Raw genomic sequence first — 115,719 nt, 5'->3', positions numbered from 1 at the left:
TATTCGTTGCAAGCTCTTGCAGGGCCACATAAAATGAAGTCGCGGGCCGGGATTGGCCCCCGGGCCTTGAGTTTGAGACCCCTGCATTAATAGAATCACCTGAAACTTCTCCAGTTGATTGTCGACGTTAAAAATGCATTGCCAGCAGGCGGATATCCAGCTCTACTGACAGGAATCAGAATCAGAAAAGTGCTCTGAAGCAGGCGTCCAATCATCTTGCAGTGCTGTGCTGCCCCCTGCAGGAGCAAACAGGAAGTGGAGAGGACGTTCATAATAAGGCCTTTACAGTTTTGTTCAGTTGCTAACACACAACAATCTTACATAAAGCCTAATTATTTAAACTCACACTCAAATCGCAAAACCTGAGCTCAACTCTAAAAACCCAGAACACATGTTCAGCTCTGCGCCCAATTTGCAATTCACTTTTTGCAAAAACACTGCACACGGTTCTCAGGGGCCGTATCTCATTTCTGGGATTTCCCCTCCTCGGCTCCTCCGCTCGCATCTCCTGTGGGCGGGACTTAGACACGAGGATAGGAGTCGAGGATAGGAGTCGAGGAGGGGAAATCCCAGAAATGAGATACGGCCTAAGTAAGACACAGAAATCTGACATTTTCACTTGTTTGCCATTTTCAAAACACTGCTATTAAAAATGCTACACACATGAACCAATCAAATACACATGCCAAATGAACATAAGCACGGACACGCTTTGATGTTGACTCAGCAATCACATCACGAAGTGTTTGGAGAAAATGAGCCCTGTTGTCAAAAATGTGTTTAAGCAATTGAAAAAACGGTAAATCACGTTTAAAAACCCTGATTTTGTTAATTTGTTGCTACTTTTTGCCTTTTTTTGTAATGTGTTTAGTTGGTTTGTTGCTGTTCATTTAAATCTATGTTTTAATGTGTTCTGTTTTTACCTGAAAGTAGTTTTATTTATTATATTTAATAGTATTTGTATTAATATTGTCATTATTCTTATCTTGGATTGGACATTTTACTTACTTTACTATTTATTGTTTATTATTGTCATTATTTGTAATATCACTATTTGTATTATTAACATTATGGTTTTATGGTCCTATAATCCAACATCAAATACTTTATCAATCCCAAATTGGGAATATGTTCCGTTGCAGCAGCGTGTAAAACAAAGACATCATTATGAATAAAAAAGAGTAGGAAATTAACAATTATACAATTTAAACATCTCAAAATTGAATGAAAATATAAAAGTGGACCGTGAAGATAAAAGTCTGTAAATTATCTGACAAATATTACACTATTGAAGGGTTCAATTACAGCTAACACAATATAAAAGTAAGATCATTTTTACATTTAGTGTGCAAGAAGGGCATATTAAATTAAAGATATGAATGTAAAAGTAATCAGTTTCATTGTTATCTCTGAAATTAAGTGCATACATGTCTAGTATGTGGCAGTAACACTAACCATGTTCAATACACATAAAAACCTTCTGAAGTAACTTCACAATACAATATGTTTTTTAATGCACTGAATGGTGTGTTTATTCCCTGATAGATACCTTTCTATCCACCAGCTACCCTGCAGTCTGCAAAGTCATTCAAACTAGCTGCTCCTTTACCAGCTTTGAGAACACTTTCATGATCAATCATTATAAAACATATCATATATATTATTCTGAAATGGACCAATCTGCACAACGACTACTTTCACTGTCGCTACTTTCACTATATTTTGATGATAATACTTTTCTACTTTCACTTGAGGAACATTTTGAATGCAGGAATTTTACTGTAACAGAGTATTCCTACACTCTGGTACTTCTACTTTTACTCAAGTACAACATCTGAATACTTTTACTCAAGAACAAGATCTGTGTACTTCTACTTTTACTCAAGTACAAGATCTGAGTACTTCTACTTTTACTCAAGTACAACATCTGAGTACTTCTACTTTTACTCAAGTACAAGATCTGAATACTTCTACTTTTACTCAAGTACAATATATGTGTACTTGTACTTTTACTCAAGTACAATATCTGAATACTTCTCCTTTTACTCAAGTACAAGATCTGAGTACTTCTACTTTTACTCAAGTACAATAACTGTGTACTTGTACTTTTACTCAAGTACAAGATCTGGGTTCTACTTTTACTCAAGTACAATAACTGTGTACTTGTACTTTTACTCAAGTACAAGATCTGGGTACTTCTACTTTTACTCAAGAACTGTGTACTTGTACTTTTACTCAAGTACAATATCTGAATACTTCTCCTTTTACTCAAGTACAAGATCTGAGTACTTATACTTTTACTCAAGTACAATAACTGTGTACTTGTACTTTTACTCAAGTACAAGATCTGGGTACTTCTACTTTTACTCAAGTACAAGAACTGTGTACTAGTACTTTTACTCAAGTACAAGATCTGGGTACTTCTACTTTTACTCAAGAACTGTGTACTTGTACTTTTACTCAATTACAATATCTGAATACTTCTCCTTTTACTCAAGTACAAGATCTGAGTACTTGTACTTTTACTCAAGTACAATAACTGTGTACTTGTACTTTTACTCAAGTACAAGATCTGGATACTTCTACTTTTACTCAAGTACAAGATCTGAGTACTTCTACTTTTACTCAAGTACAACATCTGAGTACTTCTACTTTTACTCAAGTACAAGATCTGAATACTTCTACTTTTACTCAAGTACAATATATGTGTACTTGTACTTTTACTCAAGTACAATATCTGAATACTTCTCCTTTTACTCAAGTACAAGATCTGAGTACTTCTACTTTTACTCAAGTACAATAACTGTGTACTTGTACTTTACTCAAGTACAAGATTCTGGGTTCTACTTTTACTCAAGTACAATAACTGTGTACTTGTACTTTTTACTCAAGTACAAGATCTGGGTACTTCTACTTTTACTCAAGAACTGGTGTACTTGTACTTTTACTCAAGTACAATATCTGAATACTTCTCCTTTTACTCAAGTACAAGATCTGAGTACTTATACTTTACTCAAGTACAATAACTGTGTACTTGTACTTTTACTCAAGTACAAGATCTGGGTACTTCTACTTTTACTCAAGTACAAGAACTGTGTACTAGTACTTTTACTCAAGTACAAGATCTGGGTACTTCTACTTTTACTCAAGAACTGTGTACTTGTACTTTTACTCAATTACAATATCTGAATACTTCTCCTTTTACTCAAGTACAAGATCTGAGTACTTGTACTTTTACTCAAGTACAATAACTGTGTACTTGTACTTTTACTCAAGTACAAGATCTGGATACTTCTACTTTTACTCAAGTACAAGAACTGTGTACTTGTACTTTTACTCAAGTACAAGATCTGGGTACTTCTACTTTTACTCAAGTACAAGATCTGGGTACTTCTACTTTTACTCAAGAACTGTGTACTTGTACTTTTACTCAAGTACAATATCTGAATACTTCTCCTTTTACTCAAGTACAAGATCTGAGTACTTCTACTTTTACTCAAGTACAAGATCTGGGTACTTGTACTTTTACTCAAGTACAAGAACTGTGTACTTGTACTTTTACTCAAGTACAATATCTGAATACTTCTCCTTTTACTCAAGTACAAGATCTGAGTACTTCTCCTTTTACTCAAGTAAGATCTGAGTACCTCTCCTTTTACTCAAGTACAAGATCTGAGTACTTCTCCTTTTACTCAAGTAAGATCTGAGTACTTCTCCCACCTCTGGCTAGATAACACATGATACTACATATATTAAGTAAACCATGTATCTAGCTTTCAACGTGGATTTTAAAACTGAGTTGTTCTCAATCTCACACATTTTCTGAACTTCCACTCAGAACTCAAATCTGATACTAAACCTGAGTTACATGAGGTTGTGTTCGCAGGCCTTTCTCCTTGCTTGAATGCAGTTTGATAATAAGACACAAGGTGGCAGTGCTGCACAGGTGAGGAAATGATCATGCCTGGCTGCAAGTGAACATTTTACAACAGGGTTAGATCACATCTTAACACCTCAGCAGACCCAGACTAATGTGGGATTTGGTGCATGTAAAATTCATAATAAAATATAAAATAAATATATGATATATATATTCTATCGTATGTGCACATTTTTACCTGAACTTCTGATGTTGTTATAAAACTTGTATTAATATTATTTATGTATTTACATTTTGTATTGGACATTTTACTACAAATATCTTAATGTTATTTATGTGTATATGAATCTTTCAAATGCATTTTCTTTCTTTAACAATAATATATTTTTACTCTGACCGTTTTTACATTTATATAAAAACATATTTATTTTATTGTATCTTTTTATAGCACATACTTGCTTCAACTTTGTATTTTTATATAATTTATCTACTATTTGTATATATATTTTTGTCTTTAGCTTTGAGTTATTTCCTTCTCAATGGGTACTGTCACAAAACCCAATTTCCCACCAGGATCAATTAGGTAGTCACTGTGAGTCTCCCTCTCTCTCTCCATGTAAACACAGTGATGGTGCACACACACACACACACACACACACACACACACACACACACACACACACACACACACACACACACACACACACACACACACGGTGAGTCTCTCATCAAACCCTGAGCTGGGCTGTAAAAATGTCTCTGAGCTTTCAAGGATGTTCCCATTGTGGCAGGATGAAGGGAGGCAGGAATCTAACCGGAGGAGCATCGGGAGGAAACTGTGCAGCCGTGAACAGAGAGGCGAGTCACTTTCCCTGGTTTCCATAGCAACATACCTGCTCTCTTCACTCCAGCATCTTCACCGAGCTCGGAGACAGAAGTCTGTTCGATGTGGAAGAAGCAGGAGAGAGAGACACACATATACACACACACCAGCACAGCATGATGGGAATAACTCACATTCGAAACAAGCCCTCCGCAGCCTACAATTGGACAGAAACCACTCAAACTAACCACACGAGTGGGTGGACCTGGAATCCAAAAAGACAAAGGTTACCTCCACCCATAGTGTTCACACATCAACAGGAATTGTTGTAAAAAATTAGGCAGCATAACTACATGTTTTTGTAACAATTATATCCTCCGAAAAACTCATTATACACACACTCAAGGTTTAAAGGGGCCCTATTTCCCTAATTTCAGATCCATATCAGTATGTAGTGTCTGTACTTTAAAGAGTCCTCTCCTGCTGATGTTCAGGTGTATATCAGTATGTAGTGTCTCTACTTTAAAGAGTCCTCTCCTGCTGATGTTCAGGTGTATATCAGTATGTAGTGTCTGTACTTTAAAGAGTCCTCTCCTGCTGATGTTCAGGTGTATGTCAGTATGTAGTGTCTGTACTTTAAAGAGTCCTCTCCTGCGGATGTTCAGGTGTATATCAGTATGTAATGTCTGTACTTTAAAGAGTCCTCTCCTGTGGATGTTCAGGTGTATATCAGTATGTAATGTCTGTACTTTAAAGAGTCCTCTCCTGCGGATGTTCAGGTGTATATCAGTATGTAGTGTCTGTACTTTAAAGAGTCCTCTCCTGCTGATGTTCAGGTGTATATCAGTATGTAGTGTCTGTACTTTAAAGAGTCCTCTCCTGCTGATGTTCAGGTGTATATCAGTATGTAGTGTCTGTACTTAAAGAGTCCTCTCCTGCGGATGTTCAGGTGTATATCAGTATGTAGTGTCTGTACTTTAAAGAGTCCTCTCCTGCTGATGTTCAGGTGTATATCAGTATGTAGTGTCTGTACTTTAAAGAGTCCTCTCCTGCGGATGTTCAGGTGTATATCAGTATGTAGTGTCTGTACTTTAAAGAGTCCTCTCCTGCGGATGTTCAGGTGTATATCAGTATGTAGTGTCTGTACTTTAAAGAGTCCTTTCCTGCTGATGTTCAGGTGTATATCAGTATGTAGTGTCTCTACTTTAAAGAGTCCTCTCCTGCTGATGTTCAGGTGTATATCAGTATGTAGTGTCTCTACTTTAAAGAGTCCTCTCCTGCTGATGTTCAGGTGTATATCAGTATGTAGTGTCTCTACTTTAAAGAGTCCTCTCCTGCTGATGTTCAGGTTGTATATCAGTATGTAGTGTCGTACGTTAAAGAGTCCTCTCCTGCTGCTGTTCAGGTGATATCAGTATGTAGTGTCTCTACTTTAAAGAGTCCTCTCCTGCTGATGTTCAGGCGTATATCAGTATGTAGTGTCCTCTACTTTAAAGAGTCCTCTCCTGCTGATGTTCCAGGTGTATATCAATCATGTAGTGTCTCTACTTTAAAGAGTCCTCTCCTGCTGATGTTCAGGTGTATATCAGTATGTAGTGTCTCTACTTTGAAAGAGTCCTCTCTCCTTGCTGATGTTCAGGTGTATATCAGTATGTAGTGTCTCTACTTTAAAGAGTCCTCTCCTGCTGATGTTCAGGTGTATATCAGTATGTAGTTGTCTCTACTTTAAAGAGTCCTCTCCTGCTGATGTTCAGGTGTATATCAGTATGTAGTTTCTCTACTTTAAAGAGTCCTCTCCTGCTGATGTTCAGGTGTATACTCAGTATGTAGTGTCTCTACTTTAAAGAGTCCCTCTCCTGTTGATGTTCAGGTGTATATCAGTATGTAGTTGTCTCTACTTTAAAGAGTCCTCTCCTGCTGATGTTCAGGTGTATATCAGTATGTAGTGTCTCTACTTTAACAGAGTCCTCTCCTGTTGATGTTCAGGTGGTATATCAGTATGTTAGTGTCTTCTACTTTACAGAGTCCTCTCCTGCTGATGTTCAGGTGTATATCAGTATGTAGTGTCTCTACTTTAAAGAGTCCTCTCCTGCTGATGTTCAGGTGTATATCAGTATGTCGTTTCTCTACTTTAAAGAGTCCTCTCCTGCTGATGTTCGGGTGTATATCAGTATGTAGTGTTTCTACTTTAAAGAGTCCTCTCCTGTTGATGTTCAGGTGTATATCAGTATGTAGTGTCTCTACTTTAAAGAGTCCTCTCCTGTTGATGTTCAGGTGTATATCAGTATGTAGTGTCCTCTACTTTAAAGAGTCCTCTCCTGGTGATGTTCAGGTGTATATCAGTATGTAGTGTCTCTACTTTAAAGAGTCCTCTCCTGTTGATGTTCAGGTGTATATCAGTATGTAGTGTCTCTACTTTAAAGAGTCCTCTCCTGCTGATGTTCAGGTGTATATCAGTATGTAGTGTCTCTACTTTAAAGAGTCCTCTCCTGCTGATGTTCAGGTGTATATCAGTATGTAGTTTCTCTACTTTAAAGAGTCCTCTCCTGCTGATGTTTGGGTGTATATCAGTATGTAGTGTTTCTACTTTAAAGAGTCCTCTCCTGTTGATGTTCAGGTGTATATCAGTATGTAGTGTCTCTACTGTGACATGTCTTCATGTTTTAATGTTCAAAAAGCTCTTTATTGTTCTCACACTGCCTGTGCTGCAGCACCTCTTTTCACCCTCTGTCTGAAACCAGAGCCTAGTCTGCTCTGATTGGTTAGCTGGCCGGCTCCGTTGGGATTGGTCAACTACTAAGAGGATGTCAAACTCCTTAACCTATCACGTACAATGTGTTGGAGCGCTAGCCAATAGCAGCGGGAGTGTTAAATATGGATGTAACTATGTTTAGGAAGTAAACAAAAAAGTCCAATGGAGGCGTTTCAGGCAGGAGGGCGGGGGGGGGTGGAAACACAGGGATTTAGCCTTTGAACACCATTTACATGCACAAAGACCATATCAAATAAAACACTACAGGGAAGGGAAGGGAAAATCCCAAAAAGCATAATGTGGCCTCTGTGGTCCTGAACATGGTCTTCACCAGTCCATTCAGACTTGTGAATAAATAGCATCCATATGAACATGGCGTATTTCCTGCTTTGACTCTGGTGTCCTACTTAAAGAGGATTTGAGTTTGGAGGAAATGTATAAACGTGCTGCATGTTCATCATCAGGCGGGTGAAAGGATGAGCTGATGTTTGGACCACCATGAATGTGTACACACTCCCGCCACCATGTAACAGCTAGCATTTTGGAAAACATGACTGTGTCACCAAGTCTGGGAAGAAAAAGTGCATCCATTAAGTCTAATCCTCTCACATCTGCAGCGTATTGACTTCACTGAATTAGTACTGTGCTGCAATGACTCCTTCTGTAACAGAAAAATAATACATTGTCGCAGTAATAATTCTGTCTGGATGGATAGGGTTGGAATTTCCTCCAGCATCGGTGTGTGAGTGTGTGTGAATGTTAGCTTCCCTAGAGAAAGTGCTACTGCTCTGCATGAATGAAGTGTGAATGGGTGAATGACACGTCGTGTGTAAAGCGCTTTGAGGTCGGAAAAGACCTGATAAAGCGTTATTAATTATAAGTACAGTAAATGTATCATTTGTGACGAATATTTAAATAGTTTTGATACTCCAAACAAAAATGTAAACACATCTACCAGTGTAAGGTCATGTATGCACTGAAATGCATCTGTAATGTATTGTCTTTCAGATGTGAAATGTTGTCATGCCATGATTATCCAAATCAGAAAATAACACATGCACATTTACTCAAAGCCAGAAACGTGTTTTGCTCCTACTTGTATACCTTTATAGCCTTGAGTAAGTGTGCAGTCATACCCTCATTCTTTATTGATGCTGTTTTTCTGACAGCCTTGAATCTTCGAGACATAAACAACCAGCTTTATCAAAGACAGGACATGTCTTCAGTTATTTCACTCTTATTTAAGTGAAAATCTCATTTGAAAATCACCAAATAAATAAGGGATTAATAAACAGAGGTCTAAAGTAACTAGATTGTCTCAAGTACTTCTACCCCACTACAATTCAGAGGTAAATTGTGTACTTTTACTCCACCTTTAGTTACTTCACAGATGTGGATGAATGATGTGAAATATAATCAAGTGTTAAATCAGACTTTAGTTCCACCTGGAGTAAATCCACAAGCTACCCTGCAGTCTACAAAGCCATTACAACTAGCTGCAGATCTGAGAACTCCTCCCACCTCTGATAATAAATATATGGCAACAATATGTGAGTCATAGTTACTATTCCTGTATTTTTAAATCCACTTCTCATGCTCTACTAATGTAAGGCTATATATGATTGTCCTAATATTAAACGATTATCTTAACAATGGAATTTAAACATCCAATTTTAAAAGCTTTCTGATTTCAAGAAAAATCTTCCATAAAATGTCAATTCTAGTTATTACACAAACTCCAGTTTAGCCTTTAGTTCTCCGTTCCCTGCATTAACCCATGCAGGCCAGGAACACAGTTTATACTGAATAGATGTTGACACATGCAGTTGATCTGGATTTTAATGGGTGAGTTCATAGATCTGAAAGTGGTATAAGCAATTGATGTAATGATTTGAGGGACTTTTGCATCCTGAAATTCAGGAATCCTTTATCCATCTGACATCGGGGAGTTTCATGGCATAACAGCAGCAAATCTGCAGTGCAGATTAAAGTAGAAAGAGTAGGCTAACATATTATTTAAAAAGGCAAGCACACATGAATCAAATACAAATAAAAACACATGTTTATTTCATGAACAATAATGGAAATGTTCCTAAGTACAAAATAAGATAAGGCAAGTTTATTTATACAGCACCTTTCAACACAAGGCAAATTCAAAGTGCTTTACAAAAATAAAAGGCATAAAGACCATAAGATATACTTTATTGATCACAAATTGGGATGTTTTTGTTGTTACAGTAACAGCAGCATTTTAAAACAAGGAATTGCACATCATTTGAAAATAGAAATAGCACAACAAAAATAGAAATATAACACATACACATCTAGAATAGAAAATAAAACTGAACTCAAAAGTCAAGTATAGGCTACAAACTGACTGAAAGATCCACATCTGTAGATTATCTGAAATGAAGGGCTAACCAAATGTAAAAGTAGGATCTTATTTACATGTGTGCTTCCCTTCTTGTGTCTGCACCCTTTTAAAAGATGAATAACAGGCCTGATGTTGTCAAATGTAACAGAGGAATAAACAGTATACCTGTAATGCTATTGCCACTGTTGTGTAGCTCACCTCCTGCTGCAGCAGTCTAGGGAGGCTAGCCTCAGTATGAGCAAGAAAACTATCAATCATACCCTTAAAATATCTTATATTACATGATATATACATTATGTTTGTGCACGTTGTAACCCACACTTGCAATGTTGCTTTACGGTATTTAGTGACCCACTGAATTCACTGTTTGCATCCAACCTGAGGGCCTCTTTTTGTTTTCTTAAGAGTGCTAACGCAACCGAGCTTGCTAAGGGAGGCGGGGAACCGAATGCTAAAGGAGTTCTAACGTGCAGCTCGATCAACCAATAGGGAAGAACCTCGTCGTTCAAACCAGCCAATCAGAGGAGCGGAATGCCGCGCTGCTCCTCTCAGAGACCAGAAGGGGGCTTGGCTTGTCTTCGAAGACCCTCCCCTTCGAGGCCGAGGGTTTGGTTGCACATAGGCTGCAGTTTCAGTTTGTTTTATTCACCATTTTGAGTAGCTGAAGGCACACAAAAAATAAGAATATTAGCGTTTGGAGGACACATCGGTGCAGTACTTTTATTTTTACGCGCTCGCTCGCACGGTGGAGTTGTGCTCCAACCTCGGGGTTTTTTTTTTGCAGAGCGGGAATCTATATTTCTTTTTTTCCCTTCTCCCCCTGTGTGCTTCTTCCCCCTTTTTTCTTACATCCTTTAACCTCTACAGTATTCCTGCAAAATGTCAAGACCAGTGAGGTAAGGTGTGCCAATTCCGTCCTGTGCTGTGGTAATGCTGTGCAGAAAACATGCACGTCTCCACACGGCGCTGTGTGTCTTTTATGAAGCTGGGAATAGTGTTTATTTCATGAAAAAATTATGGGAATGTGCGTGTGTGTTGCTTCCCTTCTTGTGTGTGTGTGTGCACCCTCTTTCTAACATGGATCCCATCGCTGTGGCCATGCTGTGTGTCGTGTCTATCAGGCTTTTTAAAAACCAGCCCATCATGTGTGCATTGTTTCCCTGCTTATGTAGGCCATGGTGTGATTTAACCAGTTTAAAGGCTCCACTTATGCATATATTTCCCCTCTCTTGGCTGAGAATGAGAATATGGCTACCCATTCATCCAGGGGAGGCTCTAAAACCGCTAACACCCCCCACCAAAAGGGGGGAAAAACCGACCGGGGAAGGTGGCGTTTGGCCTCGGGATTTGATCTTGTTGCCGCGCAGAATAGGCATGTCGAGGCTGTAGTCTGGTTATATCACATTTGCATTGAATCACGTACATGTCTACCTATTTACACCGATAAAACGTGCAGTATTAGAGGATAAAATGTCGCTATTGGAGGAATAACGGAGGTATTTGAGTGTTAGCAGTAAATTAACCCTGCTGGCTGAAGTCAGAAGAAGGCGGAGAAACTACAAAAAGTCACCACACCCCCAACCCCCCAATGCATGACTCCCCCACCGTGATTATAGCACATGAGGTTACATTACAAAGGTTATTTAACTTGATTAGAAGAGTTTTGGATGCCTTTAGGTCTAATTTAAAGTTAGCCCACGAAATCTCGCGGGTTTTCAAGACATCTGAATGAGTCATTTGAAAGGGAACCGTTACTCAGGACTGTTTCTGTAAACGCAAATGAGGTTTGATTAACAGATTAATTAAGTAAGAAAAAACATTAACAAAGTCTTAAATGCATATATATGATTCTGTATAGTCCATATTTGATATCTCAAACACACAAACCATTGGTTGTCTTGGAAAACCTGTTTCTGCATATTTATTTTAAATAATCCCCTTTTTTAATTGTGTTATTTCAACAGCCACACATTAAAACTAAATAATGCACTCCATACATTACAAAGTCTTAAAGATGATGTGTTAAACATGAGGTGTTTAATTAATTAAACAGAAATTAATTGTTGTTTTTACTTGATTAGACGGGTTGGAGATGCTGTTAAGGTGTAATTTAAAGTTAGTCCACAAAATCATTTGAAAGGGAATCTGTACTTTCTTAAAACAGGAATTAGGTTTGATTAAAAGATTAATAAATAAAAAGGTCCTAAATGCTTATATTTTTTTTTTCTAGACCTCAATTTAGAGAATAAAGCAAGTATACTTGGATATCTCAAACACATCAACAAAATACTCCAGAGTCTTGTGGTGTGCATTTACTTAAGTGTGTGTCTTGGAATACCTGTGCTGTTTGCCTATCTGTTTTAAATAGTCCCATTTTCAATTGTGTTGCATCTGCAGCCCCACGTTCAAAATACAGATCTGGAAAAAATGAAGAGACCACTCAACATTTTTCTTAAATCTCAATCCCTACATGTACTGTAGCTTTTCCTTTCCTGTGTCTGTTGAATTGCAACAGAGAGATGTTAGTAGTTTATAGAATAAATCAATGTTAATATTACTTTAAACACATACCTAGTTTACAGCTGGTCCATGACATTTCACAGGTTTTCAAGGCATCTGAATGTTTCATTGGAAAAGCAGTCTGTAAATTAGGGATGTTTCTTTAAACGGAGACAACGTTTGATTATTGGATTACTGTAGATACAAAAAATACATATATGTATATATATTTATCTTAATGTTATACTATCTTAATTGTTGTTGCACATCATTTAAAAACCTTGATCCCCACATACAAAGTCATAAAAACACACATCTACTTATTTTACTTAGATTTTGCCTACTTTGGCTTACTTCTATTTTAGTTTGTGGTTATTTAGGAAATCAATGGTGGTTGAACTAATTATCTCCACAAATATGAAATACATTTAAACACATCATCTGCTGCATCGAAATACTTAATTCTTCACACATGTTTACAGTAAGCCAGGTTCGACAACTCTCTTCTCTATACAATCTCATTCTAGCAAATGTTCTATTAGCCAATATATTGTTGTTAAATCAACAGATATTGTACTTATTCTGGGTTAATCGTCTCCCCAGCACAACACTTGAATAACCCTAATTTTTATTTTAACCATTAGTGTCCGACGCGTTCTAGCTTTAACGTTAGCGGCTATCCCTTTTGACCGCTGACCAGTCGTTTTTACATCTTGGAATGACCCGTTAACCAGATTTTCTAGACCTTTCTGCTCGCTTTGAAAAACCTTTTGAGTTAGTCCAAACAAAACCACATCAATACAGAAGGCTGTAGCTTTATAAAGTTATCTTTAAAAGAGCTTTATGGGGTTCCTGACTACATTGGTCTTCCACAGAATGGAGAAAGAACAGGGACCACCATTTTGTCCTTTTTTCAATTCGATCCTGAGCTATCCCGTGGCTCCTCTTCACTTTTCTCCGCTGTGTCATTTATCTCTGCCGCTTTTCAAACACTAACTCAAGACATAAAGGAGTCGTCATCATTATTGGTAATTCATCACGTGCCCAAACAGAGCCGCAACATTGGTCGTTTAGCTGCCCCCGCGGAGACGATGCACGCAAAGTAACATAACATACTCCTAAAAAATCGATGAATGAAAAGAGTTGCCAACTATTTTGATAATCAATTTTGATGGACTTGATTAGTTGTTGCGGCCTTGCTCAGTGTACAGATTATCTAGAGCAATGAAATTAGGTAAACATTGAAATATAGTCCATATATAACAATTACCAACCATAACTTCCTACAGCTTCTCAATTGTAAATATTCTTTAACAGAAACAGCTTAACGAACTCTACCTATGTGACTTTTTACTATTTCCTATCATTTCTATACCAGACAATTAATGGTTATCAGACAAAAGACCACCTCGGACGTAGATACATTTCCACATCACACGTTTTATCAGCTTCCACAGTTTGGTATCTTTATTGGAGCTAATTGGAAACATGGTGTGTTTCCTTCTGAAAGAAAATGTGTGTAAAACTGCCACGGACTATCTCACATGTCTGGGCTTACACTGTGGTCGATGTGTGTTTGCTGTAACCAAAGTAGTTGTCAAATGTTCTGACAGTTACCCGTACTCCCTTCCCACCACACACACACACACACTCCAGCATAATGTGGTTGGGACATACAGTAATGTAACCAGTGCACATTTTCTTTTGTTTGTGTGCCTAGTATTGTAAAGCACCTAAACTTGTTGTTATACGCCGGTATTGTCAAGCATTGAGCAACCAGTCCTGCCAACAATAATTTAGTGGTGCGGCGATAACTTCATTTTGGAGGACGATCTTGAAGTAAGCATTGCAACGATTCCCTCAATAAAAAGCTTCCATTGGATTTCCGTATATTGCAGAAAATAAGCCTTGTTGCAAACAATCGTTACTTACCCCGTTTAGTTCAGCTCATATTAACACCACTTTGTGATTTTTGAAGTGTCATTTAAATTGCCAGAATTAAAAAGCTAATGATTGGCTATAATCAAACACCATGAATACATAAAATATAGATATATACATGCACAAATTGGATGATGGCTGGTTCATCTGTGGCTTTAACCTCCCGCGACGCAGCTTCTCCAGGTGTGTGTTACCTGAACTAAAGTTGCTACTGTCACCTGAGGCTTCCTGCATATATACTTTGCTAAATTAGCCTCGGAAACTGTAGCAGTATCCAGTTCACCGCCCGCAGCTTTGTGGCTTCTCAGAGAGCATTATAAAATCCACACATGCACTCACAGCTAACTTGTTGCCGATGACTTGCTCATATTGATCATCTTTTTGCTGCCTACCCCCTCCAGACGTGTCTAGAAACAGAAGTAACTTTGTCCTGTGGGAATGAAACGTAACACAATGTGTCATCTCTCTTCGCAGGAACAGGAAAGTGGTGAACTACTCACAATTCAACGAGTCTGATGCAGGTAAGAGATGTGTTTCAATAAATGTTATATCCTTGTACTATATGTTGTAATTAGGGATGCTCCGATCGATCGGCCGATACTCTCTCTCTACCGATCGATCGGTGCTCTCTAAACATGCCGATCGCGAGAGCCGATCGCATGACGTAAAATACATGACACTTTTCTCTGTGTGGCCAAACAAGCTCGCCAAAATGGCTTCACCGGTCTGGCATTATTTGAAGGTGTCCGAAAAAGACAGTAAAATAGCGGTATGCAACGTGTGTGAAGCAGAAATCCTGCAGCTCCGCCCGCCGGACCGGTGAGCGGAGCGAAACACACAAGAGTTAGACCTAACACACTTAGCTATTTGATCTACCTCTGGAACAAGCTAAACTAGTTATTATAAATATATTTATTCTTCACTGTCGGGTCACTCATTACTGGATTAGTGAGCTGCATGAGATACTGACAGGAGGGAGAGAGAGCGCTTCCGCTCATTTCTCCCGTGTTATTATGAAGTGAATGTAAACTTGAATAATGTACATCATTTGAATGTAATAATTAAGTTGTTGTTTGTGGAAGCTCCAGTGAATGAGCCCCATTAACTGAGTTTTAAACATCACTTTAAATGGAAGATTTAAAGTTTAAATCTTCCATTTAGGCCCCGCCCACTCGGTTGGATCGGCCATCGGCCCCCGAATTGGCGATCGGAGCATCCCTAGTTGTAATTCAATGCAGTTACTGGCAAATCTAGTGAGAGATTAGTGGTTAAACAGTGTGTGTGCTCTCAGCTAATACGGCACCTTAATCCATTTTCCATCCTATTGAGAATCCGATAAAGAAAAGCCAACAGAAGTCATGTATAACTTGTGTGTGTGATGAACAGCTAACATGTCCTTGTATGTGAATGCCTCCGACTGTAACCTTGTCCTTTCTGTGTAGATGAGGAGTATGGGGAGAATAAGCCTAAGAAGGTGCGTGCCCCTCCACGTGAGCCCAAGCACAAACGCGTAAAGAACTCACAGGATGACAGGTGAGCATCGCTATAGATCGGTGAACTGTAAACATGTAACACACATCAACATATGTCTAGGAACCCTGTGACATGCACCAGGTATAACTTTAAGACACAAAGACCTCAGTAAAGAAGAGCAGAATTTAGCCTTAATGAACACAGCGTCTTCTGTAGCGTGGACATCACATTCAGCATTAAAGAGGCCCTATTATGCTTTTTGGGGTTTGTACAGGTTGTTGTGCATGTAAATGGTCTGCAAAGGCTAAAATCCCAAAGTAATGACATTACTATGTAACACTCGGGCTTCTATTGGCTAGCGTTTAAACACATTTGACATTTAAAAGGGGCGGGACATCTCTAAGCGGTTGACTAATCACAATAGAGCCGGCCAGCTAATAAAATAAGATAAGAGGCACTTTATTGATCCCAATTTGGGAAATGTTTGCGTTGCAGACATTTCACATAAGTAGAAATAAACAAGACTGGAATTTAAACATCTCAAAATAGAATTAAAGCAGAATTAAAAAGCAAACTTGGCTCTGGTTTCAGACAGAGGGTGAAAAGATGTGGCGCATCACAGGTAGGGTTGGGAACCAAAACTCGGTTCCAGATGAGAACCGATAAGAAAATGCCGGGTACCCATACAAAATACACAATTTCGGTTCTGCTTAACGGTTCCTAAACGCGGTAGACCCTGTATTCCACCGGGTCCGTCTGCGCTGCGGTGACCCGGTGGAATACATAGCGGACTGGCCATCTGTGTGTTCTGGAGAATCACAGAACGGCCGGTCGTCAGCGGGCCGTTGACGGCCGGCTCGGTACGCTGAAGGCCGGCACCGCCCGTAATTCTTTTTAACGGCATCGTGTAAGTTGTGCTGACAGGCGACAGAGGTCCACAGTTGCCCCGCAGCGAGGCTCCCCCCGCCCTCCCGTAGACATTTCACGAGCTCAGTCACTTCATAACACCAAAGATGGATCGCGGTAAACGCTCTGAAGTGAGGCTCCACTACACTAAAAAATAAAAAGACAAGGCACAGTGTAATGCCTGTTAATAGCTTGCCACAGGCAGAGCTCAGTTCAAATAAAGCACAGCTATTGTGCAATACGTTTGGCTTGCATGTATATTTTTTATTTATTAAAATTTCAGTTAAAGCTTAAAAGAATAAAGATATTTTTGTTATCTAAACGTTTGACCTCTTTCTTTTACATTTTTGGAATCGAAACGGGGAATCGATAAGAACCGGAATCGATAAATTTCAAACGATACCCATCCCTAATCACAGGCAGTATGAGAGAAGTAAAGTGATGAAACGTGCATAACAGGATCCCTTTAAGACACCATGATAAAGTTTGGCATGTGCAATAAGGGTGGAAGGAAGTCTTCATGAGGTCAAGAGGAGAGGGTAGTTGATCAAATACATGTTTAGCGAGGCCAGGTGCGCTCGAGCCGTTTCAGGCAGAGAAATATTGGATGTTGATCTGCAGAGAGAAAGAAACTGGGAGAAGGAGCAGAGCTGCATCCGATCCATCATGGATGCAGCTCGTTATGTTACAGCTTTCTGAAATCTTGTAGACAAAGTCTATAAGATTTCAGAAAGCTGTTCACTTTAGCCGAGCAGGGGTGACATGCGTTTCCAGTTCAGCCTCAAAATCTGAGATACAGCTAAACTGCCGTGTCCTGCAGCAGCTGCACTTGTGTCTGTGCTTTAGACCAAAGACAAAGCAAAGAGAAACATTCCCTGCGCTCAGCTGTGTGTGCTGTTGTAACCTCTACCTCTCTGTAAATGATGAACATTTTTAGCAGAATTCTTTCTCTAATAATCAACTGAATACGTTGGAAATGTTTTCCTGCGAGAACCTTACATGACACCCTGTTCAATGCGAAACCAGCAGCATTGGGAGTTAAAAGAACAGATCAAGAACGCACCAAGTTAATGATAAACTAATTCATCCTTAAAATGTGTAGCATTTCCACCGCTACAACACGCAGCAAACGGCTCCAGGAGGACATTAATTCAATCAGGCTAGAAGTGTTGAAGTATCTCACAGTTCAAATCAGGGCTGCTCGATTATGGCAAAAATCATAATCTCAATAATTGACATCACGGGGGGGGGGGGGGGGAGAGACCTTTCCTTATCTCCCTAATACATTGTCCATTACTTTTTTGTTTTTTCTTCATGTAACTTGCAGTACCGTTATTTCCCTGGTATTTATTTTTACTGACTATTAACATGAAGCATCCGTATTTTTATGTAATTTTCAGTTATTGGTCTTTGTGTTTCACGTCATTTCTACCCCCCCCCCCTTTTCTTTTCTTTTTACTTGTTGAGTGATGTCTTGTTTATAATGTGATCATAGCCCATAGGGGTGGGAGGGGTAACTATTTAATTTTCCGACAGACCATCTTCTATACATGTAAAAAAGCCAATAAAAAGATTTAAAAAAAAAAAATATCACGATTATTAAAAACGATTATCCATTTACTTTGAAAACATCAATTTATTGGAGAAAAAAAGTAATAATAATCGTTTTATTTTGATTACGTTGTTTTCGTAATCGTTGAAAGCCATAATTGCGATTAAAATACGATTAATTGAGCAGCCCTAGTTCGAATAGCCTTCAACAATAACACAATTGTATTCTCTTTTTCTATATAAAACAATTAGCATACATACTAACATTTGAAACTCCCTGTATGTGTACCTGGTAATAACCCTGTTTCTGATTTACTGTCGCTCCGTTTGAAGCTGCTCATTTACCGCTCTAATGCTGAAAATAGAAGAGTGTTGCTCTTACAGAACAGCAGAGCACTGTTGTATTGATTTTGTTGCAATTAAAGTCCTTCTTTCTGACTCCCTACACAACCTGAGCAGCTGCTTCCTAGATCCAAGATGCTAGCTTAGAATTAGCATGAGTCTCGGATAGCTTCACCACACTGCCTCTAAACAGCAACTCTGCAGAGGTCTGCTCTGATTGGTTCCTGGTCCAGATCCTTTCCTTGCTTGTTTGAGTGTTTTAACTGTGGTTGACATTTCTCGTATCTTTTTTCCAGCGAGGAGTCTGACGAGAAAGTCACTAAACCCAAAAATGACTCAGCAGGTAAGTCATTTTATTTATTTATTCGATTTGAGATGAGTAGTAATCGGGCCCTTTTTTTAATGGAAACAGCTGGAAAGAGATTACGTGGAAAGCGGCTCACTGACTTCTCTCTGCTGCAGATGACTTTGGCAGCAACGAGGAAGACAACGAATTCGCAGAGGAGGAAGGATCGGATGAGGACGGAGGAAGTGACTACGAAGAAAAAAAAGGCAAAAAGGGAAAGAAAGCGAAGGTGGAGAAGCCCGCCAAGAGAGGGCCGAAGAGAAAACGGCCTGCAGGTAACGTCCAGTTCAGTTCCTCTTAGGGATGTAACGATACCAAAAACTCACGGTACGATAATATCGCGATAACAAGTCCACGGTACGGTATTTATCGCGATAATGAATAAAAAATATTTTTTTTAAATTGAAATATTTTTTTTTCACTAAAATATTTTTTTACTCGGAAAATGTTTCTTTATTACATAATAAATCTGATTTGTACAGCATTTTAGTAGGATAGCAGTATTTTAGTTAGTTTATTTAGTTTTAGTTTTTCAAGTAACTCAACTCAAACTCACTAGTCACTCACTCAGCATCATCAGACAGGTTTTTAGGAATATGAGAATGTCCACATTTCCAGGTATTTATAAGCTGGGATGTTTGGGCGTTTACAAAATCCCCTGCTCTGGAAAAACTCTCTCGCTTGGTACTGGTGTTGCTGGGACAGCAGAGGTCGCGTTAACCGAATATTTTATTAACAATGACGGAAAAATCTGAAAGCAGTCATTTTGACAGATTAGAACAAACTCGGAACAGCGCCAACGTTTCTCCGCAGCGAGGCTCTGGTGTTTGCCGTGGTATGCATGCCCTCCAAAAGGAAATGATATAGTTTCCAAACCGTACTTTGCCGTACAGATCAATACATGTCTGGGAGGTTTTGCTTTACGCTGTGCGCGCTCCCGCGAGGTTCATGCACACACGGCATAACACCGCCCCCCCCCGTTGACAGTTCACGAGCGTGCTCTCTTGTGAACTGTTCAGACCCGACGGGTAATAAGGGATTATGACATTTTACGATCCGTCAAAATGACGGACAGCGAAAAAGTCTAACGCCACCTCAGTGGGACGGAGAGATATGCTTTGGCCCTGGGTGACAGCAGTGGGTCAAACTGTGCATTGTCTCTCCACCACTTCAAAAACAATACAGTGTTTGCCAAGAAGGTGAGGCTTATTGACAGAGATATAAATATACTGTTGGTACTTGTCCATGTCTCTAGGTGTGTACTAGCCCTGTAAATACGATGTCCTTTTGTGTTCTGTTGTTTTATGTTCATGTTGTAACCTACTTGCTGCCATGTTGGACAGTTGTCTCTCTTGAAAAAGGGATCGATGATCTCAATGGGACCATCTGGTTAAATAAAGGTTTAAAACAAAAAAAAGTGTTTTTAAAAAAATCGCGGTAGATTTTGTCAGTCTCACGACGGTATTGGGACTTTATTTACCGCGATATTCGGTATATCGTTACATCCCTAGTTCCTCTACGTATCCACCTAAACATCTTTAAAACTGTGGCTAACGCCTGGTGGCTGACGAGCCGTACGTATCGTCTTTGATAAACCAGATACAGGGTGGTTTGCTGTCATGTGTGCACGCTGATCTTTATAGTGATCTCATTAAGACAAATGCAACATTAAAAGTTCTCATAAGGACTCAACCATTTAATGTACCCATTTTTAAAGGTCACCTATTATGCAAAGTCCACTTCTCCATGTCTCTTCTACATCAACATGTGCCTCTTCTTCATGTCTCTTCTACATCAACATGTGTCCCCTCTTCTTCATGTCTCTTCTACATCAACATGTGTCCCCTCTTCTTCATGTCTCTTCTACATCAACATGTGTCTACTCTTCTTCATGTCTCTTCTACATCAACATGTGTCTCCTCTTCTTCATGTCTCTTCTACATCAACATGTGTCCCCTCTTCTTCATGTCTCTCTTCATCAACATGTGTCCCCTCTTCTTCATGTCTCTTCTACATCAACATGTGTCCCCTCTTCTTCATGTCTCTTCTTCATCAACATGTGTCCCCTCTTCTTCATGTCTCTTCTACATCAACATGTGTCCCCTCTTCTTCATGTCTCTTCTTCATCACCATGTGTCCCCTCTTCTTCATGTCTCTTCTTCATCAACATGTGTCCCCTCTTCTTCATGTCTCTTCTACATCAACATGTGTCCCCTCTTCTTCATGTCTCTTCTTCATCAACATGTGTCCCCTCTTCTTCATGTCTCTTCTACATCACATGTGTCCCCTCTTCTTCATGTCTCTTCTTCATCACCATGTGTCCCCTCTTCTTCATGTTCTTCTACATCAACATGTGTCCCCTCTTCTTCATGTCTCTTCTACATCAACATGTGTCCCCTCTTCTTCATGTCTCTTCTACATCAACATGTGTCCCCTCTTCCTCATGTCTCTTCTACATCAACATGTGTCCCCTCTTCTTCATGTCTCTTCTACATCAAACATGTGTCCCCTCTTCTTCATGTCTCTTCTACATCAACACGTGTCCCCTCTTCTTCATGTCTCTTCTACATCAACATGTGTCCCCTCTTCTTCATGTCTCTTCTACATCAACATGTGTCCCCTCTTCTTCATGTCTCTTCTACATCAACATGTGTCTCCTCTGTGGAAAGAGACTCTGAAAGTTTCAGGAACAAAGATTCTCTCTCTTTTTGATCCATTTCTATAAAACCTGTCTGAAAATGAGCTGATCAGATTTTGGCCACTTTATGATGTCATAACGATTGTTTGGCTTGTGTAACCATTAGCCAATCAGCAACCAAGGTACCCCCCCCCCCCCCCCTTATCACCTGAATCTCCTCCTAGAGCACCATTGTGTTCTTTGTAACCAAATCTCTCTCAGAGGGGCGTGGGGAGGGGCTCCTTATTTTCATCTAAATTAACAGACATTGGCCGTTTCTCAATCGCGAGGATGCTGGCTTGGTAGTCGCGTACTTCCAAGTCACTTCCTTCAAAAACGAAGCAAGTATGCTTCCAAGCCACGGCTTCGGAAAACGAAGAATGGAACAGGCTAACAAGTGTGCCACTCTCTCTAACGGTTTCAACATAAACTGTACCGAAAATAAATACCTCACGATGTCTATCTAATTATGAACTTGCTTTACTTTCACGGAACACACTTTTGGTGATAACAAACAAATGTAACAAAGTAACACATTTACCAACACATGTTCTACGCCACTACATACTTGCATTTAAATGTGTGCTGCGTCGGTTCAGCCATTCTCCACAAGGGTTTTTGAAATTGGTTTGTGCGCAAAGCATTGTGGAGATTTTAAGGACGCAAAGTCTACCCATGTACAGCCTCGAAATTTCCCCCAAACCAAGGACGCGGCCTCGGTGGAATTCCAAGTATGCTGGAGATTGGAACAGTCCCTTGGCGGCACTCGATGACGTAGCATCCTTGAAATATTGGCTTGGAAGCCAGTATCCTCGAGATTGAGAAACGGCCAGAGAATCAGCACTTTTGAAACATGGGCTGAAACAGAGGGGATTATGGGTAATGCTGCAATGATCTGTTTGGTGTTTGGAGCCAAACACTTCAGAGACATGTTCTGTGTCTGAGAGCTGTAATATATTGATGAACAACAGGGGACCTTTTAATGTGTTGAACCTAAACGGCATTTGTAGATTTCAAATATAAGAAATAGGACCGTGGCTAATAAATGAAATAAGTCAAAACTTTGTGGAGGCGTTGGTTTATTTTGCAGCCAGGTGATATGTATGCTGGCTCTGGACTTTTTGAAGGCCGGAAAGGGAGTAAGGTGTGGAATAGATGCCATGGATATTGATCTTTTGAGTATCTGAGAAATACTGTATTCCTCCCACATCCACAGCTGATTGATCGTCAAGTCTGTTTCGTTCTGCTTTGATTTAATACTCAGTGGAAGTCATGGTTAATAAGGCTGATCAATCGTAAAGGCAGTGACACTATGGCATCTTTTGTGATCAATCAGGGTGATGGTTCAAACAGTCTCCTCATTTTTATTAATATACATCTATTATCTGCTCCCCTGTAGGTGTTGGAATGATTTAAAGATGTTGTGGTTTGGTCGTAGGCACAGGATATAATCAATACTTTTTGGATCCTGCTCCTTTCACTTCCAAAATGAACATCCCAGCCTTAACTCTAAGAAATATGATTCATAATGGTGTTCCTCTATAGCTAAATATGGCAGTTAATGATGCATTCCAGAAAAGCAGCTAAAGTTTAACGGATGGGAACTAGATGTCAAAAGTAGATCGTACTTTACTCCGGATGTGTAGTTAGTGTGAACTTAAAGGCAGTGAAAAGTCCATATAGGAAGTCTAATATGTGAGGAGGCGCAGACAGAAAATCACCCAGTAACAAGTTTGACATTCACCGACCACAAATGTCAAATATCTCCAGCTGTTTTAAAGGGAGAATCTGCTGCTTCTCTATCATTACGTCTGTATTTATTTGAGCAGCATTTTGATATGATATCCTACAGTGATGGAAAGTAGGGCTGCTCGATTATGGCAAAAATCATAATCTCGATTATTTGGGTCAATAATTGATATCACGATTATTAAAAACGATTATCCATTTACTTTGAAAACATCAATTTATTGGGGAAAAAATGTGGACAGTATGTTTTTAACAGTTGATTACCGTGAACTTTAAATATAACTCAACTGAAATAAATAATCGTTTTATTTCGATTATGTTTTCATAATCGTTGCAAGCCAAAATCGCGATTAAAATACGATTAATTGAGCAGCCCTAATGGAAAGTAATCGGGTTACTTTTATATTGTAATACTCAGATTACAGGTGACATTTTTAACATGTAACTAAATAATTCTAACGGATTACATTTTTAAAGTAACCCTGAATTTAGCCCTGTATATCGAGTCCTCTCCGTTCACTGTGTGTGTGTGTGTTGTGTGTGTGTGTGTGTGTGTGTGTGTGTGTGTGTGTGTGTGTGTGTGTTGTGTGTGTGTGTGTGTTGTGTGTGTTGGTGTGGTGTGTTGTGTGTGTGTGGTGTGTGGTGTGTGTGGGTGGTGTGTGTGTGTGTGTGTGTGTGTGTGTGTGTGTGTGTGTGTGTGTGTGTGGGTGTGTGTGTGTGTGTGTGTGGGTGTGTGTGGTGTGTGTGTGTGTGTGTGTGTTGTGTGTGTGTGTGTGTGTGTGTGTGTGTGTGTGTGTGTGTGTGTGTGTGTGCTGTGTGTGTGTGTGTGGTGTGTGTGTGTGTGTGTGGTGTGTGTTCTTTGCGTAGATGACAGTGACGATGAGAAGGAAGTGAGTCGAAAGCGTACCGTGCGCCAGGCGGCCTCCAAGGCGGTGTCCAAACAGAGGGAGATCATTCTGGGAGACGCAGGCAGCGAGGACGAGGAGAAGGAGGACCAGGAGGAAGCCTACGAACGACCAGTATGTGTACCCCTGCTGTTAACACTGATGCACCAAACTGTCACACACTAGACTAGTACTGTTAACCTGTTAAGCCCCGAGCCTGTTTTTCAGGTTTCAGGCTCGAAAAGGACATTCCCAGAACAAATGACCATATCTTCCCTTCTAAAAGGGTTAAATTAATAATCTTTGTTCTCAAAGTAATGATAAACCTGTGAGTTAGATGTAGAAAAGTCAGAATCAATATAAATGTTTTTTATTTTAAAGAAAATTCAGATTGAACATAGTAAAAAAACTGTAAATTATAGTGTCCGTCCAGAAAATATTTTGTACTTATAGTGAAAACTAACCTTGGATGATGGGTTAGTAGACTAAAAGCTTTAGGAATCCAAAGTACAACATATAATAAGTACCCTATATCAAGATTGATGCAAAACAAGTGATATTTGACCTTTTTAGACAGATTTAGCAAAAAAACCCTCTTCTGGGGCCATTTGGGTGGATTTTCCATATCTCTGGCCCTCCTTGTTCGATTTTGACATGTGACATCTCTTTCTGACAGTCAGAGCCAATAGAATCCAAGGGAAATCGTCCCGCACACACTCATGTTTATAAAAAAAATGGTATTCTCTCTGCGCATGCTAGCTTTCCTTAGAGGGGAGAAATATCGCTGCTCTGATATCAAGCAACGGAAAAGCTGTTTTATTGCTTATGGATTATCAGAACATTTCAAAGGGGACGCAGTCACATTGGATTAACCTATGGATTAACTACACCATCATTTGTATCGTTTTAATGCCATTGAAGACCAGTTTAGACCACACAAAGACGAAGGTACTGTCACACACTAGACCAGTACTGTTAACACTGATGCACCAAACTGTCACACACTAGACTAGTACTGTTAACACTGATGCACCAAACTGTCACACACTAGACTAGTACTGTTAACACTGGTACACCAAACTGTCACACACTAGACCAGTAGTGTGTGTTTACTGTTGGACATGTGGCATAAGAAGTTGCGGTAACACTTTAGATTAAGGTACACTTATTCACATCAACTAGTTGTTAATTAACTTGCATATTAGAGCCAAACTACTATCTTATTAGTGCACGTATTCTGAGTTAGAAAATACCACATTTTAAGTTATTTTGACACAATTAACACTCGTAGTTTCATGTCTTGTTACATAAGAATAGGCCATATTTGTTTGGTGTTATTATGGGAGAATGACTATTGCTGTGGTACTGCTGCCTTATTAGACCCATATTGAGCTTATTGCGACCAAAACTCATGTTCAACAACGTCCTTACAATAAATAAACTAATTAGAGGGTTATTGAGGAAAAACTCTTAGCTAATGGCCTAGTACTTGTAGAATATGGTCGTGTAGAACAAGACATTAATAAGTGTTTTAGAAGGACTAATAAAAAGCCAATATACTGCTAATATAGATCATAATTAACAACTAGTTGATGGTGAATATGTGTACCTTTTTTTTAATATAAAGTGTTACCGAAGTTAAAGAAATGACTGATTTAGACTGCTGAACTGCTCGTGGAGAAAAGGTCCTCATGCGTCTTGTTTTTGTGTGTTTACTGTAGCAACCAGAACAACATGTGGTTAATGTCGGCAGATTCATACAGACATTAAAGAGGCCATGTTGTGCTTTTTCCTTTACTGTAGTGTCTTCTAGGTTTTTGTGCATGTAAATCTGCAAAGACTAAAATCCCAAATGTACTTCCAGAGGGACTTTCTCTCCGAACACTTGTTATTCTTTCTGTGTTTTAAAGATATCGGCCGTATGTCCCCCTGCTGTTAATACTGACACACCAACCTGTCACACTCTAGACCAGTAGTGTGTGTTTCTTAGGAACCAAAACTAAGATAGCTGCTAACTAACTAACTACACACATTTCACTGTATGTGACGCCATTAGAGGGTTTCATCCCTCCGATTCTATCTAACATGTACTTAATGTTGTCAGATTCATAAAGACATTACATTTTACATTTATATATTCAGTTTCATATGTAATATTCCATCTCTCGCATACTTATGTATAATAACTTGCTTTATATCTTGTTATTGTATATTTTCTACTTTCTTGTTTGTTTCTAGTCTTTTAATTTGTATTGTACAGTGCCATGTCTTTTTATGCTGCTGCAACACAAACATTTCCCAAATTGGGATCAATAAAGTACTTCTTATCTTATCTCTCTCTAAAGAGGCCCTATAATGCAGTGTGCTTTCTAGGTTTTTGTGCATGTAAATCTGCAAAGACGAACATCCCAAATGTGCTTCCAGAGGGACTTTCTCTCCCGAACACTTTTTATTCCTTGTGTGTTTTTAAAGAGGCTCTTTTTTCTTCCGTTAAAGCCCTTTGCGACTCTGCTTGTGCCACCAATAAAGTGTATTATTATTATTTCTAAAATGGTGTAAGGAAAGCTCTTAAAGCAACAGCTCCATGACATCACTTTCTATACTCAATTAGAAATGGATCTTGACCAGCGTTTCCGCCAGAGGGCCGTCTTGCCGTCATTTGACGCCCTTATTCAGCTCGGGACGCCCTGAACGCGAGCCGAGGGCGTCCAAAAAATATTAATAATTCGAGAGAAGATCGAGAGTTTTTATCGCTTGAAATGACGAAAAGGGACAAGGACAAGGACATCCCGCTGTTGGAGGGGCAAAGGAGTCTGGTGGGATTCTTTTCGGAGTATTGAAGATTGTTTCCCGACATCGAAGGCACCTGCTACAGGACAACACGGAACGGGGGGGTTTTAGGGGGGGGGGGTTTAGTGGAGCACGCGCGTGAGCTGTGCCTGCGACTGTGGTGACATGAAGAGCCGTTTGGGAGCCGAAACGGCCGGCGCTTTAAGAGAGCCAGTATCTATAAGGGACGGCTCGAGTCAAATTTCAAAACAACCCCCCCCTCCCCCGCTATCGGGGTGCACGCCCTCTCAGCCCTGGTCTGGCGGAAACACTGATCTTGACACTGAACAAACTCACATTATTTGAAAGAATTATTTATTGGAAATGCTCAAAGCTTCAGACACTACGGTTTAGAAATGTTTATGGCTATTTTACTTGCATCCTTCGGTTACTATAACCCCTAATGAACCTACATTTATACACGTTTTAAGACTGCAAGTGTAAATATGCACATTGAATTGATCTCGTTGCACTGCCATCGCTACTACCTCTGCTTTTACCACCCTTATTTATTTGTGTTTTTACTGCAGTGAGAGTTTTTATGTCGTTGTACTTTGTATGACAATAAAGATCTATTCTACTATGTGCTATTTGCTGTTATGGTTCAGCAATGGTACGGAGCTAAACCACACATGGAGAACACATCCTTACGTGAACATTTCTTTGTGCAGCTGACGAGTCTGGCAGCGACGAGGACTTCACGGTGGAGGACGACGATGACAGCGATTACGGGCGCTCCAAGAAGAAGGGCAAGAAGGTGATCCGAAGGGGAAGGCCGGAGAAGAAGGAGAAGAAGAGCCCCAAACCCAGACTAAAGGCCACAGGTGAGAGGACTGCGTTACTAAGGGGTTGCGTTACTAAGGGGTTGTTGAAGCCATTAGCATCTCTGGAAATGTTTTGAGTCATAGTATGGCTATAAGCACAGTGATTCTGAATCATGACCTCCAGCAACACAAGAGGTAGCTTTAGAAAGATAAGCAGTGAAGGGTTATATTAACTTCAGTCAGAATGTCAACATTTTTTTATATTCTCATTTCCACATTTTATCTATGGTTATATTATGCTGCCACTCAAACGTTCTTTATTAAATGTTTGAGTTGTTGAATGCTCTCAATGGATTTTAAAATGATTTCAAACACTTTATTGTACTCAAAGACTAGTCACAGGAATTACAGTTCACACAATCCATTGAGCTTTTTAATATTTGTCTAGTTCTCTACCTGTGTTATTAATTATTGTTTTACCTTTATGTATGCACCAAGTCAAATTCCTCGTACGTGTAAACCTACCTGGTAATAAACCTGTTTCTGATTCTCTATCTATCTGTCTCTATATCTATCTATCTCTCTATCCATCTCTCTATCCATCTCTCTATCTCTCTATCCATCTCTCTATCTATCTATCCATCTCTCTAACTATCCATCTCTCTAACTATCCATCTCTCTAACAATCCATCTCTCTAACTATCCATCTCTCTAACAATCCATCTCTCTAACAATCCATCTCTCTAACAATCCATCTCTCTATCTATCCATCTCTCTATCTATCCATCTCTCTATCTATCCATCTCTCTCTCTATCTATCCATCTCTCTATCTATCCATCTCTCTATCTATCCATCTCTCTCTCTATCTATCCATCTCTCTCTCTATCTATCCATCTCTCTCTCTATCTATCCATCTCTCTATCTATCTATCTATCCATCTCTCTATCTATCTCTCTCTCTATCTATCCATCTATCTATCTATCCATCTCTCCATCTATCTCTCTATCTATCTATCCATCTCTCTAACGATCCATCTCTCTATCTATCTATCCATCTAACTATCTATCTGTCTGTCTATCTAACAGTGACCCCCAGCCCGATGAAAGGAAAGGGGAAGGGGCGTCCCAGCACCAAGACCGTGGAGAAGAGCTCACCCAAAGAGGAGGAAGAGGAGGAGCCCGAGAGCCCCCTGGAGGAGGAAGAAGAGGAGGAAGAGGAGAAGAAGGAGGAGAAGAAGGCCGCCGTGAAGAAGGAGACTTCCCCCGCCCCCAAGAAGACGAAGGAGGCCGAGGAGGAGGAAGACGAAGAGGAAGAGGACGGCTCAGAAGAGGAGGCGCCTTCCGGAGAAGACTAGACGAAGATGGTACCCCCCACCCCAAAAAACCTCCCCGCCAACCTGAAGCCCATCGTCTCTTTCTCCGTCTCTTCTCAAAGTTTTGTTGCTCTGCGTTTAGAGGTTGTTTTATTTTGACTTTTTTGTTTCTCTCCTGGTGGCCTGGCTCAACGGTTTGGACTTCTTTCGTGTGCTTTTGTATTGGTTTTGCTTCTCCCCACCCCCCCCCCCCCCCCCCCCGAGCGAGCGAGCATCCGTCCTGATTGTGAAACAGATCCATTCGCTTGTTTTTAGTTATTTTATTTGTTCTCGCTCACTGATACCTGCGATTACTGAGCGTATTGTCACACAGCTTCTCAGTATCAGCTACTAAAGCGCTGTATTTACAAAGCTTAAGTCGACACACACCGAGCCGGAAAGCCTTCTATTTGGTACTTGTGTGCTTTTTAAAACCAGGAGCATGTTTTAACACGGGAGTTTGGTTTTAAAACCTATTTTTAATTTCATTTTTTTTTTTTTTTTTTAAACGTCTCCCTGCTTCTTTTCTCTTGGTGACCTTTATTTGTTGCGTGGCTGCTGCTCCATCATTTTCAACGCGTTATCTTAGACCGGCGGAGTGTTTTACTTCACACACCGTGACATGTTTCAAGCCAGCATGTGAGTTAGTGTTTTAAGTACTCGATGAAATGCTTCTTTGGGGGGGGGGCCTTCCTGTTCAGCTGCCTATGTTAAACGGTTGCTGTTGTTCTATGTTTGGCTTTCTAACGATGCAGCGCTTTACGTGCAGAAACCCCCCCGCCCCCCATTAACCCCTGCATGGCTACAGCAGCTTCTCAACATTTCAGCCCCTTGTGCCAGGCACCACCCTTTTTATTTTTTCTTGAAATGCAAGAAGAGATGTTTGGGTTTTATTTAGTTTTTTGTTTTTGAGAGATCAAAAAAATGAATGTTTTTTCTCCTGTTGTTCTAATTCTCTATTCAGATTTTTTTTTTGTAATGTTTGTTTTGTAAGAAAAGAAATAAAATGTATCTTGATTTTTAAAGAAAAAAGTCGACCCTATCCAATCTGTTGTGAACGGCCTTCCCTTTATTTCCTCCTCCTGTATTCTCACTCGGCTTACTGTTTGTATCCTTGTGTTTTTCAGGGCATTTGTTTGCCCCCGTTACTTCACATGCGGGATACATTTTTTACCGTACTAAGGCTCGGAGAAGATTTAAATAAAGGTGGCAGCTCGGTCTTTATCCAGCACTCGTTTGTCTATATTAATGCCTTAATTTCCACTGAGTTCAGTTTCAGTACTTTATCATTGAAGAATGTAATCTGTCCTTAAATCTGAGGTCTTTGCTACAAGTGGTGAGTTAGTCTTAAAACCATTTTTAACCATCAAAAGTCATTAACGATCTTGAAACTAGTGACGCGGAGATCGGATGCAGCATTTCTACTGCTTTTTTTTTCGATATGAAGTGGTTTGATCCCAAAACGACAACAAATATGTAGATAAGAAATCTGCTATGTACGGGAGAGGCCACGTGTGATCTGAACTGAAAAGTGATTTTTTTTTTTCGCTTTTTGTGATTAAAGTCTGAATTCTGAGGAAACTGTTGAAATCCTGAGATAAAAGTGAGAATTCTGAGAAAACAGTCAGAATTTAGATTAAAGCCAGAATTATTTTAACAATCGGAATTCTGAGATTTAAATCTGAAGGAAAAAAAAATGTAATTCTTAAATAAAAGTCGGAATTCTGAGAAAAAGCCGGAATTTTTAGATTAAAGTCAGAATTTAAAGAAAAAATAATCGGAATCCTTACATTGAAAGTCGGAATTCTGAGATTTTAGAATTCCTAATTTTCTCAGAACCAACTTTTTTTTCTTTTGGTCAGATAAAAAAAAAAATCACATGTGACCAATTCCTCTTCCGTGATATAACAATATTGGGGACACATGTATTATTCGGCTCCCGTCACAAAATTGTTTAGATTAGTCTCAAGGCTGCTCTTGATTCAGTCCTGCACTCAAACCTAGCCATTGGTTCAGAAGCACATACAATTATTTAATAACTGTCCTCAGCAGGTTAGTGTGTTTTCTACATGGACGTCCTGAATGGGCACCGATCCTTAATGTCCATTTGTGATTGGATATAAAAAAGCGTGTTTATACGAACCTAAACCCTTGAGGATCAGAAACGGTCCTGTAGTTCACAGCGCTGAGGTTTTCTCCATCACCCCTCAGGAGGCACACGGCATAAGGCTGTGAATTTCTCCTCTCACCCATTCTCAGATTTCTTCTGTTCTGTTTTTTATGTTTATTTTCTATCTACCTGCCGTTGTGCTGGCTGGCAAGTTTAATGCAAGCCAGGTTGTGATTCCTACAGGAGCCCATGTGGAGGAGCTTTGGTCTGTGGAGAGGGAACGCTTGAATCTTTTGCATGTTGTGGAAAAAGTGCAAGACGTTGATGATGCTGGTAATGGCAATTTTGTGGTCTTTCAAAAAAACTAAAAAGAAACGACTATGTTAATGTTTTGGTTTCCCAGCTTCAAATAAAGGCAACCTACTTTTTATATGGATTTAACTACTTGTTTTGTGAAGTTGAGATCTGTGAAATGTGGCTCTGGTTATATATTGATCTGCACTACTCATTGAATGCCACTCTGTGGTGCTGTGTGCACGTCTTCTGAAGTGACCGCTCACTTTGTCCAGTTTAGCCACACTGAAGAGCCTGATTGGTGGAAATAATGTCATAAAGCTTGAAAACAGCATGTCTTAATTATTTTGTTACATTTAATCTGACAAATTATAAATGATTAGGTCTGCTGACCCCTTCATCAGTGTATGTCCTCAAGGGATGAAAATAAAAAAAGAAAGCCATAAGAACCGGGAAGAAGGAGAAAGATGAGGTCAGTGAAAGTCAATGTCCCTTTCCGGGAAAATAGAAAATCATAGGCGCTTTCACACCGCAGTACTTTTCCCACAACTTAGTTCATGAGAACTCTTCAGTTCTCATGAACTAAGTACAGATCGCGTACGCAAATGAAGCCGCTGACGTCACTTCTTTCTGCTTTGGGTTTACTGGCAGGCCGCAAACAATTTCACGGTGTATACTGCCACCCCGAAGTCCCCGGAGTTTGGGGACTGGCTTCAGCTTGCTTCTACTAAAGCCTTCCGAGTAATTCGCAAGAACGCCGACATCTCCACCGCTCCCATGTTTTATTTTGTGTTGCCATAAAGTTAGTCTCTCTGCGTTTGTGCGCTGGGCTAATGCTAATAATGCTAATGCGAGGATAATAAAATGGCGGCTTCACAAAACTTTTTGGCAGTTTTTACGGAGCGTGGTTTGCAATCCGCCCAGCCAATCAAAAAATAGGAACCTTTTTTCTCCCACGAAAGCCACTGCTCTCTAGCAGGGACTGAAAAGGGGGTAAAAAGGTTCTCATAACTAATTTCAGTTACGGATTTGTTTTGATGTGAACGCAACATTTCGGAACTAAAAGTGGGAAAAGTACTGCGATGTGAAAGCGCCTAATAGGCCTATAGGGAACAGAACAAATTAAAAAAGTTCTGTCCAAGGACCTGTGCTGCAGTTTTGTACAAAATAACTGAGTAATGTAGAGATGTTTCGGGTCGCGAACGAGCCGATTATTTTGAACGGCTCTTTGGTACGAACGAGGGGAACCGTAAATTATCATTACACCTGGGTAAAACAGAGTCCATTCTCTTCGGTTCGAAACATAATCTCAGCAAATCCGACGACTTCTTAGTGCAGTGGGCGACATTATTGTCACAAGTAAGAAGGAAATTACATGACCTAGGATCTATTCTTGAGGCAAACCTCTCCTGTGACAAAATGGCATCCAATGTAATAAAAAAAGTCAATCAAAGAACTAGATTCCTATACCGGATCTCCTCTCGGTAACAAAAACGACCCTGGAAAACTCTGGCAGGAGCACTCATTCAAGGGTACTATGACTATGCTTGCATGTCATGGTACCATAGCACCTCCAAGGCGCTAAAAATAAAACTTCAAACATCGCAAAAATTAAACTGGTCAGACTACTTGCTTGACCTTTCATCTAGAACCCACCTCACCTCTGCCCACTTTGACAACCTAGGATGGCTTAGAGTAGACGACCGAGTACAGCTACTTGCAATGGGCCTGGTCTACAAGATCCACTACACCTCTATGGTACCCATGTACATGTCAAAATTCTTCCCAAAGGTCAAGGAATACCATGATCATAACACCAGAGGGAGCTCCACAAATCATGTGAAACCCAGATTTGGCACACAAAAAGGGGGAATACACGTTTCGCAATTATGCCACATCAAGGTGGAACGCTCTTCCCACAACTGTAAAGGAAAGTAAACTATACTTACCTTCAAAACCTCTCTTAAAGAGCACCTTTGGGGGAGAGCATTGCAAAACTGGCCCCGGTAATGGTACAAATCTCAACCTGTCGTTCAATGGACAGCTTCCCCCCCCCCCACCATCTATGTATATACTCGCATTTTAGACTCTGTTACTAACTGTACATCTGTAGACTTGGTATGTCTTAAATGTCCGGTTAGGATGTATTAGAACGAATCTAAATGAAAATTGTAAAATAAGCAATCTGTATGTAAAAAACCACCTGATATGTAAATTGTAAATAAGCCATCTGTATGTCAAATTGTCTTATATGTCTTAAATGACATGATGAATTGGAAATGGGGGACCCTGATGTAAACAAGAACGAAAGTCTTTCTCTGGTCTGCATCCCTTAACAATTGTATGTTTTGAGCTGTACTGTACTGTACCCAATATACAAGCTGTTAATAAACTTTTCAATCAATCAATCAAAACCGAATCGTACTTCGTGGAGAGCCGTTATTTTATCGTTCAATCGTTGGTCCGCACTCACTATCCACTTTCACCCGAGTACTTTTGTCGTACTTAGCCCCGGCATCTTAGTACCCCCATGGAAACTAAGTACAGATCACTTTCACATCGAATAAGTTCCCTGAGGGAGCTTACGCAAATGAGCCGCTGACGTCACTTCTTCTTCTTTGATTTGGGTTTACTTGGCAGGCAGCAAACCACTTCACGGCGTATACTGCCACCCGAAGTCCCCGGCCGGAAGTCCCCGGAAGTTGTTTTCTTTTGTGTTGCCATAAGTTATTCTCTCTTCCGTTGGCTAATGCTAATAATGCTAATGCCAGCAAATACAATTGCGGCTTCACAAAACCTTTCTGAGTTTTACGGGGCATGGTTTGCAATTCGCCCAGCCAATAGAAATTGGTACTTTTTTCTCCCCAGGATAGTACCACCTCTCTAGCAGGCACTAAAAATGGGGGTAAAAGTTCCCGGCACTAAGTACTCTTTTTGGTGTGAATGCAAAATAAGGGGTGGGTCATTCCAGAATTGGAGGACAATTTAGACACCAACATTTAAAAAAAATGTACCTTTTATTTTATAATTTTTTTTATGTATTTAGGAAAAACAGATAATAAACCATCAAAAAAAGTGATTTGCCCAGCTAGGCATCAAATGTATATTTTCGAATGAAGAATTACCCCTGTTACTCTAATTATAGTAACAGGGTTGAAAGTAACGGTTGAAAATCAATGCTAATTTGAGCTTTAACCTCAGTAATTATTGCTAGATGTAGCATGTAATGCTACTTTCAAGGCAAGGACAAACTTGGATATCTAATGCAAGAAAGATCACTTTGAAATGAATATGCTTTATTCTGATAATATCAGTAACAGGGTTGAGTGGGTCAGAGTGCCACACTCTTTTAAGACTGAAAAGATTGTAAAAATGTGAAAAATAAAAGAGGACTTAGTTTTGGTCCATGGCACTAGCACATGGCACTAGCACATGGCTTGCTGATGTCACTTCCACTGTGTCATCTGATTTACAGTTTGTTCACTCCCTCTGCCAATCTAAAAAGGTTTGGGTAACAGGGTTGAACGCATGTTGAGGGACACACCTTCTGTGCAAAATTACTGTTATCTAAAATATGTTTATGATTGTTTTTACCATTACAAGAGACATATATCAATAGAATAATACCAACAAAAGTAAATCAAATCCCTATTTTAAATGTTATATTTGACATGCAAGTTGGTCACCAAGAAGCGGGGACAAGAGAAAAATGCCATTTTAGGGGATGTTCGAGAGCTATTTGATCATTTAAATAATATTTTGAACCCACTTTTTCTACAACTTTATATACATTGTGTCTCAATACAAGTATGTTTAACACAACAAGTGCATGTTTTAGCATTTTGGGCATGGATTATTAGATTTCTTCAATTCTGGAATGACCCGGGTATTAACGAAACTAAACGGGAAAAGTACGGGGAAAAGTACTCCGGTGTGAACGCGCCTACTGCCTGCCAAACTCCACTCGCCTTTTAAAAAGCTTGATTTTGTTCCCCACACGTATTCTGTGAAGACCCGCCCCTACTCTGATTGGTAGGTTTCAGCACGAGGAGCGAGATGGGGTGGGTCTTAACGGAATACGCGAGAGAGAGAAGTCATAACAAGTGGTACAGGACAGGTAGACAACGTGTTTTTCGGATGGAAAATGAGCCAAACGCGAAAACGCAGCAGCATTTGGATGCACTTCAACCAAAACCCAGGCAGTGATAGAGCGCACCATTTGTAAGGGCAAAATATCCTTTAAAGCAGGGTCAACAAATAATCTCCATCGCACTTAAAAACACAGTAGCCTATCTAATATTAAGAGTTGCGTGAATTTCATTCAAGGAAATTAGTGTTTTTTTATTGTATATGCTGTACCGCACAGAAAACTTAACAGATCATGGATTATAAGTGGAGGATATTTACAGTTATGATTTTCACCTACTATTAATGTTAACCTAGTTTACGGCAGATAGATTCCTCACACTTCTGAACACATATGTGAAGTGTTTTTCTGAGAATTCAGGGTACACTCCTCCTCACGTACAAGTCCCTCCAGTACTTATCGGACCTCCTCCATCCCTACACCCCTTCTCGGAGTCTGCGGTCCTCAGACACGGGCCTGCTCTCCATCCCCCGCTCTTGCCTCCGAACTGTTGGTGACAGGGCATTCAGTGTTGCGGCCCCCACCCTACGGATCTCGGCACTTCCTGCCGAGATCCGTAATGATGCCTCCCTGGACATCTTCAAATCATCATTCAAAACACACCTGTTCACCCTGGCCTTCGGGCCCTAGCCCTTTCTTGGTCCCTCGGCTTCCTTTATTTGTTTTGGTTTGTTTTGTTTGTCCACCATGTACACCAACCTTGGGTCCCTTGAAAGGCGCTATATAAATATCATTTATTATTATTATTATTATTATTACAGGGGGTATGTGAGTAAGTGAAGTACTTACTTTTCAGGTCATCTGAAAAGTGTGCAGGTAACTTTATGACCCCATTTACAACAGGCGCAAACATGAAATTTAGAGAAAATGCAAGTTAATTCAAGTCAGAACATGATTATGTAGCAACATTACCAATTTGCACATGGAAACCTTCAATTATTCTATAAGTAACAGGTGCTTTTTTGTCTCTTATAGGCCCAATATATTTACAGGAGAGAAGGGAGTGCTATACTCTCAAGAAGACGGCACGCCGGCTGAAGTTGTATACAAGTTGTTCTCTGATGGGAAGCGTTGTTTGTCCTTAAAGAAAGACTTATCTAATGCCAACAAACATAGATAAGAAAGTCTAAAAAGGTGTCGCGACACATTATGACAAAGACATCCTAAAAAAACGGACAGCCAGGCTTTAAATACTGCAAACATAAACCAAAGATGGAGAAGGAAAATCCGTTGAGGATGATGCTCATGGTGTGCACAATATAATTTGGTCTGAATATGTGCATCGCTGTGGGAAACGTCTACGTACCACCTCTATTGATGCAGAGAGGCATGGAGAAACAGCACATGACCATGGTGTTCGGTAAGTGGATAAACTACACTGGGTTGGGAGGTTACAATTACTAGTTACCTGCATGTTGTCCGTTACTCCCGGATCAGTAACAGAGATGGCAAAAGTACACACATCCTTTACTCAAGTAGAAGTACAGACACTCGTGTTTAAGTGTCAAGTACTGACTAAACTTCTTTACTCAAGTAAAAGTAAAGAGGCTTTGAAATGTACTTCAGTAAAAAGTCCCCATAACAAGCAGCTGTTTTAAAGAGTACCTGACCTCCCTTTATATTAATAGAACAATAATGTCATTGTTAGCTAATGAATGTTTCCATGCTGAACAACGGCAACATGACAACGTTTCCATTGGTCCCTCTTCTTTAGAGAAGACCAGGAAATGATGGATACACGGATCGTGTTCAAATCAATAGGCACGCAATGACTCTAAATGAATAATGATCACGCATCAAACACACATTCAGACTAAAGGAACCAGCTTGTTTGGGAAATGAGAGAAGTAGAAAGTACAGGTGTTTGGGTTCAACATGTAAGAAGTAGAAAGTACAGGTATTTGAGTTCAACATGTAAGAAGTCGAAAGTACAGGTATTTGAGTTCAACATGTAAGAAGTAGAAAGTACAGGTATTTGAGTTCAACATGTAAGAAGTAGAAAGTTACAGGTATTTGAGTTCAACAGGTGAGAAGTAGAAAGTACAGGTATTGTGTTCAACATGTAAGAGTAGAAAGTACAGGTATTTGAGTTCAACATGTAAGAAGTAGAAAGTACAGGTATTTGTGTTCAACATGTAAGAAGTAGAAAAGTACAGGTATTTGTGTTCACATGTAAGAAGTAGAAAGTACAGGTATTGAGTAAGAAGTAGAAAGTACAGGTATTTGTGTTCAACATGTAAGAAGTAGAAAGTACAGGTATTTGAGTTCAACATGTAAGAAGTAGAAAGTACAGGTATTTGTTTCAACATGTAAGAAGTAGAAAGTACAGGTATTTGGGTTCAACATGTGAGAAGTAGAAAGTACAGGTATTTGTGTTCAACATGTAAGAAGTAGAAAGTACAGGTATTTGGGTTCAACATGTGAGAAGTAGAAAGTACAGGTATTTGGGTTCAACATGTAAAGTAGAAAGTACAGGTATTTGAGTTCAACATGTGAGAAGTAGAAAGTACAGGTATTTGGGTTCAACATGTAAGAAGTAGAAAGTACAGGTATTTGTGTTCAACATGTAAGAAGTAGAAAGTACAGGTATTTGGGTTAACATGTAAGAAGTAGAAAGTACAGGTATTTGTGTTCAACATGTAAGAAGTAGAAAGTACAGGTATTTGGGTTCAACATGTGAGAAGTAGAAAGTACAGGTATTGTGTTCAACATGTAAGAAGTAGAAAGTACAGGTATTTGGGTTCAACATGTGAGAAGTAGAAAGTACAGGTATTTGTGTTCAACATGTAAGAAGTAGAAAGTACAGGTATTTGGGTTCAACATGTGAGAAGTAGAAAGTACAGGTATTTGGGTTCAACATGTAAGAAGTAGAAAGTACAGGTATTTGGGTTCAACATGTAAGAAGTAGAAAGTACAGGTATTTGAGTTCAACATGTAAGAAGTAGAAAGTACAGGTATTTGGGTTCAACATGTAAGAAGTAGAAAGTACAGGTATTTGAGTTCAACATGTAAGAAGTAGAAAGTACAGGTATTTGAGTTCAACATGTAAGAAGTAGAAAGTACAGGTATTTGGGTTCAACATGTAAGAAGTAGAAAGTACAGGTATTTGAGTTCAACATGTAAGAAGTAGAAAGTACAGGTATTTGAGTTCAACATGTAAGAAGTAGAAAGTACAGGTATTTGAGTTCAACATGTAAGAAGTAGAAAGTACAGGTATTTGGGTTCAACATGTAAGAAGTAGAAAGTACAGGTATTTGAGTTCAACATGTGAGAAGTAGAAAGTACAGGTATTTGGGTTCAACATGTAAGAAGTAGAAAGTACAGGTATTTGTGTTCAACATGTAAGAAGTAGAAAGTACAGGTATTTGGGTTCAACATGTAAGAAGTAGAAAGTACAGGTATTTGTGTTCAACATGTAAGAAGTAGAAAGTACAGGTATTTGGGTTCAACATGTGAGAAGTAGAAAGTACAGGTATTTGTGTTCAACATGTAAGAAGTAGAAAGTACAGGTATTTGGGTTCAACATGTGAGAAGTAGAAAGTACAGGTATTAGTGTTCAACATGTAAGAAGTAGAAAGTACAGGTATTTGAGTTCAACATGTAAGAAGTAGAAGGTACAGGTATTTGGGTTCAACATGTAAGAAGTAGAAAGTACAGGTATTTGAGTTCAACATGTAAGAAGTAGAAAGTACAGGTATTTGAGTTCAACATGTAAGAAGTAGAAAGTACAGGTATTTGAGTTCAACATGTAAGAAGTAGAAGGTACAGGTATTTGGGTTCAACATGTAAGAAGTAGAAAGTACAGGTATATGTGTTCAAAATTTAAGAAGTAGAAGTGAAAAGTTGTCAGAAAATAAAATAGTGGAGTAAAGTACTGATACCAGAAACATGTACTTAAGTACGGTAACGAGGTATTTATACTCCACCTCCTTCCCACCTCTGGTCTGTAATTAGCATAATGGCCTCATTCCTTGGCTCCAGTCAGCTGGGTCACTGTGGTTCAGTAGAGAGAACAGACAGACTATTAAGACGCTTGCAGATTACATGTGAAAAGAGAAATACTTGGAGAAAGAGAAGAGAAACTCTTGTGTCACTTTTACTACAGGTGTAGAGCAGAAGATGTCTTGCCTAAATTTTTTCTGATGTTACCTGCCAGTTTCTCATTGTCCAGCAATGTATTTCATAACCAATGTATTCAGAAATGTCCTCTTTTTGCCAGCGGGGGCCCTAGTACTAGCATTGATCTTTCTACCGGTCATTGGCGTAGCGAGCGATTCGTGGCAGGGTCATTTTGGTCGTCGCCGGCCGTTTATCTGGGTGTTCAGCCTGGGAATCATAATAGGGCTGGAGCTCATGCCAGGGGCCGCGCACCTGTCCTCAAAACCCTGGCTGATATCCGCTCTGCAGGCTGGAGCTGTGTGTCTGACAGACTTCTGTGCGCTGGTGAGTTACACACATTCACGTCTTAATTTGTGCACAACGTTAACCCTTCAATCTAGATGTGAATAAGTTAAAGGGGCCCTATAATGCTTTTTGGGGTTGTCCCTTTCCTGTGGTGTGTTATTTAGGTTTCCGTGCATGTACATGGTCTTCAAAGGCTAACATCTCTAAAATATCCTTCTCTATTGGACTCCTTTGTTTACTTCCTGAACATAGTGACATCACTATGTAACACTCGGGCTCCTATTGGCTAGCGCTCCAACACATTGTAAGTGATAGGCGGGACATCACAACAAAGCCGGCCAGCTAACCAATCAGAGCAGACTGGGCTCTGGTTTCAGACAGAGTAAACAGAAAGGAGGTGCTGCAGCACAGGCAGTATGAGAAAAATAAAGAGCTTTTTGAACATTAAAGCATGGAGACATGTAGAGACACTACATACTGATATACACCTGAACATCAGCAGGAGAGGACTCTTTAAAGTAGAGACACTACATACTGATATACACCTGACATCAGCAGGAGAGGACTCTTTAAAGTAGAGACACTACATACTGATATACACCTGAACATCAGCAGGAGAGGACTCTTTAAAGTAGAGACACTACATACTGATATACACCTGAACATCAGCAGAAGAGGACTCTTTAAAGTAGAGACACTACATACTGATATACACCTGAACATCAGCAGGAGAGGACTCTTTAAAGTAGAGACACTACATACTGATATACACCTGAACATCAGCAGGAGAGGACTCTTTAAAGTAGAGACACTACATACTGATATACACCTGAACATCAGCAGGAGGGACTCTTTAAAGTAGAGACACTACATACTGATATACACCTGAACATCAGCAGAAGAGGACTCTTTAAAGTAGAGACACTACATACTGATATACACCTGAACATCAGCAGGAGAGGACTCTTTAAAGTAGAGACACTACATACTGATACACACCTGAACATCAGCAGGAGAGGACTCTTTAAAGTAGAGACACTACATACTGATTATACACCTGAACATCAGCAGGAGAGGACTCTTTAAAGTAGAGACACTACATACTGATATACACCTGAACATCAGCAGGAGAGGACTCTTTAAATTAGAGACACTACATACTGATACACACCTGAACATCAGCAGGAGAGGACTCTTTAAAGTAGAGACACTACATACTGATACACACCTGAACATCAGCAGGAGAGGACTCTTTAAAGTAGAGACACTACATACTGATATACACCTGAACATCAGCAGGAGAGGACTCTTTAAAGTAGAGACACTACATACTGATATACACCTGAACATCAGCAGGAGAGGACTCTTTAAAGTAGAGACACTACATACTGATATACACCTGAACATCAGCAGGAGAGGACTCTTTAAAGTAGACACACTACATACTGATACACACCTGAACATCAGCAGGAGAGGACTCTTTAAAGTAGAGACACTACATACTGATATACACCTGAACATCAGCAGGAGAGGACTCTTTAAATTAGAGACACTACATACTGATATATACCTGAACATCAGCAGGAGAGGACTCTTTAAAGTAGAGACACTACATACTGATATACACCTGAACATCAGCAGGAGAGGACTCTTTAAAGTAGAGGCACTACATACTGATATACACCTGAACATCAGCAGGAGAGGACTCTTTAAAGTAGAGACACTACATACTGATATATACCTGAACATCAGCAGGAGAGGACTCTTTAAAGTAGAGACACTACATACTGATATACACCTGAACATCAGCAGGAGAGGACTCTTTAAAGTAGAGACACTACATACTGATATACACCTGAACATCAGCAGGAGAGGACTTTTTAAAGTAGAGACACTACATACTGATATACACCTGAACATCAGCAGGAGAGGACTCTTTAAAGTAGAGACACTACATACTGATATACACCTGAACATCAGCAGGAGAGGACTCTTTAAAGTAGAGACAATACATACTGATATACACCTGAACATCAGCAGGAGAGGACTCTTTAAAGTAGAGACACTACATACTGATATACACCTGAACATCAGCAGGAGAGGACTCTTTAAAGTAGAGACACTACATACTGATATACACCTGAACATCAGCAGGAGAGGACTCTTTAAAGTAGAGACACTACATACTGATATATACCTGAACATCAGCAGGAGAGGACTCTTTAAAGTAGAGGCACTACATACTGATATACACCTGAACATCAGCAGGAGAGGACTCTTTAAAGTAGAGACACTACATACTGATATACACCTGAACATCAGCAGGAGAGGACTCTTTAAAGTAGAGACACTACATACTGATATACACCTGAACATCAGCAGGAGAGGACTCTTTAAAGTAGAGACAATACATACTGATATACACCTGAACACCAGCAGGAGAGGACTCTTTAAAGTAGAGACAATACATACTGATATACACCTGAACATCAGCAGGAGAGGACTCTTTAAAGTAGAGACAATACATACTGATATACACCTGAACATCAGCAGGAGAGGACTCTTTAAGGTAGAGGCGCGGGCAGTGCATCTTGAAGCTAGGTTCGATGCTACTAGGCACCTACGTCTGGTCCCGCAATTTTCAGAGAAGGATGTTGACAAATATTTTTCTATGTTCGAAAATATAGCCACAACTCTGAAATGGCCTAATGACCAGTGGACATTACTTCTCCAGAGCGCACTCACCGGGAAAGCACAACACGTTTACGCGTCACTTTGCCCAAACACCCAGGATTACGCCGTGGTGAAGGCTGCTATCCTTAGGGCTTACGAGCTTGTGCCGGAGGCGTATAGGCAGAGGTTTCGCGCTCTTAGAAAGAACAATGTGCAGACCTACGTGGAGTTTGCTTACGAGAAGGAGATGTTGTTTGATCGTTGGTGCGCGTCGGAGAAGGTGGACACTTTGGTTAAGATGCGGGAACTCGTGCTTCTTGAGGAGTTTAAGTCCTATTGTTTGCCCGATAATGTGGCGATGTACATTAATGAACATAAGGTGACTGAGTGCTCGGTGGCTGCGAGCCTTGCGGATGAGTTTGTGTTGACGCACAAAGTGCTCTTTGACAGACCTAATTATCCCGTGCGCAGTGTGGAGAGTAGACCGAGGTGGGGCTTGGGTGACAGGCCTGTGGCCTCTGGCGGTGGCAGTGTGGGCGAGGTTGCTAAGCGGGGAATGAGGGGAGAAATGCGTGAGTGTTTCCACTGTGGTAAAAAAGGCCACATAAAGGAGAACTGTTTTGCCCTTACCCGTCCCAGTAAACAAATATCGTTGGTAATGACACCCACACCCACACACACATCTCTGAGTAGGGATGCCCAAAGGGGTGAGGATATGAAAGCTTACTTACCGTTCATCAGTGAGGGGTTTGTATCCTTGTCCGGCGAAGGGGTGAAGGTTCCTGTGACCATATTAAGGGATACGGCTGCGTCCCAGTCATTTATTCGGAGAGATGTGCTGCCTTTTGACAGTGGTTCAGAGGTGGATGCTGGGATAACTGTCAGGTCTTTTGGAATGCATGTCATGGAAGTTCCGTTTCACACTATCTATCTTACATCTGAGTTGGTGTCGGGGCCAGTGGTAATTGGGGTGGAAACTTGTTTTCCTGTCGAGGGCGTGTCATTAATCCTCGGGAATGATCTGGCAGGGGGTAGGGTCCTCGTGAAGGCAGATGTGACTTGTGTGCCAGCAGAGTCTGGGGCGGTGGATGTCCTGGCGGATGCGTATCCGAGGGTGTTCTCCTCATGTGCAGTCACGCGGGCCATGGTTATTAAGGCTCTGGCCGAGGAAAAGGACGACGTGGACTTGTTTGATACCATCATAGCGACTGTTAACGGGGTGCCTGACTGTCGTGACCCACTTATGGATAATCCCCAGGGTGCAGTACCACGGGAGCCTGAGGTGGAGGGGGCGCTCCCGGGGCAACCCGACTTGTGGTCATCGTCTCAGCTTGTTCCTGAAATTGCCCCTCTTGAATGTGATGCTGTTCTTCCATCTATTCCAGCCGGTCTCAGCCCTTTACTGCCCTCTACTTCCTCGTGTGAGTCTGCCAGTAGCGCGGCTGGGTTTTCTTTTGCTCGCGAGGAGCTTATCGCGGAACAGGGTAGAGATCCAAGCCTGTCAGGCCTTTTTGCGAACACTGTGGGAGTGGGAGAGAGTGAGGTTTCTAAAAGTTGCTATATCCTGAGGGACGGGGTATTGCTGCGTAAATGGTCTCCTAGCCTCGACGCGTCAGCGGAGAATGATTGGAATGTGGTGACGCAGGTTGTGGTTCCGTTTAGATACCGTCACGATATTCTGTGTTTGGCTCACGATCACAGGCTCGCAGGACATCTGGGGGTCAATAAGACATATGATAGAGTGCTGCGTCAATTTTTTTGGCCAGGGTTGAAACGGGATGTGGTGCAGCACTGCAGGGGGTGTTCAACGTGTCAGGTGGTGGGTAAACCTAACGGGGTCATTCCACCAGCGCCACTCTACCCTATCCCGGCAGTGGGGGAACCTTTTGAGAGGGTTATCATTGATTGTGTGGGTCCACTCCCTAGAACCAAGGCAGGTAATAGCTTTCTTTTGACCATTATGTGTGCCAACACACGGTTTCCGGAAGCGATTCCACTGAAACGGATAACGGCCAAAACAGTGTCACAGGCCTTGGTGAGGTTTTTCTCCGTTTTTGGTTTGCCTCGCGTGGTACAGTCCGACCAAGGTACAATTTTTTTATCCCGCATCTTCTCGCAGGTTTTAAAGCAGCTGGATATATCGCATAGTTTCTCTAGCCCATATCACCCACAATCCCAGGGGGCTTTGGAAAGGTTCTGTCGTGACACGAAGGACGACTGGGATGAAGGGGTTCATTTAATGTTGTTTGCCGCAAGGGAGGTGGTGCAGGAATCTTTGGGATTCAGTCCTGCAGAGCTGGTATTTGCGCATTCGGTTAGGGGGCCGCTTAAGCTGCTGAGGGAGAAGTGGTTGGGGGAGAGCGAGCCGAAGAACCTGTTAGACTATGTCTGTGGCTTTAGGGAGAAACTGAAGAGGGCATGTGAACTAGCGAGGACACATCTGAGTGACACACAGGGGAGGATGAAGGGCTGGTATGACAGGAAGGCTCGGGATAGAACGTTTGTGCCAGGGGAGAGGGTTTTAGTGTTGTTGCCTGTCCCAGGCTCCAGCTTACAAGCACGGTTTAGTGGGCCATACCTGGTTAGAGAGAAAGTAGGGGATTTGGACTACCTGATCGAAACACCGGATCGTGGGCGGAAGACTCGCTTGTGTCATGTTAATATGATTAAGCCATATTATGTGAGGGAGCCTCTGGTGAATCCTATTGACAGTATTGTTGTTCCCTCTGCGAGTGTGTCCACTATGCCGATGTCAGTTTGTATGTTGGCCCCATCTAGCGTTGATGAGAGTAATGACAGTCTTTGTTTTTCAGAGGGGGTTGGAGAACTGGAAGATGACGTCATTATTCCATCCAAGGCGGTCGTGGAGGGACGGTTGACAAACACTGAGTCATTGATCACTCTTGACTGTCATCTTGGTCATTTATCAACAACGCAGCGAGATGATATCAGGGGTTTGGTTGGGTCTCATTGTGAGCTGTTCTCCGATATTCCTTCGCGCACGACCGTATTACAACATGACATCGATGTGAGGAGGCATTACCCATTAAACAGCACGCGTATCGCGTGAATCCATATAAGCGGGCGCGGTTACAGAAAGAGGTGGAATACATGCTCACTAACAATATCGCTGAGCCCAGTTTCAGCCCATGGAGCTCGCCGTGCTTATTGGTTGATAAGTCAGACAAGACAGATAGGTTTTGTACGGATTTTCGCCGGGTAAATAACGTGACTAGGCCTGATAGTTTTCCATTGCCCAGAATGGAGGACTGTGTCGACAGGGGGGGGGGGGGGGGGGGGGGGGGGGGGGGGGGGGTGCTATTTATCCATGGGGTGGAGTGGGGGTTAGGGCCGTCCATACCGGTGCTGTTAGTACAATTCGTATTTTTTTTGGGGGTGTTATGTGTTTGTGCCCTGATCAGGCGCTCCTAGTGTGATGTTTCATGTCTAGCTGTAGTTTCCTGTTATGGTTTTTATATGGTTTATCCAGGTGTACCCATTTGTAATTAACCCAGGTGTGTCTTGTCTCGTCAGTACCTCATGTATAAGTATTCTGCCTTACCCTTTGTCTGGGGCTGATCCTGTCTGTGCAGTATGTGTTCTTGTCTGTCATTACTTTATATTTCCTTTGTTTCAACCATGGTGGTAATTATTAATTAAATTCTTTTTTTGATTACTTCGGCTACCGTCTCCTTTATTATGTTGCCTTGACTCGACATTGAGCCTGCTAACAGTCAATGGTAACGTAATAGTTATACATTATACACATTTTCCAAATTCCTAGTTTGTGTAAAGCCAGTATGCAATCAACCAGATTCTGAATCAACATTTTTTGAAACCTTTTAGTTTTTTAGATTAGGATTTGTATTAACCCTTGTATTGTGTTCGAAAGCTGTTACCATTCATGGTGTTCACGAGTCAATTTTGACCCATGATTTATCTCAGTCCAAAACACTCACAAATAATGAGTATCATCCAATATTGTTTTAACTACATCATAACTAACTTATAATACATTCATAACCGTACATTCCTGTTGTAATTGTATTTTATGGCCCCAAAACACATTACACCACATATTTAAGTAAAACATTTGATTAAATTCACTCATTATATTCCCTATAGTGAAGACAGTGGATAATTATGTTACCTGACTATAATAGACTAATATTAGAATACAATTTCCCCCCAACTTTAAATGATTAACTACAGTAATCTCTGTGGTGTTACAGGTCAAAATTTACCCATATAGATTCATGCTAGAAAAAGGTAAAAAAGCTTTTGTTGGACAATGTTGTTCATGCCACAAGATTGTGTGTGTGTGTGTGTGTGTGTGTGTGTGTGTGTGTGTGTGTGTGTGTGTGTGTGTGTGTGTGTGTGTGTGTGTGTGTGTGTGTGTGTGTGTGTGTGTGTGTGTGTGTGTGTACATATTTCTTTGAGGAAGGTGGAGTTCCTGTGGGGGGATGGGAGACCAGGTGCATGTTGTGAACAATTATTGTTACAGTGGATGAAGGGGGTGGGGTGGGTCAAATCAAAGATGATTCTTGATTGGGCCAAATTTGACCCCGAGTCACCCACAACAATGCTGCTGGGTCTTCCCAGACCCGAACACCAAATTATACACTTTATTTTTAGAGACCTTGGCTAAAATTGTCAAAATCTGTTTTTTAGTGTTTATATAGTTGTTATCATGAAGCCTTGTTGTTGAGGTTTAGGATGGCAGCTTCTTCTTACGCTGCACTCGGAGAGAAATATTGGAGATGGAGACAATGAACTGTTTAGCCCTTGAGCATGATGTATTCCTCTGCATCACAGGTGATTCCTTCGCTCAGCCAGTGTACACGTGCATCAGGTGAACACACCCTCATTTACATGACGCAAGACTGGTCATTACGTAGCACGTAATACTACAGTGCCTCACACTGGTACAATAACAGTATTACATCCCTATAGTACAGAATATACACAATCTCTAGTCTATACATACAATAACTGAGGACATATGTAAACATTTCCCTTAACACTTGTTCCTTTAAAAAAAACTAGTATGTAGTTATCATATAATTTTAACTTGAAACGGGTCACGGGAGACCCGAACACAACATAAGGGTCAAATTAAATCAAAGGAATGCAGTAGAAGATCCTCCCTCACCAGATTACTTGAACCAGCAACCTGTTGAACTTGAACTGCATGATACCTTGGCCCTTTCTCATTTCATCAAATCCCCCTCCTCGACTCCTCGGTCCTCCGGTAGTGACCCGGAAATGAATTTCAGCGCGCCATGTTGAAGGACATCTAATTTCTCTAAATGCACTTCGAGGACCGAGCATCGAGGAGGCTCTCTGGATGAGCTCTAACCGAGGAGACACTGATGGGTCCTCCACGGTCCTCCACGGCTCCTTCGTGGATGCATTTCCGGGAACAGAGATGTTTCAAAGAGTCGTGACGCACGGCCGGACTTATCTCAGCCAATGACAGCTCTGCATGCATCCCCTGGATATTATTTTATTAACTGCTTTCATCGCGTCGCGATGTTTCCAGAGATAACAGCTGTGAGGTCCATGCAGAAAGCAGAGCAGTGTGCATAATATATATCACTCAGTATAACAGGCCTACTCTCTTTATTTGCTGTAGTTTAGTAGATATCTACAAACATTAGAGGTTTCTCAATACTCAAATTTCCCCTCCTCGACTCCTATCCTCGACTCCCCTCCTCGATACTTGGTGCCGCCCACAGGAGATGCGAGCGGAGGACTGAGGAGGGGAGCCGAGGAGAGAGGAGTGGAAGCAGCAGGCGGTTAGAGAAATGAGAACTCCTCTCCTCTGAGCGGTCATTGTAACGAGACGTCCATTAATGATGACAGGAGGCACAGCAGCCCTCTGTCTGATGGACAGATGTGTTCATGACCACTTATATATTTACTTTTAATTCATTCACAGTGCGGTATAATGAGACAATAACAGGCTACAGATGCGGACACACACACACACACACACATATTTATATAAATATATACAATTTCAGAATCAAACAAGTATGAGAGCACTCTCATAATAACGTAACACAATCAGAGACTGGATATATCCACCCCCCTCTCTCTGGTCGCTGAAATGGGGAATTGAAATTACGGGCCAAAAGTTGTACAAGTATTAAAAGTAAGCATAGGACACCAAACCAACTGAGACCCGTCTGTCCGCCGCATCTACGCACTGTACAACACACACCTACACACTGTACCACACACACACCTACACACTGTACCACACACACCTACACACTGTACCACACACACCTACAGCTCCTAAAGCATAATCAGGCTACAGCCGTTGTGTATTTTATTATGTGAAGCACTAAATGGTCTGAGAAAATATCGACTCTTTGTTTGTAGTTATCTACTAAAGCAAATAAAGAGAGTAGGCCTGTTATACTGAGTGATATATATTATACACACTGCTCTGCTTTCTGGATGGACCTTACAGCTGTTCTCTCTGGAAACATCGCGACGCGATGAAAGCAGTTTCTAAAATAATATCCAGGGGATGCATGCAGAGCTGTCATTGGCTGAGATAAGTCCGGCCGTGCGTCACGCCTCCACCGTTCCCGGAAATGCATCCGCGGAGGAGCCGTGGAGGAACCATCAGTGTCTCCTCGGTTAGAGCCCCTCCAGAGAGCCTCCTCGACGCTCGATGCTCGGTCCTCGGTGTGCATTTAGAGAAATGAGATGTCCTTCAAAATGGCGCGCTGAAATTCATTTCCGGGTCACTACCGGAGGACCGAGGAGTCGAGGAGGCGAAATTTGAGTATTGAGAAACCTCTCAAGTGCTCCGGTCCCAGCTGTGTGCGTCAGTTTTTAGTGTCCCCTGGTTTCCGTTGTGTTTTGGGCTTCTTGCAGGGCTTTGTATTTGCAGCGTTTGGTTTACAGTGTGTGAAGTAAACGCTGCACATGTGTTGTCATGTTGTTGGTGAAGATGTTTCTTCATTAGCAGCATGTATTTTGGCACATTTAGGCATTCCAGAATTGGAGGACAATTTAGACACCAACATATTTGAAAAATGAACCTTTTATTTGTTTTCTTTTAACCTGTTATTCTCTCTCCGTTGGCTAATGCTAATAATGCTAATGCCAGCAAATGCAATGGCGGCTTCACAAAGCTTTTCAGAGTTTTACGGGGCGTGGTTTGCAATTCGCCCAGCCAATAGAAATTGGTACTTTTTTCTCCCCAGGATAGTACCACCTCTCTAGCAGGCACTAAAAATGGGGGTAAAAGTTCCCGGCACTAAGTACTCTTTTTGGTGTGAACGCAAAATAAGGGGTGGGTCATTCCAGAATTGGAGGACAATTTAGACACCAACATTTTTAAAAAATGTACCTTTTATTTTATAATTTTTTTTATGTATTTAGGAAAAACAGATAATAAACCATCAAAAAAAGTGATTTGCCCAGCTAGGCATCAAATTAATATTTTCCAATGAAGAATTACTGTTACTCATTATAGTAACAGGGTTGAAAGTAACGGTTGAAAATCAATGCTAATTTGAGCTTTAACCTCAGTAATTATTGCTAGATGTAGCATGTAATGCTACTTTCAAGGCAAGGACAAACTTGGATATCTAATGCAAGAAAGATAACTTTGAAATTAATATGCTTTATTCTGATAATATCAGTAACAGGGTTGAGTGGGTCAGAGTGCCACACTCTTTTAAGACTGAAAAGATTGTAAAAATATGAAAAATAAAAGAGAGGACTTAGTTTTGGTCTACCCATGGCACTAGCACATGGCTTGCTGATGTCACTTCCACTGTGTCATCTGATTTACAGTTTTTTCACTCCCTCTGCCAATCTAAAAAGGTTTGGGTAACAGGGTTTAACGCATGTTGAGGGACACACCTTCTGTGCAAAATTACTGTTATCTAAAATATGTTTATGATTTAACAAATTGATTTTACCATTACAAGAGACATATATCAATAGAATAATAAAATCCCTATTTTAAATGTTATATTTGGCATGCAAGTTGGTCACCAAGAAGCGGGGACAAGAGAAAAATGCCATTTTAGGGGATGTTCGAGAGCTATTTGATCATTTAAATAATATTTTGAACCCACTTTTTCTACAACTTTATATACATTTTGTCTCAAGACAAGTATGTTTAACACAACAAGTGCATGTTTTAGCTTTTTGGGCATGGATTATTAGATTTCTTATATGGGGGACATGAAATGTCCTCCAATTCTGGAATGACCCATTTACATCAGTTTTGAAAGTTCAGCTGGTTTCTCCTAATGTAAGTGTTGTGGGCTGTTATAACTGCCGTCAACCACTGTATCTCTAAATCCAGATATGTGATTCTGCCGTGGACTGGAGCCAAGCACACATTTCAATATACCTGGGAGGGCTGGAGACCTTCATCTTCACCCTGTTACCACCCTCGTCTTCTTCAGCTGCGTTCTCACCACCGTCTTCATCCCAGAGAAGAAAGAAACCAGAGGAGGAGGGAGTAAGACCTTGCAAAGCAGCAGAATCTGCCCTCGCTCGTCCCTCAGTCTACCGAGGTGTTTCCTGGTCAAACTGGGCGGGTGTGCATCAGCGTGTTCCTCAGTGTTACCTCGTGCTGACACAGCGTTTGTGAGCGTTCCACCAATCATTAAGAGACTGTTTCTGTTGGAGCTGTGCAGCTGGACAGCACTGGAGAGCTTCATGATCATCTTTGGTGATTTCATGGGTGAGGGATTGTACCGCGATGTGGCGAGCGCAGAGACGCTGTCACAGGAAAGACTAAACTACGATGAAGGTAGAGTAAACTTCTTCAGCTGCGCACATTATCTCAACAAATAAAGGGATAAAGGAAGGGAGGGGGAAGAGATTAGTGGATGAAGGGAAAAAGGAGGGAAGGGATGTAGGGATGAAGGAATAAGGGAAGGGAGGGATGGAGGGATTGGTGGATGAAGAGATAATGGAAGGGAGGGCTGAAGGGATAAAGGGATGAGGGGTGGAGGGATTGTTCAATGAAGGGATAAGGGAAGGGAGGGTTTCCCATTGTAAAGCGTCCTTGGGTTTCGTGAAAATCGCTATATAAATTGAAATTATTATTATTATTTTGAAGGGATGAGAGAGTGAGGGATGAATCAATGAAGGGGGTCTGGCTAAGGATGAGGTAGAAATAGGGATGTATGAGTGGAAGGGAGAGGGAGGGTTGGTTGAGAGAATGGACACAAACGGTGGCTGGATGTTTTGGGCCGGAAATTAGTATATTAAGCACTGATTAGAGAGGGGGTTAAGGCGTGGCCAAGCTCCAAAATCTAAGCTAACAAATTAAAATCATACATTGTGCTCATACCTCTGTATTCCCTGCTGTCCAGGTGTGCGTATGGCCAGTCCGGCTCTCTTCCTGCAGTGCGTGGTGTCCGTGCTCTGCTCCGCCATTATGGACCGATGGATTTCTCTGCTGGGGGCCAGGCTGGTGTACATCAGCACTGCAGTGTGGCTCTGATGGTGTTGGCCACCGCTTGGTGTATCAGACAGTGTGATGACAGTTACTGTCATGGCGGCTGTAACAGGATACACAGTCAGCGTCCTTCAGGTGGTGCCCTTCACACTGCTGGTTCTCTATCACTCAGATAAACAGGTGAGAGAGTCTCCATGCACCACACTTTATGTGCAAACCTTTTTTCACTTTATATTTTAATATCATTACCTTTGATTTCCGTTCCGTTTATTGCAGCTTTAAGTTAATGCTGCGCATGTTTCATCAAGTTGGTGAAGATCTTCATTTGCATTAGTTTTGGCACGTTTGTGTTTTTATATTTACATTGTTTTTGAAGTGCAGTGGGTTTATCCTAATGTAAGTGTTTTAGGCCGTTGAAGTGGGTTTGCATGTATCGGTCACCGTACTTTTTCCGTAGTAGTATTTCTATTCGCTTAATGCAGCTAAAAAAACTCTTGCATTTTGTACCATGTGTGGGAAAATACTGTACATTAAATACAAGGGAAGAGAAGTTTAAAAACGTTTTTTCTTGTAAAAAAAATACTGTTAACCTTTAAAACGTATTGCGACGTTGTTGTTTTTTTATTAAGCATTTCAATGTCATTTGCATTTGAAAACTAGATAAACATAACATTTCAAAATTAAGTAAGGTTGAATGGCCAAAGTCTGGACAAATCATGTTGAATATAGCGTAAAATAATAATAATAATAGGGCCTCTTTAAATGTAACTGTGTCCCCTGCAGGTGCTGCCGTCGCTGTGCCAGGGCTATATCGTGCAGCTGGCTCGCACTGTGAGGGCCTACATGGTCTCCGGCTGCTGCTTCAGACTGCCGGCCTTTCTCTACTCCACCAAGATGCTGACCTCCAACACTGACCGTCACTCTACAGAAACTGCTCTCCTCGCTGTCTCTGAGGAACTGCACACGGCTAAAGCAGCTTCCCTCTCCTCTGTCATCATCCTTTTGGACCTGTCTGCTGCATTCGACACGGTGAACCATCAGATCCTCCTTCACACTCTCCAAGCACTTGGAGTTTCAGGCTCTGCGCTTTCCCTCCTCACCTCCTACCTCAAAGACCGCACCTACAGGGTAACTTGGAGAGGGTCCGAGTCCGACCCTTGTCAATTAACTACAGGGGTCCCTCAGGGCTCTGTCCTCGTTCCCCTCCTCTTCTCTCTGTACACAAACTCGCTCGGATCAGTCATTAGCTCGCATGGTTTTTCATATCATTGCTACGCTGACGACACTCAATTAATTTTGTCTTTTCCCCGCTCAGAGACCCAGGTCGTCGCACGCATCTCTGCTTGTCTAGCTGACATCTCTCAGTGGATGTCTGCTCATCACCTCAAGCTCAACCTTGACAAGAACTGCTTTTCCGGGAAAAGATTGTCCCACTCTTGACCTGACTATCAACATCGGCACCTCTGTTGTTTCCCCGACTCAGACTGCAAGGAATCTGGGTGTGATCCTAGATAACAACCTGTCCTTCACTGCAAACCAGTGGCGGTTTCTCCTGGAGGCCAAGGGAAGCCAGGCTTCCCCTGTTTTTTCAGATTGTAGTTATAATTTTAATAAATAAATAAAAACACTTTGTTTAGTTTCGGAAATTCTTTGTTGTGTGTTGCTGCCGGTCCATCTCTCCCCCATTCTCATTGAGTATTTTACAAAGAGTGAAACAGCGCCCCTGTAGATGTTATGGTGAAACAGTAGATTGCACTCTCTGTTGCGAGAGGAGGCCAGCCGAAATTGGCTTCCCTTGGTGAAAAAAAATGGAGGGATTGACCAATCAGACAAGGCTCACGTCATGCCCCTGCCAACCTGTGATTAGTCAGGGCCATGCCAAGGGAAGCCAGAGGCGGCTGGCTTCCCTTGCCTCACAATCCAATCAAATCGCATCAACTTAGTGTTGCAGTGACGCATCCTAAAACCCGGAAGTAAGCTGCGCTCGGTTTCCCTCATGTTTCCCTCAACAAAAAAGCAATGGGATTTCTCCATAAGATTTTGGAAAATAGCTCGAAATAAGGTCAGTGGAAAACGAACCTGTTAGATAAATGCACGTTTTGTTCAGTCGGATAATATCCACATGTCTACCCTACTTTTATAATTTTTTAATCATAAATCTAATCGATAGAAGATAGATAGCGTCACTGCACCACTCTCACCGCCGTTAGAAAGTAGCAAGCAACTGAAGCAAGTGCAATTATGGAGGGTGGAGATTTGGAGTATTTAATCAAAAATAATTGTACTAAACTTCCGCTACAGCAGCAACAACAAATACAATCTGATGACAGGCCGATGCCCAAACTGGAGCTGTGTACAGCGAGGAAAAAAGGAGCGAATCGCACGTAAAACGTTAAAGGTCTCCTGATTTAGTTTGTGAATGAATGCTTATTAGAGTTTCGGCTGGAGAGTGCGTGCGGACCTGTCGGTTAGATATCAGGCGTGTGTAAGTCCTGCATCTGATACAAATGTGTGTAAAATGATACCGGGTGCTGTAATCACTCATCTGGTTACGTTATTACATTGACCACCACACCCCCGACCCAAAAGAAAGGACGTATTATTGGCTTCCCCTAATTTTTTTCCCACGCCACAGGCTCTCGTCATCTCACGCCTAGACTACTGCAACTCCCTCCTGGCTGGTCTACCTGCATGTGCCATCCGACCTCTGCAGCTCATCCATAATGCAGCTGCTCGTCTGGTCTTCAACCTTCCTACATTTTCCCACACCACTCCGCTCCTCCGCTGCCTTCACTGGCTTCCGGTAACTGCTAGAATCCACTTCAAGACACTGGTACTTGCGTACCATGCTGCGAATGGATCTGGCCCTTCCTACATCCAGGACATGGTTAAACCATACACCTGGGTGTGAGAGAAACTCCTTTTGTAGGGAACGCATGTATTTTAGGCTTTGCAGACAACAAAAACCCATATAACACACTACAGGAGAGGGAACGCCCCAAAAAGCGAAATAGGGCCTTTTTATGGAATCCTTCTATAAATTGTGATGAATTTTCAAGACACACGCCCAAATGTGTAAACAGAAGCTATTTTTATATCCTTGTACAGTCAATGATAGGGACTTACATCCTGCTGTGTACTGTTGCTAAGAAACCACTGTGACACTAATGTCTGGTGCATTATGCTGCAGTCCTCTCCTTCAGACTTCATACTGTATGTGCGGTTTGTCTGTACGGTCAGTTAAAGCAAGCATGTACTGATGCTACTGAAATCAACCTTTAAAACCTGTTGTAATTACACTCAGTTAATGGCCAATGTGTGCTATCACAATGCAGATTATTTATTTATTAAAGCATTTCCCTGAGCCATTTGTCTCTTAAAAGGAGGAAACATCTCCTAATCCGGTTCTACATCATCCAAAGCATCCTCACATCATCCATCACAGTCTGGTACAGCAGTTCAGACAACCTCTCCCGGAATAAACTTCAACGTATCATCAATAAAGCATCAAAAATCACCTGCAGTCCCCTTCCATCACTCGAATCACTTCACCACCAACGAACTGTCACAAGGGCAAATAAAATCATTTCTGACCCCTCCCACCCAGGTCACCATGTCTTCCAACTTCTGCCCTCGGGGAGGCGCTACAGGTCCACCAAACCCGCCCGCTTCAAAAGCAGCTTCTTCCCCTTTGCAATACGGATACTAAATGGACTCTCAATAACCCCAATGAACAATAACAATCCACCACACCTTGAACTTTATGTTATGATATGTCTTTGCCCTGTGCTGTGTGTTGTACTTTTTATTGTCTGTTTATTGTATGTTGAATTGTATGGAACAAGCTGTAATACTCTGCACTGAACACGAATTCCACCAGCCTGGCTGTGTGGTCATTAAAGATTCTAATCTAAAGGTAATGCTCCTATATGCTGATCAATGTTGTTAACTGAATTTTTCATCCATACATTTATATTTTTATTTTGTTCTTTTTGATTTTCTACAATCATTTATTTATTTTGATACATGTATTAATTTATTTGAATGAAGTTCACTACAGGCAGAGTAGACAGTAACATTGTTAAATAAATGTTGTTTTGTGTCTCATTTTGTATTATTATTATTACTGTTATTATTATTTAAATAAGGATTACTATTATTATAAAATGGTTGCCTTTTATCAGATGCTAATACAGTATATCGGCATTGGTTGCTCTGCTCTGGATATTGATATAATTGAAACTGTAAAAATACAGAGATTTATGAAACAAAGTGTAGATTAGTTATTATATTATTGCACCAGATTCAGAATCAAGGCTGCATATCCTTCACCATATTTTATTCCCAAAAACACTGGCAGGTACGTTTAAAATAAATAATTATTATGATTTAACAGATAATTTAGTTTAGGATAATTGTTGCATTTACGTGTGTGTGGCCTAGCATTACTATACTTGTGGGGACCTAAATCTGTTTACACAGTCACGTGTGGGGACTCGCCTCCCTTATGGGGACAAATTGGAGGACCCCATGAGGGAATCATTAATTTTAGGGTGAAAACTTGGTTAGGTTTAGGGTTAGGGTTAGGGTAAGGTTAAGGGTTAGGCATGCGTTGGTTATGGTTAAGGTTAGGATAAGTCTCCAGAAAATGCATGTAAGTCAATGTAATGTCCCCTGAAGTGACACATGGTATGTGTGTGGTGTGTGTGTGTGTGTGTGTGTGTGTGTGTGTGTGTGTGTGTGTGTGTGGTGTGTGTGTGTGTGTGTGTGTGTGTGTGTGTGTGTGTGTGTGTGTGTGTGTGTGGCCTAGCATTACTATACTTGTGGGGACCTAAATCTGTTTACACAGTCACGTGTGGGGACTCGCCTCCCTTATGGGGACAAATTGGAGGACCCCATAAGGGGAATCATTAATTTTAGGGTGAAGACTTGGTTAGGTTTAGGGTTAGGGTTAGGGTAAGGGTTAGGGTTAGGCATGTGTTGGTTATGGTTAAGGTTAGGATAAGTCTCCAGGAAATGCATGTAAGTCAATGTAATGTCCCCTTAAGTGATGTATACATGGTATGTATGTGTGTGTGTGTGTGTGTGTGTGTGTGTGTGTGTGTGTGTGTGTGTGTGTGTGTGTGTGTGTGTGTGTGGTGTGTGATTATGTAATTGTTACAATATGTTTCCCAGCTCCTGTGTGTGTGTATGGACATATGTGCAAATATATTTGTATACTTTTATTTCGGATTTAGGGGAGTATTGTGTGGGTGGGTTGGCTAACGAAAGCTCTGATGTGCTGTATTAATGTTTTTTGCATTGTATATTTTGTTGTTGGAGACCCTCGAAAAAGAGATGGTTCATCTCAAGAGGCTTTCCTTAAATCAAGTTTGAAGTGACCATTCAAAGTGTACAGATGTACTTTGTGTGACTCAGCTGAACCACCAGAGGGCCTCTTTGCACAAAGCATCAGCCTTCAGAACATTCATGTAGGAGTGGTTTCGGGGCCGTGCCTTCAGTGTCGCTGCCCCCACCCTCTGGAACTCCCTCCCTGCTGAAATCCGTAACGCCCCTTCTCTGGACATCTTCAAATCAACCCTGAAAACTCATCTGTTCAACAAAGCCTTCCAACATTAACTCACTCATCCCCCCCTGCAATGTAACACTTCCATTTCTGCCCCCTTTTTATGTTTTGTGTATGTCTTGTTATATGTTTCTTTGTTAAGCGACCTTGGGTTGATGAAAGGAGCTATATCAATTAAAGTTATTATTATTATTATTAGTGGTTTTATAAATCATACTGAATATTAAAAACTCCCTTAGTAAGAGGATATCGTTTACTCAGGGCAGTTATACTTAAGTCCCCAATTGAGTGGAATTAATTGAAATTGTATTCATATAAATAAATAAAAATAGCAAAGAACATAATTGATATATCATGACGTCAATAGTAATACAAAGTAAAACAAATAAGTAAAATAATAATAATAGACAGTCATAAAATGTGCACTTGACCTTTTCAAACATGCATTAAAAACACAATAATGTCCTCGCTGATACAGAAAATAAGTTGTGACAGAAGATTACAAATATAAGAATTATAAAAAGAAGATATGATTGCTACTTTGTACTTAATAATTATAATTATAACTTAAATGTATATTGTGCATTTCATTAACCCACTGATGCTTATATTAGTTGTGCACATCTACTCCACTATTCATTTAATCCCTTTAGTTACTTTACAGATGTGGATGAATGATGTGAAATATAACCAAGTGTTGAATCAGACTTTAGTTCCACCTGGAGTAAATCCACCAGCTACCCTGCAGTCTACAAAGTCATTCAAACTAGCTGCACCTTCACCAGCTTTGAGAACACTTTCATGATCAATCATTATAAAACACATCATATATATTATTCTGAAATGGACCAATCTGCACAACGACTACTTTTACTGTCGCGACTTTCACTATATTTTGATGATAATACTTTTCTACTTTTACTTGAGTCACATTTTGAATGCAGGACTTTTACTGTGACAGAGTATTCCTACACTCTGGTACTTCTACTTACTCAAGAACAAGATCTGAGTACTTCTCCCACCTCTGCCTGTATGTACTGTACAGTGTGAGTATTTTCTTCACTACAGGATGTTGTCAGAAACCCTAACCCTTTCACGGATAGAGGCTACTACAGTGGACAGCTTTTCAAAAGGTGTTTTCTTGTATATGCATGGGCTTTGATGGCATGGTTGCACCATCAGCCACTACATAGGACCCTATTGTATCATCCCATACACTGCCACTCAGTGGAAGTAGATTCACCCCCATTCTTCGTCTCAGGGACAGTTGCTCCACGATGCAGGACAAACAGCCCTGAAGCAGATCTGAGTGGTTATTATTGTGTCCGTCCCATCAATAGGCCCACTGTATCGTGTTTAGCCGCTGTACAGCAGAGGTGGAAGAAGTCCTCAGATTGTGTCCTTAAAAGTTATACGCCCTGCATTCAAAATGTCACTCAAGTAAAAGAACAACAGTACTAGCATCAAAATATACTTAAAGTAGCGACAGTAAAAGTGGTCATTGTGCAGATTGGTCCATTTCAGAATAATATATATGATATGTTTTTGATCATTAAAGTGTTCTCAAAGCTGGTGAAGGAGCAGCTAGTTGTAATGACTTTGTATACTGCAGGGTAGCTGGTGAATTTACTCCAGGTGGAACTAAAGTCTGATTTAAGACTTGATTATATTTCACATCATTCATCCACATCTGAAGAATATGAATACAGTCCCTCAAAGTGTTATTCAGTAGATCTTCTTAGTTACATCAATGGGTGTCTCCATTATTGTCTCCACCACATCAATAGGCTGCTGCTACACTGTATGGCAGTTAGTCGCTGTGGTGGTCGCTGTGCACAGTGATCTCTACATCAACACATGGCAGTCTTGAATTTATCGAGTGGCGGCCAATCAGAGCCGTCCTTTTAGGGCGAGCCTCCGCCGCGCTCGGCCAATCAGCGCCACGCAACAGGACCCGTGCCTCCAGAGTTGTGCAGCAATGCTTGTCACGTGACGCTGGGAAAAAGGAATGCCAACATGGACCCGTGGCAAGGACGGGATGTGAGTGTGCTACGACAATAACACGACGGAGGAACACAGAAACGCGGAAAATAGAAGAACCCCTTCGACGGTGCGGCTCGTTCTCCACCGAGTTACTGCAGTAAATTCAGGGTAAGTCGAGCCACATATCCGGGATGCTGCTCGGTTAACAGGAGGAGTATAGATCTTTTGAACCGGAGACTCATGGATTCCTATGCGGCCGCAGTTTGCATTCAGGCGGTTTGCCATGTTGTCGAGCGCCCTTTCTGGTAAAAATAGTCATCGAGCGGTGTTTTCTGATTTCAATCCTCATGAGTTTAACACTTCCCCTCGACACACTCACACACACACTCACACACTAATGGGCAAGTCAGCGCGGGCCGTGTTTACCCAGCTCTGTGTAAAGTGTGTGAGGCCCTGCTGCAACATGTGCCTGCAATCTGACAGCAGAGCAACACACATCGTGTCGGGCTAATGGGCATTTCTCACCACTGTTAGCGTGTGTGTTTGGACTGTAGTTCCACATTTGATATCTGCAGACCTGAAGGTGAACTACCACTGGTGGTTAACTAACTTAACTTAGAATTTGCATACCTTTTTTGCATTTTTCCATTCAACTTTCCATAATTGTCAATATGTTTTACCTCTGTGATACATTTTACAGTTCTATTTATACTAGACCAGTGCTAAAACATGTTTTTAATTATATGGAAGATAGCAGTTTATATTTGTATTCCTTTAAAAAAAGTTAATTATAGTACTTTCGGGGGAATATTTAATGGGTTTTCTAATTTAAAGTTGGGCCTGGCCAAAACATGCCTCAACTTAAAGACACATGCTTATTTTCAGGTTCATATTAGTATTATGTATGTTGTGCCTTTACTGTGACATGTTTACATGCTTCAAGCTTCAGAAAGGCAAGGCAAGGCAAGTTTATTTATATAGCACTTTTCAACACAAGGCAATTCAAAGTGCTTTACAAAAAATGAAAGAGATTAAGAAAATGGCATTTAAAATCAGTCATTAAAAAGAAAAGATAATAAAAGAAACATTAAAAGAAAAAAATACATGGCAGTCAATTAAACATTAAAAGAAAAAATACATGGATAAAAGTTACAGTGCAGTCTAAGATATGAATAGTTCAATTAAAAGCAGCGACAAAAAGAAAAGTCTTCAGCCTGGATTTAAAAGTAGTCAGAGTTGCAGCGGACCTGCAGGTTTCTGGGAGTTTGTTCCAGATATTTGGAGCATAATAACTAAACGCTGCTTCTCCATGTTTAGTTCTGACTCTGGGGACAGAAAGCTGACCAGTCCCTGAAGACCTGAGAGATCTGGATGGTTCATCATTTAGCAGGAGGTCAGAAATGTATTTTGGGCCTAAACCATTCAGTGCTTTATAAACCAGCAGCAGTATTTTGAAATCTATTCTTTGACACACAGGAAGCCAGTGTAAAGACTTCAGTGCACAATGTTTTGCTCATTACAAAGATATGCCCTATGTAATACACTTTTATGTAGATTATAACACCTAATACTGTAATGATTTCCTGAAAATGTAATAACAATTGCACATAACGTGATCGAAAAAGTCCTGTATTGATATTGTAATGACATTTTTTACTGATAATGTAATACCTAAGTAAATCATCAATGTGAACTGTGGGTGAAAAAAGAGATTTCCATTAAAGAGGCCCTAGTATGCGTTTGGGGTTTTTTCCTCTACTGTAGTGTTGTATAGGTTTCAGTGCATGTAAATGGGCTGCAGAGGCTACAATCCCAAAGTTCCTCTCCCCCCCCCCCCCCCGGCCTGAAATGCCTCCATTGGACTCCTTTGTTTACTTCCAGAACATAGTGACATCACTATGTAACACTCGTTCTTCTATTGGCTAGCACTCGCAATAGGCTAAGGAGCAGGAGATCTCTAAGCGATTAACCAATCAGAGCAGACTGGGCTCTGGTTTCAGACAGAGGGTGAAAAGAGGTGCTGCAGCACAGACAGTATGAGGAAAGTAAAGAGCTTTTTGGAGACATGTCACAAAGAGACACTACATACATATATGAACCTAAACATAAGCATAATATGTCTTCTTTAAATCTGGGCATCGATGTAAATTGCTCTTCATGCACTTTGACTTTCTGCTTGGTTATTCAAAAAGTAATCTTTATGTTGCCTTTGCAGGTTTCTGTGATCCCTCTTCTGGATCGTGTTTCCTCAACAGCCTCTCCTCTGCGTTTGGTCTGGATCAATGGTGTCTCTCAGCAGCAGAACGCTGAGTTTGGAGAATGACCTGTTCAGGGACAGCAGCAGCCTGTTCTCCCTCGGCCTGGGAGACAGCGAGGGGGGCAGCTCGGCCGGGGAGCTGGGGGCGATGCACCGAGGAGAGGAGGAGGATGAGGAGGAAGAAGATGATGATGAGGACGAGAAGATGAGTCTGCACATCTTTCTAGGAGGTATTGGTCAACCGATTAGAGATGTCACGTGTATTGGGGTTAAAGTCCGGGGTCCAAAACTAGCAAGCCACATGAATGTCTGGGAGCAAATACATTTTATAAGCTACACAAATACGGCCTGGATCCGTTGAACTCTCTGAATACTGGGTTTCAGATTAGAATTCCAAAAGGGGGGTTCGTTTAGCATCAAACACTTGACATAACTAACGGATAAGTTAAAAAAGAAAGTAGAAAGAAATTGAGGTCAAAGAAAACTGTTAGTTAGCAATGATTAAGAGTCAGACCCAGCGTGTCCGCCAGGGGGGCGTCTTGCTGTTATTTGACCCCTTATTCAGCTCGGAACGCCCTGAACTCGAGCCGAGGGCGTCCAAGAAGATCAAGAGTTTTTATCGCTTGAAATGACGAAAAGGAAAAAGGAGGGGCAAAGGAGTCTGGTGGGATTCTTTTCGGAGTATTGAAGATCGTTACCCCGACATCGGCGGTGCCTGCTACAGGAGAACACGAGACGTGCACGATTAGGACGCGATGAGCGGGGGGTGGGTGGCTAGTGTGGAGCATGAACTGCGGAGCCTCGCAGCGGCGAAACTGAGGCTCCGTGGTAAACTGTGGTAACATGAAGAGCCGAAAGAGCCGAGCCAAATGATCCGGCTCACTAACGTGAAGAGATAGTATCTATAAGGGCCGGCTCAATTCAAAATTCAAGCCCCCGCTCTCAGGGTGGACGCCCAATCAGCCCTGGTCTGGCGGAAACACTGGTCGGACCTAAACATTTCAGATGTGCATTGTGTCTTTAACTCATGTACCTTTGTTATTTTATAACAATGTCTTTCATTTTTGTAAAGCACTTTGAATTGCCTTGTGTTGAAAGCTGCTGTATAAATAAACGTGCCTTGCCTTGTCTAGGAGCGGAGGATGGCGATGAGGAGGAACCTGCGAGTCACGAGCCTAAGCTGCCAGATTTCCCTTTCCATCCCTCTTCCCCGTTTTCTCCCACGCTGGAAGACATCGAGGAGTTCTTGAGGGAAAAGATGGAACTTGTCAAAGAGGGTCTTCTTGTCCCAAAAGACGAGGGTCTTCTTCTTATTCCAAAAGAAGAAGCGTCCCCTCTGCCATGCAGTGACTCTCCATCCTCCACTTTGACACCCGAAGCCTCCTCAGACACTTGCCGTGATCAAGGGAAGGTTGCTTCTCATTGCACTTCAAGTTTCCTTAAAAAGGAGGAAATCAGCGCAGAAGACCACTCCCCTTCTGCTCAACGTAACCCCTCACCTTCCTCCCAAATGCTCCTTGGTGCCCCGTTGGTTCTGCAGCTACAGCCCCTATCTCCAACCCCCGCTGGCTCTCCTCCAGGGGCCCAAAGTGGCATCTGGCTCACTCATCTGGTCATGGGCCTCCAGGGTGCAAGAGGACAAAATGTCACCCTGCTGAACCCCACCACCACCTTGTTGTCTCTAAACAGCGGAGACAACAAGTCAGCTGACCAGAAGTACGTGAGGATCGCCCCCCTGCCCTTCACTATGAGAACTCTAGAGATCAAGGGCCTGACGGGGGTTGGGGGTCAGGGCACTGAGCTGTTGAAGGCCATGACCCCCCGGGTGAGCAGACTGCCACCCACAGAGAGGGTCCACAAGTGCTCCCACCCAGGCTGCGGGAAGATGTACACCAAGAGCAGCCATCTGAAGGCTCACTTCCGCCGGCATACGGGAGAGAAGCCGTACACGTGCAGCTGGCCCGACTGCGGCTGGAGGTATGTAGCATGATGAAATAATAATAATAATAATAACAATAAACTTTATTTGTATAAGATAAGATAAGACTGTATTTATCCTGAAGGAAATTGTTGTGCCAGTTACAAAAATACAATATACACAGCGTAATTAAACTGTACAGTGCAGTCAAATGAGCAATTCAATATCTACAGGAAACATAGACGGTCACATAATGAAGTACATTAACCGTATTTAGTAGTGCAAAAAACGTAGTGGCAGATACGTAATTTCACGTTATTATAGAACATTATTAATAATTAACATTAGGGATGCACGATATTGGTTTTTTGAAACCGATACCAATAACTTCCTGCTTCTCAAGACCGATAACCGATAATAATATAATATATATATATATTAAATGTACCTGTAGTTTTTGCACACCTGGTGGTAAAACAGAGACTAGTAGTGAGCAAATGACATGAGCATTACTACTATGAACAAAACAAAGCCAAGAACAGTTTTGACTCATCAAAGTGACCATATTTATTTTCCCAAATAAACTTCTTGCCTTTTTCAAAAGCCTCGTCGATAGGTAAAAGCCCCGGTGCCTTTGCAGCTGGCTTTGGATTCGCCGCTAGTTTAGCAGCGCAGGCGTCTTCGTACGCTTTTAACACACCATCGTAGCGATGGCGATGTTTCAGGTGACTAATCAGGTTGGAAGTATTATAGCTCGTTGCCTTTTTCCCTCCTCGTGGAACTTCTGCATTTGTTAATACAAATAGCAAGCGAACTATCTAACTTTGAAACTTTGAAATAGTCCCATACTACCGACGACATGTTTGTTTACTGTCCTGGCTTCACGGCCGCACACCATTTACGTCACAGCCAGGCATGAGTTAGGGAGCGCTGGATTTGTGAAGAACTCCCCTCTTCCTAAACCACTAATACCACAGTACTGGCAAAACGGGAGGAGCCGAGTGAAAAACAAGCGCCCCTCATCCCAATCCACCCACACCGCAGTATTTTTTTATTTATTTTTTACCCAAAAAATATATTGTATATTATCGGGGCTATTAATACTGGTATCGGGTTTATCGGGATGACGTCATAATTTCTAATATCGGACCGATAATTATCGTGCACCACTAATAATGATATTGCACATGTTGTATAGCAGCGAGTGTTTTGTAATGATGGTAATTATATTTATATTGCGCATAGTATTGGTGTGGAAGTTGGAGTTAGAGAGCACCTTTCAGCCCAAAGTGGGGTTGCAATATAATGATGCAGGGATGAGTCTTAAAACCCAGGAGTTCGCATTTTACCACCTCGGGTTCATTTCATTTCAAACCTTTATTTACCCAGGTGAATCCCATTGAGATCATTGATCTCTTTTTCAAGGGAGACCTGCTCAAGTAGGTTCCACATGAAACATAAAAACATAGACAGAACAACAAAAAGGACAAGGAGGGTTCCCTCGTCTCAAAGTCTTTTGAACGTGTTTTTGGTTAGATGCCTGACATGAGATATATGGTGAACAAAAGCTTAATAGACTTTCACGTTTTGTCCTACGACAACAAATACGTCAGTTAATACGACGAACATTAGCCGTCATTAGCTTAGCGGTGGTGACATGAAGTCATGTGATCGTTGTGTAGTTCGTTCATAGCTTAACGCTAGCTTTTTTACTTCTTCCGATCGCATTTACGCTTCAAAAATCACAAGGGAGTGGATTAAAGACCTTGGAAATGATTATCTTATTTTAGCGTATTTTATGAAATATACCGAAATCCACTGGAATTGCTTTTTGACGAGGGAACCAATACGATGCTTACTTCCAGGTCGGCCTACAAAGAAACGTCATCAATGCACCACTCTATTCTGATGCTCTTATTATCATAGATTACTAAGCCAGGTATATATATATATATATAGGTATTAAGGGTGTAACGGTTCACAAACATTTCGGTTCGGTACCTACCTCGGTTTTTAGGTCACGGTTCGGTTCGGTACGTTTTCGGTACACATATATAATAAAATAAACATTAAGGTGCAGCATTTCGATGAACTGAAATAATCTGTATTTGAACTGTACTGTACTAGCAGCCAGGTTGACATTAGGACTTGCTTGTCATTGTATGTTCATGTTTTTTAAAGAAAGATGAACTTGTCCACATTGCTTACAGATCTGCTGGCACTAACAATGTCTCCTGCTGTGGAGAACACCCTCTCTAGGGACAGAGGTAGCAGATACAGCCAGGTAGCGCTTTGCTAACATGGCAACATAAGGATATTGGTGTGTGTAATAGCTTTGGCTCGGTCTGAACATCTCTGCGAGGTGGAGGCTTACATGCTAGCGGGAGTTGGGTTTGCACTTCAGTCTTTTTTTCTTTTGGTACCGGTGATATTCACGTTCGGGTGATGCCTTTTCAAATGAGTGTGCAAGTTTCATGTATTGCCAATTTTAGTTGAACAATGCCGACAAACAGCTTTGGTTCGGTCCACCTGTCTTTGTCCGTCATCCTTGTTCGTAACTGCGAAACCAAAAGTGTTCCCAAACCGGAGACTTCAATGATGCTGGAGGATTTTCGAGCTCAACTTTATCTGCTTTCGACAGTTCCTCAAATTACTGACTAAATTTGAACGCATCCCTCTGACCAGCTCTCATAGTATGCCTCTCGTCCAATGAAATGACTTGCTCGCTCTATGACGCGTTGAACCCAATGTGAGCAAATTACTCTGAATGCTGCGACGCAGCACCTGAGATTACTTCCAAGATGTTGTTCACGTTCTCAATTTTTTACGTTTAACGTTATACACGTGTACCAAACCGAAGGGCCCGTACCGAATAATTTCTGTACGTGTACCGTTACTCCCCTAGTAGGTATATAAATATTTGCATATATATTTTGTATTGACAATAAAGTTGACTTTGACAGTTGGCTAATTTGGACAAAAATGTGGTGTATCTTTTCGTCACAGTGTTCCTTACTCCACCTTCCTGCTCTTTTGTCGCCAGGTTTTCCCGATCTGACGAACTTTCCCGCCACCGCCGCTCTCACTCCGGCATCAAGCCATACGAGTGCTCCCTCTGCGAGAAGAAGTTTGCCCGCAGCGACCACCTATCCAAACACACCAAGGTCCACCGCAGCTCCAGACCCGGCAGGATCCTCAAGGCCACCATGTGACGCTCTTTAGCCTAAACACCCTGGAGGAGGGGGTCCGGGTCTCCCTCAGGATATTTTTGGTGCTTCACAAGCAGAACTTTTAAAAGAATTGTGAGAGCTGGATGCTGTTTCTTCCCCTCCTCCTATTTGGCTTTCTCTCCCCCCCTGCTGTTTAAATGTCACTGTTCCTTCTGAGCATCTGATTCTCCTCAGGAAACCCCCATCTGAAAGTGGATTTCCTGGCACACAATGCAAAACACCTAACAGGAGACCGTTTTTACAGGGGCCCCTCTTGCAAACCACTCAAGCTAACCTACTATCTGCTGTTCAAGAAGCAATAGGAGTGTCTGTAACTCTATAATCCTCTTTTTACTTCCGTGATTCTTCCTCGAAGCCAAACTTCAGGGTCCATGGATTAAGCTTCCATTTTATACGCTGTTGAAAGGGACATTTTAATGTTCATGTGTCTCATCATACGACATGTGGCAGTGGCAGAGCGTGACAGCCATCACATGAGGGTGAAATTCTGATCTCCCCTAAACGCTTTCACGCTGAATGAACTCTTGATATTAGGAGAAAATGCGGAGACATCGTCAGACTTACATTTTGGCCAAACTGAGAAAACTTCCGATGTTGAACGCATCCCACCCTGGCCTTCGTTGCACTTGTCCAATCATAATCCATCTCATTTGACCCCGTATGCCTTTTCTCTCAGCCCCGGTTCACTCTAATCTCTATTGATGCCTTCGTACATATCACAAAACCACCTCACTTGATCCTACTGTTATCATACGACTGCTCTTATTGACTGTGATTGGGAACTGGGAAGTTGACAAACCAGAAAACCCTGAAAAGCACGAAAGCGACACCCACGACAGTTTTTAAGCTCTTTTGTTCTGGGAAATTCCCTTGCTACCATTGTGCAGCCGACTTCTGTCTGGCCAATCACAGCTACTACTACTACTACTGTTATGTTTTGGCTCAACGGTGCAAAAGTGAGGCGAAACAGTTACATGTATGTTGGTTATAGTAGCAAGAAAAGCTAATAGTTTAAACAGCTGGATAGGCAGTTAACATCTACTTAATCATCTGTATTAGCATACTCATAAATATGTGTACCGTAACATAAAGGACAAAGATAACATGTACAGCTTGTAGCCTTTATATATAGATGTGTTTGTTTTTTTTAATCGATGAGGATTTTTCAATCAGTGCATTAAGCTATTCAAATGTGTTTCCGGAGAGAGGGTTTTTGGTATTTTTATGTGAGTTTGATTGTAGCGTGATCAATCTGTGGAATGTCAGACTGATTATGGTCTGGGATTTGGAGTCCCATTCACACATCATTAAGCTGAGTCTCAAGTGCACTTGTGTTCGTGGAAAGTGAGAAAAACAGTCATTGTGCTCTTCTGGCAGTTTCATAACATGTATACCTTTGGAACGGTAAAATGCCAAAAAAAAAGATTATAAATATTTTCTAAGGAACTGTGCAATGCAGTCACTATTATCATGTGTTCTTTAAAACACGTCGATGCTTGTAAAGCTACCAGTGCTTCACATGAAGAGACTATTCATTACGCTTCACAGAACTGACTCGTCTCTGTTGAAGCAGCACTCACTGGCTAACCTAACTTTCATTTTTACGGGCTTTTGGATCAACTCAAAAGCAGAGCACTCCCTGCATGTAGCGGTGTACATTTACACTTCCTCCATATCTCTGTCTCTTAGCATAATGGATACATTATGGTGCACTCCTGTTTGATAAACAAACCATGCTTAGTAAGGTAGGAACCCATTGAAGGCAGACAGACGTGTTTATCTGTCTGAACCAATGCTGTCTTTGTGTCTGCGCCTCCCCAGCCAGCTTCTACTGACCTACATCCAGACCTGTGTTCCCTAATCATCATCCAATTCTCTCTCTATCTATCGCTACGTCCCTCTGTCAGTCTCTCTGTCTCCCTTCTCTCTGTCATGCCTGTTTATCTGGTTCAACACAGGCTTTATTTTAATTTTATTTTGGAATACCAGATATGCTATTTTCCTATTTGCAAAAATAAAAAAGCAAAAAATGAAATCCTTTCCCTTTGTTGTTATTTCAAGGCTTGTATTGTCATTCGTGCTACAGTGTATGTCGATGAAAATCTTAGGTCACAGCCCTAACAGTAGACCAACCAAACCAACCTATCAGAATCGATATACTGCTGCCTGCTGTGGCTTGAAACCACTTTGAAGAGGACAAATAGGCTGATCCAAACTCTTACATTTGTGTGTTGAACAAAACAAGATGATGTGAAATAGGATAAAGAGTTCCATAGAGCTGAGGTTAACTGAAGAATCAAGTGACTCGAGCGTCTTCTTTCACATTACACACAATGAGCCTCATTCAGGAAGCGATGTCCAAACACATTTGTTATTTATGTTCGTATCCACAATGTGTTTCTTTGTAACTTTTGATTCCAGGGATTAACCGATGTTTATGTGAAGAGAACGAGGATCTGACGCTGTAGAAAAGTCGGTTTAAAGGCACAATATCATTATGTATTCAATTTCTGGGATGTGCCAGAGTATTTGCACATGGCACAACACCTGTCTTCACATATTGTTTTATATTATAAATGATATCATGATTGATGATATGATGATATATAAGCGAAGGTTTATTAAATGTTTCCCCGTTCATTGTGCCGTTTCTTTGGGAGTTTAAGATAAGATCAAATAAGAAGTACTTTATTGATCCCAAGTTGGGAAATGTTTGTGTTGCAGCAGCATAAAAAGACATGGCATTGTCAAATAAAATTAAAAGACTAGAAATAAACATTTTAAAATGTCGACATCTCAATAGCAATAACATATTGGCCGTTCTGCTCAAGGTTATAATGTTGAATTACAAATGCACAGTGACCAAATATAAAGCAACATATGATATACATAAGTATGTGAGTAATGGAATATCAAATATAAGATTGGATATAAATATGAAATGTACAGTGTGATTTAGAGTCAAAGAGCTGATAGTGCAACATGTCCTCCAACTCATACGACCAAATAGGTCGATTGTTTAAGCAGCTTAGATTACGACCCATAGCCACGTTTTAAAGTGTAGCACCTCTAGTGGTCGTGTAAGAAACAACATGCTCCCGTTTATTCACAAATAACCCTCTCTGTAAAATCCTAAATTGTAGGATAGTTTGGCCATTAAAACGCTTTTTGATTAGATTTCTAGCGAGAAGTGTATATTGTACTTTTAGTGATGCTGGGGTCAAAGGACAGAGGGTGTCAAATGTGTAAGTTGCGTTATTGGGCTATATAAATAAAATGTGATTGATTGATTGCTGCCTGAAAATGTTGAACTTTCCTCCATTGATCCAGCTTACGTACGATACCGGCCTGCTGAGCCAATTGGTAAAACATTATCAAACCACCTCAACTCTTTACTTCTGTTGACAGCCATTTAATCGACCAGCTTGAAGTGTATGGAAAAAATGGTCTGAACTCCTGTCTGCTAATGTATCCAGTGACTGTCATTGAAATAATAATAATACATTACATTTATAAAGCGCTTTTCCTGGTGCTCAAAGCGCTTACAAGCAAGTAAAACAAAAATAACAACAACAGTAGAAAGTGCTAAGCTAGGTGGAATAAGGGCAATGGGTTAGTTGATTAGGAGTTGAAGGCAAGAGTGAAAAGGTGAGTTTTGAGGGATTGTTTGAATGATGTGAGAGTGTTGGCGAATCTGACGTGGCTGGGGAGGGAGTTCCAGAGGGGGAGGGGCTGCGAAGGCCCTGTCACCCCAGGTCCGGAGCTTTGTCCTGATGGGCTGCAGTAGGTTAGCTTCAGCAGACATGAGGCGACGGGTGGGGGTGTGTCGTTGGATGAGGTCACAGAGGTAGGGGGGGGGCAAGGTTGTTGAGGGCTTTGAAAGTGAAAAGTAATATTTTAAAGTCAATGCGGTGTTTGATGGGGAGCTAGTGGAGGTCATGGAGGATAGGGGTGATGTGGTCGGAGCGTCGGGTGGAGGTGAGCAAGCGGGCAGCTGAGTTTTGGACATATTTAAATATATAGAAATGACACCAATCTGAATGTCCTGCAGGCAGCGCTGAATGATAGCAGGGATTACAGCACACAGCAGGTGGCAGGATAACCACTCAGTGAGTCTCTGAATGAAAACATGCTGCAGGCAGGTTTTTAAACTGTAATCACTTTCTATACTGATCTGAGTACTGCAATATGGTATATCTTTAAGAGAAAAGGCAACTGTTTTCCCTTACAGGGCCATAAATACAGTGTAATCAGATTACTGTATATCTTCTCTGTAAACTGTACTCTTCTAATACTTTAAGTGTGAATCTATACCGCCTGAATCTGCTCATGGTTTCCACTTTCTTTGGTTCATTTGTTCTGTGTTTAATTCAGCAGGTGAACCTATATGTTCATAAAATAGTGTGTGTGAGCTCAACTGTGTGTGTTAAACTAAAACGGAGCATTTTTAAACGGTAGTATGTGCTCCTGTGTTTCATTGTAGGTGTGTAGGCTACTGCCTGAATATGCTTGACAGGTTTTCCTATCAATCAAATCCTTTTTTATCCTAAATATCTTTCTTTCTACTTTTCTACGGTCACATTGTTCTATTGTCTTACATTGGATATTGAGGTAATCCAAAAGTAACAGAAAGTAATCAGGTTACTTTTATATTTTGATACTCAGATTAGGTTACTGATTGCATTGGTAAGTAATTGCGATTTTTAAAGTAACCCTCCTAACCCTTTGTATAACTCAAGCTTGAATGCCTCGTGCTCTCCAGTCGTGTTTGGCTGCTGTTCCTAATCTGGGACGATGCAGTCTCTCATCTGATTTGTCCCGTGTTGGTTTGAATTACAAACTGTAGTCGAGGCAGGACGGAGGGGACAAGGGAGTTTCCTTTTAGAAATGGAGCGAGGCCCCAGGCTGTAACACGATAACAGTAGCTGACGACTGTTGTGCCAAGAGGTTACTATAGGTCACAGACTACTGTAATGAGTTTAGAGAGTGACTGTTCTGCCTGTAAAAATATACACATCAGTAAGTGAGACATCTCCTTCCTAAAGCTGATAACATGCTTCCGTTTTATTGGATAGTTTGAAACTTATTTAGAAAATGTATAAGAAGTGTTTCCCTCCCTACTTTCTTCCTTTGTTCCCTCTTCCTTCCTTCCTTCCTTCCTTCCTTCCTTCCTTCCTTCCTTCCTTCCTTCCTTCCTTCCTTCCTTCCTTCCTTCCTTCCTTCCTTCCTTCCTTCCTTCCTTCCTTCCTTCCTTCCTTCCTTCCTTCCTTCCTTCCTTCCTCTGTCTGTCCTTGTAGGAATCTAAACTGCTTCCAACTGCACTAAGACATGTTTTTTGTTTGTTAATAATTGATTTAATGACTGTGTGTAATTTAATATGTTTTTTGATCCGACCAAATATTCTAAGAGAACAAATAAACCTACAAAACAATCCCACTTTTCATCAGATCTCACATTTGGCCCTAATCGTCTTCCATAGGATCGTATGGATCTTGTATTTATCCCTCCTATTGTCTTCGTTCCCCCCCTTACTTTGGTGTTCACGGTCAAATTTGACCGGTCCTGTTTTAACTGCTATTACATTAACACAAAACCCATTAATCATCACCACATTTTATTTAACACCCTTTCAAACTGTACATATTGTATCAGACTACTGGTATACATGAAAAACTGCAGTAAATATATAAAGAACAGACACTGAACATGTATTGTGTTTGCCAGGTGTGATCCATGTGGGGGGATGGGCACATAAGAGCGGGAAATATGTCAAATTGTGTGTGTGTGTGTGTCACATGGGGGGATTGGGCACATAAGGGGGGGGGAACACATCTAGAGTGTGTGTTTGTTTGTGTGTGTGTGTGTGTGTGTGTGTGTTTTATTCAGATAAAACACACACCGGATCCGGATGGTTACTAATTCCTTTTCTTTATGGCGGTCATCTTTGACCGGGAACACCATGGTGTTACAAAGTGGACTAAATCATCCAAAATGCAATGAAAGTGGTGATCAGCAATTTCACATGTTCAAATGTCTACTGTGAAGGATATCATGAAGCCTTAATGCAATCTAATGTAAAACTAAAAAGTTATGATTGATGAAAGTAGTAAATCGGTCAGATTTATCGGTCAGGTTAATCTCATCAAAACCTTTTGGAAATAAGATTAGTAACATGTACATGTTATGTTGAGCTGATAAATGTGTAAAATAAGACTTATACCTGTTGAGGGCTGGTTGATGATATTGTGATGCTGCTTTAATATGCTGCCTTCGTCTCTCCAGTGAGGTTTATCATTTAAAAATAATTGCGAAGCTCTGCTGTACATGTTTCTTGTGCATATTTTTGTGTGGGTATTCTTATTGTACTTTCTTGTATTCTGTATGACTTGATTTTTGCAAAACGTATCAAATAACAAGCAAATTCCTTGTATGGTTAGACTTTGCCATACGGCTAAATGAGCTTCTCAAAAGAACTGCTATGAATAAAATAAAAAATTAGCACAATAATTTGTATCATATTCAGCCATTTTGTTTATGTTCACGTTTCTTTGCACAGTCAAATCAATTTATCTTGCACTAAAATACATGTGCTGTCTCAGTTTGCATTTAAGAAATGTTGAATTACTTCAGTTCTAGTATCATAAGTCGGATCATTAGTCTAAAGTGCTGCAGCTGTTCCTCTTTTCCCTCCAGATGTTGGAGGTTATCCAGACAATAACCGAACAGCTCCTCCCTGTGGACAAATCTGCAACTCAATACATAAGCACGAGGGAGTTTGTGAGTTAATGAGTTGCAAGGCAATCACGTTTTAAATTATTTTCATCAAATATAGAAAAAGAGATTCGCCCTCTGTGTGTGATTGACCCGGCTTCTTGTCAAATAGACACTGAGGTAAGCTGAGATCATTAAGACAGTGAGGAATAAACCGCTCAGGCATTAAACTGCATGCCCATAACACGTTTTTGCTTTCATTCATTTAATAATTTACTTATTAACAGGTGCCTCCACTATTTACCACATGGCTCTGCTTCTAAAGCACGCTGAAATGAACACGTTTCCATTTTTAATGCTTCAAATCACAACATTTAACATTCATCTTGTGTTACCTCAAGTAGCTGCAACGATGCCACGTTAATATTTAGGAATACGATTTTTTTTAAATGTTGTAATAATGAGTTTTTCAGTCCTAAAGATTCATAAAAGTCATATTCATACAAAACAATGTTAGTGACAACGCACCTACATTTGTGTAGTAAATGTGTAACTGTGGTAAAGTAACTACAAAATGATAAACACTGCAGAGAGAGGAAGTTGATCTCAGGGTGCGTTCAATGACACATTTTGTGTAGTGGGAAGCATCGGAATTTTGCCACACGATCAAACAGGTGGTATTTACTTTTCACACACTGCTGAACAAACATGCAAGACATATTAGCAGAGATGGGAGAAGTACTCAGTTATTGTACTTGAGTAAAAGTAGAAGTACCAGAGTGTAGGAATACTCTGTTACAGTAAAAGTCCTGCATTCAAAACGTTACTCAAGTAAAAGTAGAAAAGTATTATCATCAAAATATAGTGAAAGTAGCGACAGTAAAAGTAGTCATTGTGAGATTGGTCCATTTCAGAATAATATATATGATGTGTTTTATAATGATTGATCATTAAAGTGTTCTCAAAGCTGGTAAAGGTGCAGCTAGTTTGAATGACTTTGTAGACTGCAGGGTAGCTTGTGAGTTTACTCCAGGTGGAACTAAAGTCTGATTCAACACTTGATTATATTTCACATCATTCATCCACATCTGTAAAGTAACTAAAGGTATTACATACATGTAGTGGAGTACAAGTACACCATTCACCTCTGAATTGTAGTGGAGTACACAGTATCTCAAAGTTATACTTAAGTACAGTAGCCTACTTGAGTACATCTACTTAGTTACTTTACACCTCTGCCAATATCACAAAACAAGTTTGTCTCAGTGGGATTTACAGAATAACAAACATAGATGACATATGATTACATATAGTTAAAATTACAAGAAAATACACAACAACAATTACATTAACTTAATAGGGTTAAGGTTCAATTAATTAAAGCCACCTGTGTTATGCAAGATTATTGAACAGGAGCAAACACACTCAAAGGCGACATATATCGAGTGTGAAATGAACGAGGGTCAATTAATACATGAAAAATGAGGGTTATAACTTATATGAAATCAAATTAGATATTCTTTTAGCATATGTATATTATTTGTATTTGTTACTAAGCTCACATATTTCAAAAAGACACATTGCATCTCAAAGAAAGTATTTGCTGCATTATTCAATATTAAAAAACAACAGCTAGACTTGGTGCGTCTCTAAGCAAATATCTCGATTGTGAAATATACGAGGGTCAGTGAATGCAGCATTATTTCCTGTTCTAAGGATATATCGTCAGTTGAAGCCGAAAGGGGGAGTTCAATGTATTTCATGTTAAGGTATTTCTTTGACATTCAGTTTAATGTTCATTTCTTGAGCCGTGGCACAATAGAGAGCTTCTTCAGCATGTTTTGGGAATATTTCGACGCGGCTCGACGACTCGGGAATTCAGCGAACGAGGTAAATGTTAGCACACAAGCTAATGCGGAGCTAGCCAGCAGCTAACTTACTGCAAACTAACAACCAAACGTTAATTTGTGTGTGTCTTTATTATACACACATGCTTAACCCAAGGAGATGATTTTAGACACACACTGGGACTTTACACTGTAGGTGAATGGCTGGAAGTGTGTATTGACGGTAACGAAAGTAACGCATTTCATCAACAAGTGGTCTTTTATTTTGCACTGTGTGTGTGTGTGTGTGTGTGTGTGTGTGTGTGTGTGTGTGTGTGTGTGTGTGTGTGTGTGTGTGTGTGTGTGTGTGTGTGTGTGTGTGTGTGTGTGTGTGTGTGTGTGTGTGATCCATTACTCGGTTTGACATCCGAGTAATGGATCACATGTAACGGGATTAAGTAAGCAGGATACATAAATAATGTTACTGTATTCCCGTACAGTTACATTAAAGACTAAAAGCGTATGCTACGGGGGCTGACAGGTGCAAACGCGCTGCAACGACCCTAACACTTACATAAGGAGCTTCAGAAACGATGCATTTATAGAAATGTTCCAAAACACATGCAAATAGAGACACATGTTCAGCAACTAGACGAGTAGCATGTGCACTGTTTTGACTCAAAGTGCTGCATAAAGGAACATAATAATAAAGTAATAACACATGCATAACAACCCCATGTTTTGTTATCTCTTATTCGCTGGTTTATCTCCGCTTTGCTGTCAATGTCAGGTGTTACATAACGTGCATCATCGTTTAATCTTTTAGTTATTTATTTATTTTTGTATTGCATGTCTTGCAACCAATATCTTGTTATCATTTATTGAAATGGCACAACCTTCCCAATATGTTGCACACCTCCCTTAGTATCTTCACAGCTTTCCACTTTAACGACACGTTTGATTTGATTTTCTTATTCCGAGTACTTTTCTAATTGTAAACTGTACGTAGTCTTTTTGAACATCCAGATTTCATGTTAATCATTTTCTATATCTTTACGTATAATCGTTTTTATAGAAGAATCAGAATGGGTTTTGTTGGTAGGCAAGTAGTAATAGTGTAAGTACTCTTACATTGAGGGATAAATGCTGCTTAGAAAAACACAGAAAGAAGAATACTAGCAACAAATAGTATTTACATTTTGTTGTTGTTGTGAGGGGCAATATTTACACCAAATATAATGATGTGAGATGCATTCCTCCTCCCACCATTTTGCACTTTTCTGCACAAACTACCAATGATCTTTTATTGCATTGCATATCCTCTTTGTGCTCCGTACTGCAAACTATCACAACCAGAATCTGTTTGGTTACCAAGTGGTTTACGCAGAAGAAGAATTGGCTTTGGTATATATATATATATATATATATATATATATATATATATATATATATGTGGTGCATGCAAAGACAGAAAGAAGAAAGGAAACATTTAAAATAGTAAGTATTATTATAAGCTATTTAAAAAGACGATTTCATGACTGTTTTTGACAAATTAAAATTAAGACAGAATATATAATAATATTTTTGTTTTGCAATTTTCTGCAAAAAGACCACTTAACTTTTATTTATTTATTTAGCATTTTGATAATCCATACTGCAAACATTCACATGTTCCTTCAACTATTTTGCACATGTTTGCACAAACTACCGCTCATTACTCCCCCCTCTGTTCTTCTGCTGCAAATGTATATTATTTGTGCAATACTTAAAAGTATTATTTCATATACTCGTGGTACTCGTTGTACTGGTAGCAACAGGTTAAGGCACAGGCAGGACAGTCATTCACTGTATCCTAGCAGCAGTTTTAACGTTGTCCTATTTCCTCAACAATATCGCCGGTTTCAACTAGTGTGGGTCAGAGTGTGTGTGTGTGTGTGTTTTTCCTACCCAGCAGGTCGGGATGAGTCTAGGGGAGATTTACTGGTCTACGTAAGAAGCTTAAATAGTCGCACACACACACACACACACACACACACACACACACACACACACACACACACACACACACACACACACACACACACACACACACACACACACACACACACACACACACACACACAGACGCGAGCAGATATTGACAGGGAGAGCACACTTCATATCCAGGCTGTAACATGGAGTGGACAAAATAGCTAAAACATGAAACTGCAAAAACATACAAGTCGATATAGGGATTAATGTCACATATCTGCTAGGGTTGGAAATATATATAGATATTATCATATTGTGGGGCAAGACTAGATATTGTAGCAGTCTTTTCCAAGTTTAAACTGTTTTCTTCCAAACCTACCAGACTGATCTAACTGTTTGATCATTTCCTTGTACCAACTTTGTCGTTATATTCACATCAAGGATTATTATTCATCAAGAAAATCACGTTTTATCTTTAAATATATATATGGTGAAATCAGTAATAGTCAACGCTACAATGACGTTGCATTATCGATACCGAGATATTTGTAACTGGATTTGAAGTTCCTGACTTCTTGATAGCTCTTTCTTTTATGAGACACTTTCAGCAGGAATGTATTGCAGGAGTATTGTACAAAAAACTGGGCTTGCATTGCACGTCAACATATCAGAAAGAATGGGCTCAGATCTAACAGATAAAATGCATATGCTCATGGATGAGAGGACGCTGATTTTGTCCCATCAACACATGAAGTAGAGTTGCTTGTCTTGTCAATCTCAAATGTGTTCAATAATTGTCATTCGGTCGTCTCATGAGAACATTTGTCATGTGGGCGGCGGCCAATCATAGATGACCTTTGCTGGCATTTGAGGGCCGTAGCGAGTAATGTCCAAGCTGCAATGTGACAGCAAACATCACAGTGCAATTCTCTGGTACATAGCATACCATTGATTGAGTGTCTGGAGTTAGGTGTATTACAAGCTGATGACCAAAGGGCTCACCTCTCTTAAACATCTTTAGGTAACCTTCGTCTCATTCTTTTACATTTGAACACACACTGGTGCGGGAGGTGTTTTGCTGACAGACACAAGGTGGTCTTAGCTAGATCAGAACTCAATCTCAATCTTTATTTATTTATATAGCACATTTGAAAACATCAGTTGACCAAAGTGCTGTACAGGGAACAAACACAACATCAAATAACAAGACAATCATTTAAAACATGAATAATAACACATTCAAATGTCAAAATGATCATAATCGAGGAACTACCAGACCATCCTCTGGTGAAATCCTCAGACACTCGCCCCGCCCCCTTACTGTGTATCGCTCACTGATTGGACGATGCAGCGCATGCACTGATCTGGCTGTCATCACAATCGGACGTCGCTTCACGTGACGCTCCGGAGGAAACGACGTCCCATTGCTCTTAAAACTCATTTCCCTGCTTCTCGTGGTTTCCTCGCGTCTCTCCACGCTTCCCTGGTGGGAGGGACTAGTCGCAGGGAAACGACGCAAGTGAAGGACGCAAGGATTCCATTTAACCGAAGTGAGATGCAGCCCAAGTCTTTGTCTTTTCTTTCAGTAACTGTCTGTTCTTAGCTCATCAGGTATGCATTTGTACTGATCCTTCAGTCTTATTAAAGTCCTATTGCCTTCAGGAACAGCTATGAAGTTCACTCACATTAAAGGTAGGTAAGTTTGAGAAACCGGCTCGAGATACACTTTGTGTTATATTCCATGGAATGCTCTTAACATCCCGATAGCAATTAATATCTGAAGTGCTTTGACAAAAAATACAAAAAATGTGTCTGTGGAAGCCGTGGCGCTGTAAAAAGCTCGACCAATCATCTGAGCCGGCCCGGCTAAAGTAACTGGATGGCCTACCTGCCTGTCAGCCTTCCATCTGGGCACAAACTTATCTCGTGCCCTCATTGGTCATGTGCGCGTTCGTGTGTTGGAGGAGGGGCTCTGTAAGGAAGTGGCAGATTTGTTCCGGTTGTGTATTTTCAAATTCTAGCGATCTCGAGCTGGTTTCTCCAGAATGACCGACCCCACCTTTAAGGATTTTGTAAGAAGTCTTGATGCTCTGCACTCTGTGTGAGTTACTGATATCTAGATGTCAGTAACATTGAGTATTGCAAACTATAACGTAAAGTTAGTAGTGAATTTCTCATCTGATTCCCTCCTAGGTACACATTATTTTACAGGATACGTTTTTGTGAAAGCAGCTTTATGTTCGAAAAAGTGACGCCATGATGTATGATGTTTGAGTGACATGCATAAACCCTGCTATAGTCATAAGGAAAGCACAGATTTATTTACTAAACATGGATCAACTTGTAGCATATTCTAGCCGCTGCACCCCACCTTAAGTGTTGTTTATTTTCTTTAATATGCAACAGAAGTTACTGCAAATACAGCAGAAGGTTCGTCTTGCAGAAAGGAGCTAGCAGTAAGATATACAATAACATAGTTTGAGAGGTTTCATGCAAAGCAGATGTTCGTCTGACTCTTTGTTCATAGCCTCTCTGACCTAAAGATCTGAACTGAACTGAACTTTGATGAGAAGTAGGTTTCCTCGTCTTTCATCTAGACAGCGGGACACTTTGCAGAGAACCTGTTATGTACTGCTTGATGTTCCTAAACATATACCCCTGACTCTATATCAAGGTTTACCCTTCCTTCCCCACTTTCGGTGTCACTGTCGGTCCCACAGCATGAACCCTCCATCTATCGTGTGGTTGTATCTGCAGGAAGCCTTCCTCGAGTGAAAAGAGGAACATGTCTCTTTTTGTGTGGACAACATGTCATGATGTGTCCCTGCAGAGGTGCACCCAGCTGAGGGGACAGGTGGGAATCAATGCAGAGGTTAGGGTGCACTTCTTTGAGACTCTCCAGTAGGATGCACCTGGTGCTGGCCTATTTTTCTTTTATAAATATTTTTCTTAGTTTTCTTGTTCAACACCGTCCCTTATAGATACTGTCTTGTTACGTTAGTGAGCCGGATCATTTGGCTCGGCTCTCTTAAAGCGCCGGCTGTGTCGGCTCCCGAACGGCTCTTCATGTTTCCACAGTTTACCACGGAGCCTCAGTTTCGCCGCTGCGAGGCTCTGGTGCTCGCAGCTCACGCGCGTGCACGGCTCATCGCGTCCAAATCGCGCACGTTCCGTGTTGTCCTGTAGCAGGCACCGCCGATGTCGGGGAACCGATCTTCAATACTCCAAAAAGAATCCCACCAGACTCCTTTGCCCCTCCAACAGCGGGATGTCCTTGTCCTTTTTCCTTTTCGTTATTTCAAGCGATAAAAACTCTCAATCTTCTCTCGAATTATTAATCTTTTTGGACGCCCTCAGCTCGAGTTCAGGGCGTCCCGAGCTGAATAAGGGCGTCAAATGACGGCAAGACGCCCTCCTGGCGGAAACGCTGATTATAGCCTATGAGGCGTCCAACCACAAACACTTTCAAAACATCATTGGCATCAAGACAGAGTTTCCGGGTTCTAGGACTCACTCATGTAGAAACTGCTATTCTTCTGTTTCTGTCTCAAAATGATTTAAATCTGAAAGAATAAGATGGTGTAACACAGAAGTGAGACATGTCAATCAGGGCGGTTCTGTTCACCTCACAAAGCATTAGACAAAGTGAAAACACCTGAGGGGTGTTTATAGCCTTCAAACTAAGTATAGGACGTCTCTGAAGACATGTAAAGACTGCAGCAAACTTTTGAACATATCAAAGAAAATTCCACATGTGGGTTGCACCTTAGCTGAGGGTAACAATTAGAGTAATGCAGTAAAACACACATGTTTATTTTAGTCGTATGTAACCTTCAATTTATGAGTTATTATAGCAGCCCGCAAAAGGCTGATTAAAGTATTCACCAAACTTGAAATGGGTAAACAATTAAATACCACCACAAACATGATATGTTTATATATGTATATATTATATGTTTATATGATATGTTATATGCCTTCTGCATAATGAACAAGGAAATATGAAGATTATATGGCTGCTCAATTAATCGCAATTACGATTTTGGCTTCCAACGATTATGAAAACAACATAATCGAAATAAAATGATTAATTATTTTATTTTTAAAATAATTTTTACAACTGTTTTTTCAGTTGAATTATACTTAAAGTTCAGGGTAATCAACTGTTAAAAACATACTGTTCACATTTTTTTTTCTCAATAAATGGATGTTTTCAAAGTAAATGGATAATCGTTTTTAATAATCGTGATATCAATTATTGACCCAAATAATCGAGATTATGATTTTTGCCATAATCGAGCAGCCCTAGAAGATTATAATCACATTATACTTTACATTATACCAAGCTTCGAAAATATATTCACTAAAAATCTATCGTATTGTAGACCATTAACAGTTCTGCAAGTTATACTGTATTTATAATTTTCAGGTAAAATATAATCTGTAGTTGAACACACTCTCAAGAGTCTTTTCTAAGGCAATGGGTTGGAGCTGTATTAATTCAACTCTAACCAAATAGTAATTGTCATTTTCACGCGATATAAAGAATATTAAATGACATTGTTGGGTTGACCATTGGTGCTTTTAAGAAACATTTACACAGTGAGAATTTAGATAAATAATCATCAGTAAAGTATATACTGGAATGACCAAGTGGATAAAGGCAGTCATATTTCTAACAGGTGTGTGTTGTAAAACTAGAAAAACAAACACTCGATACAATATCCAAAATCGACGCTATCTGTACATATTTGAATGCCCTCTTTTTACTCTTCTTTGGACACCATTGCCCTTATGAATGGTTTACTATCCTTGCAGGTTTTCTTTTAAATTGCATGGCTTTCCTTGGCCTCTGTTGGTCGAATTAACTTCTTCACGAGTCATGCATGTGTTGTGTACTTCGTTTTCATGGCCGTGGTGTTTCGGCCGCGGCTCTTTTTAAAAAGCCAGATGTGAACAAGATGTTCGGCCTTGACTGGGCTTAGTCAGTAGCAACATTTAATAGGCATCCTTAAAAGAAAAAACGATTTGCAATTAGGTGCAATTCTATTCAATCTCTCTGGATAATGTGACATCGTGGCTAGGTGTGGGACCTCTGAAAGCCTTGAACACAAAGAGGCCGCCGCGTCTGTAATATCCACTCCGGCGCGATAAGGGATGAAGCTTCTTGAAGTGCACACTCCCGGCTGCAGAGCATACTGTAAAGAGCACGGCATAAAAGGTGTTCAACTTCACCCAGCTGTTCATAAAAGCACTCTTGGGTTTGCTCAGCAGGATGTATGTGGGCATTATGAATCTTAGAAGCAGGGGGTCGCATGAGGAAAAACGTTTGTACCAGACGGTGCACCTGGGCTCATAAAATAGCCACTTTTTTCTTAGGCTATTAAATAACCATTTGTACTGTAGCTATTAACCCAAATCATTTCCCATTCTTTTGAGTAACGCATTTGATTGAGGGTTTTTTGCATGCCTTTAAAGACACAGGTGAGGATGACTACGTTTTAAAGCAATAGAGTGGAGCAGTGATGACGTATTTTTGCAGAACGACACGGATGTTAGCAACGTAAGGGCACCTGCGACAACAAGTTGCAAACACACATTTAAGATACTGTAAGGGTTGTGTTCGGCAGGATCATCTCCACATATGAAGACTACTTTGTGGGGTTTTTTTTATATCCAGAAGTAAATAGCTAACATTAAGCTAAATCATGGTCGCTGAGCTAAAGGTGGCTAATGTTCGGTATGGTGTTCTTTCTGTTGTAGTCTCATTTAGTTTTTGTTTGCAACTGCTATTTTTATGACACATAGAAGCTTTGGAAGTGGGGTAGATGCTGACTTTCTTTTTTACGTCATAGATTCGAAGATCTCTTGAGCTTGAGCTAACCACAGAACTTATTTCAGGCATCTAACCAAGTAAACAAAACAAACCTTGATGTCAAGACAAGGGGACCGGTAGTGGTAAAGTGTTGACTCGTATCTAACTTCTGCAGCACTCTGTAAGATTAGATTGGAAACAAATGAGCTACCACTTTTTGAACAAGTGTATCGCTAGCAGCAGGTCGAATGATTTTTCTCCTCTCTTAATGATTTCCAGTGAGAGCCATGGACAACTCTGTCACCTTGTGGCAGTTCCTTCTCCAGCTCCTGTTGGATTCCAGTAATGAGGACCTGATCTGCTGGACCAATGAGGAAGGGGAGTTCAAACTGCTGCAGGCGGAGGAGGTGGCCCGGCTGTGGGGAGCCCGAAAGAACAAACCCAACATGAACTACGACAAACTGAGCAGGGCTCTCAGATACTACTACGACAAGGTAAGCACAGCAAGTCCTCTCTTCTGTTGGATGCTCAGCAGATTGAAAGAAACTGCCCTGTATTTAAAGGTCACCTATTAGGCAAAATCCTCTTCTTCATGTCTCTTCTACATCAACATGTGTCCCCTCTTCTTCATGTCTCTTCTACATCAACATGTGTCCCCTCTTCTTCATGTCTCATCTACATCAACATGTGTCCCCTCTTCTTCATGTCTCTTCTACATCAACATGTGTCCCCTCTTCTTCATGTCTCTTCTACATCAACATGTGTCCCCTCTTCTTCATGTCTCTCCTACATCAACATGTGTCCCCTCTTCTTCATGTCTCTTCTTCATCAACATGTGTCCCCTCTTCTTCATGTCTCTTCTTCATCAACCTGTGTCCCCTCTTCTTCATGTCTCTTCTACATCAACATGTGTCCCCTCTTCTTCATGTCTCTCCTACATCAACATGTGTCCCCTCTTCTTCATGTCTCTTCTACATAAACATGTGTCCCCTCTTCTTCATGTCTCTTCTACATCAACATGTGTCCCCTCTTCTTCATGTCTCTTCTACATCAACATGTGTCCCCTCTTCTTCATGTCTCTTCTACATCAACATGTGTCCCCTCTTCTTCATGTCTCTCCTACATCAACATGTGTCCCCTCTTCTTCATGTCTCTTCTACATCAACATGTGTCCCCTCTTCTTCATGTCTCTTCTACATCAACATGTGTCCCCTCTTCTCCATGTCTCTTCTACATCAACATGTGTCCCCTCTGTGGAAAGAGACTCTGAAAGTTTCAGGAACAAAGATTCTCTCTCTTTTTGATCCATTTCTATAAAAACCTGTCTGAAAATGAGCTGATCAGATTTTGGCCACTTAATGATGTCATAACGATGTTTTGTCTTGTGTAATCATTAGCCAATCAGCAACCAAGGTAACCCCCCCCCCCCCCCCCCCGGAAGTCCCCGGCCGGAAGTCCCCAGAGTTGGGGAAGGCTTCCGAGTAAATCGCCAGACCGCCGACACCTCCTCATCTCCACCGCTCCCATGTTTTTTTTTGTGTTGCCATAAGTTATTCCCTCTCCGTTGGTGCGCGGGGCTAATGCTAATAATGCTAATGCCACAAATACAATGGCGGCTTCACAAAACTTTTTTTTGTTTTACGGGGCGTGGTTTGCAATTGGGGCACTTTTTCCCCCCAGGATAGTACCACCTCTCTAGCAGGCACTAAAAATGGGGGTAAAAGTTCCCGGCACTAAGTTCTCTTTTTGGTGTGAACGCGACATAAGGGGTACTAACGGAACTAAAGGGGAAAAGTACGGGGAGAAGTACTCCGGTGTAAACGCGGCTATTGTGTTCTTTGTAACCAAATCTCTCTCAGAGGGGCGTGGGGAGTGGCTGCTTATTTTCATCTAAAGTAACAGACAGAGAATCAGCACTTTTGAAACAGGGCTGAAACAGAGGGGATTATGGGTAATGCTGCAATGATCTGTTTGGTGTTTGGAGCCAAACACTTCAGAGACAGGTTCTGTATATAACTGACACCTATAATATATTGATGAAAAACAGTATGATAGGGGACATTTAATGCATAAGGTTAGTCTTATTGTGGTTAAGGTTTGCACACCACACTAAATATCCCATCACTGCAACACCAATATGGGGTCGACCATCTATATTGCCCCATATATTGCTTTGTTGTCCATAGTAAACCTGATTGGTTGCACTCCCTAACTGACTCCTAAATACGTCATCTGACCAATCAAAGCCTGTATTTGAACATCTTGACGTTGGCCTCTTTGGGGATAACAATGCCAGAATATGGTCGGCCAAATTGTGCCCTTGAGTGTTGAGCATCGGCCCAAATGTTGATGGTACACTGGAGCCTTAATTTAAATCTTATATTTGCCTCTTATTATTCATATATGTATTACAACCATAGCCATAGCACGCCCTTTTTAGGCTTTCAAAACATTTATCAGGTTTCAAGGAAGAAGTAATGTAGGTTTAATAATATAATATTGGGAGGGATGAACTTCTCTTTAATGGTCACACATGCAGAGCACACAGTGACATGTGTTCTCTGCTTTTAACCCATCCTAGTACCAGGAGTCTAGTACTAGGAGCAGTGGGCAGCTGTTGTACAGCGCCCAGGGAGCAATGGGAGGGAAGGGGGTTGTCCGGTGCCTTGCTCAAGGGCAGGGAAGGAGGTGAACTGGGACCTCTCCAAGTAGCAGTCCACACTCCATATTTTAGGTCTGGTCGGGGACTTGAACCGGCGACCCTACGGCTCGCAGTCCAAACGGACACAGTTCGTCCGTTTGTTTGTAGTAGTGCTGGTGCAGGATTGTTGTCCGGCCTGGAGTCAAATTAGAGGGTGTTTTCCAAGAGTAGTGGGGGTGCACATGCAGGGGTTACAGTGCAGACTGTTTGGGCTTAACGGATATCCATCTTTTATAAGCTGTACTTTTTAACAATATGGTAGTTGGACTAGTCTTTTAAAGTCCCTTCTGTACTATGCCATGTCTTTTTATGCTGCAACGCAAACATTTTCCAGATTGGGATCAGTAAAGTAAAGTTCTTATCTTATCTTAGACGGCATTGGAGCTCTGACTGACGCAGCTAATGTTAGCAAATAATGTTGCTAACAGGCTCTTTCCGGAGCTTAGGACAAGGCAGTCAACAATACGACATGACACCTTTAAAAGTAATGATTCGAGCACTGAAAAGGATCAATGCAAAGCAGTAACTATCCCTAATAGTGAGCCACAGTTCAAGGTTTTCTAGAAAAAGATGCATTTTCAAGTCCAGGTAAATACTGATTTAGATATTTCTCAGTGTCAGTTAAACCTCAAAAAAGGGGGTGCAGTTGCAGCCTATATAAAAAGGGGGTGCAGTTGCAGCCTATATTTGTTTTTATAATTTCCCAGGAACCCCTTTTTGTTTTTCTAGAAGGAACAAAGACTAAAATAATGTGTACGTATTAACTTGCATCACTTAAAGTATGGTTTTTATAACAGTCTGTAGCCACCATGTAAGTATGCATGGCCCCATCTACCCCCCCCCCCCCCCCACCAGTCCTCAGAAGAAGTGAAATGACACTTTTCATCTAGTACAATTTTGACTGATATAAGAACGGACGTGGCACAGCTGTAACGTTGCTTGTGGCAATATTATCGCCCTTCTTCAGTGTTCCGGAAACTCCAAATGAGGTGAGATCATGCGAATGAGGTCAGATTCTTAACTGTCAGTCTTAATCAAAACAACGACATGATGCCCGAGTTGAATAAGCACTCCTGTTCAGAAGCATTAGCAGCTGGATACTCTGAGGGGAATCAAACCAAAGAGAGCAGAGAAACACGAGTTTATTGCATCTCAGAATTGTTCAAGTCTGCTGCTCGGTGGCAGACGGAAGAGAGGCGAGTGCTGTCTGTCTCTGCATGTGGCTTGGCAGCAGAAGCACAGCCTGACCCTGTGGGTGTTCTGGGCAGGGCTGGTATGTTTGGCTGTAAGTAGCTGCTGCTAGTTTGGTGCAGACAGGAAGCTGAGCTGTCCCACGTTCAAGCCTTTTTTTGTGGTCTCATTCTGCTCTTTCTGAACCCCATTGCCTCTTTGCTTGTGTCATGCATTGTGCAGGAAAGTCTTGTTTATAGTATTTGGTAAATTAGTCAATATAACTGCATTTAGAGTGTTTTTCCAGATCGCTCAAAGCACTTTTGCATAACAAAGGTTAGCATTCAAACACATTTGCCATACAAGCTGCCAAATGCTCTGGTTCTAGGGTTTGCATAAAACAGGGAAAGCCGGCAGAGTTTGAGAAGAATAGGGATTTTATTTACCCAAATGATTGACAGTATCTAGGAGGTTACAAGACACTGAAGGAGTTGGGTTAGCATTTGAGATTTGACACCTGTCGTACTTTTATTCTTTGTTTTGTTCAAGCCACTAAGACACCTTTTAAATAGACTAATGCACTTTATAGAAATGTATTAGTTGTATTTACATTTGCTCTGACTGGCGGATGATGTGTTGTTTTTATGCGACTTGTGGTAAATAATCCAAATTAAATACAATTCAGCGACGGGAATATGCATTTCAAATAGTCAAACAATTCAAAAACTCAAATAAAATGATTTGAAAATGTAGATTTTCTTTCTTTATTATATGTTGTGCGTAATATAATTGAACAGTTCAAAACGGTGGCGTCTTCCACACAGGTTCTCTATATCTGTGTCTCTTAAAGGCTGGCATCATGGGATTTGTAGTCCTTTATAATCCATTGACTACAGAAGTCGCCACTAGGTTAGAATATTTGGCTTTTTTCGCAAAAACAAAGAAAACTTGCTCGAACAACACCTTCAAATAAAAATAAAGTGTACTCTTTAGTGTATTTGTACGGAAGAGGATTAGGGCCACATAAAACATTTTTTTGTGAGGATTTGGAAAAAATATTATTATTTTTTGTTCTGAGAAAAAAGTCAGAATTCTGACTTTAATCTCAGAATTCTGACTTTAATCTCAGAAATACCGGTAACTGTAGAACCAGCTTCACTGCGATTTACACATTGCAGTAGAGGTCCAAGAGGAAACCATAATAAGTCATTTTACAACCATCTGCAATGTGTAAATCGCAGTGAAGCTGGTTCTACAGTTACCGGTATTTCTGACTTTTTTCTCCCAAATAAAATGTTTTTTTTTTGTTCTGAGATTAAAGTCAGAATTCTGACTTTTTTCTCAGAACAAAAAAAATAATATTTTTTTTCAAATCCTCACACATTTTTTTTTTATGTGGCCCTAATCCTCTTCCGTATATTTGTGAAGTGAAACAAAAACCGAAAACCTAACCTGTTAAGATATCTCGTTTGTTCTGCTGCTTATAGTTATATCAGTTATAGACATACAGTTGGAGCAATTTGGGGTCAAGTATCTCACCAAAGGACACATCGACATATTGACTGCAGGAACTGAAAATCAAACCACAGGCCTTCTGATTGGTCGATGGCTACAGCCGTTCACTCTCTGCCTTTATGATGTTCCTTTAGTTCTATTAACCAACATTTAAAACGTACATCTGCATTTGCTCTCCTGTGTCTTCCAGAACATCATAAAGAAGGTGAACGGGCAGAAGTTTGTGTATCGCTTCGTGTCCTATCCTGACATCTTGAAAGGAGACGTTGCCTCCCGGACAGAGGGCGGGGAGGTGGGTGCTGGGGGGGGCGTCCCTCCCCTTTTAAAGAGGGGAGACAGCACCCCACAAGATGGAGAGCCTGGTCTGAGCTCCAGCACCAAGCAGTCAAACCGAAACGACTACATCCACTCCGGCCTGTACACCTCCTTCACCCTCAACTCGCTGCAGAACGGACGCCAGCTCTTCAAGTCCATCAAAATAGAGAATCCAGCGGAGAAGTTAGCGGACAAACGAGGAGTCGCTGCGTCCGCCCAGAACCAAGAGCTGTCTCCTCCGCCTCAAACCGCTCTGCCGTCCGTTATAAAGTTTGGAAACACGCCTCCAAAGCCAGCGCCGTCCCCTCAGGTTTCCGTAGAGATGACCCTGATGTCCAGCCACTTGGAGGCCGAAGACATTAACTCCATCTCCTCCCTGCCGTCTCACTCCGTCTACTCCTTAGAACACATCCGCCCGTCAGCGACGACGTTCAGCATCCAGGAGCTGACCTCTGCCAGCCCGTCCCCCAGCCTCGTGCCCGACTCCTCCCAGGAGCTGGTGATCGACAGCGACATCGAGTCCGGATCGTCTCAGACTGCAGACAATCAGGCCCGGGAGAAGGCATGTATACATCAGAGTCAGAAACAGTTTTATTACCAGGTAGGTTGACACGTACGAGGAATTTGACTTGATGTCATGGTGCGTACACTCAGGCACAGGAGAAGGCTAGTATACATGGAGACACATCTCAAGATTCAAGGCTTTTATTGTCACGTGTACATAGCTACAGTGTAGATATGACAATGAGAATCTGAGGTCACAGGCTCCTCCAACAGTGCAACACAATAACACAGATACAATAATGCAAGTAAATAGAATAGAAATAGTGCATCTCACACAATGCTGGTTCCTTTAAAGAGGAAATAATAGGAACGTTACACTTGAAAAGTCCTGAAAATGTTCTTTCTATCAACTTCTTTGGGGCAAACATGTTCGGCCAAAGATGAATCATTTACACGATAGAGAAGTGCAGGAATGAGTCCTTCAATCAGGAAATATTTAGGGATTTCGGGATTGTTAAAAGGCACGATGGCAAATTATCCTTTACGTTTCTGACTCAAATATAAGTTTTCCTTTGAGCTCTGGTTTCCACTAACTCATCAGCGGAATATCTAACTACGAAATATTTTCAATATGTTCCCCAGCTAGTCTCTAACTGTGTTTCCTGTGCTTAGGGTACAGTGAAAAACAATACATGCTATGAGAGCGATGACATTAAACCAATACCTTCAAGTTGTGGCGAATAATTGAGCTGAACAGTTGCTCAACTGGGACAATGCCAGTGTGCTTATTACGTATGCAAATCATTCTCGATTATATAAATATTATGATGGATTATAATTCTAAAGTGAATTCACATACCTCTTACTTTGACCCTGAACACGTTTGAAGTGAATGAATGAAACGCGTGTAGTGACTGTAATCCCTCTCCTCTCCAGCAGGTGGACAGCGGGATGGGTTTGTCCGGAGATGAGACCAGTTTCATGGACGCTGAAACCAGCTCCTCGTCTCTGAGCAGCAGCAACACTATGTGCATTCTGAGCGCCGCAAAGGCACGCAAGCCTCCCAAGATCCTGCAGATCAGCCCCCCCACTCTGCTGGTCACCACCTCGGACTTCTCCCCCATGAACCTCTGCAGCCCCTCCCTCCCCACGGCCTCCCTCACACCAGCAATGCTACAGGTGAGGGCATTGCTATTTGGTAGTTTGATTTGATTATAACAAGAATTATTATACAATACAAACTTAATCAGTGTCAAATTGATATACAAAAATATTACTGATTCTAAGTTTATACTTATTTAATCCCAACCCTTCTCTCAAAAACTAAATGATTAACATATATATGTAGTTAAATACCTTAAAGCAACACATTTATACGATAACACTTGAATGGTCAGATCAAGTCTGAAATGCTCCTTGCATCACAGCAGCTCCATGTGTGACATCAACAGACACATATCAAGACACAATACATGAACACCAAACATTCAACATATCAATCGCCTTCAGCGTGCATCTGGATTCAGCTCTGTGTTCACTGAGAGGACTGACTGGAGCACAAAGGATGCTTCACTCTGACTTTAATGAATCGTGGAACCCTGTATCTCCCATTAGATGGTTTATTAAAACATTTGTTAAAATAACAGGGTGTCCGCGGGGTCTTAAAAAGTATTACAAGTTGATAAATCAATTTAGCGAAAATGAAGGCTATTAAAAAGTATTAAACGGCATTTTTCAAGGTATTACGTTTTGTAGCTTGTTTTCAATAAGTATATAAATGGCCCAAAGAGGTTGTATTCTACAGTCTGCCTGAATGTAGTCATGGCGTAGGTGTGTAGTGTGATTCTGTGTAGTTTATTGATGGAATCCCGTTGGGTTTGACGTCATCTGAACAGGACATCGCACGCTCACTGCTTGATAGCGCGAAGGTCCGTTTACGCCGGTTGCTAAGCAACATCGTTATGGGGAAATGCAAGTCTGCGTCCAAATGGTTGGAAGATAAGGAGGAAGGACAATCAATACTGTATATAGTCAATGTGAGGTAAAGTGTGTCGCCAAGGTAACCGGTTAGAACTCCAAGTGGAGATGAGGTCTTAAAATGTACGGAAAGGGTCTTAAAAAAGATCTTAAAAGGTTTTACATGTGACTTCAGGATTCCTGCTTATACCCTGAGTAAAGAAAATGCAAATCAGAAGGTAAATAAGTGATCAGACTGTTTGAGGTTGGAGATGATTGTTAGATTGTCATGCCAGCTGTAAGGAAGATGCACAATTACCCGTACACATGGTAACGTGTGGTATGTTAGCACTTAATGGCGAATAAATAAAATATGAAATCTTTCTTAATTCTGCTAATGAGTTGGTAGGACTGGTTCCCCAAGTCCTTAAAGGGGACCTATCATGCAAAATGCACTTTGTGATGTCTTTTATACATAAATATGTGTCCCCGGTGTGTCGGGGAACTCACGCAGCGTCAGGAAATAAAACCCTTTCTCTTTTCCTCCGTACCCACATCTTTTAAAAAGGGGGTACAACGAGCGGATACAGATTTGCTGCCGATATGACGTCATTTCGGACGGTGGATCCACAGAAAATCAGAAACAATGCCTGACGTGTTTTAGACGTAATCTGGTCTTTGTTTACATTAGCAAGCCTCGCTAACACTCAGAGCTAACCTGTACTGGAGAGCATGTGTTTAAAAAGCAGGAAATACCTTGTGATAAACCTGCAAGAGAAAAAGCATTTGAGCTCCATACTGTTTCAGAAATAATCCTTGATGTGGTTTAGAACAGGATGGCGTTTTATCACAGCAGAATTTAACTTTATCTCCGGTAGAATTCTGATCGGGCATTAGCTCCGCCTCCTCTTACAGGGCTGCAGAAGAGGGGTATGAGCAGTATGAGGCATGGCTACAACGGGTGATCTGTTTGGTATTTTAAGCAAAAAACTTCACAGACATGTTTTGTATAGGTATGGCCCTACAATATATGTTTCTAATATAGCATGATAGGTCCACTTTAAGTCAAAAAAAATCCCATATCCATCTAAATATTCTGCTGCAATCCATATTTGTGGTCTTTCAAAAATAACATCTTGCTTTCCTTGCCACACACAAAGCATCAATCAAAACGGGTTACATTCACACAAGAAAGGTGATTTGATAAAATGACACTAAATCTTAATATTAGTTATAGCTTTACTCAAATGTCCAATTGTGCTTGAGGATTTTCTTTTGGCATGAAGACAGCATAACACATGACGACACATATCTATAATCCAAACCTTCAATAGAAGCTTTGAACGTAATTAAAACAAACATTTTGTACAGCCAACTAATAGTCATTTAGCCATTATACCATTGGAGCATGACCTAATTCCCAAACAGACATGGATGCTTCATCTTATCACATATTGAATTATATTATTATATTTCTTCTGAAGGCTTTCAATTACAAAACCTGCCTCTTTCAAATGAACACGCTCAGATTAGATGGTCAGATCAGGTTTATTGCCAGGTAGGTTCGCACATACTAGGAATCTGACTTGATGTCATGGGGCAGACATCAAATATAAAAAACAAGAAATCTAATATGAAACAACAAATATTTTACACCGTAATAAAATACAGTTAAATAGCAATAAAAATAAAGCAGTAATTTACATGGAAATAGAATGCTATGAATGCATTTTAGAATATAAACTATGAAATGTGAATATGTGCAGAAAGGAGTATGAACATTGTGTGCATTAATGTAATGCAGGGGTGGCCAACCCGCGGCTCTCGAGCCGCATGCGGCTCTTTGCCTAGTTTCATGCGGCTCTTCAGTTCATATCGAATTTTATATGTGTGAGTTTGGGGGAGAGACACTGACTCCTGACTAGTGTTGCACGGTGTACCGATACTTGAAAGGTACCGCGATACCCTGCCATTAAAAACGGTACGATTCCTCCGTTTCATTAGTATCGGTACTTTAAGAATAACGGGGAAAAGTACTCCGGTGAGAAAGCGCTGTTTTAATAAGAGCTGTGTGTGTTCAGCGCTCTGCTTCCACTCCCTGCACTGCAGCCGTGCCTGCATTCCCTCCCCTCTCAAGCACGCTCTAAGTCCCTCCCCTCTCTCGTGCACGCGCTAGCTGCCAAAGCATGTGAGAAAACGAGAAGCATGGCTGCAAGTGGGAGTGCAACTGCCGCTGCGCCTCGGCTTGTTGACAAGAAAGACGCCAGAAGCGAAATTTGGAAGTATTTGAGCTATATCTCTGACAGTGAGGGCAAGCCTACGGACACCACGAGGCCTGTCTGTCAGACATTTATTAATTTTATTTAATACGAATTCTTGTCATTTATTTTATTTATTGTTCTCATTGTTTAAAAGTGTGTGTTATGGTTCTGGTGTGAAATAAAGCACAATAATTACATTTAAGACCGTTTCCCTTTTTTAAAGAAAATATCGAAAAATAATCGGAATCGCAATTCTTGACTTGGTATCAAAACCAAAATGTTGGTATCGTGACTGACAACACTAGCTACTCCTGACAGTTAAACCTGATATTTAGTAGGTCTGTTAAGTATTGAATGCTGATAATTCTGACGTAATTTGGCCGGTCAAAGTTGTTTGGGCTCGGATAAAATCGCTCCGTTACTTTCGTCCCGTGTTATGTATGTGGTGCAGTGCTGGAATTGGGCCGGTACTCACCGGTACGCAGTACCGGCACTTCTGGTTCTGACCCATGGAGTACCGGCACTTCTTGCTCAGTACCGGCATGCTGGCGGTACTCCGGTACTCATGCACCGTGCCAGTACTCAACACTCTCCCGCCGTTCTTATTATACATCCATATATATATATACAGCCGCCCGGTACTCAGTAGATGCGTCATGAGGTGCCGAACGGACATTCTCATCGCTCTAACCGCTGGAGTTTCACAGCGGCTGTCAGCTGTTTACTCCTGTCATTCAAACAGAACGTGCTGGAGAGGGGGCGGGGCTTATCTTCTCCATGTAAATACTGTGGTGGAAACGACTATGTCAAAATTAACCTATTTGACCGTGATTTAATAGTAATACACGTTTCAAAATAATAATAATAATAATGCCGAAGTAACAACATACTGAAAACTGTTAGTAAAACCATGTTTTAATGCTTTACAATTTACATACCTAGATGCACGTGTGTTGTGTTTATGCAGTGCAACTCCCACCCAGTGGGTGGCTATGTAGAGTGATAGAACAGAGCAGGCACGCCCCCGAGAGAAGGAAAGCAAGTCACGTCACAAATTAGCATTTCTAAAATGTTAGCGTGGATTAATAAAAGTGCAAAAAGACAGCGGTTGTCGCCGGAAGAAACTTCAAATACAGAGAATGCTGTGCCTGTGTTGGAAATTGTGTCTGATGGGGAGCTTTCTTTGGTTGATCCTCCTGCTCCAAGTTCTAGTGCATTAGCATTAGCACTAGCTCCGCAGCCTCCTCCAGAGCCTCTAAAGTTAGCTGCTGCTGGCGCAACTGCCACCACCAACACCGGGCAAAGCGATGCACCTGACTGCTGGACAACGGACCAGGTGCAATATTTTTGCAAGACCAATGCATGGCTCCTTCTTAAAGATAAGAAGCTAGGATGTCGGATATGCAGAGATGTCAAATCTTTGGGAATACACACTGGACAAGGACTGAAAACTGTCAACTGAATGGGGTGAGTGTGCAGTGTCTCATTTCGGTGTTGACAAGGGCAAACAACAAGCTAGCCTGAGAAAAAAAATCAAAGAACATAAAGAATCACAAGTCCATGTAAAAGCTGCTGACATCCTTACATCTGCTTCACGTGAAACTATTCAACATCAAGTGCAGTCTATGCATAAATCTGAATTAGACACCACTATCAGAGTTTTTCGAACGGCATATAAAATTGGCAAACATAGCCGGCCATTCACAGACATGCCAATTGATTTGAATGTACAGAAACTGAATGGGCTGAACGTGGGCAGGGTTTTGCACTCCAATAAAACCTGTGGCGAAATCATCGACCACATAGCTCATGAGCTGAAGAAAAAAATGCCAAAAGACATTACAGAAAACCAAAGAAAACTCTGTGTTTTGGTCGATGAATCTACCACTATTAGTGGTAAAACGGTGCTTGTTGTGTGTCTACGCTCAGCATTAGCTGATGCTGAGCCCGAAACGTTTTTTTGGGAGCTGATAGAGTTGGATGGAACAACGGCTGATGACATCACAAAGGCGTTAATGGAGTGTCTTGGAAGAGATTTTAACGAGGACTTTTTAGGTCAGTGTTTCGTTTCTTTTGCATGTGATGGGGCTTCAGTCATGCGAGGGAAGAGAACAGGCGTTGCTACCCAGTTGTGTAGTAAATTCCCAAGCCTGTTTGTGTGGCACTGCTCCAATCATCGTCTAGAGCTGGCAGTTGGGGATGTGGTCAAGGAGGTCTCAGGGCTCAATCATTTCCAGATCTTTTTTGACAAACTCTATTCCTTGTTCCATGCCTCCCCCAAAAATCAGAGGCAGTTAGCGCAGTGTGCGCAAGCAGTCGGACAGCGTCTCCTGGTGATAGGGCGTGTTTTGTCCATCCGCTGGGTGGCTTCAAGTGAAAGGAGCGTCAGAGCAGTCTGGGAAAACTACCGAGTGCTTCATGATCACTTCACAAATGCTGCAAACGACACGAGCAGGGATTCCAGAGACAGAGCAAAGTACAAGGGCCTGGATGATGTGCTCACATCTGCAACGTTTGTCAGCAATCTGGGACTGATGTACGATGCGCTCACAGAGCTCAGCGACCTCTCTCGGCAACTCCAAAAAAGAGAGATGACACTGCCTACAGCAGATAGGCTCTTAACTCGAGAAATACGAGTTTTTGAATCCATGGTCACCATGCCTGGCCCACACATGACTACAGTTCATACAGCTCTAGCTGAGAAGTCCTTCAAGGGTGTTGCCCTGCGTGAGAATGGCAGGCTTGTACAGATTCATGCAGGTCAGTTTTTCCGCAGTATGGTAGAGAATCTGAGACACAGAATGACTTCCACAACCTCCTCTCATGTCAGCACAAGAGAAATCCCATTACATGGCCGGGAGGCCCGGGACAATCAGCTAATCCAGGACATGAAAGTTATCCATCCTGGAAGTTGGCCTGAAGAGGAGTTAGACGTACAGTATGGGGACGTAGAGGTGCTACGTTTGTGCGAAGTGCTGAAAGTGGACAGAAGAGAGACTGTTCAGGGCTTTCGCGAATACAAGGAAACCAGGGCATCCCGTACACCTGCTGCCATGGAGCCTCTACTGAAAGCAGTCCGAACCATCGCTGTCTCCACTAGTGAGTGTGAGCGGGCATTCAGCTGCATGAACGATATCCTTACTGCAAAAAGGAATGCTCTCTCTGTCAGCCGACTGTCCAGCCTGGTTTTCATTAAATGTAATGGACCATCACTAGGACAGTTCAATCCGGAACAGTATGTGAGGTCCTGGCTGGCAAAGGGAAGGAGAAGTGCTGATGAAAGAGCCTGTCCAGCTCCAGCCCCTGATACTGATGTCCCCAAGGCCTTCTGGAGCCTTTTCTAACAATGTGAAGTATATTGCAAAGCAGCTCACCCAGTGAGAAGACTTTTGGCATAATGTGCCGATTTGTACAGATCCTGGAGATAGAAGGACTTCAGACCAACCAGGGAGTTATCTGATCAGCTTGGTGTTCAATGTAACTCTTTACCATGGCTCAGACTTTGTTACTTGCAGTTACAGTTTCTCATTTTAGATTGTGCAAATTTTGCATTTGTTTTTACATGTTCTTTGTTCATGCTCTTTATCATTTTTCTGAGTTGGAAAGTTAGATTGCATCATAGTTTACTTTATACATATTTGTATTCTTCAGTGGTGAAGTATATTGCAAAGCAGCTCAGCCATGTGAGAAGACTTTTGGCACTTTTTCGTTTTCTGAGTTGGAAAGTTAGATTGCATTCAAAATGTACAGAAATACTTAATTTTGTTAAAGCTTTTATAAAAAATGCTTCTGACCAGAGCTTTGTTTCCTTGTCATTAATGTTGAACACCACCAGAGGGGCTCTCACCTGAAAGGTCTCTGCTTCATGTGTCTTCAGCAGAAGATCTAGACTTTGATTGCTATATTTTCAGTTAATATTGACCTTACTGGGCTTTAGCCATATCCGCTGCCTATCATAAAAAATGTTAAGTACAGTGAACCTTTCTAAAATATACAGTAGTAAAGAGACAAACCCACCAGCATTATAGTAGCCAAATTCTTGTTTGTGGGCTGTATATATAAAATTGACTTGAAAAAGTTGCTGATTTTAGAGTACTGGCACCTTTTTCATTCCAATTCAAGCACTGATGTGGTGTATGTGTGGTGTCAGTATGAGAGGATGACAGCGCGTATAATTTTTATGTGGCCCAAGAGCCAATCACAATAATACCTGCGATGCAGTGAACCAATCACCTTTGAGGGGGGGAAAACCTATCGTTGATTAAACATTATCCAGTGTTTCCCCTACCATTGTCTTGGCGGGGCGCTGCGCCCCGCCAACGGAGCCCCGCGCCCCCCCTGAAATTCAAGGTGTTTAAAAAATATATATATATAATTTTTTTTTAAAATATATATATATAGCACCAAATTGCAAATAATCTATAACTACTGTCACTTTTCACATTGAACATGTGCTCTTTTATTAAATAAACTAAACGCTTTCATTTTAAGTTATGAGTTTAGTGTTTTTGACCCTAAGAAACACTGATGCATTAATCAATAACAATAATCCACAGCTCCTCTCTCTGCTCCAGAGGATTTAAAAAATATATATCCCAATGCCACAAAAATGCATCAGTGACGTGGTTGAAATCTTGTCTCCAGAAAACAAAAAACTGAAACAAGCGGTATCAGTGACTGTGTGTTTGATGTGGCTCTTTGCAGTAACATAGAACAAATGTGGCTCTTAACCTCTGACTGGTTGGCCACCCCTGATGTAATGCATATAGAGATGTGGCAGAGGGGAAGAAACTGTTCAGGTTTTGGTCATGATGGAGCGCAGAGGGAACAGTTTGTGTCCACAACAGGGAGGGGTCGGCCACTATCTTCCCTGCCCGCCTCAGGGTCCTGGAGGGATGGCAGATGGCAGATGGCAGATTGCAGCCGATCACATTACATTACATATTACTTGTTAGACGCTTTTATCCAAAGCGACTTACAGTACTGTGGGCAATCCCCACGGGAGCCATTTGGGGTGAAGTGTCTCAGGGACACAACGACATGCTGACTGCAGTGGGGTTTGAACCTGTGACCCCCTGATCCCAACACCAAGGCTTTATCCACTGCGCCACACGCCTCCCTATCACCTTCACTTTATTAGAAATAATGTGAAGACAATCTGGGAGATGTCTTCGTCACACGGCAGCATGCAGACTTTGCACTTGAGGTTAAACAGTTAACGATATAAACATATTGACAGTGAAAGATAAAGAGTATCATACACTATAAATACACATCATTAAACAATAATACATTGACGTCAATTCTGTCTATGTCGCTGCATTTACTTCTCTGCATTTCCTTTTCCACTCTCCCTTAAGATTAAACCAAAGCAGAGTCCCTTTAAAGTGACCTCCTCGACAGTGTGCCAAAGATCAATCCATGCCTCGTAAACTGCTGCAGAACAAGATAGAGATCTAACCTGTACTGGTTCTGACCAGCAGGGGGCAGCAGCAATCTGCCCCGCCTGGCTCGCTGCTCTTGTTTTGGTGTTGTTCCACTGAAGCCGTCTGCAGACCACATGACGCTGGGTGCTGCTCTGTAGGATTTGGAAGTCTATTAGATTTGCTGGTTCAAACAATGTTGTTATTATTCTGTCCCTCCCCAGAAGCATGAGATCCAGACAGTTCACATATGAATGAGTTCCTCTTTCTGGTTTGTGGTCTCAGTGATCGACTTTAAAGGGACCCTATTATGTTATTTCCTGTCGTGTGTTATAAAGGTTTTTGTGCAGTGGTCTGCGAAGGATAAATTCCCCAAATCTCCCACACACTCCTTCCTCGAAACGCCTCCGTTGGACTCCTTTGTTTACCAGTGACATCACTATGAAACACTTGCGATTCTATAGGCTAGAGCTCCAACACATTGTACGTGATAAGGGGCGGGACATCTCTTAGCCATTGACCAATCACAACAGAGCCGACCAGCTAACCAAAACAATACTGATATACCTCTTTAAAACAAAGCTATTATCTGACCTTTACTTCAACAACCCTGACCCTTTCTCCCCCGTCCTCAGACTCCCACTCTGTTGCTGACTCCCAGTCCTCTGCTGTCCAACATCCACTTCTGGAGCACCCTCAGTCCGGTGGCTCCTCTCAGCCCGGCCACCCGGCGCCAGGGAGCCCATCTGTTCCAGGTCAGTACCTCAGAGTTTACACCGCCTGTGTCAGCCTGTCACAGCTGAGTACTTTTGTATATATCTCTTCTTTAACTCATTGTTTTACTATATCAGAATCAGAATACCTTTATTTGTCCCACAGAGGGGACTTTACATTTGTTACAGCAGAAAGGAGACAAAGACAGCTTAATGTTAACACTTTAGACGCCAAACCAGTTCTTTCGTACCTTTTCTGTTTTCATTTCACCTCATCTATGATTTCCTGTCTCTATACACTGTCTCTTGTATTTATCTCTGTCTTAACTTCTTGTTTGACTTTAGACTATTTACTGGCTGCTATCACACCATTTTGTACATGTTACACTTATTTAATTTACTGGGACTGGATGTGTATTTTGTTAATTGTCTTTTGTGTCATTTCTATTTTTTGGCTTTAATATTTGATGCAAGCTTTCTTTATGAACCCTTGTGTTGTGTTCAAGAGCTGTTACCGGTCATGGTGTTCGCGGGTCCATTTTGACCCATGATTTATCTCAGTCCAAAACACTCAAAGAAAATGACTATCCTCCAATATTGTTTTAACTACATCATAACTAACTTATTATGCATTCATAACCGTACAATCCTGTTGACATTTAATGTTACGGCCCCAAACACATGACACCACATATTCACACGTGCATGTTCAGGTTCAAGTGTTAGTGTACATATTCTTTGAGAAAGGTGGAGTTCCCGTGGGGGGAGGGGGCAGAGGGAGGGGAGACCAGGTGCATGTTGCGAAAAACTCTTGTTACAGTGGGTGAAGGGGGAGGGGTGGGTTTAAGTCAAAGATGAATCTTGATTGGGCCAAATTTGACCTCGAGTCACCCACAACATTTCTGCCTGGTCTCCCCAGACCCCAACACCAAATGATACACTTTCTTTTTTAGAGACCCTCAGATTTGGCTAAAATGGTCAAAATCAGTTTTGTAGTGTTTATATAGCTGCTGTGGAGAATATCATGAAGCCTTGTTCCCATACAAAAACATTAGAGCGTAGTTATTATATCATTTGAACTTGAGACGGGTCACGGGAGACCCGAACACAACATGAGGGTTAATAACGTTAATGTTCCCTTTGTTCTCCTCCATCAGTTCCTGTCTCTATAACTGTCTGACACATTGTCTTCTGTTCCAGTTCCCATCGGTCCTCACTCCTCAGTTCCAGATCCCTATACACAGTCTGGATGGGACCAACACACCCGGACCCATTTCCCCGAAGACATAGGATTAACCCCCAATTTACAGTATCACAACATTTAGACTGAGACTCCTCCCCCTCCTCACGCTCCACCCCCTGCTCCCACACACAGGACAATGATGTGGGAGCCATTCCTCATCGCTCTGGTGCTTGAAAGCTCTCCTCCGCAGGATTCACACTACAATCAGACATGTGGAGAGATGTTGACGGACGACGGTAACATGTTCCCGAACATTTACACCCTGACGATGCTATCCTGTACTCGAACGTGCTGATTCCATCGTTCCTTTTTTTTGCACTTTTGAATGTAATTTGTCTGGATTATTTTGGGGGGGGGGTGATCCTCATTCACAACGAATGAAGGAGGGAGGCGTGTCCATGGCAACAGTTTGTGGATTGGACCCTCAGCAGCAGTGACAATCTACGTCCCATGTGGACACACAGATGAGTAGAAGATATCTGAATATTTCCTTTTATAGAATCCCTTCTTCTCTCTGCCAAAAAACCATGTTCTGTTGTAACCTGTTTTCTCCTCCTTTGCCTCTGCTTCCGTTCCTTATTGCTCCCTGTCCTGACTTTGTTGAAGGTTAGCGCTTTAACCTGAAGGTGTGCATGTTTACCTGCGACTCTTTTATCTCTTGCCCAGCTCTTAAGTGTTAAGCCATATCCGACACGTTGACTTTCTCAGCGTGGCCATACTCTGAGCTGAACCTCCCGTCATGCCTCGGTGTCACTTTTCTAAAGTAAACAGGAAGTCACACTGAACCCCGGTGTGATTGAAAAGAAGTGAAGCCATAACTTGTTACGTGCATCGACTCTGCAAGCAACAAAACACCACCTGCTCTTATACGGCTCTGGTGTCCTCTATAGGTGTCTTCCCCCCTCCCCCCACTGCCTGAAACACCTCCATTTGACTCATAGTGACATCAATATGTAACACTCGCGCTTTGATTGGCTAGTGCTCCCACACATTGCACGTGATAGGCTAATACATCTTATATTATGAAATGTTTAGCCACCAATGATCAGTGATGTGGATATAATGACCAAGTTGATCAAATGCTAATAATAGAACAGCTAGAAGAGTCTGGTCCATTTAGGAAAATACATCAAAAAATTACTTAACCAGGAATATCTGCCATTTTATGATAAAACAATGTCCAAAATCTTGCCTTTTATGACAATTTGATATCACATTTAGCCCAGCATTAATGTCAGTTTGTCTTGTTTTGTAGACTTCACTATGTAATGGCTGAAAGACTGCTCCTGTTCACCAAAATAATTCTAGCCAAAAAAACACTTTTATGAGAAAAAGTGAGAGAGCATGTGATCCCTTTGGACACAGCAAGGCAAGCCGTTACCTTGGTAACAAGCTGCTGTCCTCAGCTTCATGTTTACATAAAGAGATCTTGTTTTAATCTAATTTAGCAAGGTTATTCCCAAAGTATGCGATTTGAACCAAAGCCAAACAACATTCTTCACATAAAGCAGAATCACTCCAGACTTTAAATGAACAGGCTGTGTGTCATGTTGCTCGCAGCGTCAGGGCATTATTTTATTTTAAACTGAACGTCCAAAATGAGCGGCTAGACTCGTCACAGTCCCGCCTTAACCTCTGCCGAGCCTTATCCCCCTGAAGCACCTTCCTCGCCCTTAAACTCCTCCTCCTCACTATCAGCCACGACAATGTAAATGACTTTGAAGCCATAAGTCTGCGACAGACTTCAGATGTAGATCCCACATTTATACGCTAATAAATGTGCAAATTGTACACAACACTTGTTTACATGATGCTTGGATAGAACACGCTTAAGTGTGTATTTACCTAAGTGTCCCTTTTCTAACCCAGGGATGGATGACCAGCTAATCTTCTCATTTCTACTAGACATTTTCCCCCTCCGCCTGCAGTCCGTCACACTGACATACGGTGCCTTACCACAGCCAAGTGAAGCTCTACCGTGGATGGAGCTCGATCATTTAATCCAGAAATAACGACATGTTTGTTTTTCTGCCATATCTGACCAAACCAGAGCCCCAGACGTTTGGCGTAAAACACGGGGATGTTTAGTGAGAGTTCACTGCGGCTTATGTACAGCACGATCTTCATGCTCTGCAGTGCGCTCTGGTACGGTGGCCAGCCCGTGCAAACGTGCTTAAAAACAACGGGACGCACACAGCTGGGACCGGAGCACTTGTTGACGCTCTGGGATTGGCACTCAAGCGTTCTGTCAGTATTCTTTCACACACACATACGGGTATTGGGCCGAGGGCGACACCGTACTTCCGGTATCCGCCGTTTTACGCGAGGTGCAAGCAGGCCGAGGGTTTAGCCGTACACCGTCTAGGTGTTGCTAAGCTTCCTGTACTGAATATCATAGTCTATTGCCTTAATCAATATCTAGTCAACTCTAAAATACCACATATATGCAATGGCATGATAATATTATTGTGACAAGTGGGGTATTCACCTGGTGTTTCCAGAAATTAGACGTAGATGCTGCCAAAATCGACGAAGGCCACTTTCGAGGGTCGTTTTTCCATACATCTGGCAATCCGACAACCCACACAGCTCTAGTTTACGCTGGTAACGATCTAAAGCACACCCCTCAAGTCCAGAGATGTAATCCGAAGACATGCAGCGATTTCTTCGGTCGTTAATTCAGAAAAAAAACCTAGTGCGCTCTGCCTGGCTACGTTAGCTAGCTGTTTATATTTGCACCTCCAGGATATTTGCACCTCCATGAAAATGGCGTATTTATATATATATATATATATATGGCGCGTGTTGCATTGTGGGTAGCTCGTGACGTCACTGTGTGTGAAAGAATATAAGAAATGCCGAGGTTAGCTACGTTAGCTAGCTAGCTTACAACAGATCTGCAATTGAATCGTGCGATCACAATGTTTAAATTATTCAATAAAACTACATTTTAGGAAAAGTTCCTAACAACAGTGACAGTTGACTTTAAAATCCCCCGAACGTCAACAAGCGCTCCGGTCCCATCTGTGGGCGTCACTTTTTTTAGTGTCCCCTGGAAACAGGTTTCGTTGTGTTTTGAGCTCTTTGCAGCGTTACGTTTGTGCAGCGCTTTTTAGTAAACGCTGCGCTTGTTTTGTCAAGTTGCTGAAGATGTGTCTTCAGTTGCGTGTGTTTTAGCATCGTTTTAGCATCGTTTTAGCATCGTTTTTTGTAATCTGCAGCGCGTTTCCTAAAGTGTTTTGGGTCGTTTGCACCTGTGGGCCACCGTACTCTGGGATGCTTACATGTACATACAGACAGCGATATAGGTTAATATGCAGAGCATGTAATCAATCTCTTTCCAACCGGCTTTAAATGTTTGTGATAACACATTTTCAAACTATATAAATATATATAAAAAAGCTGTTATTTCTTGTGTAATTTTCCTGTAGAATTGAAAGATTAATTTCTATTTTTGTAATGGCCAGATAGATAGACGTCTGCTATTCTCTGATTTAATGTGCATGTGCTTATTTTTGTAATGTTGTGTTCCTCGTGTTTGGGAGGCGGCGGCCCCATGCTGGCTGTTTTCGGGAATCAAAGCTTTATGGGGGAGAAATCTAAATCTGTTTTATATGTAAATGTTTTGATAGTGTTGATATTGTTCATGCAAATGTTGTGATGGGACGTTTGCACTTAACGGGGTTCCTGTAGTATTGGATTCTGTCGCTTTTCTATGACTTTCCTTTTTGATGACATGTTGTCGACGTTTTGCTTACTCAGAAATGTATATTTTCCCAAAGGGAGGATAACAATTATGCACTTCGTATTTTATACAATAAATCTAGTCTTTTACAATATAACTCCAAGGACTTTGTGATTAGGCACTACCACAGAATATTTATTTATGTGAATTTATAGTAAAGCCCAATAGAATTGGTAGCTTATCTTGCATGTCTGCAGTAACTTTGATAAACTATAAAATAGCTTGATTAAAAACTCCGAGCCCATTTGAAAGTTTCCTCCATGAAGTCTTTAAGGACTTGTCATTTGCATATTCTAATGTTTTCCCTTACGTTAAAATGTAGAATCTTCTTTTGAAAAAAATCATGCTTTGTTTCGTCCAGTTTTCTACTTGTTTGTTGCTTTTTCAAATGTTTACAGGCTGCTTGTCTTAAGTGGCATTTCGATGTTCGAGAGTTGTCGAGGAAGTGTTTCTAATGGAAGAGATGTGTGAGACCAATAATAAAAGATCTCTAACTAATCACCCCGGATTCTGTCATAACTTCAAGGTCCCATGACACGGCCATTTCTACTGATCATAATTCCATTGTTGAGGTCTACTAGATTTACATTGTTCAATGTTCCAAACTCACATTGGTTTCTCACAGCATCTCTGTATAGTATGTGTATTCACTCTCTGTCCTACACGGCTTGTTGGAGCTCCTGCCCCCCCCCCCAGTGTGCTCTGCTGGACGCGACACAACGGGAAACATTATGGACATGAACAAGGAAAAACAAAAAACACTTTCTTTGTTGCCTTGTTCTTATCATATATAGTGTTACGGTTTTTGTTACCATTTAAATATTGAATTCTATGTATTACTTTTATTTGAACTCAAATGCACCGGTTTTAGATAATATTTATTTTGATGTGTAGGTTGATTTGCAGGTTGGTTGTTATTTGTATAATTATTGTATTGTTACTGTGTATTTTATTATATTAAGTAGCTATTTATTAAATTAAAATACTGTTATGAACACTATACAATGTCTTTATTTTGGTAGATACCAGAATACATGACACAATGAATCTTTGTAATATATTTATGTTCTCTTGTTTAAAGGGATAGTGGAAATCCGCGAATTTTGGGTTTAACTTATGTATTTTTATTAAAAATAAGCATAATAAACAATTTTTTTTAATTTCATGCGCCTAGTTTCATTTTATTTTCAATTTTACTGCGCCTTCTCAATGAAACGAAATACTTCGGGAATCGTCGGGAATCTTCGGATGATGACGAGAGCAAAGGAAGATGGGCACAAACAATGGCGGACATTTGCATGTGAATAGCCGACCTTTATTATGGTGAATAGATGTGTTTTGTATGGCTGTAGTGCGACAGCAAATGCAGAGAATGGCGTTTCGACGCATGCGTTTCCAAGAAACCCAGCCATTCGTCGTCAGTGGGTGAAATGTGTTCAGATAACACGGGCAAACTTCACGGAGCCGAAGCTGACGAGTAATTCGGCAGTCGTGTGCTCCCGTCATTTTACTGACGATTGTTTCGAGATTCCTCGGTCTCTAGCTCAAATTGAAAGTGGAATACATAAGAAGTGAGTATTTTATTATGTTTTCTTGTTGATTTAATGCATCATTAGCCTGTACCATTTTGTACAACGCCATTTATCCGGTACACAGTGTCGAATGTGTACACTATAGTCATCATATAGACATGATAGACTAACAGTACTGTGAGTACAGCCTGCACTTGACAGGCAGCCTGGCTATCCTAGGGTGTTGTTTACTTTCTCTTTTCTGGCTGATAGCTCCAGGAATTCGAGGTCTTACAGTGATGACATTACATGTGTGGAATCTGTGGAGTCTCAGCTTTAAATCGTATATCTTGTTTGTGCAGTTAAGATAGTAATAAGGGCATTTCTACCGTGTGTTGTGTGTAAAAAAGCGTTAGCATTGTTTCACTCAATGCTAATTCAAAGGCTTGGTATTACTCTTGTGTTTTTTCTAGCTAACAATTGTTCTTATTGTCAGTTAGCGGAGTTTCTTACCTTTAAAAGGGTATGAAACATTAATAGTTTCATAAATGTTAAGAAGCCCTGAGACATGTGAGAGAAACAAAACTGTGGGAGGGGTCCACTGGGGGGACCTTCGGGATTAACTGGTTAACAATGATTAATATTTGTAAAGGCTACAGGTGATCTTAAGATGCGTGAGCTATGCTTAGGGACCTACCAGTCAAGATTATTTGTGCGTAGGGGTGCATCATCTATCATCTGGCTCCTGGTCATCCTCGCCATTGCCCATGCCGTGAACCATCACCTCGGGCTCGAACAAATAAGGACGTAATGGTCCATCGTCTGGCTCAATATTGTCACCATCGTCGCTTACTGAACCGGATTCAGATATAGTTCCTAAAACGACATTTTCGTAGGAAAGCCGAGAGGATGTTTCTGACTCGCTATCATCACTGGATACCTCGTACAATCCTTCTTCTTTGTCTGGTATATTTGCCCTTCCACGTTCATTCTGCATAGACGCCATGGTTTGTTATCGTATCGTCTTCCTGAGTTTTCGTCACTTCCGGTTTGGCTGAGTCGAACATTTCGTTTCTAAAAAACTTCGGGGAAGCTGCAATAAAGTGCTTCTAACATGCAGGTGTGATTGTTTTGGTACGTAATTATGCTTGTATATAAGTTAAAACGAAACTATTTGAGGTTCCATTTCCACTATCCCTTTAAATAATCATACCAGTATTTAATGTGTGCTGGTCACCTGGAATCCTGGTAAGCTCCCAGCAGGGTATATTTAATACTATTATTAAACATAAGCTGGTGATAGATGGATAAACCAGCTGAAGTGTCCAAAACCCGTCTCCAGCCAACCATTCCAGCCTAATATCTACTGGCTGGTCAATTTACAACAGCCTGACCAGCTACATTTATCTAAGCTGGTTTTTCAGCAGTCATTATTATTGATTTACTATTTATTGAGAATCTCTATGAATTAAAGTCAAATGTATATACCAGTCTGTGTTCTGTTGCCGCATCGGAACTCCGCCAAATCCAGGATCATCACCCCCATGTTCGCTCCCGTCTGTATCTCTATACCGCTACTTGAATACTGTGGCTCAAACTGGTATGGTTCTTGAAAGTGCACCGAGTCTATTGACGACTCACCATCACTTGATTCTGTCTCCAGAGTCCGACATCATCCATATAGGTAGTGTATTATTCAACAAGTTGTAATAAACCACGATTTATAAATACAGTGGGCATATTGTCATGAATGACATGATTTCCCATTAATAATAGTATATATATTATCGTAATAATAACAGTATTGTCCTTCATTTCGTAAGCTCTTTAAGGTGTCATGGCTAGGACAAAGTTACAAAGTGCTGTAAGAGATAATTGTGCCAAACATTAAATAAAGTCAAGTAATTCTCATCCATCGAGCTGCTCGTTGATCATCAGGGTTCTGTACGTCAAACGTGTTCATTTGGAGGAGGCCAGAGTAAAGCTCCTGTTCTGAGTCCATGTGTCAGAGGCTTCTTCTTATCCTGCTGTCTTTTCATCGGAGCACTTTCATTGGTCCTGTGTATCCCCCTCAGTCTCTCAGGGACGTTCAGATCAGGAACCTCCGGGTTCTGGCTTATCTTTAAGGTCCGTGCCTTTAGACGGATCTGAGGGATAAACCGTGTCTATTAGTCTGAGGGATTATTAACAGAGAACTGATGACATACAACGAGACAACACGAACATCCAGAACTCATATCATTATACACCACCACCACCGGATCCTGAGATGGACCTTTACGGTATGTTGACTCTTGTCATTCTACCTGAACATGCTTCAAAAAGCATGCAAATATTAAAACAAAAATGTTTTAGAAACTATGCCTGACGTGTTTTGGACGTCTTTGTTTACATTAGCAAGCCTCGCTAACACTCAGAGCTAACCTGTACTGGAGAGCACATGTGTTTAAAAAGCAGGAATTAAAAAAAGAACTCACCTTGTGATAAACCTGCAAGAGAAAAAGCATACTATTTCAGAAATAGTGTTTCTCCTCATAGAAATGTTTAGGGCCGTTGTAGCGCGTTTGCACCTGTCGGACACCGTACTTCCTGGTTCATTATACCACCAAAATTCACAAAGACACTGCTTGTAAATAATCTATTTTAGAGAAATAAGGGTCAGTACGTCCTCAATGAATTATACATGAATTCTGTCCGGATAATAGTGGTGCAAACTGACAGATATCCTCTTCCCGTCATATCTCAACACTTCGGTATCGCACTCTCTTTAAATGATAAAGTCTTTGTACACAGCCTAAATAGTACATCTAGCATCAGATCATTATCCAGGGTGATATTGTAGTACACAAAGTGATTTGGGATTAAATTCACTGTACTGTTTATACCTGATGAGTGTTTACCTGTTTGGCCGTTTCTATGGTGATGCTGGACAGAGAGGAATAGCAGGAAGAGACAGAAGCTGATGAACGACGTCACTGTGCAGCACAACAGGAAGGAGTAACTGCCCTGACTGTCTATCACCGACACACACACACACACACACACACACACACACACACACACACACACACACACACACACACACACACACACACACACACACACACACACCACACACACACACACACACACACACACACACACACACACACACACACCACACACACACACACACACACACACACACACACACACACACACACTAACACACAACACACACACACACACACACACACACACACACACACACACACACACACACACACACACACACACACACACACACACACACACACACACACACACACACACACACACACACCACACACACACACACACACACACACACACACACACACACACACACACACACACACACACACACACACACACACACACACACACACACACACACACACACACACACACACACACACACACACACACACTATTGTGACAATGAGGTATCAAGAAACATAAACGTGCAGATTAAATGAACTGATTGTGAATTAAAGGACATTTAAAGAGTGTGAAGTGTGTTACCGATCCTATGAATAGCTGCAGCAGCATCTCTCCGGTGCTGGCACTGGTCACCAGGACCGTGGTGGCACAACCTGAAACACACAGGAAACACACGATGTAATGAAGGGTTTTATATGATGGGAATTGAGAATCATCAACATGTATCAGAGGTTTAATCATCAACCTGTCCAGATCTCTTTTATTTGCATGTATGTGTAACAGAGTTAAAAATGTGTAGACATAATTATTAGTTATAAATTACGATTTATAATAGGTTGTGAATTTTATTTTTATGAGATTGTTTCTTTTTGATGTTTTTGAGTTATGTTTCTGGTGGGAACAATTTCCCGTTGCCTGTATGTGATTTCCGCTTTCCCCTCACATTGAAGTGAGCACTGCTGAGGGTAAGCTGTGCTAGGAATTGTGTTATATCCAGGGGTGCACATAACTTTGTTGCCCTGGTTCTCAAAGGAGCACCTGGAGATGTTGCTTGGTGCTCATCCTTAAAATGAAATAAACCGTAACTTTTGAGGCGGTCTTGATTTTATTTGCCAGACACACGGCACTGAACACACAGAGGTGAACACTGAACACACATGCAGAGGTGAACACAGAACACACATGCAGAGGTGAACACTGAACACACATGCAGAGGTGAACACTGAACACACATGCAGAGGTGAACACTGAACACACATGCAGAGGTGAACACAGAACACACATGCAGAGGTGAACACAGAACACACATGCAGAGGTGAACACAGAACACACATGCAGAGGTGAACACTGAACACACATGCAGAGGTGAACACTGAACACACATGCAGAGGTGAACACAGAACACACATGCAGAGGTGAACACAGAACACACATGCAGAGGTGAACACTGAACACACATGCAGAGGTGAACACAGAACACACATGCAGAGGTGAACACTGAACACACATGCAGAGGTGAACACTGAACACACATGCAGAGGTGAACACAGAACACACATGCAGAGGTGAACACTGAACACACATGCAGAGGTGAACACTGAACACACATGCAGAGGTGAACACAGAACACACATGCAGAGGTGAACACAGAACACACAGAGGTGAACACAGAACACACATGCAGAGGTGAACACAGAACACACATGCAGAGGTGAACACTGAACACACATGCAGAGGTGAACACTGAACACACATGCAGAGGTGAACACTGAACACACATGCAGAGGTGAACACAGAACACACATGCAGAGGTGAACACAGAACACACATGCAGAGGTGAACACTGAACACACATGCAGAGGTGAACACTGAACACACATGCAGAGATGAACACAGAACACACATGCAGAGGTGAACACAGAACACACATGCAGAGGTGAACACAGAACACACGTGCAGAGGTGAACACAGAACACACGTGCAGAGGTGAACACAGAACACACATGCAGAGGTGAACACAGAACACACGTGCAGAGGTGAACACAGAACACACATGCAGAGGCGAACACATGACAACATTAGCACGACCAGTAATCCTACAAGCTGTCATCACTCCCCTCCTGACTGTTCTCCTCACTGTCTTCCTCTCTGTCAGACATGGTAGCTGATGATGTAGGCCTACTACTTTCTCTCTGGTTGAGTCTGCGATTAGATGCTTGCATCCACAAGTCAACAGCTGGGTTTGGGTCGAAAGTCTCTGTTGTCATCTTAGACAAGTGGATGTAATCAAATAAGTATGTGAACATAACCAATAACCTACCATAGCCAATAACAAATGAATGTAACTTATTTTATTTGTGTTGTTCATTCATATCTTATTTTACCTTAACATTTATTTATTGCAATAACCTGTTTGTCACATTCTTTGTCGTTTGTTATTCTTCCAGCTGTTCTACTTTGTTTGTTCAGTTTTTTGTGGTGTATTGCAAACACAGAAGCAGGGAAGCTGCATGTATGAACATGGTCTTTATACAAGTCATTAACACACAACATTAGGAAGGATATTTTTCAGTGGAAGAAAAGGTATTCAGATTCTTTACTTGTGTAAAAGTACTAAAACCACACTTTAAAATTACTTATACTAATGTTGGATGGTTTGACACCGTATAATGTTATTTAAAACGTTTTCTTTAGTTATTGTGTTTCAAAATCTGAATGTATTAAGTAACTAGTAAATACAGTAAGTCTGTAAAATAAATATTACAGTAGAGTAAAGTAGTATAAAATGAAATGAAAAGTCTATGTAGTGTCTCCACTTTAAAGAGTCCTCTCCTGCTGGTGTTCAGGTGTATATCAGTATGTAGTGTCTCTACTTTAAAGAGTCCTCTCCTGCTGATGTTCAGGTGTATATCAGTATGTAGTGTCTCTACTTTAAAGAGTCCTCTCCTGCTGATGTTCAGGTGTATATCAGTATGTAGTGTCTCTACTTTAAAGAGTCCTCTCCTGCTGATGTTCAGGTGTATATCAGTATGTAGTGTCTCTACTTTAAAGAGTCCTCTACTGCTGATGTTCAGGTGTATATCAGTATGTAGTGTCTCTACTTTAAAGAGTCCTCTCCTGCTGATGTTCAGGTGTATATCAGTATGAAGTGTCTCTACTTTAAAGAGTCCTCTCCTGCTGATGTTCAGGTGTATATCAGTATGTAGTGTCTCTACTTTAAAGAGTCCTCTCCTGCTGATGTTCAGGTGTATATCAGTATGTAGTGTCTCTACTTTAAAGAGTCCTCTCCTGCTGATGTTCAGGTGTATATCAGTATGTAGTGTCTCTACTTTAAAGAGTCCTCTCCTGCTGATGTTCAGGTGTATATCAGTATGTATTGTCTCTACTTTAAAGAGTCCTCTCCTGCTGATGTTCAGGTGTATATCAGTATGTAGTGTCTCTACTTTAAAGAGTCCTCTCCTGCTGATGTTCAGGTGTATATCAGTATGTAGTGTCTCTACTTTAAAGAGTCCTCTCCTGCTGATGTACAGGTGTATATCAGTATGTAGTGTCTCTACTTTAAAGAGTCCTCTCCTGCTCATGTTCAGGTGTATATCAGTATGTAGTGTCTCTACTTTAAAGAGTCCTCTCCTGCTCATGTTCAGGTGTATATCAGTATGTAGTGTCTCTACTTTAAAGAGTCCTCTCCTGCTGATGTTCAGGTGTATATCAGTATGTAGTGTCTCTACTTTAAAGAGTCCTCTCCTGCTGATGTTCAGGTGTACATCAGTATGTAGTGTCTCTACTTTAAAGAGTCCTCTCCTGCTGATGTTCAGGTGTATATCAGTATGTAGTGTCTCTACATGTCTCCATGCTTTAATGTTCAAAAAGCCTGTGCTGCAGCACCTCTTTTCACCCTCTGTCTGAAACCAGAGCCCAGTCTGCTCTGATTGGTCAGCTAGCCAGCTCTGTTGATGTGATTGGGTCTTACCTTTGTAGTCGAGTATGTCCTCTGTAAAGGCCAGCATGGAGGGGAACACGCTGCTGATGCACAGTCCCAACACACAGGTGCCGATGAAGAGGAACACACAGCTGGTGTAGAAGATCATCAACAGGCACTGAACCAGGATCACCCCGAGCTGAAAGAAACATGGGCAATGATAACTTAACAGAAGTGTGCGGTTAACAACAATAGAGCAAAGTACTTGCCGTGCAAAACGTAACCCATATTACAGTAAATATCAACAAAATCAAACACATATCGGACTAGTTTCTACACATTTCAACAAGAAAATTACAACGATTGTATCCAACTGCACAGCAAGCACACCCTTCATTCCATAAAAACATCACTGAATGTTGTTGTTGTCTTTTCCGTATGAAGGCCACCAAAGTCTTTTTGAGCCGAAATAGCTCAGTTGGGAGAGTGTCTTTGTCTGGTGGACATGTAGGTGCATTCATACCTGCAATTTAAACCGCAGAATAGCTGGTCGGATGATCAGTAACAATGTCGTTTTGTTTTCCATCCTACAACCTTTCATTCAATAATACTAAGTGGCAGTGTCAGTCCAGATGAGAAGGATCCAGGCACCTCTTTTCTTGTAAAAATGACTTTTCAGAAAGTACGTACTTGAAGTAATACTAGATGGGCGGACACATAGCACTTGACTAGCATATCCGCAGTTTTACATTGAAGGTAGGGCTGCACGATATTGGAAAAAACTGACATTGCGATTTTTTCCCCCCTGATTGATTGATTGAGTGAAAAGTGTATTAACAGCTTGTATATTGGGTATAGTACAGTACAGCTCAAAACATACAATTGTTAAGGGGATGCAGACCAGAGAAAGACTTTCGTCTTGTTTACATCAGGGTCCCCCATTTCCAATTCATCATATCATTTAAGACTGATTGCTTATTTACAATTTTCATTTTAGATTTCGTTCTAAGGGCCGGGACTTTAACGCGTTAATTAAGATTAATTAATTACACAAAAATTAACGCGTTAAAAAAATTAACGCATTTTAAATCGCACTTATTTTTGCACCGCGGAACGTTTCTCACTGGATGAGTTTCAGGCGTACCGATTATACTGGAGCACCAACTAACGTTCATGACTTCAGACAACAACAAACCACAGTGAACAACAGTGGGAAATGTTGTTTTAAAAAACGGACGGATGGAAGCGTCGATAAGAGCACGGTTGTGTGCAAATTATGCAAAAAGGAATTCGCATATCACCGCAGCACATCAAGCCTCAAGTATCACCTCAATGCAAAACATATAGCAGCTAGCGTGGAAGCTAGCGTGGACGTTAGCCTCTTTTATCGCGTTCACACCAAAAAGAGCCGGTACTAAAATTAGTTCATGAGAACCTTTTTACCCCCACGAAAGTCCCTGCTAGAGAGCAGAGAGCTGCTAGAGAGCAGGGACTTTCGTACGGCTCTCTTGTGAGAAAGAGCTATATTTCTGATTGGCTGGGCGGATTGCAAACCACGCCCCGTAAAACTCCCAAAAAGTTTTGTGAAGCCGCCATTTTTTTCCCATGCATTAGCATTATTAGCATTAGCCCAGCGCAGAAACGCAGAGAGACTAACTTATGGCAACACAAAATAAAACATGGGAGCGGTGGAGATGAGGAGGTGTCGGCGTTCTGGCGATTTACTCGGAAGGCTTCAGTAGAGGCTGCTGGGACTCCCAGCAGCTTCTACTGAAGCCAGTCCCCAACTCCAGGGACTTCCGGCCGGGGACTTTGGGCGGCAGTATACGCCGTGAAGTGGTTTGCGGCCTGCCAGTAAACCCAAAGCAGAAGAAGAAGAAGTGACGTCAGCGGCTTCATTTGCCTAATCCTCCCCCAGGTTCAAAGAGTTCTCATGAACCTTTGTGGGAAAAGTACTGCGGTGTGAATGCGCCTAATGCAGTGCTGGAATTGGGCCGGTACTCACCGGTACGCAGTACCGGCACTTCTGATTCTGACCCATGGAGTACCGGCACTTCTTGCTCAGTACCGGCATGCTGGCGGTACTCCGGTACTCATGCACCGTGCCAGTACTCAACACTCTCCCGCCGTTCTTATTATACATCCATATATATATATATACAGCCGCCCGGTACTCAGTAGATGCGTCATGAGGTGCCAAACGGACATTCTCATCGCTCTAACCGCTGGAGTTTCACAGCGGCTGTCAGCTGTTTACTCCTGTCATTCAAACAGAACGTGCTGGAAA

At 41.3% G+C, this 115,719-nt stretch overlaps 5 protein-coding genes across 10 annotated transcripts in view; 4 read left to right on the top strand and 1 right to left on the bottom strand.

The window, feature by feature from the left end:
• Nucleotides 1-10,436: 10,436 nt before the first annotated feature.
• Nucleotides 10,437-30,373, top strand: nucks1a (nuclear casein kinase and cyclin-dependent kinase substrate 1a). The gene is made up of 8 exons (XM_034236559.1): nucleotides 10,437-10,725; nucleotides 14,744-14,790; nucleotides 15,712-15,802; nucleotides 18,838-18,884; nucleotides 19,004-19,162; nucleotides 24,181-24,336; nucleotides 27,698-27,850; nucleotides 28,877-30,373. The coding sequence occupies exons 1-8, from the start codon at nucleotides 10,709-10,711 to the stop codon at nucleotides 29,143-29,145; spliced, it is 939 nt and encodes a 312-aa protein (XP_034092450.1). The 5' UTR covers nucleotides 10,437-10,708; the 3' UTR covers nucleotides 29,146-30,373.
• A 6,532-nt stretch (nucleotides 30,374-36,905) lies between these two features.
• On the top strand, nucleotides 36,906-57,940 carry LOC117559844 (solute carrier family 45 member 3). The gene is given in 9 exon segments (XM_034236546.1): nucleotides 36,906-37,053; nucleotides 39,913-40,136; nucleotides 42,889-43,342; nucleotides 43,841-44,034; nucleotides 51,112-51,195; nucleotides 51,198-51,564; nucleotides 52,133-52,398; nucleotides 53,002-53,134; nucleotides 57,927-57,940. Coding segments are annotated over 9 exon segments (1,884 nt in total).
• A 1,808-nt stretch (nucleotides 57,941-59,748) lies between these two features.
• si:ch211-117k10.3 (Krueppel-like factor 15) lies at nucleotides 59,749-69,207 on the top strand. 2 transcript variants are annotated; one of them, XM_034236575.1, is made up of 5 exons: nucleotides 59,749-59,935; nucleotides 61,085-61,160; nucleotides 61,983-62,254; nucleotides 63,158-64,001; nucleotides 66,986-69,207. In XM_034236575.1, the coding sequence occupies exons 3-5, from the start codon at nucleotides 62,050-62,052 to the stop codon at nucleotides 67,152-67,154; spliced, it is 1,218 nt and encodes a 405-aa protein (XP_034092466.1). In that variant the 5' UTR covers nucleotides 59,749-59,935; nucleotides 61,085-61,160; nucleotides 61,983-62,049; the 3' UTR covers nucleotides 67,155-69,207. The 2 variants fall into 2 exon arrangements, with proteins under 2 accessions (XP_034092466.1, XP_034092465.1); XM_034236574.1 differs by lacking the exon at nucleotides 61,085-61,160 and having other exon boundaries at nucleotides 59,754-59,935.
• Nucleotides 69,208-71,097: 1,890 nt separating this feature from the next.
• Nucleotides 71,098-103,735, top strand: elk4 (ETS transcription factor ELK4). 5 transcript variants are annotated; one of them, XM_034236571.1, is made up of 6 exons: nucleotides 71,098-71,150; nucleotides 83,775-83,989; nucleotides 89,072-89,758; nucleotides 90,640-90,879; nucleotides 99,976-100,095; nucleotides 101,254-103,735. In XM_034236571.1, exons 1-6 carry the CDS (start codon nucleotides 71,111-71,113, stop codon nucleotides 101,341-101,343), a joined length of 1,392 nt encoding a protein of 463 aa, XP_034092462.1. In that variant the 5' UTR covers nucleotides 71,098-71,110; the 3' UTR covers nucleotides 101,344-103,735. The 5 variants fall into 5 exon arrangements, with proteins under 5 accessions (XP_034092462.1, XP_034092461.1, XP_034092460.1 ...); XM_034236570.1 differs by having other exon boundaries at nucleotides 90,637-90,879; XM_034236569.1 differs by having other exon boundaries at nucleotides 89,072-89,797.
• Nucleotides 103,736-108,365: 4,630 nt separating this feature from the next.
• The window catches only part of mfsd4aa (major facilitator superfamily domain containing 4Aa), a 12,767-nt gene continuing 5,413 nt past the window's right edge, over nucleotides 108,366-115,719 (bottom strand). The window contains exons 2-6 of the mRNA XM_034236545.1: nucleotides 113,956-114,019; nucleotides 113,484-113,631; nucleotides 110,099-110,166; nucleotides 109,453-109,576; nucleotides 108,366-108,699 (exon numbers count right to left, since the gene is read on the bottom strand). Of these exons, the coding sequence (XP_034092436.1) occupies nucleotides 108,647-108,699; nucleotides 109,453-109,576; nucleotides 110,099-110,166; nucleotides 113,484-113,631; nucleotides 113,956-114,019 (457 nt within the window). The 3' untranslated portion in view covers nucleotides 108,366-108,646. The remainder of the gene's footprint in view (nucleotides 108,700-109,452; nucleotides 109,577-110,098; nucleotides 110,167-113,483; nucleotides 113,632-113,955; nucleotides 114,020-115,719) is intronic.

The sequence above is a fragment of the Gymnodraco acuticeps genome, unplaced genomic scaffold (genome assembly GCF_902827175.1).
Source record: "Gymnodraco acuticeps unplaced genomic scaffold, fGymAcu1.1, whole genome shotgun sequence".
Classification (NCBI taxonomy): Eukaryota; Metazoa; Chordata; class Actinopteri; order Perciformes; family Bathydraconidae; genus Gymnodraco; species Gymnodraco acuticeps.
This window is presented reverse-complemented; position numbering and strand designations above follow the sequence as displayed.

Excerpts from the sequence above, each read along its gene's own strand:
- si:ch211-117k10.3 (XM_034236575.1), top strand. The coding sequence starts at position 62,050 with ATGGTGTCTCTCAGCAGCAGAACGCTGAGTTTGGAGAATGACCTGTTC. Across the intron at positions 62,255-63,157 it reads TCTGCACATCTTTCTAGGAG|GAGCGGAGGATGGCGATGAG; the intron begins GTATTGGTCAAC and ends TGCCTTGTCTAG. Across the intron at positions 64,002-66,985 it reads TGGCCCGACTGCGGCTGGAG|GTTTTCCCGATCTGACGAAC; the intron begins GTATGTAGCATG and ends TTTTGTCGCCAG.
- nucks1a (XM_034236559.1), top strand. Across the intron at positions 14,791-15,711 it reads ATTCAACGAGTCTGATGCAG|ATGAGGAGTATGGGGAGAAT; the intron begins GTAAGAGATGTG and ends CTTTCTGTGTAG. Across the intron at positions 19,163-24,180 it reads GAAGAGAAAACGGCCTGCAG|ATGACAGTGACGATGAGAAG; the intron begins GTAACGTCCAGT and ends TTCTTTGCGTAG.
- elk4 (XM_034236568.1), top strand. The coding sequence starts at position 71,111 with ATGGAGGATAGGGGTGATGTGGTCGGAGCGTCGGGTGGAG. Across the intron at positions 83,990-89,071 it reads TCAGATACTACTACGACAAG|AACATCATAAAGAAGGTGAA; the intron begins GTAAGCACAGCA and ends TGTGTCTTCCAG. Across the intron at positions 89,798-90,636 it reads AGAAACAGTTTTATTACCAG|CAGGTGGACAGCGGGATGGG; the intron begins GTAGGTTGACAC and ends TCTCCTCTCCAG.